Below are 144,179 nucleotides of genomic sequence, written 5' to 3'. Positions count from 1 at the left end.
TCAGGACAATAATTTGAGCTGTTGTGGCTACTGGTAAATGATATATTGAAAAGTACATAGCCGTGATTGTCGAAAATGATTTGTACTCGGGAGCACAGGACAAACAATAAATAGGTGATCAAGGTGCCAAAATATTGATTAAAGTGATTCATACGAGAAAGCAAAAAAAGAACACGTGGCAACGTTCACCCTGCAAAAGCGCCATAGCATAGCATCGGTCATAGTTTTCTAGTGAGGGTGACTGGACCGAATTTTTGATTGCCATAACGTAAATGTTAGAAACGCGTTTTTTTCTCAGTATATATCAGGAATGAGTAAAAGAGAGATCAATGAATAGAAAAAAGGCTCGTTCTAAATGATCATCACTTTGTTCAATCACATGGAACGGCGTAGTTTACTTCATTATCAGAACAATGGGCGCTATGTCCAAAACCGAACAGTGATTCTGCATTGTTGTGAGCATTATTTTATTGCATTGATAGAAAATATGTCTTGCTATATATAGTCCTTTCTACTTTTTTACACATACAACAACGTTTTGCAAATATATGGTTGACAAATATTGGACGCCGAAACCTTTCATTTTGGTTTGGGCTTTGTCTTTTGCTCTTTTTTTAAGTATACGAATACCCATCGCCAAGAAAACTGTTAACATATCTGAAATGCTTGCGGCTTTTGAAACTATGCAGTTGTTTTCGAGAGGGTTTAGTTGGACATGCTCTAAAATTGTGATCGCGCTTACCGGAGGAGAAAGAAGAAAGCAAGAGGGACCGCTCGTCACGTTGCCCACCGTTTTTGTGTGTGTGTATTGCGGATTACGCGCGATATTTTTAAACAATGTTCCCCGGGTTACTCAGGAATGTGTTCTATTTCAGAGACAGTACTTCTTGTACTCGTTCAGCATGTTGAGGTGTTGTTCGTTCGCATTCTTTCTTCCGAAAAAACTCGTTTACTAATGATTTATTTACCTATTTTGCTACACCCACTCCACACAAAACTAAAGATTTAATTCCATCGAAATAACTTTACCTATACAAAAAGGTTGTTATTATAGTATGGGTTAAAAATTTACCGTAATGGTAAACTGTTTACTGTAATTATAAGTACTCGGGCTCACAACCATGTATTCCGAACCTAAGGGCATTGACTTTTTGGAAGAAAACATTTGATGTGTATTTGCAGCAACACATACACATAAAAAAGCTCCTATGTAAATCATCTTATGACGGTTTAACAGTTTAAATATTATTAACACCAAGCGTTCATGCTACACAAGCATAACGATATCCTTTTTCTGTTTTATATGAAGCTTAGTTCCCAAAGGTTGTATTGCTCCACACCTGATCATAGTTGAAGAAAAAACACAAGAGTATTCCATCTATGCAAACGCCCAAAATGTTATCATATTGCAAAATATTTCCACATGAGCAATAGTGCAGGAGAACCTCACTATATGAGCAGCTAGCGACAAGGATAGGTGCACTCAACGATAAGATCATCATACTCTTGTTTTACGATTATCGCAGTTGCAGCGACTCCCTCCGCGCCCGAATCCGTTATCCGTAGGGTATATAAGAGAGGAGTAAGAAGAGAAAGCGTTTGAAAAAGAATGTTCGCCGGGAAGGTAGAAAATATTCTAGGAAGAGATGCTTAAACTGTGAAAAAAAATATTCTTCGACCTTGTTTAGGTAATCAAAACTCAAACTTCAAAGGGAACTCTTTTGCTTCCTAAAAAGTAACAACCAGTTGTATCCCAAACCTTCAGGAGATTTTCTCGCATGCATTAGTAGAAAAATGCTATAACTAATATTAGCTGAAGCCAACAAACCTTCGACACGGGATAAAAGTTTTCTGCCTGATTCCGATGATGAACATGCCACGCGACTGGGTAATCACCATCCGCCAGTTAGGATAGAATTATTGTGCTCCAGAAAAGTCGTTGCTGGCGTTAGCATTGGTCAGTCGTGTAGGTTATGCACTCCGCTGCGCGATCTCGCTAAAATTTAGCGGTAATTTTGAAAGAGCATTGTAAGCTGTTAAGTTGGCAAGTTACATTGCTGCCGAAAAGGAGTTTTAAAATAGTCTAGTTCCAAATTCTAAGCGTTGGTAGTAGTAAATGATTTTTAAGTTCGACTTTTCGATGTGTGTTTTGTCCAACAAAAATGGTGAAAGTGCAGCTAAGCGACCTAACAAAGAAGTAATAATAAACCCTGGAAACAGTAGCCTGAATATTGAGGCAAATATAACTGGTTAGGATAAATTGAAGGTGGACGTCTCAGCTTCTCTTAGTGGACAATGTCATTAATTTGCTTGGGGATGTAAGTACTTGTGAAATACAGCCACACCAAGCCTACGGTGGATGGGGTCCTGCAGGGCAAAATTTACCAATTGACACAAGACATTCTCACAGTTCCGTTATTCTGGTGTCGTATTACTGCAGCTGCCGTACTTTATCAGTTATTTTTTTATTTCTTGTCGACCAGAATTTTATGCCTGACAATAACAGCGTTTCTATTTACTCGCAGATACAGTGTGCTTGTATTACCCTATACGTATTCGTAGGATTTTAGTTCACCCTGAAATACATATTTGAAGACCAAAACGACTTCGGCACCTTAAACAGTAGTAAATTGAGAACCCATTTTAACGTTAAAAATCTTCCCGGGTTATCGTAAATGCAACGAGACGGCTACCGCGTAGCGAGGACACATAGGTGCCGCATGACATCAACGAGGTCGTGGACATGGCGGAGAGCCGGACCTGACAGGTAAAATGGGAGGTATGTTACCATGCTCCAGTAAAGGGCTGCTATCCAGAGAATCGCTGTGGTACCACTAAGTGTGCAATGGACACTTATCGAACCATGTACAACATTTTCGGCAATTCCCGGATGTTGTTGCTCTATAGTAACCCAAGCACATTGATTCATCTTTATCTTTTTTATCCCCGTAAGAATGCACCCGCGAGCAAACTAAATTCGTAGAAAAACACCGTGAAGAAATGTTCACAATTTAAAGTAGGACTAGGTATCTATTGAGAGAGAAAACGAAGCCGACGACAAAACGTTCTTCTCACATTTTTGTCTTGCCGACTGAAACTACGAGTTACTCCGGTCGTGGTGGGCTCTGAACATGTGATTGTTTCTTGTTTGCTTGTACTATGAAATGTATCCGCAGTAATATTTGACCTATTTAACTATAAAACTGCATCTTTTGTGGGCTTTTTATAAATGTACAATTTCTAATAAGAAAGAGGAAGAAACTACATATGTTTCCACTAAAGGAAATCTAAAATTTGTTCCTCAACCCTTGTTCTTGTATGTTTCCGCAGTAAATTACTTTGAAGAGGAATACAGCAATTTCGAAAATTCCTTTTCATTCAAGAAACCTCTGTGGTAACAGACAAGCTATTACAAGCTTCAATTTAAAAGACCATTACGACTAAATTGAATGATGTGCGCACAGCGAAGCTGCCAAGCAAAATTTTGCACTGCTGTTTTGGGGGCTTGAAATAAGCAAAGAATTGAAAATATAATGTACCACCTTTTATGTTACATTGGAACCATTGTTATTGTATACAAACAGTCATTTGAGATTCTTGTAACGTGAATGTTGCCTTTTTCAAGATTCCTTAACGGAGTACGAAGATTATCGGCCATACACCTGTTCATTCACTATAGGAGAAAAACAATGAACGGCTCAGATGTGTTTTATTATTTGCAACGCTAAAAAAGTTATGACAAATACTTCAAAACAATAGGACACTTCCTAAATAACTAAATCAACATTATTTTCGCCCAACTATCAGAATAATAAATTGCCTTGTGGGAAGTCGTGCATCCAAAATGGCTTACGCGTAACTGAAGCAATCTTTTCGTAAATTTTTGTGCTTTCATATTTTCACGTTGTTTGTTATTCAAAATTGTGCTGTGTTTTAGTGCTTATTACCCAGGAGAGATTTTTTATGAAATAACAAAATCTAAACTGTCCAACAAGGTTTGTTTTCAATAGCTAATAAACGCATAACACGAGTAATGAATTTATGGTGTCCTTTGAATATGCGTACACAATGTTTGTTCTGCCACATCCCGCTCAATTATTGAGCATTGTGTGAGCGTTTAAAGCGGAAGTTGAATATCAATCCAGTATCAATCTACAGATTTGTTTCGTTCGCAATTTGAGAGAAAGCCACATCAGTAGTGCATTTCCTTGAGAGATTTCGCTAGCTTCTAAGATTCCGGGCACAGTGACACAGGTAGATATTACTCGTTAGCTGTAGATACCTGCTCATCAATCAAATTGGGTTAATCATAGCTTGTCGACGCCAGTACGCTCCCGCAATTTGGGGTAAACTTCTTCGGATGTAATTATTTTTTGCATCCGTAGTGAAAATAGAGGAAAATATATTTTTTGTGACCTCCAAAACAGAAGGGAATTTCGTTTAGTATAGAAGGGAGGCTGTTACTGTAAGAACATGCACGGCTGGCTGGTTCATGGTTTCCGCGAAAGTTGGACGTAGACAGTGGTACCTTTTTTCTGTGAAAATTTGCATGTGTGAAAATGTTGCTCTTTCTTTACGCGACCGTGCACCATGCTGTAGTGATATCTCAAAAGTTCGAAGTTTGAGAATGTTTGAGAAACAAAGCTCTATGCGCAAGCTGACTCAATCGCCTACACTACTGGAGCTGGGGGCATATAAATATTTTCGCTCCCCTATCTAACCATATTTGAGTGTATAGGCTGATGTCGCAACCTTTATTATGTAACGAGTACTCACGACCGCAAAACAGAGCTCAGAAGAACGGGTGGTAGCGACGTAAGACATGCGTGTCCCTATACGGCATAAGATGCACGGGTAATAGTTCGATAGAAGACCTCCCGGACGGCTCGAATGTATTCCAAGAAGCCCGGACGCGCGTCCAGTATGCGTGCTATTAAGTCGGTGCGGGTGGTGTACTTCCAGTAGGGAGGGAGCAATTTTGTGCAAAAGCACACCTCTAAGACACGAACGTAGCATGTAGACATAAGTGGCAAGGAGCGGGGTCCTCCAGAAAAATTGGTCGCAAACAAGTCAAGGCTAACTTGTCCCAAGCACCTAACGCCATCTCATGAACGGTGATTTCGCAGATGTCCGCCACGGATTTGAGGTCTTCGTAGCCCGTAAAGCGTGGCATTTGCGAGGCTTCAGTTAAACAAGAAAGCGCGCTGTGGCACGTAGCGCATCCTGGCGGACGCTGGCGTTGCTTAAATTTCAACCTCGACCGTATTCAGGGTAGCCCTTAAAAAGAAAAATAGAGCCATGATCGCTCGTGAGAATGTAGCCTCTCATCAGTATAACACTAAGAGCGTACGCCTCACAACAGAACTGAGTGCGTTCATCAACACGAAATCGTTAGCGTTACATGAATCGAGTGGCGCCTGTTCCGAAGAAAAGCCCAGTCATTTGCCCAGTCCAGATACTTTCTTGTGTTGCCGAGTGGGCTTACGACCGTTAAACGCTTATGCATGGCACGTGATCAAGGAGAAAGCTTGGGAGAGCACTTTTCCTAATTCGCAGATGCAGTACGAAGGAATGCAATGGTTGTCTGCTCCATCTGATGCATTCAGATTCTAGAAAAGGCTTATCAGAGCTTGAATAATAAATGGAACTTAAAAAAAGTGTTGAACCGATCCAGAAAAAAAAACATTTTACGATGCCTTGCGTGGTTATAGAACAGAATAGGCTGCAGTACTACATGGTTTGGAGGTTACCCAGTTGCCTCTTGTAGAGCTCAATCTGACATGCTCTAAATGCTATATTGGCAGATTTGCCGAATATAAAAAGGATCGCTAATTTTGGCAATTTCACCTGAAGCAAATGCAAAAGGTCTCTCTATAGTAACACAAAAGCAAGGCCAAAAAAATCTATCTCCAAAAAAAAATTTTCAGGCAGAAAGTTTCCCCGGAGTGAAAACTGATGAATTAATTATACGATAGTTCAGAATGTTTATGCTGACTGTGCAAGAAATTCCTTTGTTGTTGTTTTCGTTCTCTAAATACCTCAATAAAATCTTCAGCTGTGTATTTGTCATTACGACCCTGATATACTTTCAGGTTGCGTTACGGTGCCGCCATGATCGCTGCAACCACACATTACAAGATGGTATGCCATGCGTTGCAAGCTTCCAATTCTTATAGCTATACTGTATTAGTAGGTATTGGGATCTGCATCGTATTGTTTTATGGTTTTCATTACATGTCATCGTGTTTGTCAGATTATTCGGCCCCCGCAAAAGACAGAATCACTTGTTTATGACACTTTGTTACCCGTTGGTAATGCTCTTCCCTAGTGATTTGGGCACATTCGGAGTTACTGAACTTTTACATGTTTGGAGATTCTTTGGTTCGATAGTTGACATTCATAGCCTGATTAGTAATGGAAGTTATCACGTCAGCATTAGGAGTCTGAATGTTGTTTCAGAAAACAAAGGAAGAGAAAGTTTACAGCCTATGTAAAACTGAAAAAAATATTCTGTACGTATCCCTGTGTAAAAAATGCTAAATAATATTTCCTCGACTATCCCTGGGAAAAGAGACTCTTAAAAACGTATATGAAGTTCGGAAAATGATCTCCGGGTTTTTTATTCAAGCGAGTGTCATTTGAAAGTGTGGTGTTCAAATAAGGGTAATTATAAAAATGAAACGTTGATTTAAACTTCCAATAAGGTATAACCGAAAAAGCTCTCTCGAATGTTAAAAGCCGGCCAGATTCCAAACCGAAACTTTTCAAATACCACCTCCATGATAAATTTTAAATTGGGCATTTAACAGGCTTCAGACATGAAATACCGACACATGAAACGTTTTCCCGGTTCATCTAACGCCTTCTCTAGCAATACAAATTTGCCCTGCAGCCAGTCTGCCATAGAATAAAACTTAACACAGCGTCATCATTTCTAAGCATTTGGGGTTTTTTATCGCCATTGCAGCGTCTAAATGTCCAGCACCACAGATTAGGCTCTAATGCCCTGATGAGATGCAATTATTTTTGAAATTTGTACAATCAGCATTGTCATAAGATGACAGCTTAGAAGCGTAACATGAAGTGTTAATTTAAGTAAAATATCATATAATATGCGAAGTAAACAATTAGTAATGGGTAAGGGTCGAAGGAGATGACACTGACAAATTTTCCGCTCCCTCAAAGCTATTGAACGACAGAATCGGAAGGCGGAACACTTCACCCTCGTGAAAAATGACGTGTTTGTGGATGAATTAACACGCAAAAAAGTACTTGCTTAGGTTGCTTTCAATGAGGTTATCGAAAGTAAAATTTCAACGATGCCCAAACCCGTTCAGTAAACTCTGCCCTCTCAATGAGGCTGGCTTCAATTTCTTCAACACTTTTGTATTGCCATTTGATAGGGTAATAAGCAATGCGAATTTGTGGTGTGAGACTGCAACATAAAACATAGAAGGAGGTAAGAAAAACTCAAATGGAAAACTTTTAATGGGGACTGGCATCGCATACTAGAAGTTCTGTGTGGAAATCCGGAGAGAGATAACCCGAAACTAACTACATCATTCCAAAGGCCACTCCAATTGAAAAGAACCTCGAAAGCATCTTCAAAAAGAAAAAGACAAAAAGGAATTTTTCTACCAAAGCGAATTTAGCAATGAACAGTGAAGAGTTAGGCAAAAGAAAAAAGCAAATACCAGATAATTGTGAAAAACAAACAGTCTGCATATATGAGGTGAAACAAAAAAAATGGTGAAGAGTAAATCATCAACTAAAAATACCAAACATGCAACCGTTAAATCATACTGTGCGGAGGTTTAAAATATGGTTCAGAAGGACGAACGTACGAAAGGAAGCTCTAATGGCAAGTGTGAGATAATCAGTGGTATTTTTTACATTTCGGTTACAGCTGATCTTTGTGAGTAATATTTCAGACTGAATCGGGCAGCTTAATTTTGGAAGTCTTCTAGTTCATTTACGAGATACGAATAATCGGGCTTCAAGGATAGCGCGGGATATTCTTCCTTTGATCGAACAAGTGTTTGGTAGCTCAGTAGCTTTGTGGATGTTTCAGTTAAGTGCAAATTGCCCCTATTGAATCCCAGTAATTATAGTCCCAGAAAATGGTTACGGTATGTGGTCCCCAAGTATTTAGCGTGCAATTACTTTCATCTGCCTATCTCTAAACCATTTCATAGGTTAAGGCCTGCTAGTTAGGATAACGAATCTTGGGGGTTTTTCTATTTGCCTATATTTTATGCCCTCGCGCACAAGTAATAAAGTACTAGGACAGATATTACTTTTAACGCAATTCACTAATACTAAAAATAAGATTGGCCCCAAGCCAGAGCCGTGTAGGACACCAGAAGTTTCTTTACCAGAAGCTCAGGAATAGCAAATAATGATTACTGAATGACACCATTGGGTTTAGAAATTCTAAATACACCTGTAAACCTTAGGTTGGTATTATGAGCAGTACGTTTTCCTGTCAGGCGGATGTTGCAGACTGTGTCGAAGGCCTTTGCGAAATGTATAATGCTAGCCTTTATTTATTAGGACTAACGTACTCTTACAACAAAGTTCAAACGTTTTGGTGGGTAGGGGTGAAGATGGTGAGCTGAACTTCTAAATACAAAGCCTAGGTGAGGACTGTCGCTAAGCATGGTGTCTGAGCCCTGCACACACAAGAAACACATCTTTCTTCTCAATATCGCCCCGGTGTTCCCGCCTGCGAGATTTTCCTGTGATATAATCAATGCCATCTACCGAGCACGATATTCAACTACTTATGTAGCGTTACATTTCCCCCTCTGCAGACAAAACCTGCCTGGTGAGACACTCAGCAGCACGAGGGAGCAATCCTTTAACAGGGAACTATGCGCAAGTTGGGTCTTCCTTGACTGGCGACCAAGTGTTGCAAGGCCTGAGATAACGTAAGTCGCGTCGCTTACACGGTCTAAGGAAAAAATGGGCCAGTTTAACACGCCAAAAACCTACTACACAACCCGCGTTCCCATTGCATATGCCCACCAAATCAACTGTACAGAATAGTACACTGCGGTTTCGAGCGCCGTATCTCTGCTTATACCTGAACTGTGTGTCAGGATTGCGGAGGTGAGCTATTTGGCGGTGTTTTTCGGCCAGACACAAAGTCTAGGCCACTGACTCCTCTCTTTGCATCGAGAAGGGCAGGATGGTGTCCAGAGGAGCATGAGAAGTGCGTTATTTTATAAGGTAGAAGGACGTTAGCCTGTTCTTCCGTACTTGGCCGTGTTGTAGGCGTGAATTCTGAAAGAAAATACTTCATCCCTGTTTTTATGTTGTCATCCCACGTACAAACAGTGAAATCATGTTGAGGAGTGTGCGATTCGTGCGTTCAACAACTACTTGGGTATGTGGATGGTATGTGGAGCATGTCGAGTAGGTGAGGTGCGAAGGTGAAGAAGCTCTTCTATGGCATCCGTAATAAATTAGCGGCCATGATCGCTAATATACATGGGCGGAGCGCCATGCCTCCGAGTCACCAAATCCATGGAGAATGCAGGAAGAAATAAGCTAGCATCATGTTCAGGAAGCAGAAAAATATAAAGCGAGGCTGCTGATGCCCTTTGGTAAAGCCGCCGTTTCTGCGTGATGCGCCAGGTGATCGAAGCAGGCAGTAGCTCAGCGGTTTCCCGATGACATTCGTGGAAGTGGGCCAACGAAATCAATCCACACTTTTTCAATGAAGCAGATGTTGTTTCATATGATGGAGGAGGCCGTGTGGTGTGGTTGTGGGACAGTTATAGCGCTGACACTACACAGCTGGCAAGGTATTTTTCAGTCGTGTACCGCACTTTGGGACAGTAAAATCTTTCGTGTGCATGGTGTAATGTGCGAGCCGGGAAGAGGTGCTAAGACATGACGGCATCATGAATAGCAAGAAGCAAGCTAGGGGTTAGCCGCTCGGTTAAAACCAGAAGGAACAGCGCACCGGTTAGTGTCCGACCCCTTAATACAGAAAAAACAGCTCCTCCTTCTCTTCGTTGCCCCGGTGTTCCCGCCGGTGGGATTTGCGTGTGAAACAGCCAATGCCATCTGATGATGGGTGCGTTTTAAATGCGCAAGGCCGACTGGGGCAAAGAGCGCCAAAACCGTGGCTAAAAATGTAAGATCGCGCCATAAACACTAAAATTGCTAAATAAGAACAAATTTAAAATCAAAGACAATAGGGATACCTTGTGTAGAAGGCCAGGTTGTGATGCGTGGTATGAAATTAGCTATAAAAAACTACGCGTGATAGAAAATAAGGTGCAGAAAATGGATTTAGCTAAGAAACCTAAAAGTGCGCTGTAGAGGAATCATGGGATCACCCGCCAAACACACTGCTACGTGTCGTGGGATGTGTTTTCTGTATATTTGTGGGAAGTGTTTGCGTGTTACTGTGTGGAGTGATTTGCATGTAATGAGAATGTGAAATACGGATAGGCCCTTCCAACACCTGCTACACAAAGGTCTTGGAGATCCAGTGAGCAGATTGGAGTGTTTCGCGTGTGTGTGGCCTATCTGTAACCTAATTGATTGATTGTACGGTTTAACGCGCCGACGCAACGCAGGCGATGAGGCGCGCCGCAGTGGAGGGCTCCGGAGTAATTTTGACCACCTGGGGATCTTTAACGTGCGCCGAAATCTCGTACACATGGGCGTTTTTGCTTTTCGCCTCCATCCGAAAAGCGGCCGCCGCAGCCGGGAATCAAACCCGCGACCTCGTGCTCAGCAGCGCAACGCCTTAGCCACTGGGCCACCGCGGCGGGTATCCGTAACCTAACAAGGGCACCTTCAATGATTGTTGTGTGAGACAGTTGTGTATCGTCCTAAGTGTGGCCTTATTTTTTTTCTGTCTGTTGACGCAAGTGTGTATCCATGTTTTACGCAAGTTTTGTCGTAGTTGTGGCTTGACGGCTGTAACGGGAAACATCATTATGTCTACAGTGTTCCTGAGTGCAGCAGTAGCGGCCCTGTCATCTGCCAACTCGTTGCCAGTGATCCCAGCTTGCCCTGTGACCCTGCAAGAACCAGTTCATGCTTTTGTGCATAAACAGACATAATGGCGTCGAAAACTAGTTAACTATTTAACTATTTAACTAGGGTGATATTGCACGAACCACACTCAAGTACTCTGTATAGGCGGAAATGCTCCGCACGTACTCCAAAAGTCCGAACACCGTTATGATTGCCGTGTTCGCAATGTTTCCTGTCTCAACAGGAACCTGATGGTAGGCCTTCACAAGGTTGATCTTACAAAAACTGTCGCTTCATGATGTGATGCTGAGACGTCTGCGGTGTGCGGAAGTGCGTAAAGATCTGGAACAGTGGCGTTGTTAAGCAACTCGTATTGGCTGCAGCAACGCCAGTCTCTAGGTGACGCCTTTGGCGCCATGTGAAGCGGGGATGCCTGAGGGCTTGATGACGTTCGAATGATTGCCAACACATACATGCGTTCGAACGAATGGGAAAGCCAGGGTGCCAATGTGGTAAGTGACGTAATGTATGACAGTCATGAGCAAGTTTGGAGCGCGCAGAAGGCACGGGAATTACTCAAGAAGCATGTTGTAGACCGACTGAGACGAGGTGCGTCCGCCAAGGGCAGGTCCTTCGATGCTGTACCAAGCAGAGAGGTGCGTTGTAGCATCAATGAGGAGCTTTCGGTGAATGACCAACTAACAACTTGTAGTGACGCAGAGCGTCTGCACTAACAATGTTGTAGAAGAAATCAGACATAATTAATGTATATCGAAATGTCCTCCAGATGCCACTGTTGAGAGACAGTGATTCCTCTCAGTAGGTACCGGTGGGAAACTTGTTGGTGGCTTGCAACCATCTTGTGGCTCCTCTGCTGGGGCTAAACACGGCTGATGATAGTATGACGCTGGTCTCCGGGCTAGTGTCGTCGCGAAAACGTGGTCTAGTCGTTTTGTCCGTCTCATAAAACCAGCGGCTTACTTCGTAAGTGACAGAAGTCGCCGCCTCTAGTAGTGCGCTGGAGAGTTCCCTCGAAACGTTCAGGTTGCCGTACACTTCCCTGCGGCTTTTCCAAAGTTGCGGTGGTACCAGCATAAACCTTGCCATGAAGGTAAGGTAGAATGGCGGCGCGAAAAGGAGCCGCCGTGCGAGGGACAGGACTGGTGCTGGGCTGAGGGAGTGGCGAATTGATCTGATAGCTTGGTGACCTCACCATAGAATTCCTCGTGCAGGCTCTGCAGTGCAGATGAAGAGTGCATTGTGGTTGTTCCTTTAGTGGGCCCTGAACATCAAGACAGCGGTAACGTGAAGACAGGAGTTGATTCGTCTATGATGGAGACGGCAAATTTGGCCAGCTGGGAAATGAATAAACCTGTCGCGGTCAACACCACCATCCGAACGGAGGTGGGCAAGCATTGATGAAAAAGAAAAGCTTGTTCGAACGTGGCTTCCTTGCCTCCCTGTAGCTGTGAGGGCTTGCAACCCTTGAGTTTTGTTTTGTAGAAGCTGGAACCATCAATGTTCCGACTTTGCCGTCAGCTTGATGAGTTCGCTAGTAACGGTGTAGAACGGCGCTGTGACGGGTGTTAAAAAATCAGGTCGCGTTGTTCAGCTGCGATCTCAAGAGGCAGCGCAGACACCAGATAATAAACTTTTGTCTCTGCGACGTCATGTGCACTATGGCAAAAAAGCTGTTCACCTTAGCGAGCTAGAGCTGTGGGTCATAGGGTCACTACTGGGGCAGTAACAGTGAAAGTGCAGCCACGCCACTCCGCACTGCAGAGGCTGTTCGATGGCTGTCATCTGCAGCAGTGGCTCCGAGTGCGGCGTTGAACGAGCTGCGATTGTCCTCACCCATGTCCGATGTCTGCGGTCACCAATTCGGTGCAGCACTAGGCATTCAAAACTCCTCGTCACAGAAGAACAGATGTATTTAAGACAAAAGGCAGCAGCAGCCAGGCCAAGGGCAGCGATGCCTAGGAATGCCCGGAGTTTCTACGAGGCACCAACGCCTCGCCACGAGGCTCATAGCGGTGTTTAGTCGTCTTTGGCGACGTTGCTACAATTAAAAAGTGTGTACGTCCCTTCTGCAGAATGGCCAGTATTACGGGGAAGTAGATTACGCCTCGTGTTCGTTGCTCAGACGAGATAGTGCAAAATGGGTGGAAAGCTCTTGGAAATGGACGAGAATGCCGGGAGGTTGATTTTTCCACTTGTGGTTTGTTTCAAGCGATAGAGTGGAGCCGCGGTACGTAGACATTCAAAGAGGCGCAAATTTTGGGAGGTAGGCTCCGCCAATTTTTTTGTTCATGCATATAAGAGGGGGAAGTAGAGGGATCTAGTGCCTCAAAAAGAGGTTAGTTGCAGGTTGATAAGAGAGGTAAGTTACGGAACTTGTGGGTTGTTTCATGGGAGAGGTTGCTGAATCGGTGGGTGGTGCCTGCAAAGTAGGCGGTAATGCTATTAATGGGTTGGGAAACTTGTGGGATGTTTCAGGCATGAGAGTGTAAAAGGGGTGAAAAGGGCCTGCAAAGGAAGCGATGCCGTTGGGAGGTAGGTTCATGCATATAGGAGGGGTGTTGCGTTAGGTGAGAAAGGGAAGAGGAGGGTGGGTAATCCCAGCAAATTAGGCAGTCATAGCAGAACTACCCCGAACATACAAATGGAAATTGTAGACGCTCTGTGGGTAGACATATAAAACGTCACCAGTGTAATTAAAGCTCTGTCTTGTTTGCGCGGTTAATTTGAGCCTGGCATGATAAACTGTGTTTTAAAGCCTCCTAAAGTGTAAATAGTAGAGCTAATATTAAAAGCTTGGAATGCAGTTATACCATCAACTGCCTTGATGAAATTTTTTAGATTGATTCGCGAGTAGCGTAGCATATCATGTGAAAGTTGGTGCTCATTTAGCGTACGGCAATGGCCACATTGTCAGCAATTACTACAGATAAGATGGTGAGTCCGTAAAAGGAACGTCATTTTTAATTTTTTGTTGTTCGAATCATGGCTGCTGTAAACTCCAGTTTGTTTGCAGAAAGTCCAACGAGGTGTGTCGTGGTTATACAGTGATTTAATTTTTTTTATTTAAATCCTAGTCACCTCAGAAATGCACGTGCCAATTTCTTTGTTACGTAAGCCAAGCCATGGTTTGTATTATATACATTGTTATTGCGCAACCCCAAATTAGCATAATGGTATGTAATTACTTCATTTTTAAAAATAAAAAAAAATAACTGAGCAATACGTACTTCTGCGAACCCAATACCCACTTCTGCGAACTTTCTTTAGTAGGAATAGTTAACATTTTTGGCACCCAATTGCCTGTTCTGTCGACAGCTTAAAGAATGCTTGAGCTCACAAAAAACAGAAGAGCGACAATTGATGTCTGCGTTTCGGGCAACATAAGGGGAAGCAAGGTGAAGAAGCTAGTCGTGCACTCATTCGGTAGGGGATAAAGGAATCAATTTCAGCCACGGGAGATTGGCCGAAGGCCTCTCAGTCTCCTGGCTTACTATCAATCAGCACGCTGAACCTGGTTGTTAGCCTTCACCGCGCGTGGTTGAGAACAGTTGGCGCACCTGTTTGAGAACGTTTGACAGCCGGAACCTATATAGGCAAGCGAAAAAACATACAACATAAAATAATAACACACGAACCTAACCAAGACGGATCTAGCCAACGTATGTGGCGACAGTAAAAGTAGTGCGCAGGCCGCAGCCACTGGACGACTTCATGGATATAGAAGTGATACAGGGGAAAATTGCCTCACAGCCTTCCTCCAATGCACGTGGCATTCATGAGGCTGAAAAGTTCAAGGGAGCTCCGATATACGATTTTCCTAGTGGTAAGAGCACCACCACCAACCATAAAAATGTGGAACGAGCCATCGTTGAAGAGGGAGAACAACCAGACGTACCAGCCAAGAATCGCACAGAGGGCACCCCTTGTCTGCTTCGAAAGTTCCCGGACCGAGAACGAACTGGGTGATGCGGAAGAAGAGAAAAGCAAGCCGAAAGAAAAAGATGAGGCAACCGTGAGCAACTCGTGCCCCTCCCACTGTGTGGTCAGCCAAGAACCCACTCTGGATAGAAGTATTGAGGCGTGTCGCGAGGCGCGCGCCAAACACGAATTTGGCACACCAGGCGGTAAGACGGAGGAGTCCGATGGCCAAAGACATGCTGTCCAGAAATCAAGAACCCCTAAATTCGAACGTAAGACCGCCGTAAAGCAACATGGCAGAGTAGCCTGCCCCACCAGCACCCTGTAGAAAATGGAACCGAGAGAAACTGGCAGCGGGGACCCATAAGCCGATAACTGCTAAACCCCCACCCCAGGTGCACCATGGCGCTTCTCAAGCTGATAAAAAAGGCCAATTATAACGCTGTGGGCCTGCTTTCATCAAAATAAAATAACTGGCTTCTGCGTCTTTAGAATAACAAGAACATTGGTGTAGCCCTTTTGCAGGACACTAAATTAGCATTTTTTAAGGTAAATATAGGCAAACGTTTTGTCCACTCATGCAGTCATAAAGTATGATGCTTTCATTCTGTATCTCCAGCCCGAGCAGCCGGCCGCGCCATTTTAATCCGCAAAAACCCTTTATTTAAAGTTGTCGAGTGAGAGCTGGCATAAAACATGTTTTTGTAATGTTGAAGTTCTTGTCGGGAGGCAGCTAGCGCAATATTTCTGTATTTATCACTGCAGTAAATCAGCAGCTTGCTCTGATCAGTTTAGCAGCGTACAGATTTATCTGCGTGTGTTTAGTGGGCAGTTTTTAAGGACGAGATTCTTTCGTGGGCTACTTAAATGCGGAAAGTTTGGTCTGTCTGTCTGTCTCTCTGCCAGTCTCTCTGTCTTACGTTGTGTGACTCGATTGAGCCAACCACCCAAAGCGAAACGAAAGCTGCGCAAAGGTCTTATATACTTACAGCCACATCTTAACGTCTACGTCCAGTGTTAGTGTTGATATTTGTCAACGTTCTTGAGCAAGAAGAAGACATTACCAAAATATAAGGAGCAAATCAATACATATGTGATAATTGTAGTGTTCGTTTAATGAACTCTATGCATACGTGGTTTTTTTCGATAGCCAAGAAAAAACCACATCGTGTCACCTGCTTTTGCCAGCGTGACCCCCTAGTGGAATTAAAAATGAAGGAGAAATAGGAACGAAGGTTCTACTAGAGGGCGTCCACGTTGCGCTTGGAACGCTCGTGGAGTAGGGCAACATGGCTCTGTAAACGTTCGAGTAGGGTGCCTCAATTCATGCGCTTCTCTGTAGTATGGCAGTGCTGGCGTCGAGACAGCGGACTTGTAGCAGTGCAGCGCTGTAAATTTAAATTGGCTTGAGGATACCTCTATGAGTTGTCTTTGGAGTAACGCGACGGGAAATTGTCTTTCGGCTGCATTTCGATGAAAAAGAGCACATACTCGGCCATTTTAAAGACTATAGTCTTTCTTGGGGTACTTAAACCCAGAAATTTTGTTCTATCTGTATGTCTGTTCGTCTGTCTCTCTGTCTGTGACTCGATTCAGCCTCCCGGCCAAAGCAAAGTAGATATTGCGCAATAGTCTCATATATACACAGCCAAAGGTAAACGTCTAAGTGCGGTTTATAAGTTCTAACTTGTCAATTTTGTTGAAGAAGAAGAAGACATTGACCAAATATAGGACAGACATTTAGTACACAAGATATCTTTACAGTGTTCCTTTATTAAAAATTCATTGATTCTTCATTTTTTGAGAGCAAATGATATTTTACATCTACAGCAGAATAGGGAAAATCACGCGACTACAGCAATGAACGATTATGATGATGATGATAATGATGTGCTCAGAAATCTTGGCAGGCACCCACCATGGGGGATTTACCAGGGCTACATGGGTTGTTCCACAAGCTAGGTTCAACGTTCTGGTTGGAACGCACGTGGAGCACCACCACGCGGTTCTATAAACCTTGAAGTCGACCGCCTCGATACACGCGCGTCACCGCCGTTCTGAAACGCTGGCATCGAGGAACCCGGCCTGTAGCAAATGAACACGGTAAATTCAAATCGCCTTGAGCAAACCCTTGATGTGTTTACCATGGGATTAGCCAGACGGTACAGGAGCAGCATGAGAGGTGAGCGGGAAAGCAAAGGGGGCATTTCCTTGGCAAACGTTTACAAAGACTCTCATCTTTTGACGACATTTGCAACGAAAGGAGCAGATACTCGGCCAATTTTGTTTCTGGGGGTGACCTAAACTGTGTGTTAAAGGCCAACAACCGAACGGGGAGTCGCGGTGGCATTGATGCAGCGTCCCCTGTATGGAGGACTGCCCAACAGGACGGCGACCTTTTCTTCGTGGCCTCGGGACGGAGCTGTCCAACTGGGTGCTACAAACGCTGGCGATGATAGTCTCTCGCGCACCTGGATTCGATTTACAGTTGGGGGAAAGGTTTTCAATTGTCGTCCTGCGCTGTCACTCCCATTGCGTTTTCTGAGTACGGCCTTGAAACAAGCACAGTGACGTTTGACACAAACAGTGCAACGCGGAACTCTGGTACGCGATGTGGAATCAATTCCACTGGAAATAAAAATGACATATTCATCAAAGATGTTCAAAGACCAATCGAAAGACTCTGGCTGGGAAACATAGACCCGAAAAAGGGCGAAACTATCAAAGAGCAGATAAGATATCCAATCAGTACAGTGGTGAGGAGGCGCCTGCAAAAAATTACACCATCTTTCCGTAGGGCCCTGAGTAGTATGGAAAGCAGCCATGGGGTCGATTCAAGCGCCCATTAGTTTTTAGTTCATCGTTTCCGTTGGGTTCAGTTAGGGTGAGATAGTTGAACGTCATATTCCTAAATCCGTCATCTATACAGACTCGCTAAGTGTCGTCCATGCATTGTGTTATCCGGAAATTCATGAAAAAACCATGTAGTTAACCTTGTCCTGAAATCACGTATGCTGGCGTATTCTTCAAACCTTGAGGTAACTGTGTGTTGGGTGCCCGGCCCCTCTGGCATCAGCGGAAATGAACTGGCGGCTGAAATGGCCACCAATGCTGCACTCCGAAACACAGTAAATATAACAACACTACCTTACACAGACCTCAAGCGGAACATAAGACAGCAACTCCGTAAAACTTGGCAAGCAGACTGGAGCGAACACACAGAGAACAAATTACACGTCATAAAATCACAATTGGGACAATACACTACTGACTCACACAACAGGCACATTGAAGTTACCTTAGCTAGATTACGGATAGGCCATGAACATGTAACGCACTCGCACCTGCTCGCGGGATCTGCAAGACCCCTGTGTAGCAGGTGTGGGGAGGGCCTATCCGTGGTCCACATACTCATACAATGCACGACACAAATAGTAAACACGACACACAAATAGTAAACACGACACTCACACAAAAACACGACACACAGCACGACACAAATACTTTAGAGAACTGTACAAACAACATATTCCCCTGCATCCATTGTTGTTTCTGGGTGCCGATGCCATGGTTTCTGTAAAACCCGTGTTTAATTATTTTTCAGACGTTAAGCTTTTAAACCTGATTTTCTATCATGCATATTCAAATCTGACCCTATACACCAGCCATCATCATTATGTCTAATTGATCTTACTATGTCCGGTTTACAGGTTTTATGCCTAACTTTTGTGGTAATCGCTTCTTTTCAAGAATTAACTTCTCTGGAGCGATTTGACCTCGTTGGTCTTGCACCATAAACACCAACCACCATCATCATCATCAACTAGGTTGAGGTACGCAGCTACCGTTATATTTGCAGTTTGCTGTCCTTAATAACTACCACACTTTTCACTTACCAGAACTACGAATTGGGAAATTGCGTTGAACCCATGGCTGTTTCGCATACTACTTAGGGTTTCCCTACGGTAAGGAGGAGGAGGAACAAACGTTTATTTTACATATTTAGAGCAGATGGGCGGCCGCCTTATTTCAGGTAGCCGCGTGCTGTCGCTGCTCGGGTGGCCCGCTGGTTCAGGCTTTGCTGGTCCTGCAGGTTCGAGCTGGTCAGCGCGCATTTCCACTGCTCGAGAGTAGGTGTGGGTAGTAGGGAGGGGTGGTGTGGGCAGATGAATACGAGAGGGGGGTGGTGTCTGGGGTGTGGCAGTCACGGCAGTTTTAGGTGAAACGGTTGGGGGTGATATGGGGGAGGATGGTGCCGTTGTAGAATGTATTTGTTTGGAGACGTCGCCAGTTGCGGGATTCTTCGTTGGTGAGTGCAGGGTGTGGGGGAGGGTATTCTCGGCGGGTGTGACGATAGTGCGCTAAGATGTCGGAGTAGGTGGCTGGTAGTTGGTGTAGCGTGTAAGTCAGGGTGTCCAAGTCGCCCGGCCTCGTCGGGAGGGCCCGGAAGTGAAGTTGATTGTGTAGTGTTATTCAATGCGACGGGGCTATGTCCCTCCCTTGTCGTTGTTGCGCCGTCCACACCCCTACTGCGCATGCTCGGTTTGCTGAACGCCCGGTGTGGTCTTACCCTTTAATGGCTCCTGGAGCGACAGTGTTATTGGTGTCTTCCTGGGCCGGCCCAAGATCAGCCGAGCATGCGCATTGCGTGTGTGGACAGCGCCATAACAAGGGGGAGACATAGCCCCGACCATGAGATGCTGGAGCGACTGTGTTGCCGGTGTCGTCCGGGGTTGGTACGAGACGAGCACACTTCCCCTCAAGGGCTCCTGGAGAGGCAGTGTTGCCGGTGTCTTACTGGCCGGGAAAAAAAAGAAAGGGAAGCGGAGGTTTGAGAGGACATTCATGTAATTAAATATCTTCGGGGAGAGGTGGAAAAATTTATCGACGATTTCTGGTACGTGGCAGTGAACAAACGCCACGGTTCCAAGAAAAGCCGTCGACGTTTTTTGCAGACCTTCTATAGGTTGCAAGGTGCGCGCCAAACAAAAACGGAGGTAAAACGTATTGAGGGCACAGCTACAGGCAGTGAGAAAGTAGCCAAAGCCTTGGCGGACTATTACACTGATCTATTCTCCCTGCGAGTAGTCCCAGATACAGTGCCAGCACAAAATGCTGAATGAAATCTCCAAAATGCTCAATTATCATCACTTCCATAACAGAAGCGGGCTTTGAGCGTACCATGTAGAAGATCCCACAGAAAAAATCTCTAGGGCCGGATCGAATCACTTCTAAGGTGTATGTGACCGTTAGAAAGAAACTGAGTCCCACTATAGCCATCGTTTTCGAAGACGCAAGAAAGCAGAAACGCCTACTAGCCTCCGTGCGCACAAGCCACTTAGCCTTAAATGGACCCTGCAGCACTCTTCGATCAGTGCAAGTAAACCTGCACGACGTTTAGATTACACTCCCAGTAATACCTGAGCCAAATATTACACGTGCACGTGAAGTGGGGAGCGCGCAAATCGCTGTGAAAGACGCGGAAAAATGGACCGCACCTTCTTCTGTTCTCCTCATTATGCACCCCCGGCATGGCCTATACGACGTCATTGGGGCCATGGCTGTCTGATCGGCTGTAACTGGTCAACTTTGCGGCTAAGTTCCCCATTTGCTCCGACGATCCGCTGCCGTCGGGGGTGGGTCCATCCCTATTGTGTGCCTGATCCTGTAGGCCCAGTTTTGCCATTTCTTTTGTGTTTTTAGTGCGCGCGGAGTTTGTGATGAGCTCAATACTACCCTTTCAACCAGACCACTCGACAACAAACGTTTCTTGCTTCAAAGACGCCCTACCAGCCCGAGCGCGCGCGCTTCCGAGCAGGGAGCCATGCCTGCTTTTTTGTTGCACCTAACCGGAAATAGACCCTTCCACGTTCCGGAGAAAAGGGGAAAACTCCCCGGCATGTCACATATCGAAGGCCGCCGGAGGAGACGAAACCTGCCGCCCCCCTCTCCGGGAGAGAGCTCACAGCTTTCGTCCTATTGTCCGCGGTCGAGTTGAGAGGGAACAATTATGCGCGATTTTTCATCCCGCGTAGTTTCAGTGATAGTCACCGGAATTTCATACTTCTTGCCGGAGGAGATTGCTGGGAGAATGACCTTTCAGAAGTGCGAGCTTGGCTTGTTGGTACATGTTCATGGTGGGAAAAGCGCTACAACGACGAGGACAAGCAAGTACACAAGACAAAGCGCTTTTCTTACAAAAGCTAAAGAAATCTGTGATTAGCGCTTTCTCCCGTGTACTTGCTTGTCCTCGTCGTTGTAGCGCTTTTCCCACCATGAACGAAAGACTTTGCCTTAAAATACATTCCCAGTAGGCGACGGTAAGTGTTGCAGTGTTCCTTTAATACCTAAAAGAGCACGCACCAATTCCGTACCCGAAGTTTTTGATTATGGGCTCACCAACCTGGCTCCCATAGATTACAAGATACCCGCTCAAATTCTAGACAGCCGACTGGAGAGTGTACTGAGCAAGTTGAGTGGTCTGCATTCACCATGTGGTTTGAAGAGAAGCTTCGTTACTCGAAACTGCACCACATGAGAGCCGTCTGTAAACAAATAGAATTGCATTGTACCTTTAATTTGGCAGTTGTTCAGATCGACCTAGGAAATACCTTTCAGAAGGTGGGCCAACGATTTCTACGTGATCTTCGAAGCTGCAGTATTGGGGACGCAATATTTGAATGGATCTTAATATGCTATACGGATATCCATACACGCGTTAATTGCCCGGCCATACACATTTTTAGGTATGTGCACCAGTTCCGCCCCATTTCTCTCAGCCTATTAACACTTTACCTTTTAGCTACTGTGCCGTATGACCCATGCATCTAAGGTGATAAATGGCCTCACGATGGAAACGGAGGTGGTGCGTGATCTCGCCCTAATATACACAAACGTATCCTAAGGGGGCGAGGTAATCAAGCTGGCAAACCAGTTCGGTCACTTTGCAGAAGCTGAACCTAAGCTTCTCAATTCGAAGTTAGACTGTTTCCTTGAAGGGGATTTCAAACCCAGCACACTAATCAGAGTGACCTGGGTGGAAGAGTTATCCAGTTACCTGGGTATCAACCTGAACCAAAGTGCCCCTCGCAAGCCGATGAAAACCCAAGCTGTCAGTGGCGAAAACAAAGCGGCAACTGTAGATAAACTGACACATAGTTCTTCGGACCAGGGCTCATTTTCTCAATGCCAAAGTATACCCTGCGGTGTTTAGAGACCTTGCATAGCAAGCATTGGCCCACCCTCCACCAACAAGATGCACCGGTCCAAGGCGGTTTTCTCTGGCATTCTACGTACGTACACATACGGCGTTAAAACTCTTTTGGAGCCTATATAGGGGTGGGTTGTGTATTGTGAACGTGGAGCCCAAACTGACCATCCAACGATTGCAAAACTTTCTGTACCGAATTGATTGGTTCCTCGGGGCAGCCACGCAGAGCTTGTGTGCCAGTCATTTGGCACCGGGGCTTGGCACCAGAGCAACTGTTTGCTTTGGCAGACGCGCCTCCATATATTAAAAAAAAGCCCTTGTCCTGATAAGCAGAACCTTTTTTGGGGTATCTAGTCAAAGCAACATCCCACGAAACGGTACTGGGACCTCGTAGAGGAGGCCCGGCCGCCTCCTTTTTAGTGATAAACCAAACATCTGAAGACGTATAGAAACAAGAAGTCTCCCTCTGCCCTTCAATTGAAAGGGCTTTTTCTACTGCCTCCACTTGTAGTGCTGCCCGCGAAGGCTCGTTTGGAAGATCGGGGTTTCATCCTTTGTGGTTGAGCTGGTTACTTTCTTTGGGAAAACGGCAAACAGATGATCACGTCTACATTGGGTGTTACACCGTGGCCGTCTTCCGCGATGAGCTTCAGGCTGCGTTTACTGAGTAATAGGACCTGTCGTGGTGAGAACTTAGACGCCTGAGTCCACCCACAGTGATCAAGGTTCTTGGAGGCTACGTGTTTGTCTTTGGGCTCCGCTCTGTGGAAGGATAGAAGAGAAGCAGTCCTCTGCGCTTGTGGCCTTAAGTCTACCTGGGGGCACTCAACGGCAACGCAATGGTTGAATGGACCTTAAGCGCGACTCACTGCAAAATGTATGCCATTCCCTCCATCATTTTAAAGAAGTAATGCATTGCTGCCAACGACTGGGACTTGCGGGTTATTATATCATGTCAGCATAATGCTGTCCTCTACCGATAAGGAGTCCTTGACATCAACCAGAGTATAGACAAAAAGGCCATCACGGTACATTCCCGGCAATCTCTGGTAAGTCCTTAAAGGTGTCACTTTTGTACATTGTCTTAGTTCCCTGTTCGATCCCTAATTTGCACATGCCGTCTAATGTATAGGTCTTTTGTAACTTACCGAATACTCACTTGATGGTGGGTGATTGTACATAGTCACAGTAGCCACGCGCACAGTTTTCAAAGCCTCGTGCGCGCAACTTTATCGCGTGTATACGAGCATCTCTCTAAATAAATTTCCCCAACTGCACTATCATCCTCAGTGACTCGCGGACTGCAGTCCTCCGCTTCGCCAAGAACCAAGTACATCCGAGTCTAGTGAGGGTGTACTTTGTAGTGAGAGTGTACGTAAGACCATCATCGATGGGCGTGTGCGTTAACACATACGGAGAGATGCTGAGATGGTTCAGAGAAACCAGAACACAGTACCCAGGTCCCCACTCCAACCTCTTTAGGCAAGAGGCAGTGATCCTCAGACATATACAAGTGCGCGCGACATGGACCCCGGTGTGGGCCAAACACGTCCATCCTGAACTACAACCCAGTGACATGTGTGTGCTATGTGGTGTTATTCGCGCTACTATGGCGCACATGCTACGGACATGCTATGTGACCCCGGAACCCACGGATATGCTTCCTCCTCACCTTGCTCATGCGGTGTGCAAGGAAGACTTTGACTCCCAACGAAGGGCCGTCCAGTTTGCTCTGCAGGCCCTCCAGCGCCAGCAATCGAGGGCGCTGCCTCCCCTTCAGGAGGCTTGATCCCCATGATTAACATCTAGCCGGCCAATAAAGATGTTGTTCTCTCCCTCTCTTACAAAAACCTAAACGCAATATTTAGGAGAGATAATCAAAACACGCGAAAAAGGGACCAAGCGACTGTAAACTAAAACAAATGACAAAGAGAGCTTTTTTTTGTAATGAAGGAAACAAAACCGCCGTACTCTCTTTATATTGCGCAAATATGGCCGTAATAAATTCCACGTGTTATAAAAACGAAAGTGTATTCAGGGAAAAAATGCCGCTGCTTGGGGATTTCTATATAATTGGTTCGAGTAATATATATTTTCGAGCGTATAACGAGACCCTACATTTAACCAGCAATTTCGTGCAACCCACTTCTAGTCCACAAGAAAAAGAAATTAGCCCCTATTACTGACCGCAGTTTTTATAATTCAAAGGCTGGACCAAGGCCTATAAGGCAAGATGGCACATTTCTTGGCTCAATAAAATGCAGAAAGCTCACACTAACGTGTAACACTTGCTGGTAGCCAGGCTCTACGAATACTTCACTACCCTTACAGCGGTTCAAGAGCACGATTGCAGTCGATTTGCTATTCTGAGCGGTGGCCATCTATGCTCGGACGACCTGTCTCAAGTACTCTCCATACGAAGCGGGCTGAAATAAATGACCAACGGCGAAAACATGCCTATATTTGTCAACATGACAAGCACAAAACAAGAAGAGCGGCCATTCCATTGTGAACTACCTCTGCAGTTCTAGCGCCACTATATACCCATGAGAAATCTAAACTTGCTTCATACCTTGTACGACACTTCTCTTCCAGACACGGTGGCAGGCCTTTCCCTATTTATAGTTGCTGAGCGTTCGGATGACCTCTCATCGAGCCGAACTCCATTACGCACTTAGGTAGTAATTACCCTTGATAATTTTCGACGCCGGTGTCACGGGCGCCCTCTGCGCCGGTGGGACTGAACGTAACATATCTGTGGCTCTCCACCACGTCGCGCATAAATACGCGACGTCGTGGACTTGCCAGAAAACCTGTGAGGTGCAGAAATGGTATCCACGGTAGCCAATCCCATCTTTAAACACGTCAGCCCACCCAGCACTAAGAATCCACGTAATCTATAAACAATAATAACGGAACTTCCCGGATACACTTTTGATAAACTTTAGCACTTGCGCTCAGTATCTGGCCCCGGATGAGACGTTTTCAAATAAATGCAAAAAAGGCTCTCACGCTGAGTTGCAAAAGAGTACACGAAACGACTTCGCGCCAATATACTATATATTGAATACATTATCTCAACGGCCGTAGCCATAGCCGTCCAAGTTCCCGCACATTTAAAACAGGGCAGGCTGCACCAAAAAAGTATAAGGCAATATGGCACATTTCGTGACGTAAAAAACTAAATAAATTTTTTATATCAGATGCATTTTCTGCACGCCCAAGGCCACAACCCCTAATGTATCTCCCCCCGCTGGGGTTATCCGTTGAGCCACAGTAGTTACTCTCATTCCAAATATCATGTTCACTTCTGTGCGCGGTGCTTTTAACACAGAATTTTTTAAAGATCTCTGAAACCGTCTAACCTGGAATACATTTCTGTGCTTTTAAAAGTAACTCACAAAACCGCAAGAAATCACTCCCACGGACGCCGCCTGTCACCATTATGTCATAGAATCTTTCGGCCATGCATTAAGCGTAATGAGTCGTTTTTTGTTTCCAATGAAATGTCAATGGGCTAAATCGTTTATTCAAGAAAACATTAACAGGCGTCGCCACCTACTATTCTTGTATGAATGCAGGATAGAATTTTAAAACAGCTAACGCTAAAAGGTACACCCACTTTACTATAAATTAGGCAGAACAAAAGCCAACTGTGGTGGCGAAGTCCCCAGCCCCATTTAAAAAAAAGTCAACTGACACTATCAACATCAACGTATGCAGCCGTGTTCTTATGGTATTCTGCAACGATGGTACTCACTCTCGATCTCTGACCTGCGCTGTTCCTTTGCAGAAAAAATGAAGCTGATTTGCGCGATATTTTTGTGCATGTTGCTATGATGGCAAGCTGCGCGTTATAAGTAGGATAATGGTGTTTGAGTAACTTTTGAGGTTGCAGGCGCCTCACCGCACAACGTGTACTGCCATTAGCTTCCCGAAGAAAATATGTAGCATATAATACACGCCTCTACTCTATCACTAAAAGATTGATATTTTAAATGCCACAAACTCGTATGCCACAAAATAATACAGACAAAGTGCATTCGAACAGAGTATAAAAAGCCTGCGCACGTATGCTCACACGGCCGTATCTATGGCTCCGCGTTTCAACTACAAGTGAGGGCCACTACGGGTCATGGTTTTTAAATTTGCGCAAACAGCAAGCCGAGGAACGTCAATGGCGATAAAGCTGTTATCTGTTCAAGGGGTTTCCTAAACTCTTATTAAGATAGTTAAGTGTATCATGATTTTATTACCAGCTGGTATGTTTTGCCATGCACGCCTAGTAACTTGGAATGCACTAAGAAAACTTTAATAGTACAATTTTGTGATGAAACTAGAAAAATGTATATGGTCCAATCCAACCAAAAGGTCTTCATTTTCCTTTTTAACAAAGAAGTGGGCGGATCCAGGAAGCCGCTGGTGGAGGTGGCGTGACAAGCGACGGCGGCGAATATAGGAGCCGGTTACATACCTTGATAAATATGAAACAAATTGAAAATACACTGCGATAAATCATGTGCATCAGATTGCTTTCTGTCAACCTTAGGGTACACACATAATTAACACAAATAAAGCATAAATAAACAAAATCTTGTAACATACATCAGCATTTAGCAAGTTCAATAATAACCGAAGAACATGCACAGATATACACACTTAAACATAATTAACTTTGTCTCTTTAGAGGCTGATACAATATATTAGTAAGCTTATTGGCCTCCAAGATCATTTATAGCATGTGAAAGTCAAAAATAAAAATAAATAAGAACATCATAAGAATGGTTACGGTAACAGTGCAAATTCACATAAAATAATAGGCTAAGAAGTGTAGGTTGTGTTTTTCTTCTGTAAACTTTTTAATGGTTTATATTAACACCAAATGTGCTAGAGAACTTATTTCATCCTGCAATTTTATAAATTATTCAGCCGCTCTGAAACAGGAAAGTTTGCCTGTCATAGTTTTTCCGCGCTTTGGGCTGATGCCTTATTATGCGCCGGAGTAAATACGGCAGAGTTGATGCAGGATCTGTTTTCAGGGCCAACTTTTCATCGTACAAAAATTGTAGTAGTTTAGGGAATAGGCCTGATCATCTATAAGCATGCTATACTTCAGAAAGAGTGCTTGTGCTTTTAGGTCGCTCATGGAATGTTTGTATTTCATTTAATGCGAAGAATGTTTTTCGCAATTTATTCAGCTTTGTATAGTTGCGGGTACTTGTGTCCGAGACTACCGTACCATAGTTGGGCTTGGAACAAAAATATAGCGTTACAATGTTTCTGTTAATCAGACAAGCGGTCGTGGTCAATCCAACTGGAGGGTTATGTGCATGGTGAAGAAGGAGATCTGGCGTGGGACAGAATTGAGATCAGAACCACCACCACATTCCGGCAAGTGCCGCGCAGCCGGCAAAACAATGTGCGCGCAGCCGGACTAGTTGAAGAGCGGACCTTGCGGAAACGGGTCTTCCAGTAAATGTGAGGTTTCAGGGGACGCAGCGTCTTTCAGGGAAACCTCGGCCGGGTCCAAGGAACCCGGTGTCGCATTCGGAACCAAACGTGGGGCCGGGCAGGGGTCGTGTGAAGGGCATTTTGGTCTTCGTTGTGTTGCTATTCCGCGGGGGGTGTTTTGCGTGGGGAATTTATTTGGCATTCTTGAGTGGCTCTCGCGATTTTTCGGTAGCCGTTGACGTATTTTGAGGCGCACGTTTATGGGTTGTGTTGTGTATAATCAGTTTTTCTGCCTGCCTTCCCTGCGCGGCAAGCGAGAGTGTTTCCTGCCAGGGACCTGCATGGCCGTGGAGCCGCTACTTGTCGGAGCCCTTTGGGTGCTCTGTGCGAGGCCACAGGAAATGTGGAGGCCACTTGCCTCGTGGGCATGCTCCGCCCGATCATGGACCACTGCGAGGAAGCTCACGAACCAGCTGGCAGATGTTGGGCTAGGACGCGGTGGGTAGCAGCACGTGCCATCGGTGCTGCCGAGCCTTGCCGGTCCACGGTTCACAGGCTACGATGACCACAAGACGGGGGCGGACTTCATGTGCCACCTCACCGTATGCAAGGTGGCGTCGGGTGCCACGGACGAGTTTGTCCTGGCCCCAATCCTGCTGTTTGCTTTTGAGGGGACCTTCGGTCGCTGGTGGCGTCTGTAGTAAGTTCGGGTTCTTGGCCGACTACGAGGCGCGCTTTCGCGAGGCGTTCTTGCCCTCAACCACGACCTCCGCACCCGCCGCTACTTGTAGACATATACGCAGCCCCTCGCAAAGGCTTGCTCGAATACATTCGCGCTATTCAGGAGCTAACCCGGGTGCGTATGACATAGAAATGGTGATTCGTGTCTTACGACGATGCCACATGTGCCGCCAACCTTACCTAAGAGGTCCTGAGTACTCGATGATGACCCCGCATGGGGCACCTTGATCAATCTTGGTGACGGTGTTGGCGACACTGCGGACCCCGGTCCCCCACACTCACGCTGTAACCGACCGTGGTAATGAGTTTGAAGTTAAAGGGTATAAACCTGAAATGGTGGCCATCAGAGCACAGGTCAAGCTCCGGCGGATGGGCTCCCTGTCGGTTTACCAGGACGGAACTCCGGGACCTCTTCAGCTATCAGGGTTAGGCTGACGAAGTAAGTACCCCCGTTCCCTACTTTTTTCATGCCGTGTGTTTTTTTCAAAATTCCCCAAACCCCGTGATCGGCCCCCGAAAAATGGCCGCACCGAAGAGAATTTTCCACCTCTACCTACCATAGAATTCTCCAGACCTGACAATTTTCCCAATTTTTTTATCATAGAATCCGCAGAAAAATCTGAACCTCTTACATCTAAGTCAGTCTTCCTCATTGCTAAGTTCCTTGAAAACATTCTGGGCAAGAACTACAAAGCAACAAACTAACCAGTCGTGAAAGCCTTGTTGAAATACAGAATCAACAACAGTCTAAAATTCTCCTCGAACAGAGCATGATCGGTGACTTGCAAATTAAGGTCACTCCTCACCGCATTCTAAACACATGCCAAGGTGTAATTTGTCAATTTGACCTAAAGGACGAAAAAGTCTCCGAGTTTCTGGAGGGCCCGCGTGAGCAAAGCGTTACTGCAGTAAGACGAATCACCATCTGTAGAGACAACCATGAAATAAAAACAAAGCTTGTAGTCCTCACTTTCGACCGTTGCAACCTCCCTAAGTATGTAAAGGCCGGCTTAATCCGCTTTAAAGTCCGTCCCTTTGTTCCAAATCCGCGTTGGTGCTAGATGTACCAGCGGTATTGGCACGGCACTTTACAGTGTCGGGGGAAACTGACATGTGCCAAATGATCTGATCACGACCACACTACAGACAATTGTAAAGCCAGTAGCATGAAATGCCAAATTGTGAAGGACCCCATGCAGCGTACTCCCGTACCTGTGACAGGTCAAAACTCAAGAAACGCATGAATTATTTGAAGGTAACGGAAAACATTTCTTACCCGGAAGCACGCAAAAGTTTTGCCTGCTTTGCTTCTTCAACGTACGCCGACGCAGCTCGCCGGCGGGCAGAGCGGCGTCTGGTCTCGGTGGCGACCCAATTCAGTCAGCCTGATCTGGTCCCACCCCCGCCCCCCACTGGGTTGTCTCCAACAGCCCAACCCGGCACCACACTGCTTGTTCAGTCACCAGCCGCTGTGATAGCTACTGAGTCAGTTGGGGGGGCTGCTGCATCCACAATTTCTTCTCCACCTGTCCAAACCGCAAGTGAGGGTAAAGAGCTGGAGATGGAGGATCCCGCAGCAGCTCCCGCTCCTGGCGCACCGCCTGTGCCACTTCTGGCAGTGCCGATACCATCGGTGGCGGCGGTTGCAGAAAACAGCAACCACAAGGGTGCCAGGTCCAAGAAGCCCAATCCTTTGGCACTCCGAGGATGTCCGACGAAGACATGGACGTTGGACCCCACTTGTCTGCAGTGCAGCGGAAGGAACGGGTACCATCGTCCAAACCATCCGGTAAAACCAAAAAACCAAGATTCACAGCCACGAAAGACAATACGTAAACACTCATTCTCACACATTTCCAGTTGCTTTTGAAAATATGGGAAAGGGAAAATATTATAGAATGGAACTGTAGAGGCCTCATAAAAATTTGATGTTATATATCATATACTGCACACCAAGCAGCCAAGTATTATGTTCTTCCAGGAAACTCATCTGAGCAGCAAAAAGACAAACTTCCAGAATAATTATATGGTATTTAGAAAAGACAGAGATGGATGCAGACACTCCGCTGGAGGTGTGGCTTTTGTCGCTGGAAAATGCATTGCATGTTAACCATCTCCTTAAACACTGTCCTTCAAGCTGTTGCTATTCGTTCAATAGGATTTAATAGATTAAAAACAGTGTGCTCCCTTTACATACCACTTGACTTCCAGCTCTCAAGCTCGGATTTCGAGGGGCCGGAAGATCAGTTGCCTGAACCTTACATCTTGATAGGCGACCTGAATGCACATAATACTCTTTTGGGCTCTTCCCGCCCCGATGCCCGAGGTCGCCTCATCGAGAAATTCTTAACATCGTTGAAAGCATGCCTTTTCAACAAGAAACAGCCAACATATTACAATATACGACACAACACTTACACCTTGACCTGACTATAGAATCGGCAGTACCTCTTCCGTCTTTTGAATGGGATGTGGACACGAATCCATACGGTAGTGACCACTTCCCTACTTTATTAACGTACATAGGCAAAGGCCCTACCAGTTCACCCTCCCATATTAGCTTCAATGAAGCAAGAGAAAGCTGGAATACATTTCCAGAAATATCGAAATTACACTGCACATCAACAACACCTACACGTATATGAAGCCACCCAACTCCTTACGGCGCACATCCTCGAAGCCGCTCAAAAGTCCATTCCCCACGTCACTGGTGCCCCGCGCAACCAACTGAGGCAGTGGTGGAATGAGGCCTGTAGGCGGACGCAAGAGGCCCAGAACAAGGCGTGGAATATCCTTCGTGTGGTACCCCACGTCGGGTAACCTTGTTATGTTCAAACGGGCAAAGGCGGTTGGAAAACGTGTGCGCCGTGAAGCAAAAGCAAGAAAAACAACCTTTCTGTCAACAAACAAGCTGACTGTGCAGACAGGAATGAATTTAAGCCTAATCCAGGCAAGACTACCTGTGTTGTATTTTCAAAGAGGCGCGGAATCCATGCTGATCGTGATATTAGGCTTAAAGGTGTCGCAATCCCTCCCAAAAAGGAACGCAAATTTCTAGGCGTGATGCTAAAGGAAAAACTGACATTTATTCCCCAGATAAAGCGCCTGAAACAGAACAGCCTCAAAACCATGAATATTCAGAAGGTCGTTTCGCATTGTTCCTACGAAGCGGACAAACAAATACTCCTCCACGTTTTTACCACCCTTATTGACTCCTGGTTGGTCTACGGGAGTGCCGTCTATGGGTCCGCCTGTAAAACTGCTCAGAAAATGTTGGATCCAGTGCTGCACTTCAGTCTCGGTCTTACATAAGAAGCGTTCCGGACGAGTCCCATTGAAATCCGGTATGCAGAGTGTGACCAGCGTTCTGATACTTGATTGCTGTATGCTAACAAGACCACTTCTATAAAAACCACCCATGTAGTCTTATTATAAGCAACACCTCATCCGATTCGCTGTTCGCAGCACGGCCATGGATAGCCGCTCCTATCTTTATCCGAAGGAGAGCCCTCGCTGAGGAAGTAGGGATTTCATTTGAGGAGAGCATGAAGTCTTCTGATGATGATGATGGTTGGTGTTTTATGGCGCAAGGCCAACGAGGGCAAAGAGCGCCAGAAAAGAAGTTATATAATGAAGCGAGGTGATTACCACAAAAAGGTAGGTATAAAAACATGTAAATCGGACATAGTAAAATCAATTAAAGGTAATGGTGATGGCTGGTGTATAGGGCCAGATTTGATTATGCGTGATATGAGATAAGGTTTAAAAACTTAACATCTGACAAATAATCAAACACACGTATCATAGAAACACTGCCATCGTCACCTAGAAACTGCGATGGATGCAGTAGGATATGTTGTCTGTAGAGTTCTCTGAAGTGTTTGTGTTGTGTTGTGTGAAGTGCCTTGCATGTCATTAGTATGTGGACTACGGATAGGCCCTCCCCGCACCTGCTACACAGAGGTCTAGGAGATCCCGTGAGCAGGTGGGAATGTGTTGCATGCGTGTGGCCTATCCGTATTCGAGCCTGCGTAACTTCGTTGTGTCTGTTGTGAGTATCAGTGGTGTATGCTCCCAAGAGTGGCTTTATAATGTGTAGTTTGTTCTCAGTCTGTTGATTCCAGTGTGCTTGCAATGTTGTGCGAAGGTGTTGTCTGATGTGTGATTTGAGGTCGGTGTAGGGTATTGTTGTTATGACAACGGTAGTTGTAAGGGCAGCAGCGGCCGCCATTCGGTCTGCGGTCTCATTACCTGGAATTCCAGAGTGCCCTGGCACCCAGCACACGGCCACCTAAAGGTTTAACGCATGCACAGACATAAGAGTAGTAATGACAGCATTGACCACATGGTTTTTAGACTTCTGTGAGGATAACGTACGCACAAAACTTAAAGAATCAGTATAAATTACACATTTCGGAATTGGACTTAAAACAATATGTTGAACTACAAGAAGTATGCCTTAGGCCTCTGCCGTAAAGATACTTGTATTTCTATTCATAGCTCTACAGACATTAAAGGTGTCACCATGCGCAGCACAGCAAACTGTTGTGGCAGTTTTTGAAGCATCCGTGTAAAATTCGGGCACACTTATATTTGTGCTGCAGGGACAAGAAATGTTGCACGATCGCGCTTCTAGGCACTCTGTTTTTCTCAACACTTATAAAAGATACATCACATGATATCGGGCGAATATGCCACGGTACTAGAAGTTCAGTAGCGGCGGTTTTGATGGTGTCTGAGAACATGACATCAAGTTGCGACGCTTCTTCTCTTACTCTAAAAAAAGCGAAGGAAGCAGAGACTGATGGACGATTAGTAAGAAGTTGAGATATGGATGTATAATAAAAAACTGATGTAAAGAATGTTGAGGCATTGATGAGATTTTAAAAGCATAAAGCAGGTCTGTGTATGTACGCTGACGTTCTAAGTTCCATTTGTTGCACTCTACATACAGACTTTCGACTGGACTAGTCCGAAAGGCACCACAAGACAAACGGAGCCCTAGATGAAGCACAGGGTCCAGCATTCTGAGGGATGTTTTAGTGGCTGACCCACAGACAACGCTACCATAGTCCAGTCGTGAGCCTATCAAGCTGGTAAAAACACGTAAAAGAAGTTGTTTGTCAGCACCAAAAGAAATGTGCGACAGAACCTTCAGGATAGTCATTGTTTTTAAGCATTTATGTTATAGTTGTTTTATGTGTGGGAGAAATGTGAGCTTTTCGTCAAAGATTATACCTAAAAACTCGTGTTCTTTCTTGACAGGAATCGAGACGCCATTGATATGAATGTCTGGATCCGGCCGGATGCCAAGCCTCTTGGAAAACAAGACACAAGTGCACTTCCCGGGATTAAATTTAAAACCATTGCTGTCTGCCCAACCAGCTAGCTTGTTAACACCAAGCTGGACTTGGAGCTCGCAGACAGACAGGTTACAAGACTTAAAGGATAATTGTACGTCGTCTACATAGAGTGAGCAGGAAATCGACGGTGGCAATGCCTTCCTGAGGAAATTCATTTTCACAATAAAAAGGGTGCAACTTAAAACTCCACCCTGTGGCACTCCATTTTCCTGCACATGCACCATAGAGAGTGCAGTTCCAAGTCGCACGCGAAACGTCCTTTCGGACATGTAACTGGAAAGCATGTTCATCATGTTACCCGTTATGCCAAAGGACTTTTATATACGCCTCTAATGCAACGTGTTGATGTTGATCGTTGGTAGATCGCCCCGCCCTGAAGCCTGCCTGGCAACTCTCGAGAAGACCGTTGTACTTGTGATGGACTCGGTTGGCCTTGTGGGTGTACGACGCGTAAGAACGGCACTCGAGAGGGAAGAGAAAAGAAAGTATATTAACAGCGCCAACAGAAAAACGAGACAGCTGACAAGCGGTACAATTGCGAAGCACAACAGCAACAAGACACTAGTCCGATACCCCTAACCAGCGTTCAATAGAGGGGGGAAAAAAATGTTCTCACAGCCGCCTCGACGGTGGATGTTCGGCGACGTCGATGGCGGGTCGTCGCCGGTCCGAGACACGGTCGAGCGCTGGCCGTCTGTCGCCAGCTCTGCCCGAGCGAGATGGAAGAAGATGCACCACGTCCTACGTGGCGGCTTCAGCGCTGGTTCCGCCCTGGGCCGTGATCCCGAGCCTCGGCCAGTCGCACGATCACGCCCCGGTCGTCTGCTGGTCCCACACGGTTTGGCGGGCCCCGACTCACACGCCTCGAACTACTCGACCGGGATCACAGGAACTGCGGGTCCGCCCCCGGTCCTTGCCCGCTCGTCAGCTCCGAGTCTCCGCTGCTGCCGGAACCGCGTTCCACCTCCAGCCCTCTTCTTTCTCCTTCCCGTCTTCATGCGCCAGCGCGTGGTCTACTTTTTCCAACAATGATGGCCAATCCTCACAATCACCCCCCACTTCAAGAGGTTGTTGCGCTCAAACAACCTGCTCAGGCGGTTCGGAGGTTGTCCGTGGGCCTTGATGCGGAGCGTTCAATGTCTTTGACAGCGCGCACACACACAAGCGCGAGGATAGTTCAAATTAACGGGTATAAAAAACACACACACCCGTTGATAAAGCGAAGCCAGAGATAAATTTAAAGCAAAAATCACACATCACTGCGACCACAGCAAAAAAATGCACTATGGTAGTGTTGCGGAAAAACAAAGTCAAGGGCAGTACACGCCACTAGAATGTAAACCAACGTTGAGCAGACAGTATCATGCGATGACTGGCGCCCGCTGGCATATCCAACGAGATGGGCAATTCTTTTCCGCCACTGCAGGAGTACCCTGCCGATCAGTGCGGTAAAAGGGCCAGTTCGAAGGATAAAAGCTTCGCCGGTTCACGACATACGTTCGGTGAAAAGAATGTCCATACGGCTGTTGCCATCCCGCATCCTCTGTTTGGAGTGCTATAGAAGCTTGTCGGCGTGTTTGTTCAGCTGCAATCCGGGGTTCATACTTCTTCAACATGTTTATGTGGAACAAGCTGGTTCGCGTTCCCAAGTCGATGACGTAGTCGACAGCATTTTTTCTTTCAAGCACAGTGAAGGGCCCCTTCCATGTCAGGATGAGCTTGTTCGTGTCGGACGGGAGAAGAAGCAATACTTGGTCTCCAGGGCTGAGTTGGCGCCTTTTCGCCCTTCTGTCGTAGTAGCGTTTCTGCACTACCTTGGCTTTGCTAAGCTGTTCGTGTGCAATGCGACAGGTGTCTTCCAGGCGCCTTCTCAGATCGACAACATAACCGTACGATGTCTTCGTGTCCTGGTCGATTCCTTCTCCTGTCCATAACTCCTTCAAGATGGCCATAGGACCCCTGACGTAGCGGCCATAGATCAGGTCGAAGGGCGAGAAACCCAGGCTGGCTTGAGGCACTTCGCGGTAAGCGAATAGTAGCGGCGCCAGGTACCTATCCCAGTTTTTAGGGCTCTCCTGGCACATGCGGCGAACCATTTGCTTCAGCGTGCCGTTGAACCGCTCGACAAGCCCGTTGGCCATGGGATGATATGGTGTCGTGGGCAACTGTGCAAACGTGAGGAGCCTGCTCAGCTCCTTCATCAGGCCTGATGTAAATGACTTTCCTCGGTCGCTAACAATTTCTCGTGGAAAACCAACGCGGGAAAACATTTCCATCAACCCTTCGGCGACCTTCTCCGTCTCAATACTCGGTAGGGCAACTGCGTCTGGATAACGTGTTGCAAAGTCTACCATTGTGAGGACGTACCGATTCCCCTTCAGGGAGGTTGGGGAGAGAGGACCGATAATATCGATCGCCACTCGCTGAAACGGGGTCTCGATGACTGGCATACTTCCAAGAGGTACGCGCCCCACCAGATGTTTCGGTACCGTTCTCTGGCACACATCACACGATCTTACAAAGCGCGTGGTATCGGATCGCACGCCTGGACAATAAAACTCCTCCAGCACCCTATCCGTTGTCCTTTTGATGCCTTGGTGGCCGGAGAGAACCCCTTCATGGGCCATTTTTAGAACAAAGTCCCGGAGACCGCTAGGAACGACTAGTTGTTCCATCTCCTTCTTCGATGGGAGCCGACATCGGCGGAAAAGAATTCCGTGCACGAGGACGAAGACCGTTTCTGCGGTCTTCACGGTAATTTTCCTGCCAACCGAGTCGAAGCAGGACTGAAGCGTGCGGTCTTCTTTCTGCATCGAAGCGAGCTCGGTTGGGCTTATGCTGAGTGGGCTGATGGAAGCCACAGGTAGCTGGTCCACGCGTTTCGCCGCACTTGCGCATTCCTCCTCCTGCTCCTTGACGGATGGTGGTTGCGCAAATTGGCTTGGCCTACGTGAACTGTCGTTGACCTTGCTGGACTTAGACTTCCGCTTGGAAGAGGGATGTCCTTTCGGAGAGATGGAAGTGTGTTGCTGACCCTTCCAGTTGACGTCCGGCGCTGCAGCATCACGAACGCCAGCGACATTTCCCAAAATCACCTCGTAAAGAGGGTTGTCCATGCAGGTCGCTGTCACGTGGCCTGTGAAGAATGGGCAGTCAACATACACTTCGGCTTCAGGTAGGCACAGAGCAGTGCGGTCAAGAAGGTGCACAGTGCTCATTCCTCCTGTGAGCTTCGAATCGGGAACCAAAGAACGGTTCACGATTACAGTGTTACAGCCGGAGTCGCGTAACACGGTTACTCGCCTTCCTTCCAGCAAACCGTTAGCGGTAGGCATTCGGTCCTTGGAAGCCTGGGAGGTTTTGCGGCTGAGGGCCAAGTTCTTTTGTTCATAAAGGGTTGACATCTTGTCCTCATTACCATCGCGACACTCCGTTGGACGGCTCAGCGAACATGACGCTTTGTTGGCAGAGTCTACGTTTGGGCATGTTTCCGCTTTGTGACCGGTTTTGCGGCACTTAAAACAGGAAACAGTCTTTTGGCCAGTGGAAGCCCTGGTCTTCGACCAACGGTCGGCTGGCTTGTGCCCTCGCTTGTTACAAAGGAAGCAGTGAGGCTTTCTTTCGACATCCTCGAGGTCAAACATTCTTGGAGGCACTGGCGGCTTGCCAGACTCTTTCTCCTCTCGGCGTTTCCCTAGGTTTGTAAGACCTTGGGCCTCGAGGTAGTTGTCAGCATTCTCGGCTAACTGGTCTAACGTTTGACAGCCCCTTTCCTTCAAGAAAATGGGCAGCTTATCATGACACTTGCTTAGAAACTGCTCCGAGACTATTTTGTCACAGAGAGCTTCGTAGGTTCTGGTGGTCTTAGCCAGTTCCTGCCAGTTATCAAAATAGCCTAACAAGCGACCAGCGAATTGGCGGCCTGTCTCAGAGTTCTCTGGTTTGGCTCCACGAAACTTTGTGCGGTACCCCTCTTCAGTGTAGCTAAATCGCTGAAGCAGGGTCTGCTTCAGCTTAGCATAATTCAGCGCATCATCTGCAGCCATGCGTCCGACGACACTCAAAGCTTCACCAGTGAGGCACAGGTTCAATGAAAACGCCGACTTGTCCTGCGGCCAGTTCTGGCTCGTTGCCACGCGTTCGAAACGCCGGATGTAAGCGTCAAGTTCATCGCGCTCTTCATTGAACGTCGGGATCAGCTTGTGGGGGCTGTCGTACCCATGGGCGACGCTTGTAGCTGCAGACGTGCCTGACTCCGCGCTAGCGTTGGGCTGCTGCTGTCGTATTTGTAACTGGAGTTGAAGGACCGACCGCTCCGTTTCTAAGCGAGCTGCCGCTTCGCGATTCGCTTCCCGTTCCGCTGCGCGTTCTTCCCTGAGTCTGGCACGCTCTCTGTCAACGAATTCTTTCAACTCAGTACCGGAGAGGCCAAATTTCTCCCCTAGGCTCACCAACTTCTCGAGCTCCATTTTTGTCCGTCACACACACCGTAACAAGGCAAGGCTCTTTAAGTTGGAATTAAGAGCAAAGTCCTGTCGCGGACGCCAGATTGTGATGGACTCGGTTGGCCTTGTGGGTGTACGACGCGTAAGAACGGTACTCGAGAGGGAAGAGAAAAGAAAGTATATTAACAGCGCCAACAGAAAAACGAGACAGCTGACAAGCGGTACAATTGCGAAGCACAACAGCAACAAGACACTAGTCCGATACCCCTAACCAGCGTTCAATAGAGGGGGGAAAAAAATGTTCTCACAGCCGCCTCGACGGTGGATGTTCGGCGACGTCGATGGCGGGTCGTCGCCGGTCCGAGACACGGTCGACCGCTGGCCGTCTGCCGCCAGCTCTGCCCGAGCGAGACGGAAGAAGATGCACCACGTCCTACGTGGCGGCTGCAGCGCTGGTTCCGCCCTGGGCCGTGATCCCGAGCCTCGGCCAGTCGCACGATCACGCCCCGGTCGTCTGCTGGTCCCACACGGTTTGGCGGTCCCCGACTCACACGCCTCGAACTACTCGACCGGGATCACAGGAACTGCGGGTCCGCCACCGGTCCTTGCCCGCTCGTCAGCTCCGAGTCTCCGCTGCTGCCGGAACCGCGTTCCACCTCCAGCCCTCTTCTTTCTCCTTCCCGTCTTCGTGCGCCAGCGCGTGGCCTACTTTTTCCAACAATGATGGCCAATCCTCACAGTACTTAAAGAAGTACACGAGTCTCCTGTTTATCATCTTCTCGAAGAGCTTACACAGGCAGCTTGTCAGGGCAATGGGACGATAACTGGCAGGAGAGGAAGGGTCCTTCCCTTCCTTTAGGACAGCTACTAGTATGGCCTCCCTCCAAGAGCGTGGAATGTGCCCCGAAAGCCATATTTTGTTGTATAGGTGTAGGAGTGTTTCAAGGGTGTCTGGGTGTAAGAATTGTATCATTGTGTAAGTAATCTTAGCTGCACCTGGAGCTGAAGGTTTACATGTGGTCAAAGCAGCCTTCAGCTCATAAATTGAAAAAGGAGAATTGTAAGAAGTGTGCGACTCATTGCTATCACGCAGTGACTTCTTCTCTGCAGATGTTTTGTGTTTCATGAAAGTGTTTGTGTAGTGTGCTGAACTGGACACGTCTTCGAAGTGTTGTGCAAGCGTGTTAGCCTGGTCTTCTAGTGTGTCCCCTGTTGTACTAACCAGGGGCAGGCTGTGTGTCTGTTGTCCTTTTAGTTTGCGTATTCGTGTCCAGACTTTGTGAGTGTCGGTGTATGAGTTGATGGAAGTGAGGAAGGCGCGCCAACTCTCCCTTTTCGCCTCACGACGCACACGCTTCCCAAGAGCTTTTGCCCGTTTAAAAGAAATTAGATTATCTGACGTCGGGTACCGGCGAAGGACACCCCACGCCTTGTTCTGGGCCTCTCGCGCCCGCCTACAGTCCTCGTTCCACCAGGGCCTCCTTGGGTGGCGGGACGCAGTGCAGGCCTGGGAAATGGACTTTTCGGCAGCGTCGAGTATGTGCGCCATGACGAGTTGGGCTGCTTCCTCAATGTGTAGGTGTTTTATGTTCGTGTGGTGTAGTTTAAATGTTTCTGTGAATGTACTCCAGTTTGCTTTTGATTCATTAAACCTGTTATGGGAAGATGGACTGCATGGGCCTTTAACTATGTTTGTTAGGAAAGTGGGGAAGTGGTCACTACCATATGGGTTCGTGCCCGCGCCCCACTCAAGACATGGAAACAGAAATGCAGAACCAATACCCAAGTGGAGATGTGAGTACGTATTATGTCCTAAGTTATGGTGTGTAGGCTGTTTTGTGTTGAAAAGGCATGCTCCTGAAGATGTAAGAAATTTCTCTATCAGGTGACCTCGGGCATCCGTTCTGGAGGAGCCCCAAAGAGAGTTGTGCGCATTAAGGTCGCCTGTTAGGATGTATGGTTCGGGCAGCTGGTCGACCAGTGCCTCGAAGTCAGAGCTCGAAAGTGCGTGATCAGGAGGAATATATATGGAGCACACTGTGATCAATCTATTGAATAATATTGTGCGAATTGCTACAGCCTCAAGGACAGTGTTCAAAGTGACAGGGTGGCATGCTAAAGATTTCCGGGCGATTATGACCACACCCCCAGAAGAGTGTGTGCAGCCAACCGTGTCCTTTCTGAATAGCATGTACCTACTTAAGAAATTTGTCTGTTTCGAATTGAGGTGTGTCTCTTGGAGACACATGAGACTTGGCTGATTGGCATGCAGGATATCATACACATCATCGAGATTTTTAAAGAGGCCTCTGCAGTTCCATTGAATGATGTTTTCTGTTTTCATTATTTACGTTTAAGAATGAATGGAGTGTGTGTGTGTGTTCATGTGCCGTCTTTCGGGGCTGTTACTCTGGGATTAGACTTTTTAGGCCTGTCTGTAGGCTTGGAATTCGGTGGCCGCTCCTTGCGCTGCGTTGCAGGCAGGAACGGCCCGACATCCATCTCGTCGTCGGATGTCCGAGGGGTGCCCTACGGACCGGGCCGCCCGGACTTGGCCCCCCCCCCCTCGGGAGCCCTTCGTTTGAGCCGCCACCGCCGAGGGCGTATGGGGCACCAGAGGTGGCACAGGCGGTGCGGTGGCGGTGGGTGCCGGTGCGGGGCCCGTGGTGTCCATCACCTCGGTACCCTCCAACGCACTGGAGGACGGGGAGACAGAGGCGGGAGCGGCACCGGTCCAGACAGAAGTGGTTTGAACCACAACCGCTGCTGCCTCAGCCAGCGGCGTGGTGCCGGGTTGGGCTGCGTGAGGCAACCCAGCGGGGGCGGAGGCGGGACCAGGTCAGACTCGCTGAACTGGGTCCCTGTGGACACCAGACGCCGCTCCGCCCCCCGGCGAGCTGCGTCGGCGTACCTCCCCAAAGGGAAAGAGGCGAACCTCTTTCTCGCCTCTGGAAAGGTGATGTTCTCAGTTACCTTAATGTGTATAATCTTTTTTTCGAGTTGGAATTTTTCGCACTTGCGTGAGTATGCCGCATGCGGCCCCCCGCAGTTTAAACAAGTGAGAGTTTCAGATGGGCAGTTCTCGCTCGGGTGATCGTGCGCCGCTCATTTTGCACACGTCGTTCGGCCACGTCAAGAGTTCGTACCGTGCCCGAACCGCTGGCACTTAAAACAGCGCTGCGGGTTCGGGATGTAGGGACGTATCGAGAACCGGATAAAACCTGCATTTATGTGTTGTGGGAGAACTGCGCGGTCAAAGGTGAAGATAATGTGCTTGGTGGGAATCTCCCTGTCATCTCTGCGGATAGTGATGCGTCTCACGACAGTGACGCCCTGATCCTTCAAGCCGGCAAGGAGATCCGCATCCATTTCGTTCAGGAGGTCTGTCTCGGATATCACACCCTGCGAGCTGTTGAGGCTCCGATGGGGTGTGACTTTGATGTCGAGATCAGCCAGTCTAGTCTGAGCTAGAAGCTTTGCAGACTGCAGCAGGGTTTGTAGTTGGGCAAGTTGGTACATACCTTTAACAAAACAGCGCGAAGCACGGGACAAAGGGACAGCGGGACAGCGCTTGTTTTGTCTTCATCTTCCCTTTGTCCCGTGCTTCGCGCTGTTTTGTTAAAGTTAAACTTTGCAGACTGATGCTTGTCATTTATTTCAATTAGGAGTTCACCACACCTTTGTTTTTTGCACTTGTACGATTTTCCTACTATGGCTTCAAGATACTTGGCGATCAAGAAGACTGACTGAGATGCAAGAGGGTGGGTTGGGTTGAGGGATTCCATGACAAGAAATCGAGAAAAATGATCCGGTTCAGGGAAGGTTATCGACGGCAATGGAGGAAAGGATACTTCGGTGCGGCCCCTTTTCAGGGACCGATCACGGTTGGGGGGGGGTTTAGACAATACCATAAAGCATAGTATAAAAGCAGGGAGAGGGGGGTACTTTCTCCTTTGACCTTACCCTGGTATTGAAAGAGCTCCCGGAGCTCCCTGCCTGGTAGACAGGCAGGGAGCCCATCGGCCGGAGCTTGACCAAGGCTCCGACGGCCACCGTTCGAGGTTTCCACCCGTCACCTTAAAAACACATCACCACGGTAGGTCACAGCTTATGTTGGGGGGCTAGGGGTCAGTGGTATCGCCAGTACCGTCACCAAGATTACTCAAGGTGCCCCGTGCGGGGGTATGAAGTCTTCTATTGCTGACCTATTTCGCCTTGGGAGAGGTCAGCAATTTTGTGTGATATTTATTTTAAACATATCAACAAACAAAATGCGCCTAGAGAACTTATACTACAGCACTTTCTTCAGTTACAACACAATACCCCCACACCACTTTCTACACCTATGCTTCGAAGTCTTCTTCAGCCGTCGCATGCGCTGCACACGGCCCGAACTTTACCAGCACGATGACGTTAAACCGAAATAGCAGCTTTTTACGGCAGAAGCACATGATATCTTATTAGCAGTACACCACATTACACAAACTAGAACAGAACACTCCATTATCTATATAGACTTTCTAAGTGTGGTAACAGCCTTACATTGCTTCAGACCTACGGAAAATATTGTCCTTCAGCATCTAATCAAAGCTTTAACCTTTCCTCATCAATCAAAACTGAAAATAATTGTTGCTGGGTTCCACGTCACAGTGGCATTCTGGAGAACGAACTTGCTGACCAGTATGCCACTGTGGCTGCTCTCCGTAGTAGCATAGATGTACCATGTGTTCCCTACCTCGACCTGAAGCCACTGGTACGGACAGCCTTGCGCAAATCTTGGCAGGAAACATGGGACACACAAACAGAGAACCAACTCTACAATATAAAGCCACACTTAGGTAGATAGGTAACTGGCAAACAAGGCAGACACACAGAAGTAGCCTTAGCCAGGCTACGGATAGGCCATACTTATGCAAACACATTCACACTAGCGCACTGGGTCTCCGAGACCCGTGTGCAGCAGGTGTGGAGAAGGCATATCCGCAGTTCAAGTACTAATCACATGCAAGGCACTCCACCCCACATGACGCAAACACTTTCCAGAAATCTACAGACAACAAATCCCACTCCACCGATCGCACTTCCTGGGCGTTGAACCAATGTTTGCGGTCAAACGTGTTTTTAACTATGTATCAGAAGTTCAATTTCTGAAACTCATATCATATAATGCAGAACCACAACCTGGCCCTCTACACCAGCCATCGTTATGGTATTTATTTGTTTTTACCTCTGTTGCTATTCAATTTTAGTATTCACTTTTAATCTGTTGTAGCTAAACATCTGTTTTTGGTGCTCGTTGCCCCAGCTGGCCTGGCGCCATTAAAATGCAACCATCATCATCATTACTCAATGACGACCATCGATGATTAAGATTGATAAACATCGTTCTTGACGATGCATGTTTTAAGTACTCGATCACCGATATGGATGACGTCGTCCCCTTTTCGCGTACCTTTAAAGAGCATATCGTACATCTTAGTGATGTGCTTGATCACATATAGCGCACCGGTCTCCCCATCCATCGCAAAAAGATTCAGCTCGCGACAATCAAAAGTGACTTGCTCAGCTTTGTCTTGTAGATCGAAGAGTTTTATCCTAATGGTGCAAAATGGAAAGCAATCACAGAATATGCGAGACCGCGCGACGTCAAAAGGTTGCAGCGCTTCTTGGGCATTATATACGTTTACCGTAGCTGCATCCCTCTTTGCGCAAAGCGTTCATGTCCGCTGAACCAGCTTCTACGAAAGCCGTGAAATGGCAATGGGAGGTGGCTGAACCGGAAGCTTTTGAAGCTCTGTCTCTCACAATCGCAGAAACAGTGGCGTTTAAAATACAGGACCTTATCAAGCCCTTTGTCTTGCATACCGATACTAGGAACTATGGGCTGATGCAGGGGTTTCATGGCGTTCTCCGACCGGTCTTATTTGCTAGCCACACACTCACTCCGGCTGAGCGCAAATACACGGTCACAGAACACAATACTCGAGCATTCGTTATTTTCACTGAAGAAATCTTACGTGAATCTAAACGGCGGCTTTCACACAACTCACACACACTACCCGGCATAAACGTGGGTGCAGCATTTGCGGAACCCAGCAGGCTATTTGGCGCACTGGGTGCTTGTGGTTCAGCGGTACGATTTTACCATCTAGCACAGGAAGTCCCTCAGCGCGCAATCACGCACGCTGCTGCGGTTATGTTCGGACGCAGGACTGGTGGCACTGCTTGTTGGTGCGGATACTGATGCATGCCGGGGTACGCTGGTGAGCATTTCAGACCTGCTTCCGGCGCCACGTGCTGACGAACTGTGCTGTAAGATCATTGAGCACCCCGGGGCACAGGGCGCTGCTCGCACCAGCGACAACGGTGAGTTTGGTTCATATGTCTGGGCGGAGAACGGTCTCCTGCTGCGGTATCTTCCGCAAGAAAATCCAGAGGCTACTTCCCCATTGTGCACAGTTTTACTGCGTAGGCTTCGAAGAGCTTTCTTCCGTTACCTTCACGATTCAGCTCTGGATAGACACCGCTCTGGCGGCAAAACTCATGAGAAGTTAAGACGGACTGTCACATGGCCAGGCCTGAGACATGATGTGCTGAGTTATGCCAAGAGCTACCACGTGTGTCAGACAGTGAAACCCAGAGTTGGTTGCCCGCCTGGATTGAGGCCACCTCTCGAGAGTAAGAGCCCCTGGCGAATTGTTGCCTGCGATATAATGGGCCCTTACCCACGAAGTCCAAGTGATAATTGGTAATTGTTTGTGGTGGTGGAGCATTTCAAAAAGCGGATAGATCTGTTCTGGCTGCGTAAGGTGGATACCAACCATCACGTTGGGTGTAGATTGGATTTTATGCCCAACTTATGACGGATGACGCTACGTATTTCACAAGCAACTTGTTTGAGGATAAGAGTCTTACCTTAGGCATCAAACACAGGGTACGACAACATGCAACCCTCAGGCAAACATCACTGAGCACGCATATCACAATCTCGAGGCACGGTTGATTGTCCACACTGACGAAAAATGATTGCGATGCTAACCTGCCTGAGATGATGTTTGCCGCTCTTACAATAGTGAATCATTCAACTGTGATCACGCTGGGATTCCATTTCCTCTGGACAGGACACATCTGCCGCAAACCAACGCGGGTTCTGGTCTTTCGCCCCAATTTGGTCATGACTAAGCTTTGTCGAGCTGTTGCCGCTGTCCCCGGAGTCGAAGTATCGAGGCTATGAATCATTTCTCTACAGAAAGCGCTGTGCGTAGTCTGCAGCAAGCTCTTGACACGTTCACCTGTCTCCTCCCAGCTGCCGGAATGACGGTTTCTCTGGCAAAAACCAACTTTATCATCCTTACATGTAGGCCAGAGGAGCAAGCCCTAGTTGCTCTCGCCATGAGAGGTGAAACACTTCAGCGGGCCCCAGAATGGTCTATCATGATGCTGGGCTTTTTCAGAATTTTCAGAATGCCTTCAACTGTTGAAAGCACAATCGATTCCTCCGCTAAGCTTAATCAGAAGAAATTCTAATACCTTCGGTGGAGCGTGGAAAAATATCGGCCACCGACATGTTCAAGACATTCGAGTGAGGAAAACCTGTTACGGGGTCTGTCCTTCTGTCTCACGAAACGTTAGAAGGAACAGCTCGAGACGATTTGCAGTGCAGCCCTTCGTGTCATCACGAGGCTTCTGAGACACACAAAGGTCACTCAGCTGTACCGCCATGCTGGCCTTCCTACTCTCGAAGAAATGGCCCTTGCCCGGTCCGGAGAAGTGAACGATCGCCACGAGCTTACACCGCAAGGGCGCCAATTACTGACCGCTGATGGCCACATTCTACCGCCAGAGACGCCACCTATACATAAGCGTATCCCGCTATAGGAGGACGTGCTTTTTGCAGCGCTAATACCTGCACCCTCGAAAACTGCGTCGGAGTCACACGTCCCATATGACCTTGCTGGTTGTAGCCGGTGTTACTACTTGCAGAAGTACAACACTTGAGATTGCTGTGACGGGTCATTGCGGGCCGAATTCTGTATAGCGGCAGGGGCCGCTGTGTCGAACTCCGATGACCACCAAAGCATTCGGCTAATTTCCGCGGACGTCGACTCCGATATAACGGAACTGCAGCTTTTAGCTATAAAGGAAGGCATTCACTTAGAATGCCAGGTTGTCACCGATCACCGACGGCGTTATGACCGGGTGGAAATATTGACTGCCTGCACTGAGGCACTGAAATGCCTCATTGGACCACCGAGGCAAAACAGCACCGCCCATGCCATCAAGCAGACATGCGAGGAACTCAAGGCTGACTCTTGGGTACTGGTGACGGTACGCTGGATTCCTGGTCATCAAGGACATCCAGGAAACGAGAAGGCTCATGAACTTGCGAGCGAGTCTTCTTTACACCATTCCCAGTTCATGCAGCCTGTAAGACCGTATACGCTGCTTACAGATCCAGACGTGGAGGGCCGCCGTCGACGTAATCGAAGGAGGCAGCAATAGGTAACTACTATTCCCCAATGCGACAAAACCCAGACCTGTTCTACCCTGGGGTGCTCAGTTGTTCCTCAACCGGGCGTGGTCGGGGTTCGCTTATGCAGACGACGTGGTTTCTTGATAAAGAATTTGCCAACTCCAGCCTACATCCCACGATGGAAACCTCTCTAACCGTGTTGCCGCTGCTGCGTTTCCTATACCAGTCCGATGTTTCGCCTGCAAAACAGAAGTGACCCCCACAATCCGCCATCTCGTTTGGCACTGTGGTGGACTAGATCGGCTTCGCCCAAAATATCCGCCGGCCTGAGTCCTCTTCTATGAGGACTCAATCAGGCTACGTGATGGGCACAAAGGGAAGTTGGCCGCGTTGTGGGACTGCGTTTGTCAGGAAGTGCTGGCCGGACATCATTAGCCCCCTTCTTTAACCCTGTGGCATTGAGCCATCCCAAATAAAAAAAATGTAAGTCTGTCGCCCCATGCTTTCGCCCTCCGCCAGTGCCTTGGCGACGTGATACAGGCTGCCCGAGAGGAGCTTTTACTTGCTCGTGTGCAGCAGGCGGGCAACTACAGCCGGGGCCGTAGAGATGTTCGGTTTCCGGTTTCCGACCTTGTTCTCCAGCGCACTCATGCGCTGAGCAACGCTTCGCGCAAGTTTGCCGCGTCGCTAGCCCCTAAATAGGAGGACCATTTTATCGTAAGCGAAAAGCTGTATTCATATCTACATTTTTTTCTAAACCTCAATACGGTTAAACTTGGAGGCCCGCTGAACAAAGCAGACCCTAAACACTGCCACGTAGACTAATCTGCTTTTTCCGAGATGCCTCTTCTTACTCAATGGAGTGTGCGCACACTTATAACTTTCTACTTGATGTTTGTTTAATGCTGATGACTTTTAAGTTTGTTTTTGTTTTCGTTTGTCTTTTCTCCCCCGTCAATCTGATGCTTAATCAGTCCCACGCGATGCTCTTCTTTATTTCCAGCTAGAATGGCGTTTGTTTCCCGGCATTATTTCTATTTCTTTCGCGTCCAGCACAGATTTTGGCATTCGTTCAAGCTGCGCCCGCTTTCACCACCGCACCGTAAGGAGGGCTGTGCACTGTGCATTATTTGTGGAATATTCCAATTATTTTACCTAAATTACTACAAAATTGGTTTACCTTTGTCCTTCATTTTGAATAATCTTGAAACCATACACTTAAACATTTTGGCGACTTCACTCTAGTAATCCCACAGCATCCAAACTTAATCGAAGGTAGTCCTTCTAGTACTTTATTGATAGGAGGAATATATGGTAATTGGATATGGAAGTATTTATTTGAAGTTGGTTTTTTCTAACCAGATTGATAGAAAATTCGAGAACGGGTTGACTTTATCTACAAGGTCGTCTATTCTGTTTGATGTAAAACGCATTCTTTAAACACATTCATGATTATTTGCGTGGAATTACGTACGCTTACAATATCATTCACAAGGAACAAAAACACAAATGGGCGTAATTTTTACCCCTGTGGTAAGCCTTCTTGAAGTGTAAGGGTAGTAGAAGAGCTGCATCCGGTCGGCTAGAACAGCCGTCTACAAATCAAATAACTGTCAATCAAGTCAATTACAGTTTGATTAAGATTGTGTGATTTATGGAGTCAAAAGTCTTTCTTCTGTCGAAAAATAGTCCTTAGTGAACTGTTTTTGCCGATTATTCTCAATTACATTTTCTTTTATATGCAGGACAGCTTTCTCAGTTGATTTTTTTTTCAGGAATCCTACCTGGCTTTACTTGAACTTGCAGAAAAACGATTCCAGCCTGTCAAGTAATATGTCCTCTAATATTTTTTATAAGATAGGTGTTACATGTGTTGGGCAATTATTTGAGAACTCTTCTTGGTTTTCCCTTTAAAAACGGCCATTACACAAGCCCATTTTAGTTAATCCTGAAATATCCAAATCCCAGTGAAACAAGAGAAATTTTTTATATACAATACGCCAACGTAACTTGATCACAAACATGTTTAATTAGTCATGCATTATTCTGCCAGCTTCTGAGGCCATAAGGTTTTTTCGGTTTTATTATCGACGCATCTACTAAGACAGCACTGGTTGGAATCAAGAAAGTTGACTGGCGGGCTACGTTGACAACCATTGCAGTTCACTGTAATCTAATGATGTTTCAGCTAGCTAGGGGCCTTCTTTTATTGAGTGCTCATTCATATTATTGCTATGTCGGGACCTTGCAAAAGGCGCGAATCAATGTTATCCCCTGCTTGTTGTCGGATCGTTTAGAATTTATTTAGTACGGACACGCGTGGTGTTCGCCTTTAGCCGCTTTAGGCCCAATGTCTCTGCTTACAATCACAAAACTGTCGTCGACATAATCAAGACCATCGCAGCTGGAATCAAGCTTCTCATGCAGGGTGAAGTAAACGCACCGCACCCGTTCGACACGATAAATAATACCTTCCTGAAGCCGAACTTATAAATTTCATTGGATAACAAGAAGTTACCGTGTAAATGAACCGACAACGCCCACTAGAGATAGAGGTTTGCGAACTTGAGATGCACACCCAGACGTGACTATACTGAGCCCTGGAATTCCGTGTCAGTGGTGCGTCACGGAAGAAACACTGGGGCAGACCAGCCCAGGATAATGACAATTGTGTGACGAGACGTCTACGAGGCGACCCCTCGCACTGCTCACACGGCAGTCTGGGGTCATTTTTGAGAACACCGTAAATGGATCAAGACCACCCTGGAGGCTGCAAGAGATGGAGAATATGTAACAAGTTACGACAGCTTAGTGCAGGACATTCTCGACAACGTCCAGAAATGTACGGAAAATAACCCTCGCAATTTGATGAAACCAGAAGCCCACTTCCGGCTAATCCTCGTGCGAAGGACATGTATACAAATATTTAAAAGAAAAAAATAACAGGAATTCCAGACTTCGACTAAGTACAGGAAGTATCACGAGGCTAGCAGAGGACCATGCTAACAAATTACATGACCGATGGCACAATATCTGCGTAAGAATGAAAGAAAGCCCCCGTCTCCGCAAGATATGAAACTACCTAAAGTACATCTTCGATCCCAACTCAGAGAAAACGGTCACAGGTCGCAAAATGGCCCTAATTTTGGTATATGTATAACGGCTGGAAGCATGGCCTCTTCGTTCAGCTTACACAACTCTATGTAGAAACGGCCAGAAAAACCCTTCACCTTTCTTATACCGCCCAACCGAACCCCAGATTGGGCGCCGTTATAGAAATACAGGAGCTGAGGGTCAAAATTTTTGGCAGCTGAAAGAAAGTGCTTCCTGTCGTAATCAAGCTCGTCCCACCATCCTCACGTAATGTATTAGAAACCTCAAGGCTAGAACATTTTTTCGAAGTTACCGGACAGCTCCACAACACGCTGTTTGGCTTCCGGAGACATATTTCTTCCCAATACGTCTCGATCCACCTAAAGCGTCAAGTGATAAATGTGCATGTACATGTAAATGCACCTTAGACCTTTAAAGACCGTTCGATATTGTCCTGCACAAGCTGTCCTTTCAAACATAAATGACACCCGGTGTGGCGCACGAGTACTGAAGGAATTTCTCGCGAGGTAAACGGCGGCATATATTATGATCTTGACCTTCACTTCCAAATAAATCTACATCCAGGTTTAGAGCAACACCTCAGGGAGAAGTGCTGCCGCCACTGTTGTTTAACCTGGCACTCTTCAAACTTCTCGGTCAACTACAGACAGTAGAAGGCGTACAGCAATTATCTACATTGACTATATTACACTCTGGACCACCGGGAGGTAATACGAATCACGACCATAACCCAAAAACCACAAGATGCGGCATCCGTTGTTGAGGACATCACCCGTTGCTTCGGTCTTGAATGTTCTCCACAAAAATGAGGGTTGCTTCCACTGGACGACCACAATCGCCTCAGCAAGGTTCGCAGCTCTAACAGACCATCAATCCAAATAGGTGGTTATGTGATACTTGTTGTGGCCAACATTCGCATCATCTCACTGCACCCTAAAAATCAAGAACTAATGCCATCACTATTCAAAAACTTAATTCGACATACGCACAAGTAGGTGAGTTTTTAAAATAATCGCAAGTAGAAAACGTGGTTTGGGAGATTGGGAGATCACGATAATTATCGAGGCCTTCATATTTACACGAATCATTCACAGCACACCATTCCCCCTCTTTCGTCTCGTAAAACTGACGCGATAAACGTCAATAAATGGAATTGCTATAAACAGGTGCAGGCCTGCCATAATGGTCCACTACGGGCAGACTTCAAGAACTGTGACTCCGTAACACTATCGATGAACTAATCTACGCCCATCTGATGTGTCAATAAAGAAGGCGCAAAAAAACACAGGCGGGGGCACACGTTCTCCGACGCCGGGGCCTCCCCACGTATAGACCCCCCGAGATACTAGTAAAGCACTCCTTACAGACTATTTGGCGTTCTAGAATACATGTCCATCTCATGCCCAGAAATATGCATCCAACCAAACATCGCGACCGCAGGTCGAAATAAACTTGTACCATCAAAGCTCCCCTATCGTTCATCCCGCTACAACCGGTCCTCTACACGGATGCTGCATCTCTGCCCATGCGAGGCGCCCGCTACAATCAAAGACCTCTGGTTGCAGTAGTGGCCGGTGGGAATCTCCTCGGCTTTGACAATCCTGCCACAGGTGTCTGCCCTTGAAGTCGATGAATTTGCAATCGCCTTGGCCATATCCAAGGCAACAGCAATGTCCTCAATCAATTCATGACCCCGCAGAGCCATGCCGAGTGTATTGATCAGAGAGAAAATAGCTGACGAGAGGCAGCAATCACGATTCAAGATGGAGCAGATTCAGCCTTTATGGATTGTCACTGGCGATACTGCTGACTGTCGCTTGTCTTTGTCTTCAACACTGGCGGTGCAACTAATACTATCGTTGCCACTTACACAGACGCTGCTCATGCCACACAGCCATTCGGATGTGACTGAACTAACCCCACCGTTTTTCCTAAGTAGTGTTTATTTATGGCTTGAAAAATAGTCTATGAGGAAGTTGTCCTTCAGATCCAAAAAATTCTCTTCGCATTTTCAGCCGACTACAATCTTAAACCAAATAAACAACAAAATATTTTGTAGTTTATTGATGCAGAGGATCACAAAACGACAATATTAAAGGGTAATGCTTTTCATATAGTACATTCGGGGTGTTAGCAACCCTATTCACAAGGATCCGAAGCATTTGAAACTTTGGTGCAGATTCTGTCAAAAGCATCTCGGCATTCTTCGAAATCTTCACCAATGTCTTTTGTATTTTTGTATTTCAGCCAGCATTTGCTATAGCTTTCTCCTGAAAAAAAAGTAGTTTCTCATAATAAAGAAGTTGGAACAAGAAAAACATGTTAACTGCCAGCAAAAATTCAACAAAATATATATTTAGTTGTTTTGTTTAGTATATTATGCGAACTTTGTGTAGTAAGCTAGGTTGGACAGTGCACTTTCTTCTGTAAATTGTTTATTTAAAATAGAACAGATAAGTAACGCCAAAGTCTGGGATATCGTGGCTCAGACGTTTTAATAAAAACACCGCCACTTATCGTCGCGCAGAAACAAGAAACAAAAACACTCAAGCTGGTATTGCAGTGTCATAAATACTAATATTATAAACAAATACTCCTGAGTAAATACCAAAACTTTACTTGTGTGCCGTACCCGGGAGGATTTGTGAACAAATTTAGGTATGTTGCGATCAATGACATGCAAAGTTACGGCTATAGTGGCATTTCAAGTTTTTTTAAGAAATGGCAAAAAACCGTCAACTAAAGAGGGCACAACTAGTTCAATAGTTCAATCCACGTAAAAACTTGTATAAAAATTTTTTTGTAAAAATGTAACTCCTTTTGAGTAACCCTTTTTTTCTAAGAGTAATTCGTAACCTGATTACAAATATACACTTTGAATAGTTCACTAGCAATATAAAAGGCAGAGTTGGCAGAGTTAAGCTAAACTTGCGTTTCTAGATAAGTAAGCAAAAATTGTTTTTGTAACTGCAACAAAGCGGTTTTACAACACCTAAATAAAATCACTGTTGCGACGTTTATTTTATGTATAGGTACCATTTTTTGTACGTAGCCAAACATTGTTTGGCTACGTACACTGCCCCAAATATCGCAGTGTAAAAAAATAAACTGCCCCAAATATCGCAGTTAAAAATACCTGCACTAAAATAGCGAATTCAAGCTTTCTGTAACAACTTCCCAAGCATTGTCATGACCTTTCACAATTTGCCACATTACAAAATATGACTAATAGTAATTAAGATAGCACGCAAAATGCCAGATGCGCTACACACAATCAAATCTACATACCGCCAAGTCATCTGTATGCACAGGTAGCGAAATATCGTAACTTCTAAACTTATTTCCTTGTCTAGAAGCCTGAAAGGAGTTTCTTTTGTAAAAAATTGCGCATAATTATATAATAAATTAGAAATACAGTGGCAGGCCATTCTGTTGAAGTTGAGCAGATAGGTTAAATTGTGGTTTTACCAGACGTAGTTAGGGTAATGATACTATTAGCTTTCAAACTATACCAGCGCAAGCAAAGGGAAATCGTGTGCGGTGCAAACCAGCATGGTAGTTTATTATTCTATCAGACCTTTTCTGTGTTTGATAAAGACTGTACTTCAAATTGTCAGAAAAGACCACCTTGTTACTTGTTTTGCCGTGTTAGCTGGGGAACATACAATAGGAATTTATTTCAAATCGTTTCCACGCGATGGACATTCAAGTAATTTATCCAAGCAGACTGCATACAAGGTGTCATAGCGCGCTTCGGTGGCCTCTGTCACAATTCTTCTATAAAGAAACCTATGTACAAAACTGTGTATAGCGGGCAGTGAAAATGTTGTTTTCGCCATCTTGGGAGTTACATTGAGTTAGCTAAAAATATACCATAACAAATAGCTTACCGCCAGTATATTCAGACTTAAAAATTAAACTCAATGCCTAGGAGCACGAACACAGAATCGTTAAACAGTCTCGATTTACCTACGCAATTTGTACTTGGAAAACACTTTTTCGTCTTGGTTCTCTCACTTATTTGAATGAAATGTGCATTGATAAAAAGCAGAATCTGGATTCCGTGAAGTAGTCCACTTCAGGCAGACAGGAAGCCAAATATGTTTATAAAGTGTGTGAGAAGTTTGTGCGAGAAACTAAAAACCTAAAACAAGCATATTCCCGTGTTCAGGTGAGTGGGTTGCAAAAATACCATTCGAGGTGTGATTCCATAAGGACATACCTGCATTATTGTTGCTTACAATGCGCGTCAGAATATTGCTTGTAACTTGTCCAATATTCTTGTCTTAAGCTGAAAGATTTAAAGTGACTGCATCCGAAATTTCGGGCAAATACCGCGGCTCAGCATAGCCGATTTGTGTACCAGAAATATGCTAAGATATGGAGCAAGCTGGACTGTGTATTGCTGGGGTCCGTGGCCTCTTAGAGGCCGTTTGCCAATGTCGGGAGAGTATGTTTGACGAATTTAAACACGGGTGATTTAATACATATTTTTTTCAAAGATTCGGTGCCTCGGAGCCCCTCCAATGCAAGGCAGTTTCAAATGTATGTAATCAGTTTGGAGTATCTCTGTCATATTTTGATACAAAAATGAGCCTATGATGACAACTAAATTGAAATTATTCCTGATGCCATGTTCTGTGACGAAATACTAGTGGCAGTTTAGCCTGTGAAAAAAGATTAACTGGCGTAACAGTCCAAAAAATTCGGGGATATCAGCAGTAGGGCATTCGTCTGAAGCCAATTGTTATTGCATTGTGGCTGTCGTGTTGCGTTGGTGTGATTGGAGTTATTTTGGCCAGTGTGTGTTCGGCTGCATATTTTTGGCAATAACTTTATGCAAATAAATATTCAGTGTTCAGAAAGTAGTAATACCCTATTTTCACTCTTCCGTTCGTGCCTTGGTGTGTTGGTTTTACACATAAGTTGGGTATGAGACGATGTTCGTCATTGCCCCAGCTCACTTATAGCCTCTCAGCCAACTCACCATGCGACCACCAAAAGCTCAACGAACTCCGTTTCCAAATGTGGCAAATGTGTGATCAGCTGTAAGTGTTGGGGGCCTGCTTTCAGCAAACAAATAGTATGATTTGTTTATTATATGTGTAGTTTGGTAGAATTTATAAAATCTTAACATTACTCCCAGCTTGGAGGTGAATCCTATGTGGTCACCCGACGATACATTTCATCACCACTGCATTTTCACATAAAACACATAAGCAGCATACCAAAATAGCTCCTTCACTTCTGACTCAATATATTCCCTATGTTCTTTCAGTTATAAACAACTACGAGTATCTTTAGGGGATGCTACTTGCGTGACTCTTAAGAATAATCGCAGCTGTTCTTACCGCTGCTCCCACAGTTGAGCAGCTTACTCAACCAATAAGGCCACCATTCCTTTTCACTGCTTTGGGTGAAGGTGTCAAATGGACAGTTTGAGCTATAAAAATACATGTCTGCTTTTCTAGTGCATACCTACCTTTTCCTGCATTTTTGAATGTGACAAATACTGCACAGTTGCCCTTTGAGGTTCGAAACACCATCTTTTCCACCTTTTCGCCAGTCTTTCCTAAAATAAATTTAATCGTATGACATACATATTAACGGAGGGTTGTTAGAGTGCAATGAAATATTTTCATGCGCACCTAAAGAGGAACGTCGGGGCTTTCAATGTTTTGGGAATGCTTTTGTTCAAATTCTTGCGTTGTTCTCAAATAACACACGAGTTGTTTTGATATCATGCACAGCTTGCATACAAAAATCGAACTAAAAATACTTTTAGAATACAATAAATCTATACAATCTCTGAAATGTGAATTCGGGTTCAGAAGCTGATACATCAATAACACATCATTTATCACGGCGGCCTTCGCTAACGTTCCGCTTAGCAAAAATCAAACGTTTGTGGGTGTTTATGTATGTCATCTTTGTTTATTTGAAGTGTGGTATCAAGGTGTTACGTATGTTTCTGCTATGTCATTCACTTTGAAAGTTAATTTTTTGCAACCTTGTGATGGACCAAACATTTTTATTGTGACATTTCAAGCTGCCCATTTGTGCTCAGAGACATTTTGATTCCAAGTGAACGGACACAGTTCCATTGAAATTTTGTCATTTTGTCCATCAAGCGTACACATTGGTTGTAGTCTCAGAAGTTGCAGGCTTCACGCTCAAACCCGGCCTATTTATGTTAAGGTAATATATGGCAGAATCTCAAAGGTTCGGCGTTGCGAAGCCTTGCACAAGATATATAATATAACGTCACTTTCCAAAAGTGTTTAACGAAGAGCTTACAGCTCGGCTATCTAACGTATTTTAGGCATTTTCAGGTGCAAACGCGATTTTATCTTCTGTATCGAGACGTGGGCATTGAAAAGTAAAGGAGCTGTTCCAAACAAAAAAATACAAATAAAATTCGATCCAACTGGCTTGACAAGCAGTGCAGTACGCCTAATATTTTTTTAATTGCGTGGATATTTCTGAGTCTTATATGTGAAGGCATAAACTTACTTATTGTATTAGAGAGGTAAACATAAGTGAAATTTTTGCCCTTAGAAATAACACGTCTGCAATAGTAAGATAATTAGGCATCGATAACCGCTTAAGCGCACGGTGACACTGCGGCCTTTTTCCAGCAGGCCGCTCGGCAAACTCTGTCGCTGGTGCCATAAACTCAGTACCCATACTCATAGGTTCAGAGTGCTTTTACGCTGACGCATGGACGCTTCACCTCGGCAGAAGTGGCCTCTTTTATGGTGCGGCTCTTTGCATAGAAGTGCATGGGGACATCTCTGCCGTTCGCTTAGCAGTGACGGCTACCATGTGCCAGAGCAGGCAAACAATTTTTTAGGCATACAGACGGCAGATCTCGTATCTCTGCAAACGACGGGCGCGGCACTCGGAACCACTTGGACTTTTTCTAGGCGCGGGAAATTCATATTTGGGCACTGCTACATCTACGGCAGTCACCTAGAAGGCTTGTAAGCGGTGTGAACTTGTAGTCAACCCTGCCTGTTTGTCTGGTACACACTGTGCACTCACGGATTCGTCAACTCTGTTATACAGTTGCAGGCGTGAATACTGCATCCTAGAAGCCCAGATAAGGATGATCCGCCGCCCGTTATCTGGGCAACAAAGAATCTTTCTATGTACTACATTCGTGAAACGACAGCCAGAGTGGCTGATCTTGCAGCGTTTTTATTGCGTATAGTTGTTCGAGTATTATGCTACAAAGGGTATTTTAGCAGCACAAATATTTCAGCTTGAGATTATTCCGGGCATGCTTAGAGAAGGAGATCGCAAAATTACCCAGCCTACTTGAGCGCGCGCCTCGTGAGGACCTGTCGACGACGTCTAGGCTTGCGCCTGGGTTTCCGCCAGATAAGGAGCTAAAAAACAATACCAAGACAATAGTTCCCGTGCGCTGGTGCCGCAAGTTGGGAACATAGGATAGCTGGCGCTACAAACGCAGACTGCGCAAAGCCCACATGCGCGGGTTAGAGTGCGTCCTAACGCGGTTCACTTTCGGAGAGATTTGAAAAGCTGCCGAAAAAACTACCCCGACCTGCCAGTATTGCAGTACTTACCAGGGAAATTTTGGAAATCTATGTATAGTGCAACAGCCGGTGCTGCGATGAAGGTACAAGGGCCGGCTACTGTGCTGTTTCCGCATCCTCGCAATATTGCGAGCTACGAAAACATTTTGATAAACTTCCACTATTTTATTGTTCCTATAAGCGCTCGCTCTCGTTTTGTGCTCGAAATTGGCAGCTCTATATCCGCGATTGCAGATATGTTAGAAGAAATTGTATCAAGTAGCAAAATTGGAACCATAAAATGTATTGACTGCGTAAGAAGAGAGTTTTATATCAAATATTAAAATGAAGCAAACCAAATAGTAGGTACAAAACTCTGCAACAAATAAAATGGGATAAAGAAAATGGTTTTTGAAAAACGTTTGCACTGAAAGCTTAAGACCAGGTGTTCCAGAATATTTTATGCTATAAGACAAAATCACAAGACCAAACAGAGACTAATCAGAAGTTAACGGGTATGGTTAGTAGTGCACAAAGGGGACTCATTCCCTATTCTATGTTCGAAGTCTGTCACAATGGTCAATGCTGATACAGAGTGAAATATTTAGGTGTTCCAAATAAAAGAAGAGCTTTGATAACAAAAAACGGAATTTAACTACGGAGCTAAGTTTACGTTGAAGAACGTTAGGCATGAAAATGTTGAAACGACGATGACTGCAAAAAGATGGCAAAATTATTTTTCACATGATAAAATGAGGTTAAGGTTTGCTGCAAAAAATACGCTGTTTCGGAGAAGTTTACTGCAGATTTATTTTCCGCAGTGAAAAAAGTGCACTCAATCAAAGCGTTGACAATTCGCTATGCATTTAAATGTGTTGTTTTCTATTTTGGCGTTTAAATTATAATTTAATATCAACATGAGCAGTGCGTGAGTCTTAAGAACATTCAACGCTCTCCTAGAAATAACATTATTCATTCAGCAACATTTTGGGAAAAGTTTTTTATTTTTGCGGGTACTCTAAATATTAGTGCGAGGGCTGCAGTGTATTAAATGTGTTACATCCGCCAAGCCACAAACAAAATGCTCTTTTTATTTCCACAATACCCAGCATTTTACCGCTTATAAAACTGCTTCTTGCTAATAAAAGTGCACTAAAATATTTATGGCCGAAGCTAAAATATATGAAATTTCGAATAGTTCTTATTTATTATGATTGTTACGTTAGTGTTACGAAACGTGCAAACATATTTACTTGTATAAAAGCTTTAGACATGCAATTTAAATTTGTTCTCAACATTTTACAGATACCTCTGTGGTTGTTGGATATTTCCGCATCGTTTTGGTTTCAATATATTTGTTGTAACGCGTTCGATAAAATACGTAAATCGTGGTGGGCACGATCAGTGGGCGCGATCCGTATACCGAGTCACTTCATTCCCAACAGAACTTCCTGTGATAACGTATAAATAGTGACTGAAAACATTCCAGTACAATTGGCCGCGAAGAGTACGTGTAGCTCTGGCCTGTGCGTCATTTTTGACTACCAGACAAAACGCTTCGTTCACTTTTCGCGGAAGCATCGTGGCCCCAGCCATCACAGCCATACCGGTTTCTTGTCATTTCGCGGGTTGTGATTTTAACGCACTTCCTTGACAAAAAGGGTAACAATTGCCGTCCTTGTCGGTAGTACACATTATCCCCAAGCCCAAGCTTGTCCGCCTGGTGACGTAAGATATTCAGGCCTCCACTGGCATGCCAAATTTGAGATGCGCGTCGGATGAGGAATGTGGCACTTCAACAGCAGGGTTTACCAATGCGTGGTGCAGCTTCTGCGATAGTCTGGGTCACATAACCCGGAATCCATCGAACGGCCACGTTTCCTGTTTGTGGTCCCTCAAGCACTGTTTGCATTTATTGCCCATTTTCTGTAAGCAAGAATACATTGTGACGCGCAACCCTAGTTCGACCGAAACTTGCCGTCTGCGCTATGCCACTGGTGGAAGAGCACGAGAATGACTACGCTTCTCGTAGTCGCGCTGCCGGTTACTCCAACGCTTCACAGTTTATTTGGACTTGTAAACGGCTGAAAATATACGTATTCTTGCCGTGTAACAAAATCATCCACAAAGTTCCAAATGCTCAAGTGTACCCCTGTATTGTTAATCGAATGTTTTCCCAGTCAAACATTCTAAAGGCTGCACCAAGAAATGCTGGGAATGGTTTTGTAAAGGTGGTATCTCGCTATCTATCTGTCTTTCTGATAGGAAATTTATTGCGTATGTAGTGTTAGCCTGCCGTGCTCTCCTTTTGTCTTGAAGAAGTGTTGAGAAGGTGTTTTCAATGGGTCACGGACCACGCAGTTGGATTGGAACGCGGTTAACAAATCGAACACAATATTTAAAAAAAGGAATGAAAAGTACGAGATAGTAGACGGTGAGACAATATAGGAAAAATGGGTTTGGGTCACAAGGAAGCAGAGTCAACACTTCGATAACACGCAAAATAGGCTCGCGGTTCTTAAGGTACAAGAGCAATGTCTGATTTGCAAGTCAGCTCACGTTCCACCGGGTTGCGATTCTAGCGGCCCAAACAGCACGAGTGGCAGCACCCAACAGCCGGAATAGAGATTAAGCAATTGGCCCATCAGCACCGCAATCACGGTGCCGAAATTCGCTTTCGAGCTCTGGCCGAGGGTAGCGACGGTCCAGTACAAGGTGGCCCACGCATCTCACGGGGTACTTTCCACGAACCGCGCCCTATTCCGCCGCTTGGCTTCCAGCCGCTGTATTTCAAGCCGTAGCAATCACTTCCGCGCGCTCCTCTTCTTTTCGTCATCGATGAAGCTCCGCCGTCTCCATTCAGCAGCCAATCACTCGCGTGGCCATTCATCACATCACCCATACCTTAAGAAAGCTGTTAGGGTTCCAAACAACTTTTCTACTAGTCACTAGGCAGGAGCCTAAATTGGTCACGCGTCACAGCGAACCCATGCACAGCATTCAGACAAATTAAATTCAGGTGTATGATAGCTTCATCCCCTGTTTGTCCACGGACGGAGTATAGAAACGGAAGCAAGGTTTGTTCCCTAACTATCAAAGTGGGTTGCATTAGCCGCTCTCGTTGAGCGTGCATGCAGCAGAAACTTGTCAGTCGTCCTTCTGCTGGAGATGTGGCATGAACTCACATAGTTTTAACAGCATTTGGCAGATCCGGCCAGTAAAAAAGCCTCTAAAAGTATTTAAACCCATGAAACCATAAAAACAAATTGAAAGCAGTCTTGTGAATTCCCGCATCTCAAAGCTTGACGCGCTCATGTGCGGCTCGGATAATGAACTCCTGGATCATATTCGGCACTTTGATCTGCTTCAACGCATTTCCCGCTTCTAAATGGCACTGTCTATATAGTAGGGCTTCGATTTCAAGAAAGTGTAGTTTTTTCTCCCAACTAATCGGTAACAGGACATCAAAGTGTAGTTCGGGGCTGCTCTTTGGTTTAGTCCAGCTCGGTTGAAAAGGAGGGCAAGAAAACGCTGGCAAGTTGAAACTTGTGGTCATCGGTGGTTGAGTCCTTGTAACGGCGAGAATCCGCAAGGCTACGAACGTAGTGTTTGTTCAAGGCTGTTCATCGTATTATCACTGTCGCCAGCAACTTCATACTCCAAGTCACAATCTGGTTCGTGAGGCTCCCTGATGCCTTAAATCAGGCCTAGTCGTACATTTGACGACTCATGCAGGGTACGATATTCTCCACCACCAAATACGGCGTTTGGACCTGTATTTTTGCCTCTGTGAGTTCCTGTATGCAGCCGTGAAGAACTCGGCGTGTCATCCCAGTCAAACAATCGTCGCCGAGAACATCCCGGATGACGATGGCTGTCTCGCTTCAAGTTTGTCGGAGCACGCTGGCGAATTTCCGTAGCACTCGTTGAGGGACAACTGCCATTCCCTTGATGAGAACTGGTGAATTTCTACCGCTGGTATTAATATAGTTTCAGCGACATCCAGTTGCGCCCGACATCGGGCCTCTATGGGACTTGATTATCGTGGCTCTCCTTGGAGACTCATAAATGGCACATTCGGTCACTTTGTCTTGACATCCTGAATCGCTTCGACAATTGTCGAAACTGTCACCTAGCCTTCCACACTTGGAAGAGTTTTCATCTTCTTTGGTCACACTGCGACAGTCCTGCGAACTTGTGTCCACAACGATCGCATAAGAATGCTTCTATGTTGCCTTTCCCCGGTGTGTTGGCTGCACCCTTCGTCATGCCCGGCGTGTCAGTTGGAAGCTTCCCTAAGTTAACTAACTTTTTTGCCTCCAGGAAACGGTGCGTGACGTCTGCAAAGACGTCCAGGGTGGCGCACTGGCGTTCGGCCGGTCTCAGTTGCAACAACAGTAGAATTGCTCCGAGATTAACAATTTGCGGAGACCTTCGTAGGTTTTCGAAATATTGGCCATTTCCATCCAATGGTCAAAGTAGCTCGAGAGGTTCGCCGCAGACTGTCTTCCCATCCCGCCGTCTTTAGTGCACCTTTTCCGAAACTTCTCCTTGCGCCCCGTTCCAGTGAATCTGAACCGCTGGAGCAACGCTTTCTTGAACATGCTGAAGTCAACCGATTGTCCTGCAGTCATACGGCCAATCATGGTCAGGGGTTCCCGAGACAAGCACTTACTGACACCTACGGCCTATTTTCCGCCGACCACCCCTGTCCCGTCCCCGCGTGCTCGAAGCGCTGCAAGTATGCGTGTAGGTCATCGCCTGTTTCATAAGAAGAAGAAGCTTATCCGGAATGACGACGGGCACATTGGGGTGGGTTTCGTTCCCGGCAATAAGGTGGTGGTGTGTCCCGACCCTTGTTGAAGACGCATCTTCAATTCCAGGATTCGCATTTCCGCCTCAGCAGCTTCCTTGGCTTCCTCGACACCTTGTCGCCGTCATTTCTTTTCTAATTCTGCAGCTGTCTTGGCTATCTCGGCAGCTTCAGTGGTAATCTGGCAGCCTGTCGCCGTCCGTCGTCTTCGCGTTCTGCAGCTTCACTGAGTGCTTCTCTCTCAGCTGCCCTCTCTGCATGCTGGTTCACCCGCTGGGTGCCGATCCACTGGCAAAGTCCCAACCCTGAGTGACCCAGCTGCATCCCGATCAGAACTAGGTTTCCTCAAATCAGTCCTAAATGACGTGTTCTCACAACACTTCACTTCTTCCCGCCCATCCCAAGGGTGACATCCTGGCAGGCTCGCCACATTTGTTAATAATGATGCACGAACCACGCAGGCGCACTCGAACGCTGTTGATACGTCGAATACTATATCTAACAGGATGAAGGACATGCACAAGACAGTAGATAGTGGGATTTTATAAACCAGGAAGGATTTGGGACAGACGCAAGCACAGTAAACAGTTTGAAGGTACAGAAAATATATTCGCAGTTCGGAAGGTGTGAGAATCATGCATGATAAGCAAGTCAGCTCACGTACCGTCGCGATGTGATTCTAATGGCTGAAATAGCAGGAGCGATAGCACCCCACACTCGGAATGAAGCGTCAGCAATCGGCTCACCAGTGCCGCGATGTCGGTGCTCAGATGAGCTCTCGAGCCTTGGCGGAGGGTAGCGACGGTCGAGTTCAAGGAGGACCAGGTTTCTCACGGAATAGTTTCCACGGATAGCGCCGTGTTCCGCCGTTTGGCTCCAAGACCCTGTCTTTCAAGCCCTCGCGATCACAGACGCACGCTTCTCTTGTAAGCTCCACTCTCTTCATTGCACGGCCAATCGCTCGTTCGCGATTCATCACAGTAGGATTCCTTTCTCCTCCGGTTCTTTTTTGCTTCTAGTACCTCTGGCGTCATTACGGAATCAAACGCTTTGTCATAATCTATAAATCAGGGGCAAACAGGGATAAGAGAGGAAAAACAGGTTATGGTTTCTGTATTTCTGCGAACGACATCCCCATACTAAGCTCCACTTGTCCTCTTCCGTAAGCCGGACAACACTATGCGGCTGTGCGTTGGTTAGAGTGAGCTAAATAAACGTATTGTTGCTGACAGTGAACCGATACCACGGATCGACGTCATTCTTGCAGAAGTCAGAATTATTACTCAAAATTTCATTTCATGAAAGGGTACCGGCAGATTGCAATGCCGGGTAAAAACCGCATTCTTAAAAGCCGTGCTTAATGCCGTGGAAAAGCTGCATTTTCACAGCAGCCAGTGATTCTACTATTTCAAATTCAGGCACTTTCGAATCAAAAGCGCTTCCGTTGTATACGCTAGACTTATGCGGAAGGTCTCTGAAGGCACCCCAATTGTGTTTAACTGCTTTGACGATGGCTTTATGACAACTGAAAAGTGCAGTGAGCACTTAGACATCTTACAGAGGGTTTTTCGGCAAATTCAAAACACGAGGTTCACCATCATGCCAAAAAATACTGCAAACATGGCAACACAGTGTCTCCTTTTGAGGACACAAGACAGGGGATGGTCGAGTAGAGCTAATGAACAAGGCACTGCGAAAAGGTCCTTCGTTCTAAACAACCTCAGATCTAGAAGAATGTGGCGTCATTCGTGGGACTCACGGAATCGTACGGTCAGTTTATCGGTAAATTCGCTGAACAAGCTCAGCCCCTTACAAAATGACCCGTAAGAGCGCAAGAAACCCGATTCTGTGGAATGGAAACCACGAGAAAGCTTTCTGGGTCCTGAAGAGAAACTTTGTTCTGTTCCTTTCCAGCAAACGCCAAATATTTCGGAAAGCTTTGTTTCGGGACTGACGCATCCGACTATAATCAGGGTGCCGTCCTTGTACTGGATTTCATCCTGCATCGTCCTGTCTCTTTCATCTTGTATCCTGTATCATCCTGTATCTTTTATGCTAGCCGAACTCTTTCCCCTATAGGTAGCACGTATTCAAAGGGCGAACGATGATGCTTAGCGCAGCAGTGAACAGTAAGAAAGTATCACTTATACTTATACGACAACGAATTTGTTTTGTGAACCAACCACCAACTTCTAAAGTGTCTGGAAAGTGCGAAACATTTTGAACATCCGCGTGCTTCAGTTCCTACAGAAATACTCCTTACTGTTCAGTAGACTGAAGGGCAGTGACGAGGTTGGTTTTGATTTTCCCAGTAGAGTGTGAATATCCGCAAAGTTCCTTCCCCCACCAGTGCGTGTTTTTTGGTGAAGTGGAGAGGGGACAGGTTGGGAAAGTGTGTGTGTCTTCGCCAACAACTTTCTTCGAGGGCGAGACATGTTATGAAGTACCGCAACTTTCTGCTCTGAGACCATACGGTGTTAGAGAACACAGCGAACCAGTGTTGCATGTGTATGTGCCGCAGAAAAGAGGAAAAGAAGAAAAAACGATGATTCAGGCCCGCTGAAAGACGGGGTGCTCTGGGCTTACAACGTGGAGGTCGTAAGAAAGCAACAGGCAGCCTTCCGATAGGACGCCGCTGTTCCCACTACTCATGCGTGACCGCGGTGCCCACGTTGGGGCCTAGAAGACGCCACCTAGAGAAACGAAAGAACGGACCAGCATCCCACCCCCCGAACACGTTCCAGAATGTTCCAACAAAGCAACAGCCAAGCTGCAGCTAACCTCCAGCCAACCTGAGCTTTCCCGACCTGACATCTCGTAATCACGGGAGTTCACTATAGGGGACTCCTGTTCTGTCGGATTAGGTAAGACGAACAACATTTTTGCTCACTTGACACATGCACGATGAGAAAACTACCGCTTAAGAAGAATCTCTTACCGACAAACAAATTTCCATGGTCTTATCCAGTTCATATTATCACACATTCATCTTCACTGAAGCTCTTCTACATTTGGGACTTTAGTACAGACCAAAAATGTTCTTCGTCTTAACCAAAACCATAGCGTGTGTTCGTCTTAACTGAGTTCGTCATAACGGGTTTTCACCATATATATATATATATATATATATATATATATATATATATATATATGTATAGCAAGGAAATGAGGGGCTCGTTGAGGAAATACAGAAAGATAGGTCAGCAGTCTACAATGCCCAAGGAGGCATAGGGGTGTGGTTAGGTTCTTTTCTTTTTTACTACGGTTAATGAAGTACACATATTTTTAAATATACAGAAGAAAGAAAGAAAGAAAAGCACGCGCCCAGAGTGGGGACCGAACCCACGCCTTTCGATTACATGTCGAATGCCTTACCAATTCGGCTATCTGGGCGACTGTGTTCTCCTTCACTTTCTGGGCTATTTATATTTACTAGAAGTGTATCTGACACTTGAGGGTGGTAGCCAGCGCCACTATGACCACTATGACTATGACGTGTATGAAGTGTAAAGTAACTGTAAAGTGTAAAGTGTAAAGTGTAAAGTGTAACTATGAAGTGTAAAAGCCTCGATCCCTAGAGAAGGCAAGCGTGGCAGGCGGCTGCAGAAAGTTATTCGGGCAGATGAGATCAAAAAGAATGCGGGTATAAACTGGTCGGAGTTAGCGCTGGACCAGTATATTTGGAGGTTATTGATACAGTCTTTTGCCCTGTAGTGGGCATAGGCAGGGTGGTGGTGGTGGTGATCATGACGGTGGTGGTGGTGATGATGATGACGACTATGATAATGATACGTCTAGTGTCCCAGATAGTAAACAAAACGTTGCGGGGAATGACGATAGATGAAAACGAAGCAGGCCACTTATCAAGACACCACAAGTGGCTTACCTTGTACTGTGGAGGCGTAACCCGGGTACATTTACAAGTCAGTACAACGGGAGGTAGTAATTCAAACAATAAACAGTTAAAGATTATTACTTATATGACGGAATACAAAATCAGTAAGTACTCAGGCACACACTGGGATAACGACGGAATTATCGGGTTCATAAAGCCGGAGATGGACAAAGCCAAACAACGAAACCGATGGGAAGGGAAAACACATCCGACAAGCCGTTGCAATTTTGCAATAGGAGGGGCTACGGACCGGTGTAAAAATTCGTTGGGAGTACATATAGAGGCAAAGAGAACAAGTATGACACCAGAGGTAGCTAGGAAAATGGGATATCTACCGGGATACAAGACTACAAGTGCAGACATTCTTGCCCGCAAAGACTAAAAAGAAAAGCAAACAATTGGTGGGGAAATATAGAAGAAAAAAAGTGAATTCAAGAAGTTTTAAAACCACATAAAATCAATAAATGTAAGAAATGTTATCCACCAAAATGTTTGATTGATGAGGAGGGAAACATTAAAGGGAATAAGGTATTGGCGCATATTCATTGCGTGATTAGTGAGAAGCTTTGGGAAATAGATGAAGTGAAGCCTGCACCCCGAAGAACAGCATGGCCAAAGACCGCGGAACGGGAAAGAAAATTGAGCAGCCTTGAGTAGAAAGAAGCAGCAGAAGTAGTTTGCTCACAAGAAGCATTGGGCCCGAACGAAATACCAATGCAGCTGATAAACTTGCTTGGACAAAAAAAACTGATATTTTAGGAGGGACTCAATGAGGTAATAGAAATCGAGAAAATACGAGAGTATTGGCTGGACAGCGGAATGAATTAATTATATAAAGTCGGAATAAATAAAGCCCGTAGTATTTCAAACAGTAAACTCAAAGTAACGGCAGTGCTGCACAGTTTCCTATTCCACGCTGTAGAATCATAAATTCAAGCATGAAGTAAAGAAAATGAATATTTGAGGTAATTCACAGTAGAGTAAACAAGATAGGTGATTAGATCATATGGGGATTGTGATAGCACAGTGCATTCAAATTGTGGAAGCGGGGAATTGACCATTATGCATTACGTCCTTGTACATTAAAGCGTCATGTAACATAAAGGGGCCGAACGCAAATAGAGAAATGCTGTTGGCGCTCAAACTCCACTGCTAAGATGAAGAGATATTACAGTTGCTTATAACAAACTATAAAGATTATATAGTGCACGTAACATGGGAAGGTCAGACATGCGCAGAGCATTTCAATATTAATCGAGGAATGAAGCAGCGATGCCTTTTGAGCCCTTCACTGTTTGTATGTTGAATACTACGTTTAGGAAGTAACTGGAGTAAAGTCAATTGTGCTAAAATGTAGAGGATCTGTGGCAAGGTAAAGTAGTACAACAGCGTATTTTGTTAATGCCCTATGCAGACGGCATTGTTCCCTTAGCTGATAGTCTTACCGGTATGCAGTGCTCAGAAACATTTTTGGGCAGAAAGGCACAGACCGTGGGTTAATTTTTAGAAGAAAAATGCGAAATATTGGTATTCAATGCCCCAGCACTCACTCACTGTCACTTAAGCGAGGCGAGTTACCCAGAGTCAAGGAAGATGCATATACGGCGTGTCGGTAAACGAGGGGTATTACTTAAGAACTCAATAGGAGCACCTTATGAATAATAAAGGAAAGCGCAACGCAGTTATAATAAATCATTGAGCTCAGGGGGGTATAAAAATATAAAGTGTGAGAGGATTGTGGAAAGAGTAATGGCGGCTGGCCTCATGTTATCGAATGCAGTACTCTGATTAAAATCAGACGCTTTTTCATGCCTTGAAGTGAACCAGAGGAAGGTAGGTCCTTGTAAAACAACCTAATGAGGCAGTACAGGAAGATCTGGCTAGCCAAAGCTTGAAGTTCGAGAAGATAATAGTAAAATAGTTTTGAGAGGAGGTAGAGAAGAAAGGGTCAACGCAGGTGGGCCACTAAACATTTTAAGTACCGCTTGAAGAAAAGCTGGACACGTAGTGGTTAAGGAAAACTGGAAGGCTATCTAGAAATTCGACAAAAAACAGCGGACAGTTAAAGAAAGCCAAGGTAACCTGAAAAGAAGAAAGCCAGGCAGAAACGAATAGGTGGAGACAAAAACGGAAGCTAAAACGCTTTTATAGATGTAGAGGGTGGCGACATAGGCACCAGAAAAGAAAATTTCTACGATAATTGCAAGGGCAGCACTTTGCCTTTTGAGGCTGAAGAAGGTTGTTTGAGAACTAAGACCTTTGAAGGAAGAATACCAAAAATGATGGGGTATGCGTAGCGTCCACAAAAAAAAAAACATATTCGGGAGATAGTTTTATAAAGTGGGTGCATCCATCGAAACTCTAAAAAGGCTAAATTCGGCAGCCTGAAGCCCTTGGATTTAGTGGTTGAGCAGCGGGAGTTACCTACAAGCCTGTCGAAACAACTAAAAAAGATTAGAATGCTAACCGAAGAAAAGCAGAGAGGAGAATAAGGCCTAGGAAAGGTTCCACTTGCCACAGAAAGTGTTCTTGCCCATGAGAAGAGCTATTAATAACCGAAGATCATAAAAGATACATATTTTTTTTCTTGGTGAGATGGCGTGTCATCAGCGAATTATAAAAGGTATACCGCAAGCATTCAATGTACCAATCACGGAAATAATCAAGTTTTAAGGGCTGGGACAGGCTGTCTCAGAAAACCGAGTACACCCAGATTCTGATAACAGAGCTGCCGTAAATAATTTCCTTCGACCACTACAACAAAAAAACTGTGAGCTTGCTTTGTTTGGCATCATATTTTTCACGTTTTATACGTAACTTCGCCACACGTGCGTGTTCTCTATACATCAGCTCTTACGCTCCAAGATGCATTTAAACTGACGGTTAACCGGCAATAAGCACAGCTCCTACTATCTCGCACACTAATGCTAGCGCTTGTGGATTGCTGCTGTTCTTCTTGAGTGCGACGCTCAGCTTCGGAAAAGAGCAAGCGCTGGGAAAAACTATATCCTAAGGGAGCCATTAAGAAAACCCATGGTCTGGCCTAATCAAAACTATTGCCTCTGCTTGTTAATTCACCATTGTTGCCGATCAAGACACCCTCTGTTGACTCTGAAGGATAAAAACCTTATCACGGCTCATATGCCGATGGATACCGCGTCTAGAACAGTTTGACTGACCCGTTACGTGTAGGATGTGTAAAGAGCTTTCCGAAGAGCTTGCCCTTTCGCAATGTCCACTATCGCCCGTCGGAAGTCCACTGTCTTGCCCGGCGCGCCGCTCATTGATTCTCTAGTAGAGGCGGTCAGAAAGTTGCCTTCGCATCAGAGACCCATACTTACTACCTAACTTTATTAGGCTTCCTTGTGGCTCGGCGGCACGACCCAATAAGTGAGTGCGACACCACCATACGGATTCCGGCTTACGGATGGCGTACTCTACCACTACAATCCACGTCCTTCGAGCCATAAATGAGCGTCTTTGCTTCCTCGCAAGCACTGAATTCGTTTAGCTTCTGATGATTGCGCAACAGCTGAACACCTTCAGTTGCCGAGAATTTACTGTGGTACACGGGGCCGGTTTTTCTGGCGGATCCTCTCCACAATTGTACACACGTGCATTGTCTCTCAGGCATCGTGCCAGTACTGCATGCGAACAACGTACTCTCCTGTCGATTTTGTGAAGCAGGTACCTTGCCCTTCTGTTTTATTTGAAACAATAGCCATTCACCTGTACGGAGTACTGCGTTTAACATCGACTGGGTGCCATTGAATTCTGAATGTTGTGGATCACTTTACTAGGAAAGGAGATACCCCACCTTTCCGGTGGGCGGGGCACATGACTTTTTTCAGCGCAACACTGTCTGCGATATGAAGCGCCTCCTATTGTGCAGAGTGAGTGTGGCAAGTTCCAAAATTGTTGCAGAGTTGCTTCGTGCTGCCAACATCATCCACAAAACTTGTTCTAGCTATCAACCTTAGAAAAATTGACCAATAGAACGGTACCGTCACACACTCTGTAATATGCTCTGCATAAGAGTGTGCTGGGACCCGCGAAATCTGGGCGTTATCCTACCTTTCACGTCGTTTTTTTACAATCCCACTGTGTAGGTCCCAACCAGGTACTTACACTTCTTTTTTGTGATTAAGGCCAGCTACCCTGTTTGGCACTCGGCATCGTTTTTTTTCTGTGCTTGTCATGAAAAGTCGGCAGTGTGGATCCCAACCATAATAGTAGGGCGAAACATAACACGAATACGAGCGAGCAACAGCAGATGGCCGGGTATGAGGATACCTAGCACACTGTTAGGTTATCAGAAGGACACGAGGTCGTCCTTTGGACAATTATTCTCACACCTGGACTCCGCAATACGTTGCTTCACAGATAAGCAGGCCCATACATCGTCATCTGCCAGACTCCTCCAGTCATTTTTTGCGCGTCGCAAGTCATTCCTTCGATAGACAACCGTAACCATAAACCGAAACCTTCCCGGTTACACCCGCGGCGGAAAACGTGTGGGCATAAGGGATGTTTTTTAGAGGTATTCCCATGTTAACAAGGCGTCATCATCATCCATTGTCGTCACCAGGGGGGTTTGCTTAGCGATCCCAAACAGCCATACGCCTATCGTCATTTTGATCTGTGCCTAACCATCATCATCTTGCGATCGATCTGGTCGGAAGGTTTGGGGTCATCGGTCAAGTAAAAACGATCTTTTGCAATAACCCGTCACCATTAAAATGAGCACCCAGAGCGTAATAGGAAATAAAACCCGTCTTTATAGAGAAAAGTAGTTCAAACGCGACGCTTTCTTTGTTACAACATGAGTCAAAGTGAAATCCAGGGTGCAAACTGCTTTTACCCTTTGCGCAAAAAGATATATGTTGGCTTCGTAATGTGAGAGGCAAGGTTCTATTCTGACAAAAAGATGCGCTTTCTTTATGCCATTTCATCTGCGTTGGTTTAAAGTATTTGTGTCGTATAGATGGCACCAATCAGGCAGAGAAACCTTAATAGATCATCATAATTATTTTTGTAATACTTCATGTGTAAGTTTTAGTTCCCTGCAGCGGATTTGCTCGGGTTTTCACTTCACCAGTGGGTCATAGGAAGGTTGGTTTGAACAATTATTGGTTGTGTTTATTATGTTTTACGACAATTCATCAAGGCATATAAAATATATGTCATATATATTTTGTGTTTGTATGTTTTTTCTCTACATATCCACAAATGTTAAGGTATGTAAATGTACATACTTGGAAATATATTCCCATATCTTACCTTGTTGTAATTGCATCGCGTTAGGTCCACCAAGAGAACCGTGCTTTTCATAACGGAACGTTAAGTCAACTTCTCTGTTTGGAAGAAGAAGGAAAGGGTAATTTCTTTACATTTTCTAGCATGCAAATTCAACTACTTACCGCCATGAGGATGGAAAACCTTCTCTGTGGAGAAATACTTCTTTATACGTGTTAAACAGTATACTATCGTTGAAACAGAAATTCTTGCTTGGTCCAGCTTGGGTTGTAATCGTAACAGTTGTGTTAAAAAACTGGAAAACAGAAAGACACGCAACAGATAGATTGACTTCTGTTTTCTACAGATATTTCTATCTTGGACAGCATTGCTTGAAATGTTATTACCAATGCTTATGTTAGGCAAAACAATTTTATTGGGTGTAAGTAACTACAGATCAACTAACTTATATTTATAATAATCTATTAGGATGGTTGCAATAATGTCTTACTTCTATTGTAACCGAACATTTCGATGACTGCTTCACGGTGACAATTGATACACTAAATACTTTTCTTGAATGTTTAACTACTCACAGAGCGAAGGCCGTTGACATTGCGGAAAAAAACAGAATTAGTTGCTGAAAAAATACCGCAGACACTATTTTTCGTGGTCAAGCGGCAGCAAAACGATTTGAAAGACACAGAAATAGCAAAATATTACAAGAAATAAAAGTAAAGAAGGATTTAGAGCATTGTTAGTACTAGCATTATGAACGAATTTGTTGGAATGCGTTTGCTCGTAACACACAGACATTGAAACATAAATATGGGTGTATATGAGCATATGGCGAATGAACATAGTGTCAGAGCACCCAAGCGTTGTGAACACAAAGCACACAAACCTGATTATTAGCAGCCACGTAAGGTTTATTTCACATTTCAGCTGAGATTAAGGGCTTCTTCAGTCTTAGGTTCTCTACTAGACTCCTGCACAGGGCGAGAATTGCGTCCGCAGCCCACAGAAGCGCTTCAGCTGGGCTGTTATCGAGGATACTTTGCATGCATTTATACCTATACCACCAAGGCAAGGTCAGGGTACGCCGCTCCTGAGTGGTGGTATACGAGTCAACACTGCATGCTTCGGGCAAGAGTACGCTCGCTTATCAGATCTACACTGTTTACGGTCACAGGAGCATACATGACCACAAGAGCGGCTGCTCTAGAGGTAATAGCAAATACGTTACCTCTAGACATACACCTAGACATCCAAGTACTTATGTTTCCCCTGTTTTCTGAGCGGCAATTCAACACGTTCAACTCGAATAATTGCGAACCATCCGACGTAGACCTTCCGATTGACTCTCTCACTCATCCACCCAGATTGATTCGAATTAGCAGCGGGGGGCTTAATGCTGCCGATGCTAACCAAAGATTACGAATCCCTGTCCTAGACGCCTACACAGATAGGTCGCATACTTCTACTTAAGCTGGTGCTGGCTTTGTTATCATGTCTGGGCCTTATTCTATTACAGCAGTGCCCCGTTGCCGGCTAGTTACCCCAACCTCTTCTTTCGACGTAGAAGCACTAGCCCTGAACAAACTACTTCAGTTTTTACTTGATAATCTACCTTCTTCTCCGGTTCACATCTACACCGACAGCCTCTCAGTCCTAACCGCCCTTGACAACCCGTTTAATCAATCCACTGTACTCACCAATTGAAAATAGTCTTGCTTTCTCCAATGAATGTTGTTTCTGTTCATCTTTATCACGTACCGGGAAACCCAGATGTTTGGGGTAACGACTTGGCGGACATGATGGCGGCAAGTGCGGCTACGAAAGTAGAAGATGCCCGCAGTAAACTGTCCAAACGCATGATGAGATCTCGATTAACAAAAGAGGGTCACCTGCAATGGCAGCGAAGGTGATCGACGGAAAATACCGACACAGAACTGTACAGATGGATACCCAATGTATTGGACATTCGCTCATTCTTCCCTCCACCAAAAAAGCTAACTCAGTTGATCACTGGACATGGACGGTTCCCACATTATTTTTATATATTACAACTGACGGTAACATGTCGATGCTTCTGTGGAGAAGACGCACCTTCCATTTTTAACTGTTTACAAGATGGTACAAGAACAGTTGTGTACGTTCGACGATTCCACAATGTAATAAGAAAAGCACTGGAATCACCTCACTTACGGACAGTATTGAATGACTGTGTAGCAGTTAAAATTTTAACGCAACTTGTTGAGTTTATTTCAAAGGCACTGCCTGAAGTGTGAATGATATCCAGCATCCCGAGTCAAGATGTAGTTTTCCGCGCGTGATGTGCTCAGTTTTTTTTCCGTGTTACTGTGACCGGCTTTTGTTCTTTGCAGTGTGCGGGGCTGCAATACCACATGAACAGCATTTTCTAGTATGGTGTGTGCAGTGTGCGGGGCTGCAGAATTGTGCTGGCTACCATATCCTGATTCGCGGTGGGACTCGAGTTCTCTCGTGCAAGCGAAACATGCACTGAGTGTTGTCTTTCTTTCTCCTATGCAGTGTACAAGGATATAGCGGCATGCTGTTTCTCTCCGCTTTTGAAACTTTGCGAGATATGCTTTCACAAGCTAGTCATAGGTGCCACTTTTTGTTGACTGGTGTCAGCTATATAGCGTTCTAGACCGTTTTTCGGTACGGTGCGATGCCACATATTATGTGCACTGTTTACCTTTTTCTTTTCGCAGTGTGCGGGGCTGCCTTAGTGTGTATGTTTTATTTGTACTGATTCTGATTTGTTTTTGTTATTGGTGCTTCACCAGTTCGCTATTAGCCTGCTGCCTGTGATTTGGGTAAGCATGGAGAGTTTGGTATGGTGCTAAGTCTCATTTTTTTCTCATCTACAAATTGGTTTCTACAAAAAAATATTTTTGGGCTATCGCTCCTTTTTATTTATTTTTTATCGGCTGTTAACCTGCCATAACTTGGCTGGAGCGGCTTTCATTCCACGATTTTTTTTGTTGCTTTTTGATTATGGGGAACACGGAAATAATAAAGGAATAAAGGGAAATATCTCGCGATGCCCAAGGGAAACTACTGTCATGGCACCTATGAGTGAATATCTTCTCGACTTTTTGTGCTTTTTTATTGCACCTACAAGAGGTACGTGGGTATAGCGAATGGGTGCAACTCGTGGTTTGTTAAACTAGCCCCACAAAAACAAGGCGACCTCACTGTGCTTGTCAGTCTTTTCAGGATGTGAGCTTTAGAGAGGATTTATTAATCAACTCAACAGATCGGCGGGAACAAGGTGTACAGTCCCAAGACAACAGGTGACACGAAGTAACTCTCTTATTTGCGGCTTTCATCGCAAAAAACGTCAGGAAGGAGGTAGACCACTCAATCTCAGTACAAACAAAAAAAGCCAATATTATAACAGGCGAAGTATGCTAAGGGAGAAGAGCATGAAACATTGACAAGAGGTAATAATATAATAGTACAAATTTCAGATTTAACATGGTAGAATGATGCAAAGAAGGAGCGCAAAACAACACACAATAAGGAATTTGCATGAAAAGTGAGATGCCAGTATGTGACATAGAATCGATTATCCGGCCTACCGACTTGGCCGCATGATCCATCGCTGTCGGGAGGCAAATAGCTAAGTATGCACCGTTGAATCGCTGGGGGTTAGGCCATCCGATGACGAACTGTGAGATTCTGTCCGCGGGTATGTGGTCCACCGTAGAGCCCGGACTTTCTATGCGTCGGGAAGTTGCTGGCTTCGTGTTTTCCGGCCGTCGTATTGAAACTGGCCCACCTTCAGGTCGATCTGGCAAACAGTAATGAGGTTGTTCGGTAATCGAGGCAGTTTCTCTTCCACGACTGAGGTCACTGGAGTGTCGTAGAGAATGGTGCTGGCGTGCTTTCCTTGCGCAGTATGGTCCCGCTACTTACGGGGTCCTCGGAATTTTCCACCCAGCTAAGAGCACGGTGCTAGGCTCGTTATTCTGTTTGTATTTTCAAATTAAATCATTTTTCACAGTGGATGAACTGCTACCGGCGTCTTGCTGAACGTCCAAGATTTCTTTAAACAAAGTTTCCTCCACCGATGGCTCAAGTTTGTTTAAAGTGTTTGGGCCGGACGTCATAATGACTGGGGTGCTGTACTGTGCTGGAACGTGGTGGTTTTGGGTTGGCCATGCTAAGAAGAACGAAGTGAGGTCCTCTATGATGGAAGATAAAGACGAAAACGTCCTACGCTCGAGACGCTTGGGGGACTTAATCACACCAATGTGGGTTTTGGTGCCTGTTGTGTAGGATTCCAGAATTCTGACTGCAACAACTTCACCTTTCCTGTCTCGGACCATTCTGGTGGATGCTTTCGAGATGTTCCATGAAGCCCTGGTCATCCCGTGTCTGATCTGAAAGTGGTTCGCGTTGTTAGCGCTAGCTTAGACTTCGATCCGCGCCAAACACCCAATGCATGACGTGGGGCGTGTGGTACACGGCAAGCGCACCGCGACAGCGCATCGCCAAGCTATCCCAGCGCACAGTCCGTGGGTTAGCGGTCCCTCCTCCTTAGCGAGTCTCTTCAGCTTCTTTCACCAACATGGCTGCATTTTATGACACACTTATTCTGGTGTAGTGAGACGGTCCATGTTGTGACTGGCATGTAGACCAGCGAACACAATTTCAGTCTCGCGTGACTGTGCACGTAGGGCGCCTCGTTTGCACCTTCTACCCCCTGTCTGCATTTTGTGCCTGTTATCGTATTCGCCCTCCGTGATTGAAATATATCTCCTCGACTATCTACACGCATCCGTACGAAGGCCTAGTGCGAGGTGCTAGTGGGAGCCTTCATCACAATGCCGTCTAAAGCACGTATTTTATAAACATTATTAGCCTCTGCAGATCCAATGGTAGGATTGTGTTCTGGTGATTCCTGATGTGGTGCGCTTAAGCGCAAAGCTCGGAGTGTTTCGATGCCGCTACTGTATACACTATCTGTGCCCCAGCTTGCTTGTTCATGAAACTGTAGCGATGCCATAGCCATCCTGTTCATGAGCGCCAACATCATCATTAGCGGCGCCTGGCCAGCGTCAGCAGTTCCACGCGATGCAGAGAGAACACGACTGCCCTTCTGCCGCATTCGCATGTCTACGCCGCTCTTGATGTTCCAGCCGGGCTTGCACATCAACAATAAAAGTAGAAGAGCCACAGCATCACCGAGTCCACGGCCCCTCTCCCACATTTCATGAACCGGGCGTGATCCCCGGACAGCGGCACACCGACATGGCGACGTGGGGGGACTCGCCGATACCGCTGGTCGAAGCACGACACCTCAGAGGTTGGTATTTAAAGCTTGAGGCCACCGTTTCACTGAACCACGAAACCATTCAGCCGCTCAAGCACTCCATTCTCTGGGAGACGCTTCCCCTCGATCTGCGCTGCGTCCTCTGGCTACCACCGCCCAGCGAAACCGTCTACAATGACGTTCGCGCTGCCGTGCTCACGCACTACAGCTTCGGGAACGACTAATGCGGGCTTGGAGCCTGTCGCCATAGTAGACTCCACCTCCAGCGCGGCAGCCACATATTCACCCACGGGACTGGCAGCCGACGACATCGCGAATGTCCACCGACCCCCGCCCTGCTCACCCCCTTCTGCCACTCCAGCGAAGGCATCGGTGAGCCACGCAATATCGAGGGGGCGACCTCACTTCCTCCTCGGCTGACGGCTCCACCCCAGGACGTCTCCACCTCAACGCTACCCCTCAGTGCGAGACTACTGGGCAAGTAGAGCCAAGCACGAATAAGATGCAGATGGACGCATCCACCATCGGCTGTTATGACATCGCGTCTCTTGTCCCGGTAAAGCAATAGCCACACTGTGACTCTTCCAGGCACGATGCTCTAAGCCGCCACAAGAATCTCGACACAGCTACCGTTACCACACGTGACCCATCCGATAACCACAAACCTTGTCGGCTAGCCAACGTGGAGCGAGCGACGGAAGACGCCCCAAAACTTGCGGCGCAATCATCTCTGACGGCAACAGCGAGTCAAAACCTCGATAAGTCCCCTCTTCGAGCACCTCGCTATCCCCCTGATGCACTTGCATCTGGTGCTTCGTCAAACGACGCTGTGTCTTCTGGTCTGAGTGAGGGCAGCTAGCCGCGAAGTCCGTGCTCCTCGTGCCCGACTCGTCACGCCATGTGAACCCAATCCTTCCACGACCGTGTGGACGTCACAAGCTCTGTGGAGGCGACTCTTCATCCGTCCCCATTGACGATTCGTTCGAGTTCAGAGGGCATTCACCACTCATTTAAGTAACTCGCCTGCTTTGACCCAACATAAGCTGCGTCACTTCAAGCCACCACGACGGTCAATAACTCATAACTTGTACATACTTACACGAACATGGTGGCAACTGCGCCACTTACGCCGCACACGTGGGCGTAATCCTCGCATCGACAAAGCTATCTGCATGGCGGAGGTGCCCAACACTCGTACGCTGTGTCCTCCCGGTTCCTTGGCAGGTTTTGTCGCTCCGACAGTGCACTCAAACTTTGGGGGACATCACTCTCATCTGTGGGCGCTGCTTTCAGCTTCCTCACCGCATGAAGCTAGCTTCTACCAACGACCACTGCGCCACACTCGGGCAAGGCCCCCCGAGACAAATGCACTCACTTGGCGCCCTCCCTAGACCGACTAGGACAGTATAAGGACATTGACCGTAGACAAACCTTACTTATCCTCGGTGTTGTACATACCTGTACATGATTTTTTGTTCCGCCCAACATCCCTCCTCTATTTCTCATAACGCTCTACGTGCTAGGGAGGGAGCCTTGTAGCGACACCATCGCCAACGTCATCATGAGCGCCAGGATCATACTCAGCAGTACCTGGCTAGCGTCAGCAGTTCCGCGCGACACAGAGAGAACACGACTGCCCTCCAGGCGCGGTCGCATGTCTACGCTGCTCTCTAGGTTCCGGCTGGTGCCTGCACACCAACAATAAATATAGGAGAGCCATAGCATGAGCAAGTCCACGGCCCCTCTCCAGCGAAACAAACGGGAGCCTTAGGTCTTATGAAATCCCTACGGTCGTTAATCAGAAGCCTTCCTGGTACAATAAACGGCTAACAGAGAAGCAATGACTCTGGGCCCTCCTGTCCGCCTCTGCATTTCTGTACTTTCATTGCTAGGTTACGTTAGAAGGGGAAATCTATAACTTCCAATTTTAGTTCTCACTGGAAACGTGTAGCGAACATAAACTATCTCGCATGGCGTCGATTTTGAGACATTGGAAGACACTGGTTGTAGCCGCCCTCTCGGCAGGTGGCCCGGGGTTCACCAGTTTGCGGAGCTGATACCGCGCTCTGCTCGCAGATTTTTAGCCTTTAGGTTTAGCCTTTAGGCAGCCTTTAGGTTGGTTGGTTGGAACCAAAATCAGTGGCGCGTATCCACTCTGGCGATTGGCCAAGTCAGATTTAGGAAACTGGTCAAGAATTCAAACTAATGGTAAATAGAGCTGTGGAGTGTGAGGGAAGTGATGTTGGGAATTTAGAGATACTGAAGTAAAAACAGATACTACACACACCAGAGAAAGAAAGTACGAAGTGTCTTTTAACAGGGTAGGCAACCGGATATTGGAATGAAAGCGTGAAGGGAACCTTGTTCGCTCGAATTCTTTTTCTTCTTCTCGCTCTGCTTCTTAACTCAATCTTGTGGCCCTTCTCTTCCTCTTCTTCGACGTCACTTTTTTGTTGCTTCGGCTGTTTTGACTGTTAACTTGCGGCAACAGTCTTCGTGGCACATACCCCCACATGGGTGATGGTTCGTCTTCGGACATCAGATTACAACATTAAAACAAACAATTCGATGCATTGGTGAGATAATAAAGACCCTAAATAGTGACAGACCTGTACAGATGTTTCACCGATGGTCGGACGGAAGTGGCTACCTATGAAACGTTGCTTTGGTGTTGGCCCGGACGTCGTACTCGTTCTTACGAATAATCAAAAGTGTCTCCAAAACTCATGAAGACTTAGAAAAAAGAAGGTTTAACATCACGACATTACAGCAATATTGACTGGCCTCTTCACGGGTGCTGATTTTATATTCGCGGTAACGCGCAGAAAGAAAAACAACCCACAAACCGCCGGCCTTAGTCGGCTGTCTATTTTACTGCTTTCCTCAGTTTCGAATCCTTCACCGCTAACCTCTGAAGACTGTTACCACAAAGCGGCAGGTTTTACTCTTGTTATTTACTTTGCTTGTGGTCACACGTGAACGTGCTGTTTCGTGTTTTTGCGTGCAACTTAAGTGTGAGTGATACATGTTCAGTTCGAGAATTTTCGCGGCGCTGGAAGGGGGGGGGGGTTGAAATTAAATGCGCAGTGCATACAACAGGTGTGTGGCCACTATAAACAGTATATAAAAATAATATGAAATTGTGCGATAACATTAGATTCTGTAAGCGGGAGTTTGTGGCAGAACTGAAAATACTGACGGTTATGATGATGTTTGATTTATAATGGCACAAGGCCAACTAGGGGAAGCACCGCCACAGAAAGACATATATTACGAGATACAGAGGTAACTACTAAAACCTAGTGAAATACTAAAGCATTGTTATACGAAATGAAAGACAATTGGGATGGCTGGTGTGTGGCGCGAGGATGATTACTCGTCATATAGCAATAGCTGCAGAAATGGTATCTCACGTAAATACATACGAACACGTTGAATAGAAAACATTGGTTCATCGGATAAGAAGTATGGTAGGTGGAGTGGAATGTATAATCTGAAGAGTTCAGGGAAATGATTATGTCGTGTTGTGTCAATTGCATTGAATGTGGTGGGGATCTTGACTACGCATTGGCGCTTCCCACACCTGCTCCGCAGGTGTGTTGAATATCTAGTGAGCAGGTGTGACTGCGTTGATGTGTGTGGTCGTTCCGTAGCCTTGCGAAGATCACATCAGGGCGGCTGTTGTGTCAGTCAGTAGTGTTGCTGCCTAAGTCTGGTTTTGTTATGTGTAGCTTGTAGTCTTTGTTAACTCCGGTGTGATTGCCAGATGTTACGAGGCTGCTGTCTGAGTTGTGATGTGAGGTCAGTGTAAGGTACTGTTGGTATGTCAAGTAAATACACGACAGCAGCCACAGCTGTCGTTTGATTTGCAGCCTCAATGCGAGGGATTCCACAGGTCTCTGCTGCCCAGGTTCTAGCGATTTCAAGATTTGAGGCATCCGCAGTGATTAAAACATTCAAAAGAGGATTGACCGCATATATTAAGAATCCTTCTTAGATGACAGTGCCTGCACAACGCTTATAAATTTTGTGAACACGATGGAGTTCGGAATTCTTTTTTGAGGATGTAAGATGCTATACAAGTAAGATACCATTCACTTTTGCCGTTTAAATACTCTTATACCTTCAAAAGAGAATCGAGCGCGTACTTTTGGAAGGGTTCTTAGATGACAGTGCCTGGACAAGGCTTAAGAATTTAGTAAACACGATAGAGTTGGGAATTGTTTTTGATGATGTAACATGCCATACAAGTAAGACACCATATACTCCTGCCGTCTAAATATTCCTATGAAAATTCATTGTCTTAGTGCTGCTTAAACTTGGTCCGTGGACTGCACAAGTGACACTAGATGCAGTTTTCGATGCGTCGCTGCAAACTTTTGTGAACGTGTACTTGTCAGGCAGGAAAAATAAAGGCCACTAATTTGAAAGGCAGAGTACACTATGTTTTACTTGAGTTAAGGACAGGTCACTGGATATAGGGTGCAGATGTCATGGTGACACAAATATAATTTATGGGTGTCGTCTGCGTGTCTTAAAGTGGTTCTTTCAGTTCAGCTTTTTGCTCACTCTAAAAGAGAGAGGTAAAATATAGATGCGCTGTTTGAAAATATTTGTAATTATGATGAGTCGAAAATGATGGAAATAAAAGGGTGGTTGGTAAAAGACAATTTTTGTGGCGTACAGCAAGTCAACATACTCCCGCTGATGCTCTAGGTACCCTTTGTTACACCATACATACCGACTCTCGACAGGGCTTGTGCGGAAAAAGCTGCAAGAAATGCGAAGTCCAACATGCACCAATGGATCGAGCATTCTCAGTTTTTTAACGCCGACCCATACGCGACTCTGCTGCAGTCAACCCGAGGCATTAAGGAGGCAACGGAAAAGCACAGGAGGAGTTGCTTGTCGGCCCCATAAAATTGTTGGGAGAGGATCTTCAGAATTTTCATTGTTTGTAAGCATTCGCATTTATTCCATTTCATGTGTGAAATCAATATTTCCTTGTCATCAAATATAAACAAAAAACCTTGTGCTCCATGTTCACAGGAATAGGCAGGCCGTGAAGAGTAATGTCTCGTTTACGGTGGACCCCAAGCGTCATGTAAAACCGAATTCCGGTTCACAGGATTAGGTTAAAGTCATTGTTCTCTGCCCATCCGTGACGTTTCTTCACGTCAAGCAGGACTTCACTTACGCAAATTGACATATTACGCGATTTAATGGACACCTGGACATCGTCAATGTATATTGAATAATGGATTATGGATGGCAATTCCTTTCAAAGAGAATTAATTTTAACTAGGAAGTGAGTGAAACTTACCTCTGCACATTGCGGCTCGCCATTTTCTCGCACATGGACCTTTAAGAGTGTGCAACCAACCCTCAGGCGAAGTGTTCTCTCTGGCAAGTAACTACCAAGGCTGTTTTACATATTAGTCAAAACACGCAATGACTTGACGTCACTGAGGATCCCGTAACGCCAAATGGTGTGACCATGTGGTTTCACACCAATTATCCACCGGTTACCGGCGCCCATTAAAGATAGTTGATGTACAGTGGGACTCCAACGCGGTCAAAGGGTTTCGATGGCGACACTAGAGGTTGCAACGGGGTCGTAGAACGAGGAGGTGGTGATTTGCGGTGTTGACATCCCGGGCACGAGCGAAGTAGTTCCGCATGTAGTTATATATATCCCTTCAATAAGAATGGACGCGGAGTCACTTGTACGTTTTTTAGGACGCCAGCGCGAGCGCAAATCAAGTTGGTACGTTAAGAATTGCAGATGTTGGCACGCGGATGGCATGGAATAGCTAAAAACCTACCTCCTTGCGTCTGAGTAGTACTTCCGACGATAAAGGTCTCCACGCAGTTGGTAGTGAGAAGCGTATCGCCGGAAGGCCTTGGTTGCACCAGCAGCTCAACTTCCAGCAAAGCTGCCCATGACGGAAGCCAACACGTGGTCCTCAGCTGCTCCGCAGGAATGTTGGTGAAACTCAGCAACGACAAGCTGCAGCCCATTTTGGCAAGGTGGGACACGTCATCCGTCATTGGAGAATAAGAAAGCGTCAGCATCCGAATGCTGGCGGCCGAAACGGTTACCCACGTGGGTATCATATTCTTGCAATCGAACAACCCACCTCCGAATGCGACCTGAAGGTTTTTTCAAGGGGGCAACCCACTAAAGAGGGCGGTGATTGTTCACTAGGTCAAATGGGTCGCCATGCACATTAGGGCGGAACATTCCTAGCACCCATTTTATAGCCAATCATTCCTCCTCAGTGTTGTACTAATTCATTTCTGCGTTCGCCAGCACCCTACTCGAATACGCAACATATTCCTCAGTGTCGGATATCTGCTATGCGAGCACGGCAACCGATGGGCAAACCCCCTCGCGTCAGTGTGATTACGGTTCCAAATGCCGTAATATAGGCGGCGAAGTCCGCAAACGACGCGGTGTTGCAGACGCATAGTCACATGACGGTACCATGATGTAATGCCGCTCTCGCTACCTAGGACCTTCGTAAGAGGCGAAATAACCGTGGGAAAGTAGCGAAGAAAGCGTCGAAAATAAGAGCCAAGCCCAATGAAGCCTCGAAGTACCTTCAGTGTGGTGCGCTTCTGGAATGCCACAACATCTCGAAGGATTGTCTTGTCAGGGCTAACGCCATCCTTGGAAAGAAGACGATCCAGGAAGGTTAGTTTGCGAGCGCCGAAGTGGCACCTTTTTTGTTTGAGCTGCAGCGCAGCATTTGTAAGGCAAGTCAGGACTTGTATACGATTTAAAAGAAAAGGACTGCGTAGTCTATGCAACAAAGACACGTCTTCCACTTGAGGTCCATAATTCTTTCGAACGTGGTGGGGGCGTTGTAAAGCCCAAAAGGCATAACATTAAGTTGGTTAAGGCTACATGGGGTAACAATTGCTGTTTTTGTGCGATTAGCCTTTGTCATGGGAACTTGTTTGTAGGCAAAGCGTAATTCAAATGGCGAAAAAATTCTGCTCCCTGCAGAATCCACCGCATCGTCGATACGCAGAATAGGGTGCATGTCTTTTCTTTCGATGGCATTAGGAGGCGATAATAAACGCAAAAGCGAATAGAGGCGTCTTACTTCTTAACCAGAACCACCGGTGAAGCCAACGGACACCTCGAGGGACGAACGAACACTCTGTTATTTTTACATTGATATAGTCTTCTCTTTCTGTACAATCTTTCAAAAAGAAAGTTGATCTGTATTTGCTGGGGCTACCGTGAACAAGCTATGATATAGATAAGCGTGATATTACCGTTGATTATCGCTCGGTATTTCTACTTTGTGATCTTGTTTATACTTGCAATGCCAATTCTTAAGTAATACAAATTCTACCTTTACTTGTGCTATGTAAACGTTGTATCAAATGGAGTTTTTTTTCTGTATTATGTTTTCTGTATTATGATTTCTGAGCTCGAAAATTTCGTTCTTTGTCACGTTACTGCTGAGTGGTGTGTAGGGGGGGAGGGGGGGGAGGGGGAGGGGGGGGCCGGGGGATGTCGCTTTGTCAGGTAATTCGTTTGCCTTTTCGGCATCCCCCGAAGACAGTCGCTTCTGTGATGTTTTTATGTGGTCATTGCGATGTTTACTCGGTAACATCTCCCCTTGTAACGTTTTTCGGTTGTCTGAAATAAAACATTCACATTCACACATTCACATTCACATTCACAACACATGGGCTCAAATGGTTCGACGCTCTGTCGTGGACACACAAAACGGATGCTGTAGAAGTGTAGCATGTGAGCCGGTGTCGACTGCATCCTAACAGTGGAAGTGTGGCTCAGTGATGTCTGCGTGTAATTCAATGAAGAAGAAAACTTCGAAAGCAATATATTAGTCGTTCTCATTGGGCTGCACCCACATTGGTGTCGATGCAGTGGGCACAAGCATCGGCTGGCAGTAGTCTTAGGATGAAAAAATCATCCGGTACGCCAACAACTACACAAGCACCTACAAGCTTTCAGAATTCACGTCTTTCTCTCTTAAAAGAGCAGCCGGGGTCGCGAATGGTTTGGCCACCAACGTAGTGGTAGCACCATCACGAAAAGTTAAAATGGTGGAGGGCAGATGTAGGTATTGGCGGTAGAGGAAAACGTCTGAACGCAAAAATAAAACAGTTGCGTCAGTGACTGAGTTACAACACAGGGTTACAATGACGGAGGAGCAGGGGGGACATCGGTGTCTTCAACTACGAGTAATTTCGTAGGGGTATGACCGGAATCTTCCAAGGGAACTACTAAAAAATGCTCGATTTCAGCACAGCAACAAATATCGTCGAAGTTATTTTTGTTAAGAAAGTCCCACCCGACGATGATGTGAGAGCATGAAGGCAGCACGATGAATGAAACGATGCACGATCTGTTCTGGATGAAGACACGAGCAGTGTAGTTGGCTAGCGACTTACTGGGCGGGTAATTGGAGGTGCGAAACAACAGTCCAGAAAGGGGGGCCACGACTTTTCGAATAAAACGATAGGATGACAGAAACAACGCCTCCAGTGTAGATGAGAGCAACGACAGGGACAACTTCAACAATTACGTCGATAACATTTTAAGGCGAAGAATGAGCACACCTACGATTTGATGGTGACGCAGCACTTGCCTACCGATCTGCAGCTTCTATATTTGCTTTTCGCCATTACTAGGGGGGTGATGCACAGGAAATACAGAGCAGCGACATAGAGAAAATGCGTTCTAATCTATCCTTCGAAGGTGGTTGGAAAGCAAAGCTCTAAGCGGCACCCTCAACGCTTACACATACGATGTCACCTACATTTACACACGTGGCTCTGCAAATAGTGAAAGCAGACCCAAGTGAAGCGCACCTAACCATACCCTTCATTGCTTGAAAGAGATATTTTTTGACCAGGTTAAATCAATGCATAATGCATGAATGGTGGTTGGCTTAGTTTTTTTGGTGTAGCAGATGAGTGGAACCTCTTTTTTATATAATTAAATAAGCTCAAAATTGTTGTTACTTGATGTCCTTCGGCATCTCTGCCGCCGCTGGTCGAGGCGGCGAAATCAGCGGCAGAGTCGGAGGAGCAGGAAAAGCAGGAGCAGGAGAAACAGGAGTAGGAAGAGGAAAGTGGGCAAAAGGGAAATACTTTTCAGATTTCAAATGGCCCAGAGGGCGGCGCAGGGGAGTGGTTCCTTCATTGGAGCCCATATGCCGTCAGCGCTGATTGTGCTCTATACACCAGATGAAGCTGGTTAGACAGAGAGGGACTGGATAGCGGTCTCTCCTAGTGCTCTTTTTGGGTAGTTGACTAGAAGAGACGAGGGTGCTCGGGGCTAAAGTCACACACCGCGATTATGTGGCGGAGTGTTCCTACTTCTGAGCAAAAGGTACATTAAGCGTCGCAGCAATTTCGGCGCAATAATTGAAGACATGTAAGGTGTGGGAAGTAGTAGCAGCATATGAGCCGTAAGGTAGTTTGCTGTTCACTGGAACGTTCAATGTAAGGCAAGCGTAAGGTCTGTCTCTGAAGGCGAGAATGCTGTGTTATGTCACTGAACGTGGCAAGCGGTTGACTGTCTAGAAGCGCTGTCTCGTTGGTTGGCGTATTCGATTGCCTCCATAGAAGCTTGAGCGGGTGTCCAGATGAACTGAATGGAACCGGTTTGGAGCGGTTTTTTAGCTTACAAGAGTGCAGCACGGGACACCCACCCCGACTGGCAATTCTGGTACGATTGTTAGGAATCCGTGACTGCCTTCCAAATCCCTGGTTGAGTGAGAGCCAAGGCGAAGACTGCTTCTTCTGCTGCCGTCATTACTTGGGTTTGGAGTGAAGCACACGCCAGCAGGTTGCTTCTGGAGGTAGCCACGATGATGGCGTACTGCTACCCTTGAAGTTGGGAGGTATCTGTGTAGGCAACTACGAAATCCCAGCCAAGGGTTGTGTTGATCGCTTGAGCACGTGCTTGTCGGCGACCCTCGTCATGTGAAGGGTTCATGTTTTTAAACAAAAGGAGCCTTTTTAGTTCTTGTCGACAGGAGACCAATGGTTGCTCAATCGCCATTATAATCATTATATCAAGCACCTTTGTGTCATCCTTTCGGAGAACCAGACAGGGGGTGGCGTGAGTGATTCTCGAGATGGCAAAAGCTCGAAATATTCGAAAGGTATCGGTTGCCTTGAGGCCTCGCTTCTTGGTGTCAACTCGCTTGATCATGTGTATGATTTGATTGATGCAGTGTTTGAGTCACTGGAAGGATACGTCACATTTGGTTTTGGCGTGCAGATGTAGGCCCTGGATCTTGATTCTGCGTCTTGGAATGATGGCCTGGTCATCCAGGAGTATTTGAATGTTTTCCTTAATGAGGCGTTTCACGTGAGTGCGGACGACAAGGATCTCTGATTTTTGTAGCGAACACTTGAGGCCACAGGATTTAGCACAATGGCATACTAGAAGGGAGATGCCACGCGTTGGTGTGAGCTTCCTTTATTTTTGTACCTCCTTCCGCATGCGTCATGCGCGCACACGACCGCGAAACGTCACGTGAGCGGAGCACATAGCGGTGCAAGAGGTGGCGTGATCCAATCACGTGGCATTCATAGAGACTGCAGGGATAAACCAGCAAATGTGCTTGAGTGCACTACCTGTCTTCCCCGTTTCTGCAAGGGCTATTAGCTCAATCGGTAAGACCGCGGGCTCACGGTTTGTTACTCTACTAGTTCCAGAATAGATTCCTGGCGTTGCCAGTAACTTCTTTTATTTGTTCGCGGAGGTTTTCTGTTGACACCAACGGTTGCGAAAGAACCCTTGAGGACTAGAGGTAAAAAGATTTGCCTTAAAGACAGAATGGCGGCGAGCGGACGTTGGCCGGTTATTCTGCTCAGAGGGCAAATTTTACGGCGATGGTTGAAGGCGATACGGAGAAAAACTAGGGGTGGCGTAAAAAGGCGCTTGGGTATAGCTAGCTGGTGGTAATATGCGGCGGCCAGAGCAACGAGCAAAATGCCTTGGCGCCGTAAATTCAAAAACAAAGAAGAAGAAGATCCTGCGTGCGCGATGCACTCGTTCGCTAAAGACTAGTCTCTGCCGCTGGGCAGCTATATATATATATATATATATATATATATATATATATATATATAAATATATATATATATATATATATATATATATATATATATATATATATATATATATATATATATATATATATATATATATATATATATATATATATATATATATATATATATATATATATATACTTTGATTGCGAGAAGGGCGGTCTTTGGTTGCCGTAGCAAATAGTAAAAAATGGGTATAGCTTCTAACAAAACTGTTTATTGGTCGACGTTTCGATCGGATGGAGAAAGATCGTCATCCGATCGAAACGTCGACCAATAAACGGTTTTGTTAGAAGCTATACCCATATATATATTTACGGGACTAAGGTGAAAAATGCCTTGAACCAACGACGATGACGACGACGACGACGAAGTGCTTGGCGCGAACCTTGCGCCAGCTGTGTCATGGCCGCACTGTACATAATGTGAATAGATCGCTTCACTCCATCGCATCGTTCGTCTCATCTGTGTCCTGTCGTCACGTAACATTTTGGTGGAGTGTGCGGTGTCATCCCCACCCTGGCCTCCACATAGCATCGTCTCGGCCGGGGCGGAATCGTCGAAGAAATGTCAGCTGTGTCGGGCAGCCCCAGCCCACTTCGACGAGCATTGGACCACGCCCCCCGCCCCGTGACCCCAGCCCGTGACAAGCCGATGAAGACGAGCCGCTAAATGCCGAGACCAAAAGAACAGAAGCCGCGTCCCCAGCCCTCTCGTCCGACGTGGTTCGATTTCCACCGACGGTCCGCTTCTATCTTCAAGACATCGCTTTTGCGGTGCCAGGCATCATCACGTGCATCATCGTCATCGGTGGTGGCAGGCGCGTCTTCACTGTACCTTGTCATCGCATCACTCATCCTCATCGCAATCCTCGCGTTGTCTCGGCCACGACCGGGTCAGTCGACCTCGAACCGGCGGGTGATGTTACGTGACTAAGGTGGACAATGCCTTGAACCAACGACGATGATGACGACGACGACGACGAAGTGCCTGGCGCGAACCCCTCGCGAGCTGTGTCATGGCCACACTGTACATGATGTGAATAGATCGCTTCAGTCCATCGCATCGTTCGTCTGATCTGTGTCCTGCCGTCCTGTAACAATATATATATATATATATATATATATATATATATATATATATATATATATATATATATATATATATATATTGTTGCGGTATTCGATACACAGTAATTTTTAGGTTATCTGTAACTTTCGTCAGCCGCCAATTGCCCCTGTAGGGTATGTGGCAGTGGAAATGGTTCGGGGGAAGGATCGCATGTTCAGAGTAAGATGGAAAAGTGCTTTTCTCTGCTTCCCGCTCACCGACCTTCTTTATACCACGCTTTGCCTGTGGTTTCGCACACTTCGTAAATAAAGCAGTGAGACCGAATAAAACATTTTTATTTATCCAGCCGAGGCTGGTTTGTGGCCTTGCGCCTTGGAAGGCGTCCCTAGTGCGGGATGCCTTCACATTGGCTGGCAATCCGTGCTCGGGTCACCCGTTTAGGCTGGATATCCGGGTCGGGACTGGCCAAGGAAGCCATCCACAGCTCCAAGATGAGGTTGCAATGTGGGTCAAGTCTGGAGTTCGTTCGTACTCCCAAGATAGAGCTTTCTTTAAAGACAATCTCGAGATTGGTCCTGCCCGCATTGAAAGAATACATAGGCTAGGGAATCTTGCCGCAAACAAAACAAGGCCGGTAATTCTTACGCTCCTCGACTTTCGCAACAAAACTCGAGTGTTCAATAATTGACACAAGCTAAAAGGATCTTTATCAGTTAGCGAGGGCTTTTCAGTGCGTGTACAGGACATAAGAAAAAAAGTTGTGGGGCTATGCAGAAGCAAAGAAAGAGTCAGGGGACAAAGTCTCATTAGCTAATGATAAGCTCGGAATAAACAACGTCCGGTATCTCTGGGATGAAGAAAAAATCACAAATTTGTCTCACGTCCTAATTGGAATGCTTCTTCGGTTGAAAAAAAGGGGCAAGTCGAGGAAATGGCACCATGCCCTTGGCGTCCACACCAACGTGCCAAAAAGTAACTTTCGCAAATGTAAACACAAGAATGCTTTTCAATAAATCAGATTCGGTTAAATCGTTGCTACTTGCCATATAACCAGAATTCTTAGCAAGGAGAGAAACCAGGCTCATGCACGATGTCATGGATTTTGAAATAACACTGCCCGGCCATAGTATCGTACGGAAAGATAGAGGAACATGAGGGGGAGGCGTGGCCATGCCTAATAACGAAAAGATGCCTTTCACTACTATGCCCGAAGCATGCTATGTAGAGGCAGTATTCTGCAAAGTGATATTTGGCTCATGCACTTTTGTGGTAGGGTGTGTTTTTCGATGCGCCAGTTCTGGGACAGACAGCTTGAAGCTCTTCATGTTTACATGCAAAACCTTATGGGTGTGGCAAGGATTATCTTGTTGGGAGATTCCAATCTACCAGCCATTAACTGGGAAACACTGCAATTCTCAGCACCTGCTCGCAAATGTTTCTTGATAATGTGTCTTATAACCTGGGTTAGATCGTGAAAGAACTGACACGTGTGCACGGAACAAAATCAAATATAGTCGACCTGGTTTTTACAAGCAACCACGTCCCATTATATGACACAAAAATAGAAATATTGAGTTGCAAAACAGACTACAAACTAATTATATGTACCATCCCCATTCAAAGAGGAAAAATTTATTCGATATCACCAAACACACTTCCTTATTTTGCGAACGCTCACGATACAACCATAATTGATTATCTTTCCTTCCAGTTACAGTCGTTTGTGTATGCTTCATATGAACCCTCTACCAACATTGAAATAATATGGCAATCATTCAAAAACATTGCACCGCATTGCTTTCCCAACTGCGTGCCAGTAAAAACAAAATGATCAAATAAGCATAACCCATGGATAACCAGACATGTCATCCATGCAAAAAGGTTACATTTGGTGCAACAGAAAAAAAGCTGGCGCACCAACACAAGCTGAAAATAACATAGTAAAGATAAGCAATCACCACAACAGGTTTCTTACAGCAGATCGAAATAGAGTCTCATCTGTTATCGTAGCAACATACGAAGGAAGGCGGTTCCAAATAGCGTCCGGGAAAACGACACTCTTTGCTTTCTCTGTGAGACACTCTTCCGGGACCAAGCATCTCCTTATGATGACAGTTTGGCTGCAAGGGTCACGCAGAACTGACATCGATCTCCCGGCCTGTTCTCCGACTACAACTGGAAGGTCTGTGGCCAAGAATGTGGTCTTGGTTAATGTCTGAGGGGTCTCAAGCTTTACGCTCTCCTGGTCTAGGCGGAAACTTGCGCAAGAAAAAGGAACCTGGGTTCGTCGTGCACGGTTCACACCATGTCTAATCGCGTTGACTTGATCTCCCAGTTGCTTCGATCGGCAGTTTTCAGCTGTATGACCGGCCTGTCGACATACAAAACAATGATTTTACGGGCCCGACACGCGGCAGTAAGCTGCAAGGTGTCCGATTTTATTGCAAAGGAAACACGTGGGAGCTTTTCTGACAAGTCCCGAGTCTAAGCTCAGTCCTTCTATTTCTTTCCTGTCTTACCTAGCTAGACTCAGGTTCTTCATCGCCTGAGCTTTCAGATATTGGTTGCATACTTCTGCCATCTCACTCGTGGTTTTAACGTCGCGTTCCTTGAGGAATACGACGAGCTTGCAGTGGCAGCATGTCAAAAACTGTTCGGCGATCAGTTTATCGCGGGGTCCAGGAAAAATATTCGCTACCCCAGATGTTTCTAGCCATGATCAAAGTAATCTGAAAGGCAGTACATGAACTCCGTTCCGGTTTCCCAGTCTTCGGCTTTGGCGTTCCTAACTTCTCGTTATGTCCTTGGGCAGTGAACCTGAACCGGCTAAGTGGCCTACCTTTACATCCTACCGATCACAGCTAACGCTTCGCAAGTTAAGCACATGCTAAGGCCAATTGTCCATTTATCTTGAGGCCATCATTCCCCAAGTGCAACCCTTTCATATCGCTCTAAGTAGGCATCGAGATTGTATCTGTGGTGATCAAATGGAGGTATAAACTTGTGTGGGCCTATCGGCGCAAGGGGTTCTGAAGCTGCTTGCGATGTCGACGCGGATCCTTTCCCTTGGGGCTTATTCCTGGCCTCTTCCTGATGCCTCAGTTTTAGTATGAGATTCGCGTGCTCACATTCCTTACTCGCCTTGGTTGCCTCTCGCTCAGCTGCCCTTTTCTTTCACAAACAATTGTGTTCCAATCTAACAAACTCCCATAGTTCTGCGTCTTTTACTCCGAGCTGCGTTCCGACGGTCATTATTTTCTCAACCTCCAAGCCTAGACTGTACTCAAATGATCTAGAGTTCTAGTTTTCCCCCAAGACGTTAAAGAAGAGTTCCTGTCGCGGTCGCCTGTTGTGATTGTATTTGTGGCTTGAACTTGAGGCTTGCGTCGCACATGCGAGACCGGCGCTTGAGAAGGACTCATAAGATGAAGACGGACATTTCTCAATACGAGAATAACTGACGATATGACAGTACGCTACAGCTACAAATAGACTGCGACAATAAAGTCAATCCTACAGACACCAAGGTCTTTAAGTGTGTAGATAAAATCAGAAGTTTATAGTTCCGTTTGAAGAGACCCCCGTGATAGATAAGACGCTCACTTATGGGGCGCAGTAAATGCTAAGGTGTTGGCTACTCCCTGTTCTCAGTGGCTGTCGGTAGATAGCCAGGGTGCATACGACGTCACACAGTGGATGATTCGGAAGAACACTGGTATGAGGGCCATCTGGAAGATGCGGTAGCCGTCGTCTACTGATGCCGCCGTTAAGGACGGCCGGAGACCCAGCCACGCTGCAGTGCGAGCGGCTCGCCTATCACGCATTGAATGGCCGGCATCGACTTTTTGACGCGCCCCCCCCCCCCCTGCCGATAGACCGACAGCCGCCGAGAACCGGGACTGGCCAACACATTAGCATTGAGTGCGCCCTATCTAGTGAGACGTTTTATCCATCACGGGGGTCTCTTCAAACGGAACTATGAACTTTTGATTTCTTTTACGCACTTACAGAGCTTGGTGTCTGTAGATTTGACTTTAGTGTCGCAGTCTATTTGTAGCTGTAGCGTACTGTGATTTTGTCAGCTCATCTCGTCTCAATAAATGTCCGTCTTCATCTTATGCACCAAGAAGGCAAGCTGGGCGAGTTGGTATGGGATCATGGTGATATAAAATAACCAGCGCAAGAACGACGATGCCGCTCTGTTTGTTACCTTCCTCGTCCTCGTCTTTTTTGCACTGGCTATTTTCTACCTTCATCTTATGAGCCCATTTCAAGTGCCTGTCTCGCATGTGCGACGCAAGTCTCAAGTTCTAGCCACTATTACCATCACAATCACAATGCTACCCCATTTGTCTGCGTGCTTAAGGATTATGTTCGTTCTCTAAGCTAAAGTATTTAGAGTGACTTCTCCTGAGGGGGTCCTGTTTTTACGTTTATTTATTTCTTCGTTGTCTTTATTTCTTTTAATACTGTTTTTATGTACAAAAAGAGTTCTTGAGATTCCTCGGCATCGGTTGTACAAGTGCTGAGTGCACAGAGTGCGTGGTCGTTGATCTCACTATTGTCTTGCTTATCGAAAAGAAATTGGTTTAAATTCATTCTGCTGGAAACTTCCGTCAGATCCTTGGGTAACCCGTATTCATTCACGTGGTTGTTGGTAGGGAAGAGAGTAAGGCGTCCTTCTAGGATATTATTTTGGGTTGTCGTTATTATTTCTGAAAAATCTATAACATTGCTGTTACACATCACGGGGGAGCCCTATACTATATTCTGTTTGAGCTTGGGTGACATGTTGCTGTTACTTCTAGTGTGGGAGCTAGATTCTACATTTTGATTAGTAGCGGGAGGGGAACATTGCACGGTAGCGGATTCTGATTTGCCTGCGGGGGACGTTAGATGATTTAGTGTCTCGGCTTCAGACTTAGCGAGGACAGGAGGTTCACTGGTGCAATGTGTCTCAGGCAAAAGCAGCTGGTCACGTTTAAATTTACCTCTTTGTTTCTTGCACATCTCGTCTTCCTTGGGGTCTCTAAACGCATCAAGAAAACTTTTTTTCCTGCTCAGTAGGTGGAATGATTTCAATCTGCTCATTTAAAACACTAATTTGTTTTTCACAGTGTTCTCTGAGAATTTCTAGGAAGGAAAGCGATGCACTCTTCGAAGTGTCCTGCCATTTAGCTTCTAGTTCAAGAGGGAGAGTTTCAGGGGTAAAAATAGCTTTAAGGTGGAGGGCGTTAAGGATTTTCGTTGCTCTGAAGTAGGAGGAATAGAGGGTGAGGTGAAATCTGTAGTTTGTTTATCGGCGAGTTTTCGAACACTAAGGAAAGTGCGGGACTTGAGGGGCAAGGCATGCGGTCGACTCGTTCTAGGTAATTTGCGATTGTTTCGAGCGAACCTATGTGATGGTTCTTTTTGGTTTCTCGGAGTATATTGTTTAGAGGGGCAGTTAAGGGTAATGTCGACGTCGATGTCCGTTTGGGTTCTTGTTTGCGTTTTAGTGCGTGTTGGTGTCTGCGTGAACACTGGGCGTGATGTTCTTGGTGGGTCGGGATATTGTCCTCCTATGTGGTGTTCAGCTGGTGTTGTGACAGTTTCCACCATTTGCGTGCTTACGTCGCATGTGGTGTTCTTGGAGGACAGGTTGGTTCGCTACAATTGGGAATGTCATGTTCGGTCTGCTGCTCACTGCTGGCCACTGACGGGCGGGTGATGCTGGTAGTTCAGAGAGCCACCTCAAATGACTGGCTCAGCCTGTACTTCACCTTTTTAGACATTATCCGAAAGCCTCGGAATTCAAGGTCTAACCGTCTTTGGCCAGATGCCAGATGTCCCTGATACATTTCTGTGGAATAGATGATGTCAACGTTTTGTTGGGTGAGTTCTCTGTCAAGGAGAGAGTGGTTGAGCTTAACTGTTCGCTCGCAGTGAGCTATGAGTCTGTGTACCTGGTGTGGGTGTGGCCAGTGATTGTTTTCAGAGCTGGGAAGCACTTTCGGAGGGGGGATTATGCTCACGTGGGGCCGTTTTGTCTGAACACCTCGTACGAGAGATTTGCCGACCTGGAAAGTGTTTTCACCGCAGTTGTACTTTAGGACGTTGGTTCCAAAGTGAAGTATGAATTGGGTGATGTTGCGTGGGGCGGCATCTATAAGCTTCCTAATGTTCTGGGTTGTGGCACTGCATTTGAATATAATGTACGGTGCATGTTGTCCAAACGGAAAGTGATCTTGAATGTATTTGAAGTGGCTGTCTCCAAATAAAGCCACGCGGGCCAGAGAGGAGAGGTTGCTACCCTTGTCCCGGCATCTTCGTGGATAAAATACCGAGAATGAGGGGGCTCTAAATACAGTCACCACATAGAAATAATACTTTGGAGAAGGTAGCAGCCTCAGACCTCTGCCACCGTTTCGACAAGGGGACTTGTCTTTTTCAAGGCATCATGGTTCATCTCTGGCACCCTTTCTTATAGAAAGAGATTGAGTTTGAGAGAGATGGGACGTTGTTGAGAGCGAGGATGGTAAGAGGAAAGCAGAGTGAGTCAACGGTCGGTTGAAAGGAGCGAAATAATGAGAGAGAAACGGAGGTGTGGTTATTGCGACAGCACCCAGAAAGAATAAAAAAGAGAAGACTACGAGAGGGCCGGCGCAAACAGGGGGGAATGGTTTGGGCTAGGCTGTTGTGGTTACGGGCGACCTCAAAGGAGGATTCCGGGACGTTTGGGTCCAAGGGGGGCGTCTTGCGGGTGCGATTACAAGGTTACTGAACTGCGTGTAAGAGAGAAAACTCGTAAACAACAAAAGCCTGTATAGTCCGAAGAATTACGGGTGGGGAGGCCAGTGTTCGTAGACGAATAGGAGGGGTGTCCACAGGTACGATCAACGGGGAGATTTGTGGTAGATTCAAGGACTTCTTTTCTTTTTCCTTTGTTTTTCTTCTTTTTCCTTTTTACGCGTGTGTGTAAAGCAGATAGTAAGACAAAATGCCGAAGGTCGAGGGAGGTGAGTGCGCGTGCTATGGCGAAATCGGCTAGGAGCAAGACATGAGAAAAGAAAGAAAAACAGCGAAAATAATTGTATTCAAGTAACAGCACTGGGGATGGGCAAGATGGGTTGTTGTGAATCGGGATGCCCACTTTTTCTAATAGCAATATTTTTCTGTTCGATTCAGATAACCCAGGGGTTCCAAGCTGCCTTTCAAAGCATTGAGTCGAGCTGGTTGAACATAACTGGGTTTATGGATTAGGTACGATTCTTTGTATTTACACCCTTAGAGACTTAATGTTTGACTGCCGAATATAGAGCTTGAGATCATCAAAATTGTGGTTCGGATGGTTCAAGTGTTGCGCGACTGCTCTGGAGGCTCAGTTATGAGTGTCAGCTCGATGTTCATTCAGGCATAAGTTCATAGGTTGACTCGTTTTTAATGTACTACATTGACAGAATAAGCATTCTAGCATATTCACAATGTCAGAAGAACTGCACGCGAAGCTTGAAATAATCTTATGAACGTATGGCTGGCAGTGCTTTTGACAATGCAGTCCATCTGCAGATGTTTGCCAGTCTTGCATCTACGAGGGAGGCAAGGGCTGATGACTAGTTCCTTGGATGCTCCAATTCTGGCATGCATAAAATCTTTTTAAAGTTGGTTTTTCTTATGTGAATAACTTTTTTGGGATTCAGGGAACGTATTTTTAGGTTGTTCATTACTGGCTAGAATTAGGTAGTGTTTCCACAGGATGTTGTTTATGTTAAGGAGCACGTTTGAGGGTTGTTAGGGCTGGTGGCGGGGCGCTTTCATTTACAAGTCGTTGCTTGAGCACTTCGTCGCTTTCTAGCTTGGATGCTCTTTCGTAAGGCATATCCAGCGAGCTTACCGGGTGATTCATGCTTGGGAGGGTGGACTTTATTTTATTGGGGTGTTTTATATAGTCGGCGTGATCACTGTATACATGTCGTAGTCTGGTAGCCTGCCCTACAAAGATACCTTGTTTGCAGAGTCGTGGTTGATGACTCGTGTAGTCGAGCCTCTCCATTATTTCCTATAAAACGTGGTTTTCACTTTACCATTGTCAAGGACAACAGCAGTGTCTACGAGGTTCACTTGTTTATCCGAGTACTGATATGACAACTTAATGGTCAGGTGTGAAGAATTAAAATGCGAAATGAATCTTTATAGGGCTGTGCAGCCGTGCTCCCAAATTATAAAGATGACATTTACGTTGCAAAGGTAAACCTTGGGTTTGTGGGGGAAAGACTTTAAGAGGAAAGCTTCAAGTGGTCCCATAAAAATGTTGGTGTAGGTGGGTGCGAAAGGAGGTCCCATGCTGGTTCCAAAAACTTCCAAGTAGTAAGGTCAGTCGAACTCGAAAAAGTTTAGGGTTAGAATTAATTTTATTAAAGTAATGTAGACTTCCAATGCATGTGGTGCCGGGTTTTTGCTAAGGCCTTTGATGGTGCTTCTATTCCTTCTGTGGTGGGAATGTTTATGTAGAGGGTGGAGATGTGGAACATGACTAGAAGGGCGTCACTGCTTGTTTGTCTACCATTTTGATTCTATTATTGCTTCTAACCAATATTTTGCGGGCTCATCACATTTCTCCCAAAACTGATGATGCGCAAAAAGTAAAGCCGATTTTTGCTAGAACCAAAAAATGTCAGAACTCCCCCCTTGCTTCATCAATACATGAATAGAACTTTCTCTGGAAAGTCTTGTTCATTTGACAGAATCATCTTCCCTTCAAATCGCGTTGCATTCCCTTATCACTCAAAATATTGACCAGTAACCCTTACGAACTGGTTAGTTAGAAGGTGTTTTAAAATGTGCATCTTTAGAGTTTAAGTGGTCTAGTACAATCCTGTAATGTGCAAATAGTTTGGAAATGTTTGATTGTATTGTATGTATGATTTGCAATTTGACTACGGTCGATTTTGATTTTACGGGTTGCTCTGGCTAGCACCTTATACATACCCCTGTTGCAGTAGTAAGTTATTTTCGTTCATACATGCCCTGTTAAACAAAAAAGACACGAGGAAGAACGATCAATGATGGATGTATTCTGTATGTCACGCCTCATTCAACTGTGAAATAGTGTTGTGTTTGTTTTTAGCCCCTTCCCGCTATGCAATGCCCATGACGGGCACTTAGAGTACTAATATATATATATATATATATATATATATATATATATATATATATATATATATATATATATATATATATATATATATATATATATATATATATATATAGCGAATCAGAAAATGGGAAATGAGGGGCTCCGTGAAATAAGACAGAAAATAAGGGTTGGCAGTCAAGAAAACCTCGGAAAGCAAAGGTGAGGTTGTGGTGAGTCATAGAAAGAGGTGAACAATTTTTTGAGTCCAAAAGAAAGTGGTGAAAAAATGCCCGCCGGGTGGGATCCGAACCCACGACCTCCAGAATACGGGTCTGGTGCGATAACCACTACGCTACCAGCGGGGCTATTTCCCCAGCACTTTCTCGGGTATTTATGTTAAGGTATTTTTGTTTCCTGCACTTGGGGGTGGTAGCCAGCGCCACTCGGACTACTCGGGGTGAAGAGGACCTTCTTTTTAACCGTAGCGTAGTGGTTATCGCACCAGACCGGTATTCTGGAGGTCGTGGGTTGGGATCCCACCCGGCGGGCATTTTTTCACCACTTTCTTTTCGACTAAAAAAATTCTTCACCTCTTTCTATGACTCACCACAACCTCCCCTTTGCTTTCCGAGGTTTTCTTGACTGCCAACCCTTATTTTCTATATATATATGTATATATATATACATGTATATATATATATATATATTTAAATAGAAATAAGGGAATAAGGGTCGGCAGTCAAAAACTTCTCTGATGCAAAGGGCAGGTTGCGATAGGTCATTGAGGCAGATAAACAATTCCGAAAGAAAGAAAGAAAGTGGAGAAAAAAATGGCCCCGCCGGAAGCGTAGTGGTCATCGCACCAGACCGGTATTCTGGAGGTGGTCGGTTCGGATCCCACCTGGCGAGAATTTCTTCTCCACTTTCTTTCTTTCTTTCCAAATTCTAATTTGTTTCAATACCTCCAACAACCTCCCTTTTGCTTTCCGAGGTTTTCTTGACTACCAAGCCCTAATTCTGTCATTTTTTATCCATCCCCTCATTTCCTATTCTTATTATATATATATATATATATAACCATATATATACATATATATATATATATATATATATATATATATATATGAATATATAAATATAATCATATATATACATATATATATGCGTGTGTGTGTGTGTGTGTGCGGGTGTTTGTGTGTGCGCGCGTGTATGTGTGTTTGTGTGTGTATGTGAGTGTGTATAAAAGTACGCTCTGCGTAGACTTTCCGAAGTCTCCTTAAAGGCTCCGAAGAGCGTACTTTCACTTTGTGCGTATTTTTGCAGCAACTAAGGAATATACTTCATGACTATACGTATATATATATATATATATATTTATATACATATATATCATCATATATATATTATAATATATATATATATATATATATATATATATATATATATATATATATATATATACATATATATATATATATATATTATACATATATACATATATACATAAATATATTATATATATATCATCATCACATAACTGTAGATCTTTTGACGAAGAGAGGATTTATGGTACAGGAAAACCTTGCTGTAATATTTTATAAATGCTTGAAGACACAAACAGTGCCCACAGCCTGGAAAAACCTCAAGAAAGTTGCGTCGATTCTTAGAATGGGCGATCTCCGTGACCTCAAGCATTACGGACCCATCAGCCTGCTCTGAGGTGTGTAAAAGCTGTTTACCAAAGTTTTTGTTAGCCGCATAGGTAAGTGCCTTGTTTTCTAACGACCCAAACAGTAATCTGGGTTTTGAAAAACTATTTATTCAAGAATCACCACAATGTTGTCAACTGAGTGATAGGGAAATCCCGAGAATATACTGAGAACTTTTTAGGTAATATTTATAGGTGACGAGAAAGCGTTTGATTACTTGCTAACCACTGCAGTTTTAAAAGCACAAAAGACCAGGGAATTGTGGATACCTACATATGATGTCTAGAAGTCGTATATAAGGAATGTAGGGGCAGGTTCTCTCTCCCCAAGAAAAGAGACAAATTTCTATATGAAAGTGAGTAAGACTGGTAGATTCTATTTCTCTGAAACTATACAAAGAATGTCTTCTGCATGGAGTATAAAAGCTTGACGGTAAATATAGCAATAAGGAGAAACGGGTAATACTTGAGCCATGTCAGGTTAGGAGACGACATTGTATTGCTCAGTGAGGCTGCAGAATAAACGCAAAAAATTATTGAGTCCCTACAATCAGAAAGTACTGCCGTTCGGGTAAAAATAAATATGAATATTTGTAAATTATTGAGGAATAACAATTTTAAAAATGTCCCTTCAAATTTGAAAACGAAACGCTCAGAGTAAAAGAGTATAACTCCTCGGACAGATAGTTAGTGCTGACTCCAACCACGAGAGATAAATCCGGTGCAGAATAGGTATGGGTTGGAGCGCAATCAGCAAGCGCTCCCAAATACTGAAAAGTAAGTTACCTGTGTCACTCGAAAGAAAAATCTACGACCACATCATACTGCCAGAGATGACATACGGCAATGAAACATGGTGCTTTGCTAACACACTAAAAAGCAAACTTAGAGCGGCTGAATGGGCCTCTAACGTATAATTTCAGAAACAACACTGAGGTATGGGAAACGAGTTACCTGGATCATACAACCCACTATAGTAGGCAATATCATAGTTTAAACAAGGGGAAGTTATGAAGTTTTGCTGACCATGTAATGAGACAAACCTTCAACCAGTGAACCATTGGAGTAACACAGTGGATATCAAGGAGAGGGGCTTAAAAGAAGAGGATGGGCAATGCAAAATGCAAGCATCCAATACGGAATTTCGGGGGTAACTGCTGGTGTCGAGCAGAGCCGGATAGAATCAGTTGGAGGTCAGAAGGGTTCCTTTGATCTGAAGTAGATCTGAGTAGGCTAAGGATATTTTTCTTTCATCATTTTCTTCTTCATCATCATCTTCTTCATCATCATCATCATAGTCATCTTATCTACACCCACTGCAGGGCATGCCTGTCCAATTGCCCTGGACGTGTGCTTATTGCCACCAACTATTCCCCGCAAACTTCTTGATCTCATCTGCCCATTTAAGTTTCGTCTGCCCCTGCTCAGCTTTCCTTCTCTAGGGATCCACTCTGTTACCCTTAGTGACCAACGGTTATCTTTCCTTCGCATTGCATGCCCCATCCAAACACATTATGTCTTCTTAATTTCTACTAACATGTCCTTAACCCGGGTTTGTTTGCTGAACCGGTCTGCTCTCTTCTTGTCCCTAATGTTACACGTATTGTCTTGCCTCGCATTGCTTGCTGAGTCGTCCTCAATTTACGTTGAATCCTTTTTGTGAACCCCAATGTTTCTTCCCAATGGGTGAGTGAGTGGATACAGCTGTCATACCTATTTTCAAGGCAATGGGAGGCTGCCATTCATTACCCAAGAATTCCTGCTGAATGCACTCCACTCCATTCTTGCCCTTCTAATCATTGGCATGGAGTTTTCATCTTCCCGGGGGGGGGGCAATGGTGAGCCATCCCTGCGGTCATCGCATATATATATATATATATATATATATATATATATATATATTGCCGCGAACCATACATTGGGTTTGTTATTTGTGTTTTGCTTTTACCGCCCGGCTGCGCCGGTCTGCGTTATCTCTGCGCCAAGGGAAGCGCGTGTTCCATTCTTTCTTTCTGTGCCGCATGTGTTATCTGTTGTGATAGGGAGAGCATTCCGATCTAACGTGAACAGCCCAGAATAATCTTCTTGGATCTACTATGTTCTCGATGCGAATCGACGTTTCGAGAACCACGCGCGCCGAAAGATAAAACGCCTGCAGTGCGGACGCCGGGGCATTTGATTCGATGACACTCGCCTGTGCAAGTCACTTTGTTGACCGCTGCTTCGCCGCCTCTGTATTCTTTTGAGTTGTTAGGGGAGCACAAGTTCGCTCCAATAAACGTATTTCTCATTCAAGACAACTGCTTCGTCCTTGTCTTCGTGACATCTGGTGGAGGTGCGGGGTACGCACCCTTCATGCCCACTACAACCTCTGGAAGCCGCCAAGCCAGTCCAACAAGAGCCAGCCTCCGCGTGCAAGATTTACCACCCGAGTTCGGTCTACTACCAGAGAAGGCGAAGAAGAAAGACGTCGCAACCAGCACCATGCTCAACCAAGCCAATCCTCCTGTCGTTCTGCAGCAGCCACGGGAACCGTCATCATTCCGAGGAGCCCCCGCAGAAGACCCAGATGAATGGTTCAAAAAACTGGAGCCCGTCCGGAAATTCAACAGGTGGGACGACACAGAAACGTTCCGGCACGTTTTCTTTTACTTCGAAGATTCGGCGCGCACTTGGTTCGAGAACCACGAGAGCTCCTTGACAAACTGGGCTCAGTTCAAAAGCGAGTTCACTAAGACCTTCACTACCGTGGTCAGAAAAGAACACGCAGCGCTTTTACTCGAAACTCGAACACAGCACCCCAACAAAGGGGTAGTGATCTTTGTTGAGGAGATGAAGAGGTTGTTTCGACGTGCAGATCCGGAGATGACAGAAGAAAAGAAACTAAGGTTTCTCATGCGAGGGGTAAAGCAGGAGCTTTTTGCTTGCCTTGTCCGCAATCCTCCCAAGACGGTGGCCGAATTCGCGTCTGAGGCGGCCGCGATGGAGAAGACGCTGGAAGCTCGAACGAGGCAGTACGATCGCCAGGTCAACGTGATGGTTTCCGAGACGATCGGTGCCGGGGCTACAAGCTCCGACACACTGCGTGAGACCATCCGAGCAGTGGTCAGGGAGGAGCTTCGGAAGCTTTTTCCGACGACGCCGCAACCTCAAGTGGCTTCCCTGACTGACGTCATCCGCGAAGAGGTTCAACACGTTTTGGGCACTTCTATGCCATCCGAGGCACCCCGCGAGCCACAGGCGATGACCTATTCTGCGGCTGTCCGTCGACCCCGCCCTGCTCCAACCCGTCTACAAGAAGCTCCACCATACCGCCATCCACTCTCGCCACCGTCCCCACTCTCGCCGCCGTCGACCGTACCGCCGTACACAGCCCAAACCCAGATGCCGAGGAAGACTGACGTTTGGCGAACGCCAGATCATCGTCCGCTGTGCTACCATTGCGGGGAGGCCGATCACATCTATCGTCGCTGCCCGTACAGGAGACTCGGACGGCGTGGTTTCTCTGTCGACGCCCCACGCCCCCGACCCGGCCAGCGCCCTACTGAGATTCGACGAATACCTGTCCAACACCAACCGAGGACCAGCCTGCTCACACCGATCGTCATCGCCCTACCTATACCAGTCGCCTAACCGCCGTAGCAATGCTGATTTCGCACGTGGAAGGTCCCCCAGCCCACGCGGGGGAAACTAAAAGCAGCAACTTCTGGAGGTGAAGTTGCTCTACGGCGAAATACTGGAAACCCTCCAACGACGCAAGGACGCACCGAAGACAGTTATTCACGACATGCCCTCATCCCGACGACCCGACCCAGCCCTGACGAGACTACTGAACACGACGACAGCTACACGGCGCGACGCGTACCCCACCTGACCGAGACGTCCGTTGAGAAGACGACGACAACGACGATGCACAGTGCCCGACCGTCAACACGTACAAGCAGAGATACGACGCCCCGACGAACCCGGAACTCGAGGAAGACTGCATCTGACGTCAAGGTGTCCATCGACGGCTTTGACGTAGTCGCCCTCGTAGACACGGGAGCTGACTATTCGGTAATGAGCGGACCATTTGCGTCTAAACTGAAGAAAGTTATGACCAGATGGGACGGCTCGCATATACGCACAGCAGGAGGCCACGTCGTGACGCCAAGTGGAACGTGCACATCGCGCATCAGCATAGACGGCACGACGTACCCTGCCGCGTTCGTCATCTTGCCTAACTGCTCCCGCGACGTAATTCTCGGAATGGACTTTTTGACGGACAACGGTGCAATAATTGATCTGCAGACCAAGTCGATAACTTTTTCCTCCGATCACACCATGACGCCGGAACCGAACCCCGAACACCGTGCAGCTGTAAGGATAGCCGATGATCATGTCACCCTGCCACCCCGCGCAAGTTTGATGATCACCGTCTACTGTGAAGGTGCTGCTCCTGACGTTGACGCTATCATGGAGAGTGACCAAAGGTTGCTTCTCGACCGCGGTGTGTCTGTCGCAAGAGGCATTGCGCGCTTCAAGGAACACCAATCCCACATTTTGGTTACTAATTTCACCGAGAAGTACAAGCATTTAAACAAGGGCGCGGCAATTGCATTCCTCGAAGAAACGCAAGAAGCAAGTGACGTGATCGCAATCGCCGACTTTGAACGCACCCCCGTAGAAACCTTCAAGCTCCCGCAGCCCTTCGACGTGAATCCGGCGCTACCGCAAGAACAACGGAACAAATTATTAGCTTTGCTGCGTCGCTATAGCGAATGTTTTTCGTCGAGCGCAAAACTACGTCAGACCCCTCTAGCGAAGCACCGAATATTAACCGAAGATGGAGCCCGACATACCCGACAGTCACCGTACCGCGTCTCTTCACACGAACGGGAAGCCATCCGGACTCAAGTCGACGACATGCTCAGAGACGACATTATACAGCCATCGAAAAGCCCCTGGGCTGCACCCGTCGTACTCGTAAAGAAAAAAGACGGCACATTAGGTTTTGTGTTGACTACCGGCGACTGAACAAAATCACGAAAAAGGACGTGTACCCCCTCCCCCGAATCGACGACGCCCTCGACCACCTCTGCCACTCGAAGTACTTCTCATCGATGGACCTGAAGACCGGCTACTGGCAAATTGAAGTGGATGAGAGAGACCGAGACAAGACTGCATTTATAACCCCAGACGGCCTATACGAGTTCAAGGTGATGCCGTTTGGGCTGTGCACAGCACCAGCGACGTTTCAAAGAGTCATGGACACTGTGCTAGCTGGCCTTAAGTGGCACACCTGCCTCGTATACGTCGACGACGTAGTGGTATTCGCCCGGACTTTCGACGAACACCTTACAAGGTTGGAGTCTGTACTCGAGGCCATTCGTACGTCGGGGTTGACGCTGAAGCCTGAGAAGTGCCGTTTCGCATACGAGGAACTCAAGTTCTTGGGCCACGTCGTCAACGCCGCGGGAGTCCTACCTGACCCGGCAAAAACTTCAGCTATAGCGAACTTCCCTAGGCCGAAAGACAAGAAGGGCGTGCGAAGATTTCTCGGGCTGTGCGCATACTACCGGCGCTTCGTCGCAAACTTCGCACGCATTGCAGAGCCACTCACGCGCTGGGAAAACGACCAAGAAAAAGCATTCTGCGAGCTGCAAAAACGCCTGCAAAGCCCACCCGTGCTCGCTCATTTCGACGAAAATGCCGTAACAAAAATGTACACGGACGCCAGTGATATAGGCTTGGGTAACGTCCTTGTCCAAAAGCAAAGCGGCTGCGAAAGGGTAATCGCCTATGCCAGCCGTGGTCTGTCGAAGGAGGAGAAAAACTATTCTACCTCTGTGAAAGAGTGCCTGGCTATTATAAGGGCGATTTCAAAATTTCGCCCATACGTGTATGGAAGGCCATTCAAGGTTGTAACAGGCCACCATGCGCTGTGTTGGCTCGCCAATTTGAAGGACCCCTCTGGCCGTCTTGGGCGGTGGAGCTTGCGCCTGCAGGAGTTTGACGTTGCAGTCGTTTATAAATCTGGCAGGAAACACTCCGACGCCGACTGCCTGTCCCGCGCCCCCGTCGACCCACCACCACAAGACTCTGATGAAGACAGCGCGTTCTTCGGGATCGTGACGGAGAGCGACCTAGCCGCGCAGCAGCGTGCCGACCCCGACTTACGCGTCATAATCGAGTACCTCGAGGGATGCAAAGTTGCCTTTCCTAGGACCTTCAAACGCAGCTTACCAGCATTCAGCCTGAGAAACTCTGTCCTCGTGAAGAAGAATTTCAGCCCCGGAACAAGAGCGAATTACCTTCTCGTCATCCCCGCGGACCTTCGTGACGAAATTTTGGAAGCGTGCCACGACGACCCGTCTTCCGGACATCTCGGCACAGCCCGCACTATTGGAAAAATCAAGGCGAGGTACTACTGGCCCGGCCTTACCTCTGACGTCGCCCACTACGTCCGGAGCTGCCGTGACTGCCAGCGACGAAAAACGCCCCCGACAAGACCCGCCGGATTTCTACAACCGATCGCCGTCTCATCGAGACCATTTCAACAGATTGGAATGGACCTTTTAGGCCCGTTCCCTACGTCACGATCACAGAACAATTGGATCGTCGTAGCGACAGACTACATGACGCGCTACGCAGAGACCGCCGCTCTTCCGAGGAGGACTGCACAAGAAGTGGCAAAGTTCTTTTTAAGCCAAGTTGTGCTGCGACATGGAGCCCTGGAAGTCCTAATCACAGACCGCGGAACGGCATTTACTACGGAGCTGATGCAAGGAGTATTACGCTACAGCAACACGGATCACCGAAGAACGACGGCGTACCACCCCCAAACAAACGGACTAACAGAACCTCTGAACAAGACAATCGCAGATATGCTGTCAATGTACGTTGACATTGAACATAAGACTTGGGACGAAGTGCTCCCGTATGTCACGTTTGCGTACAACACGGCTATCCACGAGACGACGCAGCTGACGCCGTTCGAGCTTGTCTACGGTAGAAGGCCGACTACGATGCTCGACGCCATGCTTCCGCACGTAGAAGACGACGACCTCAACGCCGACGTCCACGGATATCTTCAACGTGCGGAGGAGGCCCGCCAGCTCGCTCGAGTTCGTATAACGGACCAGCAGCTGGTGGATGCGGGCCGCTACAACCTCCGACGCCGAGACGCCGAGTACCAACCAGGGGATCGTGTGTGGGTTTGGACTCCCATCCGACGACGCGGACTCAGTGAGAAGCTCCTGCGACGCTATTTCGGACCCTACCAGATTGTACGACGTGTTGGCCAACTTACCTACGAAGTGATCCCTGATGGTGACTCCGGCACATCACGACAACGCAGGCGGCCTGAAGTCGTCATCGTGGTTCGCCTGAAACCTTTCTACGGACGATGACGAACTTTTATTTTCATTTGTTCGCACTGTCGCTTATGTTAGCATCGGGTCGATGCACTCTTAGAGGGGGGGTAATGCCGGGAACCATACATTGGGTTTGTTTATTTGTGTTTTGCTTTTACCGCCCGGCTGCGCCGGTCTGCGTTCTCTCTGCGCCAAGGGAAGCGCGTGTTCCATTCTTTCTTTCTGTGCCGCATGTGTTATCTGTTGTGATAGGGAGAGAATTCCGATCTAACGTGAACAGCCCAGAATAACCTTCTTGGATCTACTATGTTCTCGATGCGAATCGACGTTTCGAGAACCACGCGCGCCGAAAGATAAAAAGCCCGCAGTGCGGACGCTGGGGCATTCGATTCGACGACACTCGCCTGTGCAAGTCACTTTGTTGACCGTTGCTTCGCCACCTCTGTATTCTTTTGAGTTGTTAGGGGAGCACAAGTTCGCTCCAATAAACGTATTTATCATTCAAGACAACTGCTTCGTCCTTGTCTTCGTGACAATATATATATATATATATATATATATATATATATATATATATATATATATATATATTGTGAGCATAGGGACGTTATTGCCGGACATTATGCCCAAACGCAGCATAACCTTCATCTCTTGCATTGTGGACACTAAGGGGTGTGTTTCCCGTTTAGTCATGTCTTTGCACCCATCGCCATTATCATCTGTAAACGATCTTCATCATCCCCTCGCTTCGACTGCGGACGAACGTCTGTGCTCGGCGACCGAATAAAGGCTTTCTTGCGAAACGCCGTCTCTCAAGTGGTGGAGGGTGCATTCGATCCTGCCGTCTACCTCTCCCGGTGACACCACTGGAGCTTCGATCAGGTCGGCGCTTACGGCTCCCCATGCAGCGCGAGAGCAGCCATTCGGGCAGCAACGCTGCGGTTCCGGTACAGCCACCCATTGCAATAACCAGCCGCCAACGCGAGCCTCCCTTTTTCGCTGGCCACCGGGGCGAAGACGCGGAGGAATGGCTCGACCAGTACAAGCGAGTGAGCGCGTTCAACGGATGGGACGACGCGTTCAAACTGCGGAACGTTTCCTTCTCCCAGAAACAAGTTGCGGAGACGTGGTTCTTCAACCAAGGAGGTTCAATCGATGATTGGGCGAGCTTCAAGGAAGACTTCCGCAAGATCTTCGGGACGTCCTCTGCTAGCTCGGCTGCAGCTAAAAAGAAACTGGATGCCCGAGTGCAACTCCCAGAGGAGACCTACGGATCATATAGTGGAGATGTCATCGCGCTCTGCCACCGGGCCGACAAGGATATGCCTGAAACGGAGAAGGTGCGGCACATCATAAAGGAAATTGCTTCGTTTGCTTTTAATGCAATGGCTATACACAATCCCAATATCATTGCAGATGTGCGAACGATATGTCAGCGGCTCGACCATCTGCAGTGTATCCGCATTCAACAGGACACCTTCTCTACCTGCCCTTCTGGCTATGCCGAACTCCGTGTGTTGATTCGTGACATCATTCGTGAAGAGCTGCAACAGCGCGACACGCCCTACCTTCAGAACAAATACGGCCGCGCACCTGGGCTCCGTGACATGGTCAGAGAGGAGCTTTTGTCTATGACATCACTTCCCCAGCCATGTCATTCCGCCCCTTTTCACGCACCGACTTACTCCGAGGCCGTATCACGCTTACCTGTGCCCGTGGAGCCGATTGCTTCGCCGCCTCCGCATGGCCACTTGACCGCTCTTTCGACACCCTCGGCCGTACCGCCTTTCCGTTCAACATGGCGAGCACCACGCCCTACTAGCGACCGGCCCGTATGCTACTACTGTGGCATTCGAGGGCATATTTCCCGCTTTTGCCGACGACGCCAACTGGACGAGCAACGCGGCTACGCTCCCTACGAACGGGATAACCGCTTCAGCTACCCCATTCGTCAGCGTATGCCGTCACCCCCTCCGGGCAGCTCGTCGTCCCCTCCTGACGCCCCGGACATTCCCCGCGGTACCCGTCTCGCCCGCCGTCGCTCTCCCTCGCCCTACCGTCGCTCTCTGTCACCACTACGGCCCGTCGTGCGTGCTCCCACGCAGCAATCGGAAAACTAGACACTGCAGTTTTTGGAGGGAAAACTGCAATGTTTGGATCGACCACAATTCCTCCTGAATTTCCGTCTAACATGTTGTCTGTTTCTGTCGGAGGGGTTCAAGTGGAAGTGTTCGTAGATACTGGAGCAAGTATTTCTGTCATTCATGCTGACCTGTGTTCGCGTCTGGGGAAATTCAAGACTCCGTATGTTGGTCCTTGTTTACGTGGCGCCAATGAGCACGACATCAAGCCAGCTGCCTATTGTACGGTGCGTGTTTTGATTGGAGGAATCCGGCATCATATTCAGTGTGCAGTGCTTTCGCCGTGTGCTCATGAACTAATCCTAGGATGGGACTTCCTATCCTCTGCTTCAGCCGTTATTTCCTGCCGTCACCCGGTCATCAGAATTGCCGACACGGAACATTTAGGTTGTCAGGACTAACCACAGCCCATCCTCAAGTTGAATGCTGACTGTGTCTTGGCATGTGGTAGTGAAGAAATTCTCTCCGTCGTTTCAGAAGAAATTACAGAAGGCGATGTGGTGGCCGTCTCGGCTGCTCGATTTCTTCCGCATGAGATTGCCATTGCAACTTGTCTAATTCGATTGGCAAATGGATCAGCAGCCCTCGCCGCAGTCAATACTACTAATGAGCCCATTCTACTGCACCGAGGAACCACTATTGCTTCAGTAGTCGACAGTAACCCTGATTCTGTCGTTTCTGGTGGCACCCAGGCCTCAAAAGAGTCTTTGTTTGCTTCGCCTCCCGAATTATCAGCTCTTGCTACCACCGTCAGTTCCGAGCTTACGCCTCATCAAACGAAGCTATTACTCGACGTTTTCGCAAAGCACTACACCTCGTTTGACGTGCATGCGCCCGGCCTCACACAGACCACAGTGGCAGAGCATAGAATCGAAACGGAAGGGCCCACCGTTATTCGCCGTCGACCGTACCGTGTCTCCTCGTCCGAGCGGAAAGTAATAGAGGAAAATGTGGCTGATATGCTCAAGGAAAAAGGTATTCGACCGTCGACGAGTTCGTGGTCTTCGCCCATTGTTTTGGTTCGGAAAAAGGATGGTTCCGTGAGGTTCGGTGTTGATTACCGGGCTCTAAATAGGATAACTCGTAAAGATGTATATCCTATACCACGAATTGACGATGCTTCAGAATGCTTGCAAGGCGCAGAATATTTCTCGAGCCTGGACCTTCGTTCCGGGTATTGGCAAATCCCGACGGCCGAAGCGGACAAAGAGAAAACGGCATTTACCACTCCACGTGGCCTTTATGAATTCAATGTAATGCCCTTCGGTCTTTGCAACGCCCCAGCTACTTTTGAACGCATGATGGACACTGTGCTCCGCGGCTTCAAATGGAAAACGTGTTTGTGTTATTTATACGATGTTGTGATTTTTCCGTCCACGTTTTCCCAACATCTGGAGCGCGTAGATAAAATATTGACCTGCCTTTCTGATGCAGGACTTCAATTAAATACCAAGAAATGTCGTTTCGCCAGTAAAAGCATCAAAGTGCTGGGACACGTAGTTGCCAAAGATGGGATTCGTCCGGACCATGACAAAACAGAAGACCTGATATCTGAAGATCTGAAGACAGAAGATCTGAGAAGCTTCCTTGGCCTGGCATCCTATTTCCGCCGTTTTATCCGCAACTTTGCCACCATAGCTTCTCCTCTGCACCAGCTTTTACGGGCTAACGTCAATTTCAACTGGACGGATGAGTGCCAACAAGCTTTTGAAGCCCTCAAAAACGCTCTCACATCTGACCCTGTCCTGCGTCACTTCGACGAAACGGCACCTACCATACTGCATACCGATGCAAGCGGGTGCGGCATTGGTTCGGTTCTTCTACAATCTGATGCTCAGCTTCGTGAAAAAGTATTCGCGTACGCTAGTCGTTCGCTGACACCCGCTGAGCAAAATTACACGATCACAGAACAGGAATGTCTGGCTGTTGTCTGGTCAATTCAGAAGTTCCGCCCATACCTGTACGGCCGACATTTCACCATTGTCACTGATCATCACGCCCTCTGTTGGCTATCAACGCTAAAAAATTTTTCTGGGCGCTTAGGACAATGGGTCTTCCGTTTGCAGCAGTACGATTTTACGATTACGTACAGGTCCGGCAGAAAGCATTTGGATGCTGATGCCCTTTCGCGTTGTCCCTTATCCTCGTCAACGCCCCCTGCCACCTTGGAATCCCGGCACACAAGCTTGCCATTAGCCCCTCTCAGCTATGCTTCAGTGCTCCAATCCTCGGAACTGCCAACTTTGCCGCGGGAAGATACCTACTGCCGGACTTTGATTGACCGACTCAATGGATCTGCTGAGCCGCCCAACAGCCGGTTGGGACGCAAACTACGCCTCTTTAAACTTATTGACGGCGTGCTATACCGTGCAAATCATCATCCTTCCGGTTATAACTTGGTGCCTGTCGTTCCTCGTCGACTCCGTCTTCCCATTCACCAAGCACTTCATGATGACGCCACCGCTGGTCATTTTGGCTTTGAAAAAACTTGCGATCGTGTCCGCAGTTGCTTTTTCTGGCCAGGCCTGTCCTCTAGCGTCGCCAAGTATGTGGCCTCCTGCCCTTCTGGTCAGCACAGAAAACGTTCTACGTCACCCCCGGCCGGTATGCTTCAGCCACCTCCGTGCCCTTCTGCTCCGTTTAAAGTAGTCGGGATTGATTTGTACGGGCTTTTACCGTCAACACCAGATGGCTGCCGTTGGATTATAACCGCCGTAGATCATTTGACTAGATATGCGGAGACCGGTGCGCTCCGATGTGGTTGTGCCGAAGAAGTTGCTGACTTCGTGTTGCGCAATATCATCCTGCGGCATGGAGCGCCTCGCGTTCTGTTGAGCGACCGTGGCAGAACATTTCTTTCGCACATACTCGCTGAAGTTCTTCGAGCCGAAAATACTGTCCACAAAACTTGTTCCAGCTACCATCCACAAACAAATGGCATCACCGAACGTTTCCATCGCACTATGTCCGATATGATCTCCATGTACATCAACCACAACCACAGCAACTGGAACGTAATTCTACCATTCGTCACTTTCCCATATAACTCCGCAGTCCAGCGCACCACCGGCAACTCGCCCTTCTTTCTGGTTTTTGGCCGTCAGCCCTCTTTTGCCATAGACACATTTTTTTCTGCGCTCCTGTTCCTGCTACTTCGCCGTTTCACGAACAGTTCGCTTTGCGTATAGCGCACTGCGGACGCATGGCCAGAGACCGCACGTAATCTCGTTAGCAAGAACAGAAGGCGCGCTATGACGCGACCCATCGCCATTATCATCTGTAAATGATCATAATCATCCCCTCGCTTCGACTGCGAACGAACGTCTGGGCTCGGCGACCGAATAAAGGCCTTCTTGCGGAACGCCGTCTTTATTCAGAACGTTGGATTGGGAACAGGTGGGGGTAAGGGTTAATGGAGAATACCTCAGTAACCTCAGATTTGCTGATGACGTTGCCTTGCTAAGTAACTCTGGGGACGAATTGCAAAGCATGCTTTCCGCGCTGGGCGAACAGAGTAGAACTGTGGGCCTGAAAATTAATTTGCAGGAAACTAAAGTAATGATCAATAACCTCGGGACAGCACAGCAGTTTGAGATAGATGGCCAGGCAGTGGAAGTGGTGAATTGCCTACTTAGGCCAAGTTGTGCCCCCAGATCCCAACCACGAGCCAGAGATAATTAGAAGGAGCAGAATGTGGTGGGGTGCATATGGCAGACATTCTCAGATAATGAATAGCAGCCTACCATTGTCGCTGAAGAAGAAAGTGTATGACAGCTGCATCTTACCGATACTCACCTATGGGGCAGAAACTTGGAGGCTCACTAAGAGGGTTCAACTGAAATTGAGAACGACTCAGCGGGCAATGGAGCGGAAAATGATAGGTGTAACATTAAGGGACAAGAAAATAGCGGAGTGGGTTAGGGAGCAAACTGGTGTTAAAGACATATTAGTAGAAATTAAGAAGAAGAAATTGACGTGGGCAGGACATGTAATGCGAAGGCAAGATAACCGCTGGTCATTAGGGTAACAGAGTGGATCCCTCGAGAAGGCAAGCGTTGCAGGGGGCGGCAGAAAGTTAGATGGGCAGATGAGATGAAGAAGTTTGCGGGGATAAATTGGTCACAGTTGGCACAGGACCGAGGTAATTGGAGAATAATGGGAGAGGCCTTTGCCTTGCAGGGCGTAGATAGGCTGGTGATGATGATGATATATATATATATATATATATTTATATAAATATACATATATATATATATATATATATATATATATATATATATATATATATATATATATATATATATATATATATATATATATATATATATATATATATAGTATAAGTAAAGAGTCGGATACACAGCAAGAACAATAACAAACAATGTTTACTTACGTAGCGGCAATGGGACTTGCCTTCATCAGAGTAAAGTTACATGATTATGGTGTCGCAAACATTGAACACATTTCTTATATAGGTTTGCATAAAACTGTAACAAGGAATGGAAAATGTTTCGCAAATGGAGAGTGTGCATACAGTCAGGCTACGCCTACGTTACAACATCAACCAACAGAAAAAAAAAAAAAAAAAAAAGGGGGGGGGGGGGGGAGCAAGAGAGAGAAAAAGGGGTCGTGTTAACAATGCAGCGTTCAAGGTTGCACCATGCCGGGTCAACGTATGCCGCGCGGGTTGCAAGTTCAGACAATGGGGGAAAATGGTCAACCGCGGTTTGTAAAGAAAGGGAAGAGTATACAGCAAGGTATTCAGTGGCTGGGGAGACTGGTTCTAGGGAAAGCGAAGATGGGTGTGCCCCCCGCGGATGAAGAGAATAGATAGGGGGCCCAAAAGAGCATTTCACAGAAGCTAGCAATCGAACAGGAAATAGGTAGGGTCACAAAAGGTTATACATGAATAGATCACAAAGAGTTAAACATTCTTAAGTGGTGGTGGGAACGAGGCCTCCTTCTCCCGGACAAATGGCATTGTTGAGCCGCATTAAGCTAACAAAGCTGGTGTATTAGGAGAGTTTCTGCGAATTCTGATGGCAAACTCGAAGGTAGGAATAATGAACATAGTTATAAAATTCATAATTTCTATAGCTTCATAATTTTTATAACTATGTTCATTATTCCTACCCTCGAGTTTGCCATCAGAATTCGCAGAAACTCTCCTAATACACCAGCTTTGTTAGCTTAATGCGGCTCAACAATGCCATTTGTCCGGGAGAAGGAGGCCTCGTTCCCACCACCACTTAAGAATGTTTAACTCTTTGTGATCTATTCATGTATAACCTTTTGTGACCCTACCTATTTCCTGTTCGATTGCTAGCTTCTGTGAAATGCTCTTTTGGGCCCCCTATCTATTCTCTTCATCCGCGGGGGGCACACCCATCTTCGCTTTCCCTAGAACCAGTCTCCCCAGCCACTGAATACCTTGCTGTATACTCTTCCCTTTCTTTACAAACCGCGGTTGACCATTTTCCCCCATTGTCTGAACTTGCAACCCGCGCGGCATACGTTGACCCGGCATGGTGCAACCTTGAACGCTGCATTGTTAACACGACCCCTTTTTCTCTCTCTTGCTCCCCCCCCCCCTTTTTTTTTTTTTTTGTTGGTTGATGTTGTAACGTAGGCGTAGCCTGACTGTATGCACACTCTCCATTTGCGAAACATTTTCCATTCCTTCTTACAGTTTTATGCAAACCTATATAAGAAATGTGTTCAATGTTTGCGACACCATAATCATGTAACTTTACTCTGATGAAGGGAAGTCCCATTGCCGCTACGTAAGTAAACATTGTTTGTTATTGTTCTTGCTGTGTATCCGACTCTTTACTTATACTATTTCTGCGCGCTTTGTGAGTTTATCTTTCTCTAGATTTATATATATATATATATATATATATATATATATATATATATATATGTGTGTGTGTGTGTGTGTGTGCTCACAAGGTGGACAAAGACATGCCCGCCGGCTGGTATCCGAACCAATGACCTCCCGAATTTGCGTTTGGTGCGATAACCACTACGCTACCGGCAGGGCTGTAGTCTCCTCCACTGCCTCGGGTATTTCTGTTCAGGGACGTGAAGAATGAGCGAAGCGGGCATTAAAAAACTGGTATTCAGTTCAGGGACCTGTACTTTCGTAAAGTTACCACTGTTTCGTAAAGTTTTGTAAATTTTCGTTAAGTTAGCACTGCTTCCTTCGCAACAGATTTCGAAACAATAAATGAGATTATGTCCGGCGAGATTTTGGCTGAACAGCTTCCCCTTGAGCTTCGGTCCGCACCCTTTACCACGAAATCTAGCACACCTCTCTCCTTTCATTGATTGATTGATTACGATGTTTAACGCGCTGATGCTACACAGGCAATGATGCGCGCCGTCGTGGGGGGCTCCGGATTAATTCTGAATGCAGGAGATCTTTCACAGGCGCCGAAATCTTGACAACACGGGTATTTTTGCTTTTCGCCTCCATCAGAAAAGCGGCCGGGAATCGAACCTGCGTACTCGTGCTCAGCAGCACAACACCTTAGCCACTAAGCCACCACGGCGGACCCCCCTCTTTCCAAAAGAAAAAAAAACTTCCCTTTAACACACTGCTATTTGGTTATTTGTGTGTATAATTTGGCAAAATAGGGCCCCATGCATAGGCGTCAACTGCGTGTGTGCAGCGGGGCGCATGCCTCCAAGGGTATTCTCTGAAGGGGGCGACGCCCCCGCCGGGAGAGCGTACCCAGGAGGGGATGACCGGGCTTAAGCCTCTAAAATATTTCCCGTCGGCACCATGCTTCCTGTTATGTGCGGTACGTCGCGTGTAAATAAAAGCGCATATCCTACCAACGTATAGCTATTACAAACCTGCACACCTCAATGCTTGTCCGTCGCGTCGGCGCTTTCATTGAACAAAGCTCCCCAGTCAGGAGGATTGCAGCAGAGTGGAGCTCACAAAGCGATGGCCCCCTCGGCGTTAGCTTCGGCAGAATTTCGCCTCGAGGGGGAGGGGAATTTTATTCTGTGGTGAGTGAGCGCGATGCTAGCGTAGCGTGGTGAGTTTGAGTTTTAGTGAGTTAGAGCCCGACTGAGTTTGAGTACGCCTGAGACCAAGTGAGTTCTGAGTTCATTTTGAGTTTTGATTACATTTTGAGTTTGAGTACATTTTAGGTGTTGAGAACATTTTGAGTTTGACTACATTTTGAGTACTGAGTACATTTTTTGTTTGAGTACATTTTGAGTTTGAGTACATTTTGAGTTTTGAGTATAATTTGAGTTTGAGTACAGAGTGCTGAGTACATTTTTATTTTGGGTACATTTTCAGTTCAGAGTACATTCTGAGTTTGAGTACATTCTGAATTTGAGTTTAGTACATATGAGCACCATAGGAGGCAGCTATGGTTCGCGGTAAAGTTTCATGTGCTGCTTTGGGCTCGCAATTCAGATTAACTGCGGGTACGGCCGCATTCGCGATGCGTATGATCGGTTGGTGGGGAAGTGGTGTGGTGATGGTGGGGGCGAGAAGTGTGATTTAGCGGCTGGGCGTGTAAATATAAGTCGAGTGGTCAGGTCATGAAAACGGTTAGGGCACCTTTTCCTGTTGATGGATACTCTAAGAAGGTGGGGGAGGGTGGTGGGAAAGCACACGGCGGCGCTTTCTTGCTGATTGGTCGCCTGCTATTGTGAAGGGTTTGATTTGCTAGCGTGAAAAAGGAACAGGCGAGCACCTGGCGGAAGGGCCGGCGGCTGTCCCCTCCGCACTATCAAATGAGTTGCCAACTGAACTGACTGGGCGACGCGCGTTTAGAAAGAATAATGACCACATTATGAGATAGATTGTGTAAAAATTCAAACAGATGTCGCTAAGGCGTGTAAGGTAATAAGTAAAGGTCCCAATTAACAGAATCACGCAAGGTAAATGAAAATGCTTCCTTTGTATAGTCAAGAGACAGTCATAAAAAGCATTATTAAGTTAAAATTCGAAATGACCCCTCGAGGGCGTGTGGGCAATCATATCCAAGGTCTAGATGAGGAGAATCACGTGGGACAAAATTGCGTTATGATTATATTATTACCTAGTCGTGGCTAGTCATTGATTGAGGTAAAATTCCAATTAATGACCCTAGGTCATGTGTCGGATAAAATTAGAGGTCGCGACGAGGGAAATCACGTCAGACAAATGCAGAAGCGCTTCCTGGTTATAATCATAGGACAGAGTCACAATAGGTAATAAATTGGGTTAAGCTCCAAAAAGATGCCAATATGATGCGGGCATGAAATTGAAGGTTGCGATGCACGAAAACACATCGCACAAAAATGCGGTATGGCTATTTAATGTGATAGTCATGGTTAGTCACTGTTTTGGTTTAATTCAAATTGATGTCACTAGGATGGGTTGCGGATCATAATAATGGTCTCGAGGGGAATCACGTAGAACAGATACAAATATGCTTTCTCGTAATAGTCATAAGATAGTCATGGTGAGTTTTATATTAGGTTAAAATTCCAAGTTACCCCGTTCGGGCGTGTAGGGTATCAAATTTGCGATCTTGATGAGGGGAATCACGCGGGACAAATAAAAAAGAATCCGTGGTGTTAATGATGAGATAGTCATGCTGAGCCATACATTAGGTTAAAATTCAAGGTGAGGCCGCTAAAGCAAGGGGGTATCAAATTCAAGGCTTTAGTTACGAGAATCGTGTAGCGCATGTAAATAATACGTCGTGCTACACTCATGAGGGTTATGGTTAATGAGATTTGATTAAGTCCAAATGATCTTGCTAGGGTGTATGGGGTATCAGAATAAATGTCGCATTGAGTAGAATCACGTGCGACAAATATAAAACTGCTTTCTTGTTATAGTTATGAGATAGTAATGCTGAGTCACCGACTGAGTGAAAGTAAAAGTCTCGATGAGGATAATCGCGTGGAATAAATAAAGAAATGCGTCCTTCTTACCATCATGATATAGTCATGGCTGATTGATAATTGGGTTAAATTTCAAAGTGATGCCGATAGGGCGTGTAAGGTATCAAAATGTATCAAAATATGTATCAAAACTATGTATCAAAATATTGTCTCGGCGAAGGAGTGTGTATTAAATGTAATCGTCGGAAATCATGGCACTGAATATTAAACAGTTAAGTAAAAAAAGACTTATTCAGTGCCCGGTAGATATATTTGTACTCGTTAATTGTTAATACGCCATCTTGAATGCGTCGTTGTTGCGATACATTGCCGCACTCAGCATCCGTCAACAAGCCTGCGTTCCCATTAAACCGCTTAGGAACTATTCGGCTTACATGCCTTCTACGTATACGCTAAGAAGTAAGTGGGTTTGCACAATCAACGAATGCCTTCGATTGCGCCCGCGATAGTACAAATTTCCAAGCATGGCTTTCTGCGGTCGGTGCGTGAGCGTGTTCATATTTATTATGCGCTCCGATAGCTAATACTGAGTTGTTTGTTAAACAAGGCCATGAAATACTCCTTTAACTGTGCCGGTCGTCAACGTACATGCTCATAAAAGTAAAATATTTGCCGCCTCATAACACTATTTTCTGCTCCCAAACAGGGTCAACCTATTCGACACGCCAATATTTCATGGCCGTTTGCTTGCTTAGAAAAACTTTAGCGTTTCTCCGGCGTGTGGGAACCACGAACAGCGGTTTTCTGACACGACCAGGCGTTCTCCGCCACCGCGACGCGTTTATTTCGCTTTTGGCTCAACTTTTTTGCGTATCCGAGATGCTGCATAGGTGTCTACATGATTTTTGTCAGCTTCCCAACGATGAGATAAACAGAACATACCTCCAGATAACAAAAACGTGCAATAGGGATTGAACAAGAGGTTGAATACACAGTGTTCCAGAAGCAGCGTATGACCGTACGTATACTGGCAAATTTGCTTGGTTCGAAGTCTTTCCGACTCATTACGATAACCAATTTGCGGCGGCCCTCAAGGGGCGCCGGAAATGTGTGCAGCGAATAAATTCCGCACACGCACACACTTCTTTTGTCGGGGTCCACGGCACACGTATGTTGCACGAAACCTTTGCCCTAACGCTGATGGTTGATGCAGCCAACAACGGCGCAATCACGGCCGGACGAGTAACTCCTGCACATTGCCATGTAGAGGCAATGACGGCAACCGGCCCCCAATTAGACAACTAAACATCAATTATGGATGAAAAGTCGGGTTTCCTGCTTGCATGGTTCAACGTAACCTCACAGGCAACCCCCGTAACGACAGAGCTCTTGTGGGGTGGCCCGCTGCCTTAGTGGGTTGGGGACGGAATGTATAGGCAAATCTGACAGATATCAGACGCTTTGAACGTTCTCTTTAAAGCCTTGGAGAGGGTAGCGCTTCTGACGTACCGAATAAATGACACTTATAGATTTTCGATGCCACCTGTTCGTCTGATATCCTCGCGTGGCACGGAGCAAGAGCGTGGGATTGCGACTTCGTCTACTCACCCCGCAGTCCCCCAAAAATGCACGCCAGGTGGTGCCTTGATCGTTAGAAAATGCCCGACCAGCAAAATTCTAGTCTATAGAAGTTATAGAAGCGGGGTACAGTGAGCAGTGGTCAGCTGCGGATGTTTCAGACATTGCGAGGTGCAGGGTGCCGACCAATCCACGTTTTAAAGATGGTCTGATCAAATGCCGCATGCACGATTAATTTCTCTGAAGTTCCAGATGAGAGTTTTTTTTAATTTATAGGGTTTGGGTACTTGGTGAAGTAGGCCGTCTATTCTACGACACAGCAGTCTCCGAACAGCCGTCCAGGAACCAACGATGGTGATCGTCAGTCCAGAAGAAGACGAAGTGTTCCTCGAAGTGTTTGATGATAACGATAAGTTGGAAGGGAAATAAATGATTTTCCACGCTTTGGAGCTTCGCGCTTACAATATTGCCGTCCTTCAAAACTGAACTTCCCATTACTAAGTAGCATGCGTTCGCTTTAGCTACACGTGAATGCCGACATGGACACAATAATTGTACAGCCGCGATGAGCTTACGACACAACTCCGAATTTTTTCTTATGAAGTGAGTGCACATAATGGTCTTGGGAAGCGGTCATAACCTGGTTTAAATTTTCTCCCTCAACCCCTTCCCTTTGACCCCACACTTCCTTTTCTGCTACCGTTCTAGCATTTGCGATGAATTTGAGCAGTAATCTCAACTAGTGTTGATCAACGAGATGCCCTTTTTATCTGCCGTACGTGATTTTATTCATAGGAACCTTTATTTTATTACCCAGCACACTCTGGCGGAAGGTATTTGAATTTTAACCTAATTTATGACTTACCATGACTATCGCATCAGGATAATGCGGAAGCATCTGTTATTTTTCCCACGTGATTCCCCTTATGAAGAGTTTCAATTTGATACCCCATATCTCCTGGCATCACACTTTGATTTTTAACCCAATCGAAGACTCACCATGACTATCTGATGATTATGACGAGGAGGAATGTTTGTTTGTCTCCCGTGATTTTCCTTATTAGGACCTTCAATTTAACACCCCACGAGCTCTAGCGCACACCACTTTGAATGTTAACCTTATGTTAACATTGAAATGTTAACATTTGATTTTTAACTCACCATGTCTGTGTCACGATTATAACCTGAGAGCATTTTGTCCCACGCGAATCCCTGAACCGAAATCTTCAAGTAGCAACATCTTAGAAAACTTAAAAAACAAATTAGAAAACCTATTAGCAACATCTCAATAAATTTTAAATCATTGTATAATTCACCGTGACTATGCTTATTTACTACTATGATGTATTTCTTATTTGGCCAACGTTATTTCCCTAATAGAAACATTTTATTTGAGACCGCTGACGAATTTAGGTCTTCATTATGAAGTAAAATCTTTATTATGACTCACGATAACAAAGTCATGATTGTGCCAACGAAGCATTGTTTGTTTGTACCTCGTGATTTCCCTTCTAGAGACCTTCAATTTGATACCCTAGCGGCGCACCACTTTAAATTTTAACCCAGTGTGTGGCTATCCATGACTCTCATGTTACACGGTTCTCCCTTTTCGATGTTTTTCTTACTTTTTCTTTTCTCAGTGTTTTAACATTTCTTTCGATGATTTATCCCATTCACGCTTTTATAATGATTACGGGTTGAACTTCCGGGATATCTGCATTTTTGAGGAAATTGAGGGCATTACACGATCCTCGCCGTGGTAGGGGGGTACTCGGCAAAGAATGCTATGCATTAAAAAGCTAAGGCATATCCATGAACGCCTAGAGCTTCAGAGATTCATGGGGATAGTTTGCATTGACACAAAGCGTATTTTCAGGATGCAGAGCAAAAATGCACGGGACCGTAACCCTAAACAGCTTCGACGTCAATGAACTGAGTAGTAAACACACGTCCTCTCGCCCAATGTTGTTTGTTTCGCCCCAGGACTCCCGCCCACCATCGAGTCTGGACCGCCTCTGTCATGAACACGAACAAGGAGGCTAAATCAAGAGTTTGGTATCGAATATATACGTACAATTGCTTCCCACCAGCGCTAATCATCATGTCTAGCAGATATACCTGTATTAAATCCGGAACGAAAAATGTTTCCGACTTCACAGGAGTTGTGGTGTCATGTCGTACCGAATTCAAGAGTTTGAAGTCACGAATTTGCAAGCGTAATATTTTTACGATGCGTGAATTTTAAAAATTTGAAAGCTAATGAAATATGAGTCCATTTCAGCCCGAGTAAATTCTCAGCAGGGGAAAGTTGTGAATCCATTTGACCTTTTTAATCATTTCCAGTTTTCAGTCCATGTTGAGTTCTGAGTTCATTTTCAGTTTTGAGTACGTTTTCAGTTTTGAGTACATTTAGAGTTTCGAGTTATTTTGACTTTGAGTACATTTTTAGTTGGAGTGAGTTTTTAGTTTGAGTACATTTTGAGTGTAAGTACATTCTGAGTTTTAAGTACATTTCGAGTTCGAGTACATTTTGGGTTTTAGAACATTTTGAGTACTAAGTACATTTCAAGTTTGAGTATATTTTGAGTTTGAGTAGAGTTTTAGTTTTAGAACAATTTTAGTTTACAGTCTGAGTGAGTTCCGAGTTTTGCGCTCACTGTGAGTCTGAGTTTGAGTGAGCGCAGATGTGCTGCTCAGCATTCAGTCTAAGTTTGAGTGAGTGGTGATTCGAAAAAAAATGGGAGTTTGAGTTAGCTGCGCCAACTTTGCCGATGTACACTCCGCCGCATTTCAATGTCCTCAGTTTACCCACGAAGACTGCAGAAATTGCTTGAGGACTGCTTTGAACGACTGAATTTTCTGGATACGCTTATTACTCAGCTACCAACACTGCGTCAGTGTGGGTGACATCTTTAAATGCAGCACCTAACTTGCACTCTCTGCAACATATAGACCTTCCTTCCGACAAAATTCTTAAAGCACAAGCGTGCCCCGTATCACGAAGTCACATCCGCCGTTTCGTCATGAAGGGCATTGATTCCGGGGATTATTCGGGCAACCTCCGAGATAACATCAGGTGCGACACGGATGAAGTGCTTCTCGCGCGGTATACGGGATCTGCCCGCACCTTCCTCGTGACGTTACGGGGACCACTGGAGCCCCCAAACCGGCTTTTTAATGGTTGTGTCCTCAGACACTGGCCTTTCTAAGCAGGGGTGGTGCACTGCTACCTTTACTTTCGTGGAGCCCACATGAACTCCCCATGTCCGTGCCCAACACCGGATTATAACCAGATCTATACTACTTCACCCCAACAGCCAAGGTTCAAGTGTGGTCTCTTTGGCTATGATTTTCATGAGATTGTAAATAAAGGCTGCCTAACCAAAAGCAACGCAATGCGTGCGAAGCGCTGTGCATGGCGTGCTCGTTCCAGGCCAGACCCAACCTCACCATTCACACATTTTCACTGTTTTGAGAAAGAAGATGAGGATGCAGTGCAGGAGGAGGACGGTGCGGAGCCCCCCCCCCCTTGTGGCCGGCATATCGATACGCTGTTCGAGGTTTACGCCGTCGCCGGATAGTGTTTCTCAGACGCCCTTGTCTCCAGTGGAGGATGAGCTTGTGGCCGTAGATCACCAGCTGGCTTTGCTGCATGTTGAAATTAAGAAACTCAGCCCGCGAAGGTTTCAATTACACGCCAGCGGCAAAACTTGCAACACCCACCTTGTCTACCCCGTCGTTTCTCCAAGTCTCATCATTATTCCCCGTCTACGAGTGTCCTTCTCTCTCAGCCTGCCTCCTCTACTCAGACTGACAAGGATCTTCTCCACATTGTGGTAAACCAGCTACAGACACTAGTTTGTGTACTGGCCATAAAACTTCACCAACTAGTACGCTAATATGCCTGTGCCTCAACAATATATTGTTCAGCGAAACTGACTGGGTCTCTGTACAAAATTTGGAGAGATGCGTGATAGGCTACGTCTGGGAAAGCTCCATGCCTGGGCTTTCTTGCTTCAGGAGACAAAATCACTCCCGGTTTGCCGAAATTTATGGCATACGCTGAGCCACCCATTCCAGATCGCCGGTGCAGCTCAACTTCTACTCTTCCGTGCAAGGCGGCAACTTATGTTCTATCTCGGTTTTGTCAATACCCTATAGCTCTATCCTCGTGGTGTACACAATGGTTGGAAGGGGTGGCAGTAAGAGTGCAGCTTCCGCGTTGTCCGGTGAAACTGGTGTCGTGCTACGTGCGCCCTTCTTGTGGTTGTGGTACCCGCCTGCGGCTTGGTTGGCATACCCAACTACGGCGAAGTAACCTTAGGTGCCCCATTCTTGTTAACGGAGACTTGAATTCTGCTCACTGTGACTGGGGATATCCGTTTCACCAATTACAGCTTTACACTTCTAAATGGGATTACTAGCCGAACACGATGGTGTACGCCCGTACTGATGACCCCGATTCGCCTGTCCTGTTGTGGTTGCTGGGTATGCAAGTGGTCTTCTGGCATTGTGAAGCGCACTGTTGCGGCAGCGATCCCCACCCCATTCGCATCGGTCTGATGCCGAAGTGGACGGGGGGCCTTCGTCGGCGGTGCACTGTAGTGAACTGGGATACCTTCCGACCTAACCTTAACGCTCCCATCTCAGCGATCATGCCAGAACCCACCTATCTGCTTTGGAGGTTCCTTTATTACGCCTCCCAGCATAGTTGGGGGGAGGAGACCGGCCCAAAGACCAATATTCTGTTCCTGGAGCGCTGGGCTAAAAATCAGGAAGCTGAACTAATAGCTACCCGGGACACTTCGTCGATACCACCCAGGCAACACTACCAGCGCTTCACTGCTGCTGCTATACGGCACGACAAAAGAATGCCCAGGTAGCGATTGATTGACTGGTGCACTCCTCTTGGTGTGCCATCTTTTGCGGAGTCTGTCTAGCACACTTTTCGCGACATGGTATCCGGGAGTCACCCTCCTGAAGCAGCAGCCAGTGCTTGCATTGAATCAAAGAAGGATACGGGACAATTCCCCCCCATGTTGCCCTGGCCTTGATTCCTGCCTTTGACACTGTGCCTAATGCAATGCCAATTCGGTTTACCCTTCCGAGCTGTGTGGGCTTACCGTCAACTCATAATGCCTTTTGTGGAATTCAGTTGCCATTCACAATGGCCTAATTCTTGGCCGCGATCAATCGAGCTACACTGCGGGCTGCTCTGGATTGCTAACCATTATTGATGAGGTAAAAAAATCTAGACGACCACGCTCTCACGATGCTTCTGGACTCTATAAATTAAGTATGGCTATCTCTGATTCCTGGCTTAGGGCAGATATTGCTCCCATCCCAAAGCTGGGGAAACCACCGCACAAACTCCGCAACTTGCGACCAATCACTTTGACGGGTTCGCTGTGCAAGCTCTTGGAGCGGAAGCTTGCCACATCTTTTCAGTGGAAGCTTAATATTTCTCAATTGTATCACCTGGCCCGAATTGAATTCAAGCCTCATCTTTGTAGTGAAGATGGCTAAAAATACCTGTCATTTATGGTTTTGGTGGGAGGCCATTCTCGCCGTGTGAGGACTGTAGTAGCAATGAACATATGTACGGCGTATGTCAACGTTAGTCTCGCCACAATATTATAAATCCTACGTTGCCTTCGCCTCCCAGACAAAGTCTGTGACGTTAACCAAGCCTTTCTTTAACACCGCTCTTTTTCTATAAGTATCAATTGTAGAAGGTTTCGCTCGTGTACACCAGTTCATGCGTACCAGACGGCTCTGTTCTGCCTCCACTACTTCTAAAATTGTCTTGTTGCCGCTAGGTTGGCGCCTTCCCACTCTGGAAGACTTGTATTTCCGCATATATGCAGATGACATTACTCTATGATAAGTTCACCCATACCTGTCCCGACAAACAGAGTGCCTTCAGCAAGCCCTAAAGGACTGCCAGAAATGGCGCCAGAACTTTATACTTACCCCCCTTAAGGGCAGGCTGCTGCGGTTCTCGACGTGGATGCTTGGGACCGTCGGTCTCTTGCATTATCAACAATCGCACTGCAGTTGAATTATTCCGCCCTTCCCAGTGTTGGTCACCTTCGCGTTCTGAGATTGGAGATATTGGCTTCAGGGTCAGCCGCTCATTGGCTCTAAAACTGCTCTGCAGAAAGCCGCACAAGTGCTCCACCTCGTTCGCTTCATATCTCAGAAGTCTGGCCGGCCGGCTGGAAGATTGTCTGGCTCCTAGTGTGCTCCGTGGTAGAGTCAAGGCTTGTGTACCGGGCACAGTTCGAGCACATGAGGCGATAAGACAGGAACCAGCTGGATGGTAAAGCCGGTCCGCCATGCACTCTACTACTGGCCTCACCCGCCTAACAACAGTTTCACGCATTCAAAGAAGCCCGGGTAAACAAACTAGATGAACTCATTCATCAGCGTCGTACCACACGCCTGCTGAAACGTGCCCTGGCCCTAGAGGCAGCACCTCTCGACACGTACATGCGCCACCCGACGAATACGATGCCAGCCTTTTCCGCTTCAAGGCCACCCTGGCTGTACCATCAGGTGCGCACAACAAGCTTCTGACAAAGCTACACGTCCGTACCTCGGGCCTTCACCAGCCTCCAGGTGCCGTCCATCATGTGCGTGAATGGGCACCTAAGGCGCAACCACTGGCTATCTAGGCTTGTGTGGAAGCCGGGGCATACCACAGCTTCGCCACCACAGCCTTGACTTGTACCTACTACCCTGCTGTAAATCAGAGCTGTGCGTACGAGTCACTCCGTACGGCCTCAAGCCTGCTAGGAGAACTTACTGCCATTTGGGGTGGCTTGCAGGCGCTTGCATTGACTTTGCTAGGGACAAGGCGGAACTTCATGTCAGCTATCAGGGATTTGCGTCGTGTTGCGCGTAGACAATGGACAATTATCTATGCCCTGTCCGCGTTTTCTGGATTCGCCGGGACATGCTTCCTCCCGACACACCCATGGATTGCGGATGCCACATGGACCTCCGAAGGCCACAACCAATTCTTCAAGTGTCTACCATGAAGGAACTGCTGACGGAAAAGGGAACACTCCGTCGCGCCACAGGTGATTTACTTCTACCGCGTGGAACTGAGCTTCCCAGTGGGATCGCCCGGTGGGAGAAGGTCGTTTGGCGGAGGCTTCGGTTTGGGGTGGCGTTACCCTCTTCAGTTACCAACGCTTGGCCTGCGCGATATCAAGCGCGGTTTTCGGACACTTGCGCCTTGTGTGCGCTTCCAGCGTCAAAAGCTGACGTTGAAAATTTAGTGTGGACTTCCCCAGTCCCGAACCCGATACCTCCGAGGCGCAGGGCTCCATCCTAGTAAACCCCCAGATCTCAAGCGCGGGATATGGAGCCCCAAGCACCAGTCTCTTCATAAATATTTGCGCATTGCGGTTGCAGCGTTGTACCCATGGAAACTTTTCCTGATGCCGTTATCCAATCATTAGCAAAATATTCCGCTTGTCCAGTGGGTTAAGCATTCTTTGGAATTCATCGCCGGAGTTACTCAGGAAGGCAACGTCATCAGCAAATCTGTGGTCAGTTATTTTCCCGTTACCATTACTCACACCTGTTCCCAATCCAATGTTCAAGAAAGCTCTTGTAAACATGCTGTGAATAGCATTGCAGAGATTGGATCTCGGTGTATGACGTTCCTCTTTATAAATAATATAATGCTCTTTTTATGGAAAATGATGGTAGTGGTAGTCCCGTTGTAGACAGCCTCTAGTGTTTTAACGTAATGCTGGTCTATACCCTGAATCCACAGCGCCTGAATGACTGCTGATGTTTCGACAGAGTCAAACGCTTTATCATAATGTATGAAAGCTATATATAGTGGTTGATTACACTCCGCGAACTTTTGTATCACCTGATGTATCATGTGAATAGAGAAGATTGCTGAACAGCCTTTATGGAACTCTGCATTTTCACGAGGTTGACTGAAATCTAAGGTGGCAGTCTTTTCTGTTAGTGATTACTTTTTTAAGTACGCTGTTGATGACTGACAGTAAGCTAATCGCCGTGTAATTATTAATGCCACCAATGTCAGTTTTCTCGTGAATTTGGGTGATGTTCACGTTATTCCAAGATTACGGTACACACACGGTCATTATAGTTTGCCTATACGGGTTTTGAAGTTTTTCAAGTACAATTTGTTCGCCATCTATCACGTCTGCTATTATGAAATCTTCTACAGGTGCTTTTCCCACTTTCATTTTTTTAAAGCCCTGAAAGGCCTTGTTATACGGAAGCAGTGCCAATTCGTTGGTACGGCATCTTTTATTCTCTTATCTAACCGGAAGGCATGGGTTCGCTACCTACTGTAGACACGCGTTTGCCTTCACCATCTTCCTTGTTTTAAATATAAAAAATACAACAATTAACTGCACAATATTACAACAAAAGCTTTAAACTTCTTCGCTGCCTCTGTCGGCATCATTGGCGGTGAGCGGGAAGACGGGCGGCGCTGCGAAGTGCGCCTCGGTGATGTCCACCTAGGGACTCTCGCATTTGTCGTATCCTTCACTCGGGCTCACTCTATCTGGTGTTTCTTTGCGCTCGTTTGACTCTTGATGTTCGTCCGAACCAGTTTTTGCGTGTGCGGAATTTGGATATTAAAAAAAACTCAAAATTGCAAAAAGCGCGTCATTCAAAGTATAGTCCTTCATACCACCTCGGAAGAAGCATTGCCGGTGTCTCGCCATTTCTTCGGATGCAGGTCCTGTGCTGAGCATGAAGAGTCGGGAGAGAATCGAATCAATGCGGCCCGAGCTCAAGGCATCCTGGAAAGAGGACGCCTCTCTCAAGCATTTTCTGGATTAATTAAAGTTTATTCTCTCTCTCTCTCTCTCTCTCTCTCTCTCTCGGAGCTAGGCATCAATGTCTGTGTTTAGCAATCTTTAGAACAAAGCGAACAAACAGTCCGCTGCTGATAACCAACAACAGCAAAAATGCAAGTCCAAAACGATATCCAGGCCTTTCGGGCTGTCGGCTTTGCAAGAAGGCATTACGATTCCCAGTAATTGTCTGTAAGGTCAAATTTTTTTCAACCTTGCCGAACGCACGAAAGTATTATATCACATCACTTTATTTTGTCATGCTTGGCAGTACGCCGACATTCACTACGGGCCGCCAAACAATATTGGCTGGGTTCCGAATGACCTACTGTGCATATAGGCGCGTGCTGCTTTTCTACCAAGTTGCTAACCAGTATGCAGACTTGTTGAGCAAAACGGGTGACGTGTACACTAAAAAAATTTCCCCGCATTTCCCCGAGGGGAAGAATGTGAAAGTGCGAATGCAGGAGTTGAATTTGCGTGGTTCGGTAATGTTCGCGAAAGAGAGATCACACACACACACACACAACTACAAAGAAAGAAAGATGCATTTATTCACAGACACCTATTTGTGTTGTCGTTGTACTTGATTGCTAGAGCGGATCTCAGCTTTGAAATGTCGTGTCAGTACTCCTTTAAGCGGGTGCATTAGCCCTTCTCACGCCCGATTCTTGGCCAATCGCTTTAAGTGGGTATGTGTAAAGAAATTAGGAACTCTTCTTGGCCAACCGCCCTAAGTGGATATGTGGTGCGGACGGACGGACGGCGGTGGACGCGTGATTCAGGGTCGCTTAAGAAGTGCATTCGCACTTAAAATCTAGTAACACTCTTTGTTCACACCTGGAGGGACATTTTGGTAACTTTTCCATAGCTATATCTTCCCAATATCCAGATATGTGTGATAGCAAAACTGCTCTTAAGAGGAGAAAGCTTTATTTAACAGTAATATTGATCTGGTTCTTGCACGGGGTTCTCAGTCCCGGACAAGCGAGTAAAAGTAATTTTCTTCAATTCAACGAACGCCATCCCCAATAGGCAAAGATTTGTTGTTAACCCCTTAAAGGGCAGCAAAACAACTAAGAGCTTCTTGGACCTATTCATTGGTTTCGATTCTTGTTCTACTAGAAAGTGGCGTGTAAATTATTTTTTGCGTTCGCTAGCGAGTATATGAAGCCCTAAACACCGTATTGATGTCATAGTGGTTCGGGTTGATAGTCAGTTTGTTATGACAACGTTGGTTACAATAGATATTGAGAGCTCAAAAGCCGCCTTCAAGCCCTCTGGACAACGTTGTCTGAGCCGTTTCACGGTTTCTTCTCTTGCATCTACATGTGAATAAACCTCTTGCTTGCCCGCAGCCCTAACTAAAGCCAATTTGTGAAGGAAATGTATTAGTAATTATAATATATTAATATTATTTTAATAATTAAAATAACGACTTTACATGGCATCAAGACTACATCAAACATGTATGCCTGAAGCCTGAAGAAAATGTCTGCACGAACTTTGTGAGTCTTCCTAACACCTCCGAACCTCCTAATAAGGTGCTTGAGATGGCGCAGAAAAATCAATGTGTTAAACACAGGAAAAGAAAAAAAAACAGTCACATGATGCATTTGACCACCGAAAGAAATAGAAGACAGCTGTTTTATTCCTTGCTCTTCAACGCGCGTTTTGAGGCCTGCAGCTTAATGCGTTGCATTAGACTATTGATTGTTCATAAGATCATGTCAAAAGTAGGCAAAGAGGCCTACGCATTTTGAATATTATCTAGGAGCTCTAAGCTCTCAACCTCTCAAATAAGCTAGAAAGTACCTCGTACACACGATCATTTGACCAATTTTCTGAAGAAAGTTGTTCTCTCATGCTTGTGTGTTGCAAACTTTGGCGGTACAAAGCTGGAAAAATAAATGAATTACTGGTTACTCGCAGAAGCATCAAAGCGGGCGTTTTCTATCACAGGCGCTGTAGCCCCTCAGAAGCGGGGTGTAGCAGACGACAGAGGCGCGATTCCCTAAGCTGACGTTAAAGCCAGGGGCCCCACTTAAACATCTCTCCCCCAATACACTGCCGCCCTTTGCTTGTGTGTACACCGTCCACAAATTGTTTCGCCACAAAATAGTTTTATGGCAAAAAATAACACCTTTATTTGCCTAATGTTGGAGACCGTAAAAATTGTTTTTTTCAGCCTTCATTTTATTTTTTTGCATAGAAAACAAAACTACCACAATTGGTCCCCCGGTATGCGTATTTCTTAAAAGGTATCGGTTCGCAATGGTAACATCAGTGGTAATTTATCACATCAAAAGGAGATGTACTTTGGTTTAATGAATATGCTTTATGCTTAATTTATATACTAATTTCAGGCAATACTGTTTTGTACCTCCGCAAAGTTATCGACGCCTAAATAAACTTTTAGAGAATGTTCACTTTGCACGATGCGTTTTCTTTCTGCTTTTGAGTTGTAAACGTAAGACTGCCGTGTGAATAAAACGAGATAAACCCCACAACCAGTGATCCTTACCTGTCTTATGTTAACCGGGGAGAAAAATCCGCCCAAAGGATATCTTGGAGGCGTTTTAGAAACACACAGTGATGGAAATAAAAGAGCCAACAGTAGTTTTTGGGCAACCATGGTTTCTGGCCTAAGAAGCGAACCGGCGTTTTTTATACAGCAGCAGTCAATTCTCTTTGAAATATCGGAAGTTGACATTAAAACGATATGAATAAGTCATTGGCCAAAGAGAAGCCGTGCGTCAGACTCACCTTTCTATATTTTCTTTTTTTTTCAGGGTCCAATGGAATTCTTGCGGAAAAAAAGATGTATTTATTTCACTTTATCAAGGGGTTCTAGTGAGTTTGAAGGAGCAAATTTTGTTAGCACAGGAAGTCAGTAATAAATTTTGTATTGAAATCAGATTTGAATTGAACAGGACTCAAGAATACAACAGAGTAAGATGCCTAACAAGCTTCAATAGGAACAGGCACTTGGTCTAACTCTAACCCAGCATGTCGAGCGACAAAAGCTTTATTGTCTTTCCTCCATAGCACAGCACTTCTTCGGACTATTTAAATAGGACTCTATCAATGAGCACATAATTTTCATCAGTGTAGCGAACAAAGCGCCTTGACCAGGCTATCCTCACCAGTATCATTAGGACTATTCTGTCGCTCTTGAACAGGCATTTAAGAAGTGCTACTAAGAATAAAAATGTCTTCTTTCACAAAGGACACACACATATTGCAATGTGTTACGATTCATTTAAGGTATTAAGAAGGCGACCTCGGGTGTCGCAATGAAACTTCATAAGTGTGCCGTGTCCCACAGAGAACATTATACTTACCTTTTGAACGAAAGCAATTGATCGACTTGACATAATACGTTACAAAGCCGAGAAAATGGCACTACAACACCTGCCGACAACTTGAACTACAAAATTTTGTCGTTATCGGGTTTTGAACATTTGAGAGAGAGTGAGAGAGTGAGAGAGAGAGATAGAGAGAGAGAGAGAATACACATCTTTAATTTTGAGCTTAGTGGTGCAGGATCGTGATAGCACGGGGTGGGGCGGCGTCCGCTAATCCGATATACCATGGTCCTTGCTGTCTGCTTGTGACCTCTCTATCAGCAAGCGCTTGGTTGAAAGGTCCGAGCTGGACAGCCGGTCCACCCCCTCCTCTTACGTTGGATGGGGATTGGGTGTGGGGGATGGGGATTGTTGGCACTCCCAAATCACATGGTACAGGGTGCCTGGCTGGGGGGAAAGGTGGCAGGTAGTATATTAATGGGTGAGATAAATATGGTGGAGGCTGGGTCAGTGCCGGTACGAGCTGGTCTGTGGCCACTGGAGTGTTGTCGCTTCGGCTCTGGAAAGAAGGAAGTTGGGTGGAGGGAACCGTTACGTTCATGCATAAAATGAGGGATAATGTCCCCATAGCCGTTCAGTGGGGGGAGGGGCTTTGCGGGTTTTGGCTCTCTTTCGAAATGGCCTGGAGGGTGTGTACTCCGGCAGCCGCGTGCGCCGCCTCGTCTCCGTCGAGAGACTTGCCTCTAGGGGCCGAAAGGATATGGCTCTCGGGTAGCTGCAGGATGGAATTAAGGATCTTGAGGGCGAAGGGTGATGTGCGGCCAACCTGGTAGTTATGGCATCGTACTTGCTAGTCCGTAATGACTGCAATGTATTCGTTGTTCCTTGTGGCTGGTAGGGCGATAGCCATTTCCTTAGCGGCGTTTGTAAAGGTGGTGCATATTGTGGCGGCTGGACTTCGGTACGCTGGTGGTTCATAACGGCGACTGCGTGGGTGGGTTTTCGGGCGTAGCATGCAGCGTCCGTGCATTGTGTGGTAGGGTTCAATGCGCGCTTCTTCTCAAACGCATCGAGCAGTGTAAGGGTGTCTCGTCCGCTAGGTGTGAGCTTGAGATGGGTAGTTTGCGAACAGCGATGAGATTCGTGAAATTTTTCGACCAACTTGCGCTTGGCAGTTAAGGGTGGCGGGCGTAGGGTGAGTTTGTAGGCTTTGCGGATAAAAGAATTGACTTTTTCCTTTTCGACGGATTCGAGAGGCAGGTATGGTGTTCCGTAATTAACATGACTGATCAGTATTGCTTGTGTTATTCTTTGAGTGTCCTGCTCCTGAAAGCCGTAGCGGTGGTTGGCGATGCGTCTAACGAGGTGTGTTAGTTGTTTTAAGCGTGTGTTTTAATGCAGTTAGGTTTGAGAGCCAATTCCATTTTTGGGTATGCTGAGACGGAGTATGCGGAGGTGGGGACTGTGGGTACTGCTAGGTGTTTGATCGTTAACTCCGAATCGGGGATCAGGTCTGTTTGTTTTTTGTATGTGCGGGCACAGAGCGTGAGCAGTGCTGATTTTTCTAAGCCGCCTTCCAGAGCACGAGCGCGGGCGTATGTTTTAGTGACGTGCATAGCTTGCTGAAGTGCGTCTCTTGTTTGGTGCCGGTGCCGCCGGTGGGCACCCACAAGGTGAGGTCGTCAGTGTAAAGTGCATGGCGTAAATTCGGGATTGCTGCGAGGAGCGCCGGACAATCTTCCATAGCTAAGTTGAATAGTAAACGTGAAATCACGGATCCTTCTGGGGTCCCCTTGGGTGCCATTGGGAATGGGTTGGAACGGTTGATGCCCGATTCCTATCGTTTCGTGTAGTCGGATAACAAGCTATGGGGGAAAATGTACGTTCGCCGCTGTTGCTAGAGGCAGTACTTTGCAAGATAACATGGTGCGCTACGTTATCAAATGCTCGTGTTATGTCTTGGGCTAGTATTGATTTTTTGGTCTGATTGTTCAGGGTATTCGCAACGCCGTCTTTAATCTGAAATAGGAGGTCCTGTGCCGATGAGTGTTGGCGAAAGCCGTACATTGTATGTGGGAAGTACCCGTTTTTTTCGATGTGGGGTGACAGCCTGCTGTACACCATGTGTTCGAGCAGTTTTTCGACACTAAAAATAGGAGAGATGGGGTGGAGGTTCTATGTAATTAGCGATTTCTTGGGCTTCGGTGTGAGGGTGATTTCGGCGCACTTCCATTCTGGGGGGAGCGTTCCAGCCTGCCAATGTGAGTTGAAAAATTCTAGAAGGTTTTCAAGCGGAGTGTAATCAAGGTTCCAAAAGAGCATCTTGCGTATCCGGTCTTTTCCTGGGCCTGTGTTCCGGTTTAGATGGAGAACGGCTGCTTCTATTTCGCACTGAAAAAAGGCGCGTCCATGTCTGGATTGGGTTTTCCCGTATATGATTGAAGTGTCAGAGTAGTAGCGGGATTGGGTGCTTGAAGCGGTTGCTGAAGCTCTCGCAATAGATCAGATTGTGTACGCTGGTAATTATGTATGCGGTGCGTCAGATGGTGTTGTGTGGTGGATGTTGATTCCTCGCTGCCTAATAAGGATCGGAGTAAGTGTCAGGTGCGTGGGGTGCCGAGCGTGCCTTGAAGCTGGTTGCCGAACTCAGTCCAGTTTTGTTGGATATGTTGTTTAGCGTGCGCATCGGCCTCTGCTGGAATGTGAGCAAGGCGGACACGAAGTTTGTTGTTCGTTTTTAGATGCGGAGCATCTTATAGCAGTGACATGTCACGCGTCTGCCTCGGCGTCGTCGGCGTCCGCATTCAGAGTGCACATGCGCAATTCTCCTCCTTCCACACACAGCTGCGCGATACAACACTATAAAACACAACTCTGCGATACTACACTATAAAAAAGAAATAGTTAGCGGCGCTCGGTTTAGATCCCACGACTCTCTGGCCGCAATGGGAGGTACGCGGTGCTCTTTCCACTACGCTACAAATCTGGGACAGGAGCAATTGCTACGAACGGCCTTATGTACTTGACTCATTCCAACCACGTCCAGAAGCTACTGATACAACGAAGGCACGCGAAGCTGAACGCCAACAGAAACGACGAACTGAAAACTTTAGAGGAGGATGTTGAATTTCCCGTGGGAAAGCTGTGGCGGGAAGCGCCACGCGCCTTGCAGCTCAACCAGCCCCGTCCGCAGCACCTCTGATGCTGATTGTGGCAGGATGCCCTAGGGATTGGCCAACCAACGAATCCATCACGAGATAAGTTCGCGTTCAAACACCGTCGTCATCTTACGTAGGGGAACCGCCGAAGAAGAAGAAGGAGAAGACAAAGCTGCGAAGAGGAGGGCGTGCACATTGCTCTCAGCCGGTGCACGAATGTCAACAACCTTTACCACACCAACGTTGACGGAGACTACCCATTCTACCAAAGAGACAAAATCGACATAAACATGATGGAACATGAAGTTTCGGCGGCTCGAGAACCACCGCCTACTCACCGTAACACAACAGTACTTGCTGCATTTGCCTCCGGTGTGGACCCGGACGCAGAATTCCTTCTGGCGTTAGTAAAAACCAGATCACTCAACATACCGGCAACACAATGGAACCACATGGAACCACCACGACGCTTCGCATCCTCATCAGGGTTCCCCACAAGAAGATGGTGTACTTTTTTTTCCTTTTCCACCTCCGAAGCAGGCCTTGTCGGACATCCCAAAGATGGAGTAGGTGTGCGTCAGTGACTGGGGTTTCTTGGGTTAGTTCACTTTCTTTCGTGTGGCTCTTGGCCCTGTCAAGTAACCGTTGGACCCATTCATCTTGGTTAGTGATGGTGTCCGCAGGGTTGTCGTCTCCAAAGTCACTCCAGTTAGTGAGTTTGTGGTGCCCATGCGTCGATTAGCGTGTCTTTCGGGCACAGTTTTCAGTTGTATATTATGGTGATCGCTGCCGAGTGTTTCGCCAAGTTGCGCACGCGACACTTTTGATATTATATGTGAAGGTGTGGTCAGGAGTTGTGTCGCGGGAGATGGTGTTACCAATTCTTGTCGAGAGATCTGGGATGTTGCACAACTGCAAAAGGTTCTCAAGTGTTCCGTCGTACAGTGTTTTGCGTTTCTTGGTGTCTTTGAGGCATACGAATGCCGTATGTTGGGCATTGAATTCGCCAAGGACGATTATTTAATTCCGCGCGTGCGCTGCCGCATCGTTTTAAGAAGTTCGTCGGTGCCGGTAAGGGGTTTCTTTGGGGGGCGGTATATGTTACGTACAAATAGACGGGCTTGAGTTTTCTTGCTTGGAATAATTTCTACAAATGCCTAGTCAATTAAAGCTGGCAAAGTATGAAATTGGACCGTTTGGGTTGACTGTACAACGATAGCGGTAAAATTCCCACGATACTGATGCTGTATAAGGACACCAAAGTCTGAATAAATATTGGTTTTAATAACACTCTCGTTATTTTCTTACCATTGCGGCTTCTGTTCGAAGAAGAAACATCAGTTTTTTGGTGAAAAATATCTACATATACATTAAATTCTCTCACCCACCTCTATTAAATGTTTTGTAATGTACACTTAGCGTCACGAAGTGGGAGCGAGGAACAGGTGTTGTACAGAGCGTTAGCAGTTGGTGTTAGAATAGCTGGCCTAGCAAGACGCTATCACATGACAACAATGGCTTTGACGTCTCCAAGAAACGGCCGACACCGACAAAGTTTTTGTGGGCGATAACGTTTGTTTGGACATCTGGGTTTTCTGTCGGATGAAACGAGAAATGCTTTAACACGCACGAGGGAACCCGCTCTAGCCTCCACCCGCCAAACAGCCCATCAAGCGGACCGAAATCGAAGCCATTTATGAAGTCACAGTCACTATTTCGAATAGCTTGCAAACGTGGCTGCCCTTCTACGCGCTGTTCAGGAGGGCACCTTCCCCTCACCTCATCTGGCGATCCCATGCACATCATACTGTTTCCTCGCGCTTGAACCTACTGTGAAAAAGCAATGTATTTCCAGCACTCGTGTGGAAACTGCGGTTGGTGTTGGTTCCCTCGGGCACAAACTTATCAGGGGCAAAGATACGTGACACACGGTTTGGAGACTATTGATCAAGTGTAAAAAGTTGGCGTTGTTGGTTAACTACTTACAGGTAGTGACCGGGACATTGTACGGGAAAAAAGTCTGTGGGATGCGAGTACTATCTACCGATGGCCATTCGATTCCCGGGTAACTAAACGATAGAGGCTCAGGTTGGTCACCTATCTCTTGTATGTAGTGCCGTTTGCGGCTTTCTACTGGGGGTAATGCTTGAAGAAGCTCGGTCGGACACCGTCGTCATCGTTTAATTAGGCATATCACGCACTAATGCTTCTCCTAGAGGATAGTGAAAGCTTAATTTCTGAATATAGCATGGATAACAGCCTATTTAGTAATGAATAACGGCTGTAGTCTAAAGTTTATAATTGGAGCTGCTCGCTGAATTCCTTCGTTTGCGATACTTTCATGTACAATCGGTCACTTAGGAACTGTTGATCTGAGAAACGCAGTTCTAGATTTTTTTCCGATAAACACACGGCGTTAACAGGTTTGTTTACCTAACCAACCGCAGTACCAAAATACCTTCGGTGTGTGGGATCTACATTTCGCGTTTCTTGCTTTAAGTACCTAACAAAACGTTTGCCTGAATAGCGTGTTTATAAATCGGCACCGCAATCGATCAATAAGAGCGCTCGTTTTCCAACCCTTAGTGTCTCTTCATAAAACCTAAATTGTCAATCTTACAATCACTCGCTGCCGCATAATCCATCATCTTACAGCACAATTTTATATAGGTGTAATAGTTTCAAAAGAAAACCAATGGGACTGCAATGTTTTATCGCTGTTGCCCCAATACCATTGAATTTTCACCTAGTATACAGCCAATGTCTCCTACAAGCATGCATTGAAGATATTTGAAAGATGGTTCAGGACATCTCCAAAGATTCGGTACGTTGAGGGGGCCATTCACCGCGTTAAACTACTTTTCCAAAATATGTAAACCGGAAGGGTACCAATAAAACTCTCCAACTGTCATAAAAAAATCTTCCACAATCACAGAAGTCGCACATTCCCAATTGCTTTCAGTACTGCTCTCAGTACTGCTGAATATTCTGTAAGTAGTTTTCCCGGCTTTCATGCTGCCTTGTTACCATTACACCAGTGGCATCATAGCACCTTGAGCCACGTGTATTCAACAATGCTTCACGTGAACACTGCACTCTACATTCTCTCCCGTTTCACAACTTAACACATGACATGGGACTTCTGCTGCAGTTTATTTTTATCACTAGCCCTGCCCTCTAAGAAGCAGGGGGATGGCACGCCAGCAAACCGTCACCTTAACAATGTTCATATTGGCGACGTCAAACCTTGCTAGTTGGCTGTGGGTTAGTTTTCACCATACGTCCTGCCGTAATATCTGTGCATATAAAGAAATAAATAAACAAAACAAGATTCTGGCTAGCAGTGACACTTCCGGGGGTCCTGGACTGAAAGGACGTCGCTTCCTCTACAGTCCCAAACACCGTTCCTTTAAATGGTGTTTATTCCTTCGCTTTCGCGTCCCCGTGTGGAGGTGATTTACCAACGGTGTTGATAATAGCAAGCCCTGGTACTTCTCCAAATTGTTATGACGGCTCGAAAATAACGCGTTTCTGGACACACTCCGCAATTGCGTGGCTCTTCCCACTACCCCAATGCAAGCAATGAAAACATGAAAATGTTTAGCTTGATTTATCAGAAAAGTTTTTTCAGTGCTGAAAGAAGATTCGCTTAATCACGATGAATACACCGGTGGGATGCTTGGTACAGGGCGTTAGGAAAAATAACATAGAATATCTACCAAGCAGCCTATATGCAAACACTCAATTACGCAACATCTGAGACGAATTCCCGTTTTCAGTTGCCATTTCCCGATACACTATATCCGTATATCAAATCCAACAAAAGGTTTAGGTTTGCGGTATCTATTGGCTCTATTTATGCTCTCCAAGCGAACGATGGAGGAACAGAAAAGCACTTTTGCTAATAAAATTTCGGGGGGTGGAAAGTGTTACAAAGCCGCAGTCGAGATACAAAGCCGCAGCCAATGAAAGAAGTAGCATTTCTTAACTTAACCCTCGCAGCATGCCTCAAAAATTAATACGGCTTGTATCCTTACTTCTTGGAACTGAACCGGACTTCGTAGCCTTGGCAGAAACATGCCTCATAAAATATTTCAGTAATTTTGAGGTAACACCCCCAACTATGTAATTGTTCGTAAAGATAGGCCGAGACGCGGGGAAAGCGTGGCCATTTTATTGAAAACAGACATTTCCCTTCAAATCTTTCCAGAGATTATCCGAGTCGATGCACTATTTTGCAAGCTTGTCTTTACTTCTCGCCCAGTGTTTGTTGGCTGCGTTTATGGCAGACCATCTTCATACAACGATAGCTTGCAAGCATTGCACACGTATATCCATCGGCATGTACTCGGAGCCAGGCTAATCTTGCTCGGCGATTTTATTTTACCTGATATAAACTGGCAAACAATGCAACACCACAGCACATGCTCAGACGGACTAATTCATATTATATTGACAGTTAATCTCCCCCAAATTGTAAAACAGCCTACCAGTGTTCAAGGGTGCTTTCTTATTGTTCTTGACATAGGGTTCCTAAGTTATCATTTTCCTCCTCATCAAGCACAGGTTGAAATTTTTGAAGGCATATCAGACACCGAAAATGTTCACGGCTCTGTTTCTATATTTGACATTCCAACATTGTTCAACTTCTTTACTGCATATCTCGACTTTACCAACGCCGATGACACCAGCATACTTGATAATCTTTTCCATGAACTTGCTTCATTCGAACTACAGGTAAATTACGCAAGCACAGATATAAAAATACTTTTGGCCAGCTTTAAAGCTAACATAACACACTGCGTCCTTGACAATGTGCCGTCTAAAACAATGAAAACAATAAAACATATTCGCTGGATAACGCGTAAAATCTTTCATGCCAAGCGTACAGTAAAGCGCCTCAGAAACACTCTGAAAGAAAAACCAATGCTGCAAATTCGGAACAAGTTGAGTCAAGCTTTTATTAATATGAAATCACAAATACAAATATCCAAAGCAAACTATTTTACAAGTATGCTTTCCAAATTTTTTAAAACGTCTCCTCATAAGTTTTGGAACTACCTCAATCCCAAAAACCGTAATAGGCCGGTGCCCCCTGGAGAAAGCAAAAATAGAGGCAACTAGCTAAATAACTTTTTACAATCTCTTTTTACGACTCATGATGAAATGTGCCACATATTGACATTTGCAGCAGCCGACATGCTGAACCACGTGTTGTGACGGACTTCGGGGTGCTTTGTTTGTCGTTAAAATTAGATACTAAAAGTGTGCCGGTACCGACAATTTGCCCAACGAATTTCTTAAGAGATAAGCTGAATGGGTGGCCAAATACTTGTGTATACTTTTCAAAGGGTTGCTATCAACCTGTTCCCTTCCCAGAGAATGGCAAATCACAAAGGTCCCCGCTGTTTATAAATCTGGTAGTGAAGCTGACCCTTCAAACTTTACACCTGTCTCAATAACTAGCGCAACCTGCGAACTACTTGAACACTTATTTCTTAACATCTAACATTGTACATTGACCAGCAGCACATATTGTCGCCATTACAAAACGGTTTCCGCAAAGGAATATCTAGAGAGACCCAACTTGTATGACGTAATCCACGACATCTTACTCAATGTAGGCTGTCAAAAACAAACTGATTTATTTCCACTGTATTTCTAAAGAAAATTTGATTCGGTGCCACACAAAAAACGTAAAAAAATTAGAAGCATCAATATGCTTAGGTCCACATACTGACTGGATCGACAATTACATAAGTAACCTGACGCAGTACGTGCAAGTCAATCGCAAAAATTCTACGATAGCCAATGTTACGTCAGGTGTACCACAAAGCAGTGTTTTGGCTCCAATTTCATTCTTGGTCTTCATTTTTGATTTACCTGGTGGCATTGGTGTTAATTGAAGGCTTTTCGCCGATGACTGTATACATTACCAAGAAAGTACAACCCCAAAAGATCGCTAAAATTGAACAATGCCCTACAGTATATGTCTTGATATAGTGATCTCTGGCAAATGACCCTGAATGTAAAAAATCTGTTCTCTTGAGGATAACCTTGAAAAAAGCATGCACCTGAATTCACTTACGTTATAAATAACTCCATTTTTCCGGTAGTAACTGAGGACGTACAAATATCTAGGCTTAACTTTGTCACAAGACCATGGATGGGATATTAACTTGAGCCTTATCACATCAGCTGCATTAAAACGACTGCTTTTCCTTCGTAGAAGTTTTGGTTCAGGGCCACATGAAACCAAACTTCTCGCCTCCAAAATATTAATCAGACCTGTCTTTAAATTTGCAAAAGTAGCGTGGTTTCCCTTTACAAACCATCTCATAAATTCCCTAGAGCGAGTACAACGAAAAGAGATAAGTGTTGTCTATAACAAATACCGAATAAACGAAAAGCAGGTCTCTTTACAGTAAAAAACTGCGCTAAACTTGCACGTCAAAAATTGGTGTATCAATGAGTTCACAAACTGCTGAACATCGATAGTTCAAGTATATGTCATACACAGAGACAAGGCCAACACGACAAAAACATTCGCAGACACTGAAATAATATCAGTGCCGGACTGACTGTCTCAAATATTCCTCGTTTGCACTAGCAATAAGAGAGATGAATATTTAGCCCATCAGTGTAACAAGCAGTCAATCTTTGGAAGCCTCCAAATCCCTGCTCGAATATTATTTAATCATTTTGGAGTGATGAATTGAGTCCTTTGTCAACTGTTTGAAATGCTCACTATTGTTTTTTCAATAACTTTTTGGTATCGATGTTCTTTTGTAAATATATTGTTATAATTGTTATGGCACTGACGTAGTCATAAAATGTATTGCTCTCAGTTTTGTCTCGCTCGTTAAAGCAATATTTCACTTGTTACCTTGTACCCTTTGTATAAATATTGTCATTTCACAATGTATCTTCCCTTTCTGCAATAACACCATATTGGAATTGGCAGTATATTTAAATCAATAAATAAAAATAATTTATTTCAATCAAAAGAAGTCAAGTTTTAGTTTTCAACATTGGTACAGCATCGACAATGTTGATGGCCACAGCGGAAAAAATGTGTAGAGCCAGCATTAGACATCAGAGTGCTGGAGCAGCTGCAGCCACTTTGGTCATGAATATACATTGCAAAGCTTATTTTGTTGAAACCAGAAGTTACACAGAAGCAACATTACTATACACTTAACAATATTTCACCTTTTAATAATCAATCATGTGAAAATCGAAATTTACAAAGTGTCAAACCCATAGGTCACAAAATGCTGTTCCTTAAAAGAACACTAAAACATTGTTGATACAAACATCACGGCAATCCGTCGTAGAAAATTATAGAAAGCACTTATTTCCAACTGATACGGACACGTCCAGTAAGGTGTCGACGTAATTGGTTCAGCAGCACGGGTATGTTGTGACTAAGTGATTCTAAAAATTGGTCAGTGAAACGCTAGAAACAATATCATCACGAAATTAAAATGGACGCATTAGGCATGAAGGAAAACTAAGTCGATTGGGACAAACGTGTGCCCCCCTCCAACAACTCTAAGAATAGGCTCTTGCGAAGCAAGTCAACATAGTGATGCGCGCAGAAAAGTGTCGGCGAATGGAATACCGCGGCTCTGCAGGCATTGTATCTTTGAGCGCGACTGTTTGTAGAACCGTCCATTTTAGGCAGAACACTCGAGATCAAAGGAAACTACCCTACTAAGCTGTTGACGGCATGTCGAAATGCTTTCATATAAAAAAAGATAAACCGTGCGGCATAAGAACCAAATTGAAAAACACCGGGCTTCACTTGGCATACGGATAACACACATAGCACTGCCCGGCGCAGCCTGTCGAAAAATCAAAGCATAACACACCCGATGCATGGTTCGCGGCACTACCCCCCCTACTATAAAAGGTTAACGACCCGATACTAAAATGAAAGACAGTCCGAACAAAAAAAAAATTCCGCCATCTTGCAGTGTAACGTTTCAGGTGAACCACATGGACGACTTCGGCACCCTGCGTCGTCGTTATGCTCCGGAATCGCCATCGGGGATCACCTCATGGGTAAGTTGTCCAACACATTGTGGAATCGGGTAGGTTCGAAATACCGTCACAGAAGCGTTTATAATAGTCCACGTCGTCGGCTGGGAGTCCAAACCCACACACGATCCCCTGGGCGGTACTCGGAGTGTCGGCGTCGGACTTTGTAGGGGCCTGCATCAAGCAGCTAGTGGCCCGTTGTACGCACTCAAGGCAGCAGGTCGGCATCCTCCGCACGCTGAAGGTACCCTTGGACGTCGGCGTTGAGGTCGTCTTTTTTTACATGCGCAATCATGGCGTCAATCATCGTAGTCGACGTCTTCTGTAGACGAGCTCGAACGCTGTCATCTGCGTAATTCCCCATATCGCTGTGTTGTACGGAAAGGTGACATACGGGAAGAGTTCGCCCCAAGGTTTATGTTCAACTTCAACGTACATAGACAGTATATTCGCGATCGTCTTGTTCAGACGTTCCGCACGTGCGATCGTTTGGGGGTGGTGCCCGGTCAATCTTCGGTGATCCTTGTAGCTGTAGCGTAAGATCCCTTGCATTAATTACGCAATAAGGGCCGTTCCAGAATCCGTGACTTGCACTTCGGGGGCTCTATGCCGCAGCACGTTTTGGGTAAAGAGAACTTCTTGTTACTCCCTGTGCTTTAACCCTCGGAAGAGTGGCGGTATCTGCGTAGTGAGCCTTGTAGTTTGTCACTACGACAATCCACTTGTTCCCAGATCATGACGTAGGAAACGGGCCACAACATCCATTCCAATTTAATGAAAGGGTCTTGAAGGGACGGCTATAGGCTGCAGAAGTTGGGTGGGTCTCGTGGGCGACATTTTTTCTTCGCTGGCAGTCATGGAACCTACGGACACAGAGGGACACATCGGTTGCAAGACGGGGCCAGTAGTACATTGCCCGAATTTTTTCAATACTGCGAGTTGTTTCAAGCTGTCCGGGAGATGGGTCGTCGTGGCAGGATTCCAATTTTTTTTTAACGAAGGTCTTCAGGGCTTACATGAACATAATTCGTTCTCGTTCGAGGATGTAAGTTTTTTTTAATTAAAAGGATGATGTTTTTGAGGCTGAGTGCTTGTAAGCTGCATTTGAATCCCCCGATTCGGTGGCGTTACATCTTTGAAGGTAGTCGATCATGACGCGTAACTCAGTGTCGCATGATGGCGGGCGGCCACGTCGCTCTCCGTCATGATCGCAGTCTTGTGGTGGTGGGTCGATGGGGGCGCGAGACAGGCAGTCGGTGTCAGAGTGTTTCCTGCCAGATTTATCACAATTGCAATGTCCAATTTCTGCAGGCGCAAGCTCCACCACCCAAGACAGCCAGGGAA

The 144,179-nt window shown here is 46.1% G+C and overlaps 1 long non-coding RNA gene and 1 other non-coding gene across 3 annotated transcripts; both read right to left on the bottom strand.

Moving 5' to 3' along the window:
- Nucleotides 1–51,771: 51,771 nt before the first annotated feature.
- LOC144142206 (uncharacterized) lies at nucleotides 51,772–130,978 on the bottom strand. 2 transcript variants are annotated; one of them, XR_013316888.1, is made up of 6 exons: nucleotides 130,851–130,978; nucleotides 71,401–71,531; nucleotides 71,261–71,334; nucleotides 55,217–55,306; nucleotides 53,023–53,091; nucleotides 51,772–52,004 (listed from the first exon to the last, which is right to left on the bottom strand). It is a non-coding gene; the product is annotated as an uncharacterized LOC144142206 (long non-coding RNA). The 2 variants fall into 2 exon arrangements; XR_013316887.1 differs by lacking the exon at nucleotides 53,023–53,091.
- Trnat-cgu (transfer RNA threonine (anticodon CGU)) lies at nucleotides 98,114–98,186 on the bottom strand. Its single transcript has one exon. It is a non-coding gene; the product is annotated as a tRNA-Thr (tRNA).
- Nucleotides 130,979–144,179: the final 13,201 nt, after the last annotated feature.

Source organism: Haemaphysalis longicornis, unplaced genomic scaffold (genome assembly GCF_048455015.1).
Source record: "Haemaphysalis longicornis isolate Haplotype H1 unplaced genomic scaffold, Haemaphysalis longicornis Haplotype H1 scaffold_6, whole genome shotgun sequence".
NCBI classification, from domain to species: domain Eukaryota; kingdom Metazoa; phylum Arthropoda; class Arachnida; order Ixodida; family Ixodidae; genus Haemaphysalis; species Haemaphysalis longicornis.
The sequence above is the reverse complement of the archived record's forward strand: the minus strand, read 5'-3'. Positions and strand labels throughout refer to the sequence as shown.